The sequence below is a fragment of the Lepisosteus platostomus genome, chromosome 13 (assembly GCF_059453375.1).
Source record: "Lepisosteus platostomus isolate fLepPlt1 chromosome 13, fLepPlt1.hap1, whole genome shotgun sequence".
In the NCBI taxonomy this organism is placed as follows: domain Eukaryota; kingdom Metazoa; phylum Chordata; class Actinopteri; order Semionotiformes; family Lepisosteidae; genus Lepisosteus; species Lepisosteus platostomus.
The window spans coordinates 20,980,511-21,124,689 of NC_142623.1; the positions used below are offsets into that span (position 1 = coordinate 20,980,511).

At 38.4% G+C, this 144,179-nt stretch overlaps 1 protein-coding gene and 1 pseudogene across 15 annotated transcripts; one reads left to right on the forward strand and one right to left on the reverse strand.

Annotated features, from left to right (window-relative positions):
* Nucleotides 1-36,765: 36,765 nt before the first annotated feature.
* Nucleotides 36,766-100,007, reverse strand: LOC148650215 (adhesion G protein-coupled receptor E3-like). Of its 15 annotated transcripts, none has more exons than XR_015926053.1 (17): nucleotides 99,861-100,007; nucleotides 96,573-96,638; nucleotides 95,144-95,440; nucleotides 78,625-78,671; nucleotides 76,307-76,384; nucleotides 75,385-75,562; nucleotides 73,865-73,978; nucleotides 73,116-73,312; nucleotides 69,663-69,833; nucleotides 63,512-63,712; nucleotides 62,353-62,588; nucleotides 50,672-50,738; nucleotides 47,875-47,966; nucleotides 40,672-40,831; nucleotides 39,680-39,769; nucleotides 37,697-38,008; nucleotides 36,766-37,625 (listed from the first exon to the last, which is right to left on the reverse strand). XR_015926053.1 is itself a non-coding variant. In XM_088603788.1 (17 exons), the coding sequence occupies exons 1-16, from the start codon at nucleotides 99,880-99,882 to the stop codon at nucleotides 37,708-37,710; spliced, it is 2,022 nt and encodes a 673-aa protein (XP_088459914.1). In that variant the 5' UTR covers nucleotides 99,883-100,007; the 3' UTR covers nucleotides 36,766-37,625; nucleotides 37,697-37,707. The 15 variants fall into 15 exon arrangements, 8 of the variants coding, with proteins under 8 accessions (XP_088459914.1, XP_088459913.1, XP_088459916.1 ...); XM_088603788.1 differs by having other exon boundaries at nucleotides 37,697-37,713; XR_015926055.1 differs by lacking the exon at nucleotides 47,875-47,966 and having other exon boundaries at nucleotides 37,697-37,713.
* Nucleotides 100,008-121,219: 21,212 nt separating this feature from the next.
* On the forward strand, nucleotides 121,220-129,721 carry LOC148650216 (uncharacterized; annotated as a pseudogene).
* The last annotated feature ends 14,458 nt before the right edge of the window (nucleotides 129,722-144,179 follow it).

Here is a 144,179-nt window from a genome sequence, read left to right on the forward strand (position 1 = left end):
AGATGCTGAGCAGACAAAATGGTCATAGAACTTGATTGTAATGTCATTCAGATGATGCTTGATATGTACAGGTTTTCCTCAGCAAGCTTGCATTGCATTGTTAGTCCTTGCCATACCCTGCACTCGTAGACCACTAGCCAGGGGTTTCCCAGCAGAGTTCTCCTGCATTTCCCCTATACCCAGCCTGCCGAAATTCCCTCTATTTCCCATTTTTTCCTGCTCTCTGCATGCGTGGATGTTCCCCATCACCTTTCCATATCCAATCCCACCGAGACACCACTTGGGGAACGTGCTTTGTTGTGTTTTCCTCCACTGCTCCAGCCTGGTGAGTGCTACAGGAGGCTCACAGCACACAGTTGCTGCAGGGAACCACAAAATTCCTATGATTGTTCTCATCTGACAATGGACCATTTGCCAGTTCTCCCCTTACTTTATTAAATTAAGTATTACATTTAATAACTTCTAATCAGTTTTTTTAAATGAATCTTCCAATTACCCATCCCAGTTTTTGGTGTTCTGACATTAGAATTTTTTCTTGAAATGTTGCATTCAGCTGTGTTCCAAGAGACTCATCAGCACAAAAACCAGAAAAACTGAAAGATTTAAAAAAATTGTGAGACCTGAGATCAGGAACTAACCTGAAACTTGCCTAAAACCAGCACTGTTCTAGTAGCATTTACCTGCAAGTACCAGTTCTACTAGTCTTTCCCACTACTTCATCCCCATTCATCTTCGGCTGTCTCTAGCCCAGTCTCCAGCCTGGTCTCCAGCCCTGCACTCCAGCTTATTCACTGCCCAGGCAAGCCCCCTCTGGACTCTACTTCAGCCTGCCAGCCTTCCTGCCTGTCCCATTTTCTGTCCTGCTCCTGGAACTCTGCACTTTACCTGGACCTCAGTGGACACATTGTTCGGTTCACTCCCTGGCTTGCCTCACCAGTCTGCCCTGACAATTCACACTTGGCTTGCTCTCTGCATGAGACCCACCATGAAGAGCATGTGTTACGCTTAGGCCAGTACCTGGCACGTCTCTCGATGACATGACAGCCCCAATGACATGCACTCTGTCCTCCATGACCAATCAGCTCTGCCCTGGTACTGGTTCTCCTCCGTGCACTTGTCCCCATGAAGTAGAATTCATTCTAGACTAAGCTGGCCTCCACCCCTGGACTGTGATGCACCTGCTCTCCAGTCCAGAACATCTCCTGGCCTGCCCCTGGTGCTGGTGTAAAATATTATAAAACTAGTATATTGTATACTAGATAGGATATACAGTATAGTCTATGTCCTTCTTTATTTTAGAACTAATGTCACTCATCAATAGATATTTATCAATAAATAGAAGTAGTAAACACTGTATAAGGGGGGAAATAATTCAAAATCTTTGTAGTACACTATTTCTGTATAGTAATTATCCTGCAATCACAGTTTCTTCAAGCCTGCTCAATAAACCACCTTATTGAACTGAATATTTTTTTTATCATGTACAGAAAAGACCACAAAGGGACAGGTTTCAAGTGTGTCTTGAATCAAATCTCCCAAGTTACTGCCAAAATACCCTCAGTGTGTTTTTATTTATATTCCAACTTGGAAAATGAATCAGCAAACAAGTATGCTTGTTGACTCCGGTATCACGTTAGTTAAAGACTTCGAAGCTTAAAATGTTTAGGGAGAAATGGAATACTGGTGTGTATTTTTTTCTTTAAAGTACCAAGACCAGCTATATACTGTATGTTTATGTTCCAAAATTAATATCGTTTATGGCCTTCACACGCGTTACAGTATGCTCCTATTCTTTTTATGCTCAGCTACTAAGATTTCCCTTCAGTGGTAAAATTCAATATCTACAACGGGCACAGTAAAGACGTTTACAGTAAGTCTTTCTACGACAGACCAACGGACCACGAGTGCCCCTGTCGGTCAACCAATCATGTACCGCGTCATCTTGCGTCATGATACGCGATACTGCAGCCAATTACCTGCGGTACGTGTCTGTTCCGCGCACTTTGAATGGCTGCATCTGTACCACAAAAAGGCTTTTTTGCAAACCCAATACAGGATTTGAGATGTCATTTTTCAGTTATGTATAGGATCGCTTTATGGTGTGACTGGAACATCACTGACTCCCGTTTTTCCCATCTTTGAGATTGAACTCTATACAGTAGGTCTCTGTATGTCACTGTTGGCCCCATGTTGGCATCCGTAACCAGATTTCTTCTTACCTTGCTGTTCAATTCGGAAGGATTCATGATCTAGGTAGTGTCCGGGGAATTTCTTTGAATTCTTAATATCTTTCTACTGATCTATGCCTTTCTACAACATTCTTTTGTAGAGTTGTTTTGAAAGCTTCCTGATCTTCATAGATTCATTAATTACCATTTGCTTGAATTTCACTACCTGGCTGAGAACTTTGCAGTCAGGTATATTTATTGTCAGAATATGTAAACCATTACTGTTGCACTCAGACAGAGGTTGTCCATCTTATGTGACTAATCAAAGTAATTTTGTGTGTCTGAATTAATTAAGGTTTGCCATAGAAAAGGACATTTTTATATTTTATATACTGCATCCCCTAGATTTAAGTGTGTAAAGATCTGTACACCTTTTTTGATACCCCTTTATTACCTATGTACAATTTTGAAGCTAAGCTTTTTTAATTTCAGTATATTTTTCATCACACAGCGAAAGGAGAGGACAAAGAGAATGCACGGAAGAATGTTAGTGAGAAGTTGAGTGAGACTGTTATGGCGAAGGTTGTGAATGGAGATGTAAGGGAGACAGCAGGTGAGACAATGAATGGGGCTATTATGGCAGAGGTTGCGAATGGTGAGCGGTGTTGTGGGGGAGTAAGGGATGTAGTGAATGAGGGTGTTTTTCGGGAGCGGAGACAGCAGAAGGTTTTTTATGTTGTGGACGAGGACCCAGATCCTCAAATGGTAATAGAGGTGGGTGTGGGAGAGGTGGAGGAACAGTTGATGGAACTGCAGGGGGTCATTGAGAGGATTGAGGGAAAAGAACAGAAGGTTTTAAGTGAGGCAGATTTTCCGCTTTTAGGAGTGGTGGGGCTTGGAAGAGGGAGGAAAGTTAGGAAAAAAGGGAAAGGGAAGTGATAACGAGAGATTGGATCTATAGTGTTGTTTGGTTTGATTTGGATGGAAGGTTTTGGGTGGATGTTATGGAGGTGCAGAGGCATGTTTAGAGGTTGAGTGTTTTGTTTTTCGGGAAGATGGGATGGGAAGGGTTACCGTTTTGCATAAGGGGTGGAGTTATGGTAATGAACATTGTCGAAGGCTTTATGGTTTGGGAGTTATGATTATGGTACTTGAATATGGTTGTACTGGGGTTTTGTTTTTGCTGTGGAATGGTTTATGTTGAAATGGGGATGCTTTGGTTTGTATAAGATGATGATTTGTATTTATGTCAGTTATGTGGGTTTTTGTTACAATGGGTTGGTTAGCTTCTTTGTTTGTTATAGTGGTTGCCAAGGGTTTGTTTTGTTGGTTGTGATTTATATGACTGTTAATTTAATGTAATATTACAGACGCAGCCATTCAAAATGTGCTTTGCGCAGTCTACCATGAGTTACCGTAAATTCTCCTATAATACCGCAAGCAAAATAATAGTATCCGGAATTTCCGGCTAATAAAGCTCAACCTCTCATGTTTGAGCTGTCACCATCAAAGTCTTTAACGAAGATATTACTAATAGTATTAATAATGAATGACCTTGGACAAGCTGTAAACTCAAAGTATTGCCCTGGTCCACATTCTTTTTTTCATTGACCGTCTTTGTAAAAGTAACACCACAGCATTTCATAATCACGCATTTGTTTCCAATCATGCAAAGTACAGTAATTTTTGAGAATCGATTCACCATGCCTTTCACATGCTCATAAAAGAGATTGATTTAGGAACATAAACATATTACTGTATGCAAACTGTACTGTATACAGTATGTATATGTATATTTAATGTCTTAACTGTGCATGTTTTAGTATTGAATATTTATATGGAATTTTACCACTGAAGGGAAATCTTAGTACCTGAGCATAAAAAGAATAGGAGCATACTGTAACGCGTGTGAAGGCCATAAACGATAATAATTTTGGAACTTAAACATACAGTATATGGCTGGTCTCGGTACTTTAAAGAAAACATACACACCAGTATTCCATTTCTCCCTGAACATTTTAAGCATTGAAGTCTTTAACTAACGTAATACCGGAGTCAAGAAGGATACTTTTAGAATTTGATTAAAAGGGAATATAATATGGAATCGCGAAATTAATAACGATATAATTATATTCATGTTGCAAAAAAACTGCAACGGACATAAAAACTCCCTTGCTTTTAACAGAGTGTTCTATAATTTCTAACTACGAAAATTCTTTAAACTGCGACACTTATCATTCAACCAGAGCTTGAAATATCACAAGGATCCCCAAGAGCACAGCAAAGACTGTATTAAAAGAATCGCGTATCTAAAGAAATTAATAAGATATAATTATATTCGTGTACTGGGACAGGGCTGTGTAGGGCTGTTTCTCCTCTCTCTTCATGCGACTTCCCTTGTAGCCCACTGGTCTAGGTGCCTGATTACCAACTCATGGGTTGTGTGTTCAAATCCAGCTGACGCTGTGACTTTTCTTTTAACAAACATTTCTTCAAAAAAATAGAATAGCACTATTATGGACAATCAATTGACTTTTATATTTCAAAATATCACAACATGATCGAATCTAAGACATTTTTGATAACAATGAATAGTCACCTTCTTCCCTTCTGACAACAGTCCCTGCTTCTGCTTCCTGCTTCTATTGTGTTTGTGTGTGTGGGGGGGATCCCTTCAGATCTCCTTTCAGATGTAAAAGGTTATTAATCATATCTTTGGTGTCACATCTTACCAGTGCAGCTGATCTTTTGCTGCCTGGGAGGGTCAACTATCACAAAGCTTTAGAGAACCTAACATTTCTATTATCAACAAACTGTAAATTTGTAATAGAGTAAATTTTTATAGAGAAATGGAGGCTGGACAGTATGCGTTACAATATAAACATTTATATTGATTTTAATCGCGTTTTGATTTAAATCGCAAACGCGTGTTTAATTATATGTTTTTTTTAATCATAATCAGACAAATGTAACATAAATTGATACAGTATCTTTGTCTTCTAAGTATCTTAATAAACTTTTAGCATAGCTTTCTCCCCGTTTAGATTTATTTTTCTTGGGATTTTGGGATCAAACGTGGAAGGATTAGATTGTCATCGTTTTTATTTTTCAAATACGTTTTAGAAAAGTGTAATCTATACCTGCCCAGAATTTACGCCTGCTTCACTGTGGGACAGCCGCACTGGTCGGCGGCCTTCCTAAACCCCGCCCTGACCACTTTCACTCCTGTCCTGCTCTTCCCCGTGCACCCCAGCCGGGCGCTCTTCGGCCTCTGCCCGGGACAAATGTATATTTAGATATTTACACGAGGGAGCGTCTGCATTTATAACTTAGTTTTTAAAATTAGTCAAGCAATATGAAGCATCTCCTTTTACTTTTAAGTCCCTTAAATACATTGAGCACAGCTTTCTCACCACTTAGATTACTTTTTGAAACCATCCTTACACAAAGCAGAAACTTTCCGATGACATACAGTACAAGTGGAAAGATTACAGATTTTAATCGTCTTTAATTTTGTTACGTTATACGTTTTAGGAACGTTTCATCTATACAAACACCACAAAACTATTCTCGATTGTATTTCTGAATGTTATGTTACACCTACAGTAGTTCACTGCTTTTAATACGTAGAATTAAGAAAGTTAGGTGTAGCACTTTAGATCTTTTTTTCTGAACTAGGGAAAATCTGATCATGTTTCTCTATAACAATAATAAAAAACTTTATTTTACATATCACCTTTAAAAGTGGTATCTCAAAGCAATACAGTAGATGTGAACCACAGATTACAAAGTAAATACCCAGACAAACACAAACGCGTTTTTAATAAAATACATTCAGCAGAGAGAGAGGGAGACATCCAGCAGAGAGAGACAGACACACAGGTTTTCATTGACAAAAAGTATTGTTTTTTTACATTCCTCTTGTCTAACAGGAATGTTTTGTTTTTGGACAGACTGTCCACAAACATGAGACTGTCTTTCTCAGACTCACATTCCCACATGTCCCCCGCCCCGGTCAACAATCCTAGGAAGAGCACGAAACAGCCTGTTAATAAAATTGTTACAATTTTGTTCGGTCAGTTCTTCCTCCTAGAATTTATAGATCACATCGATCAGTTCCTGCTTTGTGACGGGCTTAGCAGTTTTCCGAACGTAGTCTTTCAGCGAATGCCAAACCATCTCTATCGGATTTAGATCTGGGGATTCGGCTGGAGTTTTCACCAGTTCACTCCTTCTGCTACAAGCCTCGCCCTTGCTGCTGTGTGTTTCGGATAGTTGTCTTGAAAGAGACGGTGCCTTGATCCAAAGTGCTCCCTGATATATCGGGCGGCATGCTGTGTGACCACGACTTCCTCGAAGAATTCACGGTCCATAATTCCTTCAAAAATAAGAAGTGGTCCCGGGCCTCTTCTAGATATACCCCCGCAGACGTGAACCTTCAGTGGATGTTTGGGCTTTGGCTTGTCCACATATCTCCCCTTTTTGCAAAATGACATTGTTGAAAATGTTCCAGAGCCACTGTTGTTTCGTCGGTGAAAAGTACATCCTTAAATGCCTCCCCCTGTTCAATCCACTGGAGCGCTTGTTTGAGTCTTTCCTCTTTGTTTTGTAGCCTTATCTTGGGGCATGTGTTGTTTTTTCTGTGTCTCCATCCAAGCCTCCTGCGCACTCTTCTTATCGATGTCGGACTAACAGTCGCACCGAGGTCAGCCCGTAGCCGTCTTTGGACTTGCATCACCGGTAGCTCATCATTTTCATCAGTCAGTTTGTTGATAGCTCGCACAATAGGACTTGAAAAAAAAGAGATCAACAGTTAGATTTAAAAGTAATGTGCGTAGTTGTATTTACATGCAAGAAAAGTATTTTTAGAAAGTTATTTACCTTTGAATCTTCCTCGGTTTAGATTCTCTTTGCCTCCTCTCCCCTTTATAATGTCGTCTCACTGTGCTTTCAGAAACGAAGATGTCCATCGAAGCCAAATGCTGTACAATGTCCCGTGTTGACTTCCCGTTTCTTTTCATCTTCATTATTTGGTGTGAGAGAGTCTTCGTGATTTGGCCATTGTCCGTCTCCTTACCAAAGCGATACAGTGGTGAATTCTGTACCTATATACTGTATGGTATGGTACAGATAAAACTTACACCAGGAAATGTGTCTGATGCATTAGCAAGTTAAAACAATTGCGTCGAAAACCTGGGCGTAAAAGCTGTCCCTTTTTCTGATCACTCGCTCTCTGGATACACGTCTCACCTGTCCAGTTCTTTGTTTTCCTAATTTGCTGATTATGCCTGCTGCGATCCACTCCTACCCTCACACCTAAAGAAGACTATTTTAAATTTCTTGGAGCGGTTCATTGTGCAATTAACCCTTGTATGTGCTGTCCTTAAGGTGATATCACATAAAGGTTATACTGCTATTTAATTGGATACACGATTAAATAAAAAAAAATGTGAATCCCCGGCGGAACACATTCCATAAGAATCAGCGCTTTTATATATCGCCTTTAAAGGTGGCTTCTCAAAACGCTTTACAGGATAAAAACAACAATAACAGCAACAACAACAATATTGTATTTCATTGCACTTTGACAGAGCGTCCTTAAGTCAACTGTTGACTCTTCTCTCTTTCCTACTTGTTTGGAGTGACTGAGCTCCGCTCTGTACCACACAATGATCACCCCAGAGTCTCTGCCCCGGGTGATTTGGTTTTTTTTGACAGAGGGCAAAAAACTCTCTCTCACTTGCCCTCCCCCTCCTGTGTATTGTCTGTTTTTTTGTGCTGTTCTTTGACAAAACAAGGCTCGCCAGATAATGTGAATCGAAACTTGTTTTTCTAGCTTTTAAAGTCGTGCAATGTGTAAGCGGGAACACATCATTATATCTTACATATGAAAAATACATAATATAGCTCCCGAACAAACTCAAATGTGTTTTTAATAAGATGCTTTTATTCACTCATAATCCAACAATTTCAGGAAGACTAAGGAAGGACTAAGGGAATTGTAATCTGTTGTTGAAGCTCTGTGAGCTTGGTGACTTTGAGACCACTTGTTATCCCAGGTTGTTTGAATCGCCACAATTCAAATAGAGAAAAAAAGAGCTGACTGACAAGATTTAAGATGTGGCTGTCAATGTTGGATTAAAAAAAAACACTTTGCCCGACGTTTGTTGCATTGCTTAAAAAATACCTTTATTTCGAGAGACTGGATAAGTAATTCAAGTGTTTTTTTTAACTTCCTGAAAAACAACTAATAATTTAACTATATGTGCAAACGTTTTATGATATGTCGCTGTTGTGAATGTCTGTGGACTTGTGCTGGCTGGACAGGAGGCTCTACTGTACACAGAGAGGGGCGGGAGCGGGGGACAAGCCGATACATACTCTTAGAGTTTGATTAATAAGGAATATAATATAAAAATATAGTACTAAAAATAAGATACACTCTACAGACATTCACAACAGCGACTGTCAGAAGATAGGACACAGCAGCTCAGACACCCGCTGACTGGAAAGGGGCACTTTAATGTTCTGTTTGGCTAATACTAAAGCCAATACTTTAATATTTTTTTCTGTATGTTTAACAATAGTGGGTACTGGCCTAATTCGGCCCTGCTTCCGTTGTTAGGTGTTAATGTGTTATTGTTAAGTGTGAATTTGTACCTGTTTCCCTGAGGTCTGGCTTTTTTTCTGGAAAACCATAACTCTGGTCTTGTCCAGATTGACTGTCAGCGCCCAGGTCTGACAGTGCTGCTCCAGCAGTGACAGGTTCTCCCGCAGCCTCTGTTCTGTGGGCGACAGCAGGACCAGGTCGTCTGCAAAGAGCAGGAACTCGATTTCTGTATTTAATGTAGATCAGTAAATCAAGGGACAAAACAATTGTTGCGCCCGGCTCCTCAATGGGCTTTGCCGTGCTAATGCGTTGGTTTAACAGTCCGGGTGTGGCAAGCCTCTGATGTCTCCTGACTTCGGCAAAAGGAACCTGCCTTTCATTGGACGGGAAAGCAAGAGCCGACCAATACGCCGCCCTCGTATTTCGAAATCTTGTGACTTTTGAAATTTACTGGGGGTGGACCACGTCTGTAAATTTCGATGGGTCCAGAGGCAAAAGTGCCTTGCCTTGCATTCTCCAGGAAACCATTAGTAGCATGGTGAATCGGAGATTCTCAACCCTTACTTCGTGCGACTGGAAAAGAATTCGTCATCGGATCAACGGAATGCTTCGTAGAAGGAGGTGCTCTTTTCCTCTACTCTAACAGTCTGTCCACAAACAAAACATTCCTGTTAGACAAGAGGAATGTAAAAAAACAATTACTTTTTGTCAATGAAAACCGGTGGGTGTGTCTCTCTCTGCTGGATGTCCCTCTCACTCTCTGCTGAATGAATAAAAGCAGTTTATTAAAAACGCGTTTGCGTTTGTCTGGTATTTACTTTGGTCCTTTTAACTGTTTTTCCATCTACTGTATTGCTTTGAGATGCCACTTTTAAAGGTGATATGTAAAATAATGTTTTTTATTATTGTTATAGAGAAACATGATCAGATTTTCCCCGGTTCAGCAAAAAAGATCTAAAGTATACTAGTTTGTCACTCTTCTCATCCCCTCTCTGCTAAATGGCTTTTGAATAGAGTCACATGAAGAGAGAGGTGAAATAGCCCTACACAGCCCTGTCGCAGTACAAGAATATAATTATATCTTATTAATTTCTTTAGATACGCGATTCTTTTAATACAGTCTTTGCTGTGCTCTTGAGGGTCCTTGTGATATTTCGAGCTCTTGTTGAATGATAAGTGTCGCAGTTTAAATAATTTTCGTAGTTAGAAATTATGAAACGCTCTGTTAAAAGCAAGGGAGTGTTTATGTCCGTTGCAGTAAAAGAAAATGCCTGACAAAGTAGGGCTTGGACAGATTCCAAGTGCATTTTTGCAATTTACGTTGCATTGTCCATTGTGCTGCTGTAATACAGTTTAAAATAATTCAAAGTCTAAACTGTATCAGCTTTATTTATGGGTTGCAATTTAGAAAAAGTCAAAAGCCGCACTCAAATTGCATTTTAGAGCTTTCTGGCAAGAGGAGACACCCAAATTAATAATGTAACATGCCACTGTTTGTGCATGAACAAAGTTATACTGCTATTTCCTTAGATACGCGATTAAAAAAAATTAAAAAAAATTTGAATCCCCGGCGGAACACATTCCATAAGAATCAGCGCTTTTATATATCGCTTTTAAAGGTGGCTTCTCAACACGCTTTACAGGATAAAAACAACAATAACAGCAACAACAACAATATTGTATTTCATTGCACTTTGAAAACCAAGTAATAACTTAACTATATGTGCAAACGTTTCATGATATGTCGCTGTTGTGAATGTCTGTGGAGTGTATCTTATTTGCCTGTCTGTCCTGGCTCTCTCGCTCGCCCTCCCCCCCTCTCTCCCTCAATTCAATTCAATTCAAGGTGATTTATTAGCATGACAGATGGGTACAATCAGTGTTGGGTATTTACTTTGCTTTGAGATTCCACTTTTAAAGGTGATATATAAAATCAAGGCTTTAACTTGCTTTAACTCTGCAAGTCTGAGTTCTTGTGTCAGTCCTATCCGAACCCGAACGTATTACAATATGTATCTTTATAGCAGGTGGTGTACAACTTTTTAGCATAGATTAAACTTCTATAAAATGTATTTAAAAAATAAAAACTAAACGGGGAGAAAGTTATGCTGAAAGTTTATTAAGATACTTAGAAGACAAAGATATCAATATATGTTGCATTTGTCTGATTGTGAATCAAAAAACACATATATCTAAACACGCGTTTACGATTTAAATCAAAACGCGATTTAAATCAATATAAATGTTTATATTGTAACGCATAGGTGACTATTCATTGTTATTAAAATGACAAATTCGATCATGTTGTGATATTTAGAAATATAAATTTGTTTGGTGCGAGTGAGGTTTTATTTAATCTCTGACCAAGGGAAACGTTTCATTTTTTCAAAGAAATGTTTGTTAAAAAAAAAGTCATAGCTCCAGTGGGATTCAATCACAGACCATGTGACGTAGGAATCAGGAACCTAACCCACAGCGCCACCGGCAAGGTCACATGGAAAGTGCTGAAAAAGCACTACAGAAACATTATCAACAGACAATGTACAGCGTGTACTATTCTTGTTTTGCGGTACATGAATATAATTATATCGTTAATAATTTCTTTAGATACGCGATTCCATATTATATTCCCTTTTAATCGAATTCTAAAAGTATGCTTGTTGACTCCGGTATCTCTTTAGTTAAAGACTTCGATGCTTTAAATGTTTAGGGAGAAATGGAATACTGGTGTGTATTTTTTCTTTAAAGTACCAAGACCAGCCATATACTGTATGTTTATGTTCCAAAATTAATATTGTTTATGGCCTTCACACGCGTTACAGTATGGTCCTATTCTTTTTATGCTCAGCTACTAAGATTTCCCTTCAGTGGTAAAATTCCATATAAATATTCAATACTAAAACGGGCACAGTAAAGACGTTTACTGTAAATCTTTCTACGACAGACCAACGGACCACGAGTGCCCCTGTCGGTCAACCAATCACGTACCGCGGTACCGTGCGTCATCGTGCGTCACAATGCGCTACACCGTAGCCAATTACCTCCGGTACGTGTCTGTACCGCGCACTTTGAATGGCTGCATCTGTATGAATTGTATGGTTGTAAAATGGTTGATTGATTCTTTTATATGGACTGTTTTCAAATAAAAAAAAATATATATATATTTTTCATCACAGGACAAAGGGACGCAGTTCCTTCTGTGGCTGCTGCTGTCCCTCACAAAACAAAGACTGTGAAACGCGAGGTACACTCTCAACCGGCACAACGCAGAGTGGGGAGCAAGGGAACTAGAGGAGAGGATCCTGGCGGACCTCAGAAAGAGGATGAAGAACGACATCACTAAATGGGGTTTCCCCATGGCGAGTAAGCAATGGAAAGGACTTTGTACAGGGACTAATGGACAAAAGCAAGTGGTAGGGCTTGGAGAGACTCCTTAAGTGTGCAAATTCAGCCCCATCGTCCACTTGCACAGATTGATAATGGACAATCACTGCCATCTGGAAAGTTTTTATTGCATGCAGAGTTTGCCAATTTTGTGAGAATGTTTCTTTGTGAGATGTTGTTATGGAAATAAAGTATATTTTGATTAAATTTTTTTTCATCACAGGACAATTTTGTATTATGTTTATTTGTGACCATTTTCACAAAGTTTTTTTAAACAATTGTTATAAATTTGTACATAATTTGTTACATAATTTGTAACAATTATGTATTTATTTGTGATGTATTTAAGAAAATGCAATTGCTTTTTAATAGCACTTTACAGTGGAAGAGATTCCAAGTGCATGATAGAGACGCCCTAACTAAGGAAAGATAAAACCGGCAATTCAAAGTGGTCAAGGTCTTGGGAATATCCTATTCCGAATTTAAATTCTGAGCAATACTTTGATCTTATTGTTCCTTTCATGCAATAAACATAGTTGTTCATCTCATTTTCCTTCATCTCAGGACCCAGAATTTATTTGTCTGCTACAACAACTTCTACCTGAGAATTTCTCTAAAGACATTTAACAATTTGTCTGTGCTGTCACAGTTTCTAGTGCATTGTTGTGAAATCTTGTTGTTGCAGTTAGAATATTTTGAGTACTAAATATTTAATTAAGTGTATTTGTTTGAATTGACACTTTGTGTTAGTTGTAAATATTCAAGTTGCAACATCCTGTGTTGTTTCTCCAAAATGGCATGTCCAGATATTGTATCTGAATGTTTCAGCAACCACATAGCTCATGGATGTGTGACTGACACATCTGAGATATTGGCAGATGTGACAGAGGGCTTTCTCACTGATCTCAGGCAGCACTAAAACATACATTTCCCCCATACTATTAGCCACTTTACTGTGGGTGCACATACAGTAAACTGGCATTTTCATACATCCATTACACTTTAAATTCGTTCCCTAGGAGCTAATTAAACTTTTAATGAACAAAACATATGTATACTCATAGGTTTAAAATGTTTCTTTAATGTTACCTATTTGTCTATGTATGGAGTGCTCCTGTCTTTGGGTCCAATTGTTGGCATGGACACACTTCCTGTTTCCAGGTTTGGAACCCAAGCTGAGCCGTAGGCATTAGAGTGGCCATATCCTGCCTGAATCAGGGGGCTCATGTGCGATGTCACAAATATAGAAGCGACAATTTCCAAATATAACTTATGTTTTGTTTTGTAACTTATGTCTTCCCTTGTGTATTTAGCTGTTAAATATTTTTGGCATGGTCCAAAGAGGGAAGGGCTTCCAGTAGAATTGAGCCCTGCCAGCACAGTTAATGGTTAGAACAATGTTTGTCATGTGGTAGTGTAATGTTGTCTGTTTAGTCCAATAATGTGTTGTCCATTTATGTTATTGTATATAGTTTTGTTTTTTTCACGAAAGGGTGAGCTCCGAGTGTGTCCAAATTAAACATCTTGCACAAACGTGCTTTGAAGCTGGGACATCTTTTTTGGAGAAAGAGAAGCAAAAGGACCCACATAGGCAATCAGGCAACTTACCTCACAAGTTGTGGCAGGAGTGGAGTGGCTAGACACAAACCTGGATACTCCTATAAGTCCTCCATTTTGGCCTCTGCTGTATGAAAGTAAAGACAGCCAAAGAAGATGTGGCACTACATAGAGAAGAGACTGATCCTTGGGACATGTTGGAGTCTGATGAGGAAAAGTATGCTGCTCAAGGATCCAGTTCAAAGACTCAGACCCAAGAAGCTACAGAGAAAACTTCAAAGAAGCACACTGAGTTGATTTTAGACCTGCGGGGGTTCATCACTGCCCAACGAACCCAGGAAGAGGGAGTGATGCAAAAACTTTGAGAGCTGAGGACAAGGCTGCTGACTGCTCATGTATAACAAGCAGCAATGCCCCAAGTAGAAGAGTTGGGTATTAGAAGACCCCTTTCTACTCCAGCACCTACACCCCAAACTCAGCCCACACAAAGGGAGAGTGGAGAGAGGGGTGTCAGCCCTGCCCACTAAGGAAAGGAACCTAAGATTCATTCCAAGCCAGAGAAGACATTGAAAATTATCTCCTGAGGTCTGAATGCTTAGCCAAGACTTGAACATGGCCAGAGGAACAATGGCATGTCGGCTTGTTCCACTACTGACTGGGAAAGCGCTTGAGGCTTATATAGCAATGGATGAGGAGGAATCCAGTCAGTATCCTTGTCTGAAGGAGGCGCTCCTGGCCAAGTTCAACATCTTGCCAGAGACCTACCGTCTGCACGTCAGATGGACTGTCATACCACCAGGAAAGTCACCAAAAGCAACTTACCATTGATCAAAAAGGATGGGAATACTAATGTAAGCACAGGATCTTTAGTTTGTTTCTATTGTCAGCAACCAGGACACAAAGCCTCTGTATGTCCCCAGCATAAGCCAAATTTTTCTAGACACTGTTATGTCCCAAGAAAGTCAGGAGGCGGGAAACAGTGTTAAGAACTCAGCAGTTTTTCCAGTTATATTAAATCGATAAACTGTGCAAGCTTTATTTGACACTGGTAGCTTTTTATCTCTCATTAAACCAGAGCATGTGATCAACCATGCAATAAATCCTCTCCCAAAGAGCAGCTCAGGTTATCAATACGTATTTGTGATCTGTGATTATGTCACCCAGTTCCCAGAAGCCTTCCCATTACGTTCAATCACCACACCAAAAATCATCACTGCTCTTGACCAGTTATTCTCCCCTGTTGGCACCTATTACGCTCAGTTTGAGAAGGGAATCACGGAACCGCCAGCACCGGTTCTCCCGGTACACCTAGAGGGTGCTCTACTTCTGTCCTGTTCCTAGTTCCCTGTGATTATTTATGTCTTTCTGGTGTGTCTTGTTGTGTCTATTTACTTCCTGTGTCTGCTCTGCTCCTTGCTCAGCAATGAGGTTTGGTTGTCCTTATACCCGCCTAACACCAAGTTACTCCTCCTCTCCGTGGCCTGAGGGCATAGGTTTCTATATGGCATTTCCTGAACAGCTGAGCATGGGCTAACCGTTATTAATTTGTTTAGATACGCGATTCTATATTATATTCCCTGTTAATCTAATTCTAAAAGTATGCTTTTGTTTACGCCGATAACGAGCGAATTCACAGAAAAGGTTAAAAGACTATCACTTTTCACAAAGTATATAATCTTAATACGGTCAGAAGGAGCAAGTAAAAACGTTTCCAAAATAACCACATGTAAGACTTTGATCCTTAAAATGTTTAGGGAGAAAGTGGAATACTGTTGTGTATTTTTTCTTTAAAATAACAATACCAGCCATAAACAGTTTACATGATATGTTTATGTTCCTAAATTAATATTGTTCATGAGCATGTGAAAGGCATGGTGAATCGGAGATTTTCAAAACTTACTTTGTATGATTGGAAACGAATACGTGATCAAGGAAATGCTGTGGTGTTACTTTTTGTCAATTAAAAAATAGTCTAGTCAAAGACGGTTACAAAGAATGTGGACCAGGGTAATACTTTGAGTTTACAGCTTGTCTAAGTCATTCATTATTAATACTATTAGAAATATCTTCAGCAAAGACTTTGATGCATAAAATATTTCTGCATTATTAAAATATTTATGATAAAGGTAGGTTGTGTACTTTTGCCCAACTGAGCAATCTTGCTTTCATTAAATAAACCAACTCTTTAATGTATGATGATGAACATGCTGTAATACACAGTTTAAATTTAAAGCTCAAATGCTGTACATGAGAGGTTAAGCTTTATTAGTTCCTCCTGGCGGTTTTACAAGGTGATTCCGGATATTATTAACATAATTTAATTTGCATATGGTCATGGAAATTGAAGGCAGAGAGAGACCTGGAGCCATAGTAAGCTGAGTGAGCCCACAATATCAATTTTAGAACTGCCATAACCACACAAGATGGTAGATGGTGCTGAGAGAGGCTGGTGAGAGAAAAAGTGTCCTGCCTCAGAGGAATACATACACAGTCTAGCTCAACAGTGCACATTTTGAAAGCTCTAGGCACTGCATTCACTGTGTGAACTGTGGTGGGAGCAGAGGGCGGCGAGTGTTGCGGGGGGCTGGCAACGAATGGCCAATCTTGGCAAAGTGATTATGAGAAGGTGGACCACAATTCCCACAGTGTCTGTGAGGAGACTTGTGTGAGCGAGTCTGGGCTGCCCGGCCGCTGAGGCCACTCCACATGGCCGGTGGCAAATGCGGGAGAAGGAGCAGGGGAGCACGCTAGTGTAGAGGACAAGGCAGCTGTGGCCAGGTAAAGTGAGGAACAGGGGAGGTGATGAGAGTTAAAGCTCCATCTTTGTCACCAATGTTACACCGTGTAAAATCAGATACTGATGTGGACAGATTTCGCAGATGTCTGCTCTTTATTGTGCATAACTCATAACTGACACAGAACTGCAAAACCCGCCAAGGCACCTCAATGCTGTAAAGTGGTAACCCCCAAACCAAAAGCGTTACGGCATCGTAAACCCCAAACGGACGCTGTCTGTGACATAACAGCAAGTATTCACAGAAAAGGTGAAAACATCATAGCTTTTTATAAAATATAAAAACTATATATAGTCAGAACAAACATGTCAAAGGCTTTTATGAATAAAATGTTTATGAAGAAAGTAGAATACTGTTGTGTATTTCTTATGCTACCACTACCAGCTATATACAGTATGGTGTGATGGCTTAAGTGACTGATTTATAAGTGTGAGTTTGGGTGTTCAAATCCAGCTATCGCTACAAATTTTCTTTTAACAAATAAACATTTCTTTGAAAAACTAAAATAGCAATAGCAAAATTGCAATATTATGGACACTCTATTGACTTTTTTATATTTCTAAATATCACAGCATGTTCGAATCTAAGTCATTTATTAATAACAACGAATAGTTTCAATCTGCTACTGATATCGTTATCATCAATATGTGAAAAAAGTGAATCCTGTTTTTTATGGTCTGTAGCTGAAAACCTGCTTAACTAAAAATTAGACACAAGAAGAGTATTATTGGACAATTTTGTGAGGCTAAAGAAATCAATAACAATATTAATTCAAAGATCTAAATATATTTAACGCATACGCCTGACATTAGAGGGCGTGTCTGCTCGCCTGTGCGGTGACGTCACCATCTTTCCCTCTGGATCGCTGTAGTAGCAGGAACCTGAACCATGTGGATCCCTTTAGATCTTCCTTCAGATTTAAAAGGTTATAAATAATATCTTCAGTGTTGCATTAACATTGGAATGTTCTTCCAAGTGTAAAAAGAAGCGATACTCAACGTGTCTCCTTTGTAAATTTTCAGTTTACAGACTGTACAAGATCATTTTTTATGAATAATGTCTTCCGTATTGCATTAAAATTGGAACTTTTTTCACTGGTGTAAATCCACCTATTTTCTAACCGCTTTATCCAGGACAGGTAACAGTTTCACAACTCACCCTTCCCCCTGCCTGTCTGACTTTCTTTTTAACCCTTCTGTACCTGAATCGCGACATTTTTCCAAGAAAGATCTGATGACGAGGAAGAAAAATCACCCGTTTTTCGTGCACAAAAAGTGGTTATTAACTATCTAAACCTGTTTTAATTGCTTTTAAAGTCATGCAATTTCTAATTTAAGCAGGAACACATCATTACATCTCATTTTTTATATTTCTTTTTTAATAAAAAATTTGATTGCCCAGCCTAAGGGGCGTTTATAATATCGTGGCATTATTATATAGCACGGACACAATGACTCAGGCACTCGTTGAATGAAAAACTGTGCTTTATTTTTCAGTACAGCTGAGTACACACACACACTTTTTCATTGCCAAAAAGTAACGCTACACTCTCTTGTTCAACGCACACAGGCAGCTGAAGAACTATGTCTCTTCCCGTAAAAAGTCTTTGTCTCAATACTATGGTTGCTGTAGTGCAGGCTCGCAGATTTTTTTGTAATGTGAACTCAGCCCAATCCCTTGGTGTATTTATATTATATTCTCATGTACGAGTAGAATAGGTTCATTGTCTTCCAATGAAAGACAGGTTCTTTTCGGCCAAGACAGTCAGGGGACAGTAGAAACTTGCCACACCCGGACAGTCAGGGGAAAGTAGAAACTCGTCACACCCGGACTGTTACAGTAACTCAATCAATCTTAACAGCCTTGCAAATTAACTTACACTGTTGGATATATACTCAACACTCCAGAGATGTCACGTTTTACTGTACACGTCAAACCAGTTGCTTTCTATTGCAGATGTGCTCCCGCTGGGACTTTTTTTCCTCATAGCACTTTACACTTAGTTCAAACTACTGAGAGAAATAGGTATAATACAGGTGGGTAGCCACGTACAGCATGTGTAGGCTGCAAAGGAACAAGTAATAGGTTTATTCCATGCTGAAAAGAGAATTAAGACAACACAACATTTCGGCCGTTTCAGGCTGCTCTGTTCTGCTTCCTATGGTGATATTGAGTAGTATTTATCGCATTGTGAACATGTGTACACAGCGGTCCCCGGGTTCCAGTTAATGCGTAATTACGCATCGATGAAAAAAAGAGAATTAGCTCACTGATAGTTTTATGTGGAGGCTGTGAAGATTTTCACATGTTGTGGTCTTTAAAAAAAATGAATTTGGTTTGAAGGCTTTCTGTGTTCCTTCCAAAGATATGGACAGAGGAATATTCAAGCGTGGTAAAACAAAATTGCTTAAAAACGACATAGTGAAGGCTGTGTACTCTGTACACACAGCAAGTGTTTTCGTAACTCTAGGAGGTTTCGTGAAAAATCTACAGGCATGCCAATTGTAATCATTTTTATTTGTAAAAACTTTTAGAAAAGTATTATCTATACAAAAACAGTTGCATTTAATACCACTCGATATTAATATATTGAGATAAGCTCTCTGTTAAAGCTCAGATCAAAGATCAAGTACAGATCAAACACCAGGATCTCACACACTGGAACTGATCTGTGATTTGTGATGTGGTTGAATGTGAATTGTGGTGCTCTAGCAGGCTAAAAAAATAAATAAAAATCGATTTAACAACTCTTAAGCATACTGTAGTTTTTGTTAACACAAGTTTATCATTGAAAAGACCATGGGCATTTTTCCTCCCCCCTACATTCTCAGAGTAGAATAGCATTTATTATTAGCACAATTTATTACAGTGCTTAATTTAATATTATTGATTACTAAATAGTTTATACTAACACCTAACTTTCTTAGTTAGATGTAATTAAAACAATGAAGTAAGTGTAACATAGCACTCAGAAATACAATCAAGAATAGTTTTGTGGTGTATGTATAGATGAAACTTTTGTAAAATGTATAACAAAATTAAAGACGATTAAAATCTGTAATCTTTCCACCTGTAATGTCATTAGAAAGTACAATAAGTTCCTGCTTTGTCTAACAATGGTATCAAAAAGTAGCCTGAGTGCTGAGAAACCTATGCTTATGATAATCAAGGAACTTAGGAGTCAAAGAAAATGATCTACAGTACTGTGTGGTTACAGTATCATTTTAATACAGGCTTTGTTAAAGAAGGGGTAAGACTTACAGTATTATGTTTAATTTGTTACGTATTTGAGATACTTCAGAACTCTTTGAGTGATGTGTAAAAAATATAACATAATGGTTGCTGTGGTGAAAAAGCTGTTGTGCACAAAACATCTTTCTTCCTGACAAAATAATTGCATTACTCTAATCTGAGTAGAAACAGAAAATACAGAAAGATTTTCTCAAGTTTAAGAGAGGTTTGTGTTATTCTGCTTTAGATTGTCAGGTGCTTTGCATACATATGAACAGTAATTCTGCTTTATTCAAAATAAGGTTTCTAAAAATGGAACCAGGTACTAGATGTTGTTTAAATAAAAGTTGTGAAATTTTTCACAAATCACGATCTTTAAATCTGTAGGTTGCAGGTTCATTAATTTAAATTAATCTTTAAAATGCCTGTGTTTTGAAGGCTCTGTGTCATTCATTTGCAAGGTTATTGACATCTGAAATACCGTGTCTCAAGAATAGTCATTTTAATAAGAAAGAGAAGGTTGTGAAAACAGTGACAAATCACCCTGAACAAAATACAAGCAGTTAGAAATTATTAATACATTAATATTGTAAATAATGATAATGATTATACTTTGTTTCACACAAATTACTATATAATGTCAAAGTGGAATGAAAGTTTTTAGATACGAAATCTTTGATATCCTGACTCCTTTACTATAATACACCAAATGTAGCCCAGATTAATCTAATGTCCTTGTGCGATTATTCCAAAATGAGTTCTCCTGTGTCCAGTTATATATAATATATAAGGTCCGTCCCACAAAGCTCTCTGATCAAACTTGAGGGGGCATAAATCTTGGAAAGGGTATAAAAACATTTCTAGGATGTTGAAAGTTCCCGGGTGTGTATCAGTTCCTTCATTAGGAAATGAAAATTACTGTATGCCCTGCTCATCCCAAAATTAAGTAAATTGGAACAAATGACATTGGTCAGAGAAGTGACCACGAACCCAATAAACACTGACAGAATTATAGAGGGCCTTGTATGAAATGGGAAGAACTCCGGAGAGGACAACAATCCTTACCTCTATATACTATATTGATTTAGCGGTAGCACTTCACAATAAGGTTGTGATATTAAGGGTTTATAAATGCTCTATTAATAATGAACTGACAAGGATTCATAGTTTATTGAAAATGAACAAAGTATTAATTAAGGATTAACAAAGATGTTCTTAGGCATTGAAAGATACAAGATGTGAAGAACCTCTTTGTCCGGATCGTGGTCGCCGGCGACCACGCCAGTCTTACCAGCCTCTACTTAATGTTCACACAAGATAAACAACTTGTTTTTCAAACCACTCCACAAATCTTTTCACATGCAAGTATTCTCCAATATCATCACAACAAAACAATAAAGTTTGTTTCCACAGCTGTGACACTATTGTGCTATAAACCAATAAATTAATGAACTAGCACGAACCCCAATAAAAACACTTAGCCAGCACAGCATGTCAATATCATACATTTTTACCAACAAAACCACTACAGAACGTGTTTTTTTTTAAAAAAACAAGACAATCGATCACAAAGTCTTTTATCTGATGATGCACTTCCAAGCTTCCAATATGCATTGATAAGGCAATCAATAAGCCAGCAAAACAAGACCACAAAAGCAAAAACCAGCCAAATATATATATATATATCCCATGTTTTTACCTTATTCTGAAGCATGATATATATCCACAGTAGCCCAGACTAGCTTATCTCCAGACCTGGTGGCTATTCACCGTTATTGGCTTTGTTGTAAAATTGAGTTTTTAATGAAAGTTTGGGAGGAATGAAGGCAGCCGCGCTCATTCGACACAGCTGCTGCAATTCTCACTAATCTTGACATCAGCAACCGGTCTCCATAAATATCAAACGTCACCCTCTCCTCTTCCTCGTTCGTTTTCTGCATCCCTCCTCCACCCCCTCTCCACCTTTGCAGCTACCTAATTGGTCGTATGGGGGTCCTATCCTCCCCGTCCAATGGCCGGGAGGTTGGCCCTCAGCAAAGCGGGTAACGCCAAATCTCCACATCGCAATAAACGATTCTAATTTCTCCCAAGCTTTCGGCTGCTGTCATTCCTAGTGAATGGTAGTAAATGTTTGAAGCAGGACCACGAGAAATAAGGCAATCTGATTGGTAAAAGGTGTCGTCATTCATTGTATTTTCAGCCATTCAGAGCCCTTAGGGGGTAAGACTTCCTCGGGAAGCCTCAGGCTGTATTCCGCCTGCCTTTTAGCTGTCAATCATTGACTCAGAAGGGGGAATCAATCAGTTTTTTATCAGTTTCTTATCAGTGCTCCTTTTTTCACACCAGAAGGCAACTCTGAGGTTTTTTTTCATTGCATAACAGCAGATAAAGGCTCTATAGCAGTGTCTATTTATGGTTTTTATTCTTATTATTTTCAATATTTTTATGATTTTTTATTATAGGCGTGAAATTTCATTCCAGGTCAAGTCTTCACAAAGACTGTGGTAGATAAAAGAGTGTTATTAAGTACATGTATTTTGTCCTCTAGAGGGTCAGAGAAAGAGGAGCAAGATAAGGAGGAATCAAACATAATTTGTGAACCTAGGCTGATCAAGTGATCGCCAGTTGCAGACATTTACAGAGGGTGAGGGGGAATTGTTAGAAACAAGTAATTCCAGATTGAAAAGAATTGCTAAGTTGTCAGAGAGGCCTAGTTCAAGGGAAGAGAAATGGGAAACAAAAAACCCATTTACAATGATTAAATCTAGGGTGTGTCCCCAAGAATAGAGATCCTCTTAAATCTGAGGCATAAAAATAAATGTAAATCAGCAAACTCACCTAAAAAGGCTTCAATAGGTTTGGGTGGTCTATAAACTGTGGCAATGATGGTAGAGTGGGGAACAGAGACATTAAAAACAAGACATTCAAAAGAAGAGAGAAGAGGTACAGTAACAGGATTTAAATTGTAAAGAAGATTGTAAATAACAGTGATGCCCCCACCTCTGCCTGAAAGACAAGGGAGGTCAAACAACTCTTACCCCAGAGGGACTAGTTGGTTGAACAGGAGACCATCATTTTGTTTGTGCCAGGTTTTGGTTAAGCACAGAGAGTCAAGTTTTTGTTTTTTTCTGTGATAAAGTCACATATAAGAAGAGCCTTATTGTTCACGAAGCAGGTATTTAGTAGTGGTGATCTGGCCAGTCTTGGGGATTGAGGGAGAAGATGAGTTGTTGTTGTCAAAGTTGATAAGCCAATATAATTCTATAAAGCTGGCTCGATTATATCATGAACTTGAACTTGAACTTTATTGCCATATGTAACTGGTACTGGTACAATGGAATTATTACTTACAGAAAGTCTCTCGATTGTAAACAAAGTGTAAAAAACATAACAAAGTGCAAACAGTGCATCAAGACAATATACAAACAAACAGTAGACAATGTACAAGTAAACATGTAGACAGTTTGAATGTAAACAATACAGACATGTAAACAATGACTAGAGATGTGCAATAAATAAGAAATCATAATGAGGTAGATGGTGATGGTGTAGGTGTGTTCCGAGGGGGATGGCTAAATGTGTTCGCCAATCTCACTGCTTGTGGATAGAAGCTATTGAAGAATCTAGTGGTAAGTGTCCGTATGCTCTTATATCTTTTGCCTGAGGGCAGTGGGGTTCAGAGCTCATGCCCGGGGTGGTGACTGTCCTCTGTGATGGCCAGAATTCTACCACGGCAGCGGTCTTTATAGAGCTGTTTAATCTCAGTGAGACCGCAGCAGATGATCTTCTGGGCCATATTGACCATTCTCTGCAGTGCCTTTCTTTCTCGTGAAGAGGTGTTGCCATACCACACGGTGATCGCGTTGGTGAGGATCCTCTCGATGGTGTCCAGGTAAGATCTTTAGAGATGTGAATTCCCAAAAACCTAAAGCTGGTGACTGTTTCCACTTCCGTTCCATCAATACTGAGTGGGCTGTGAGTGTGTGGCCTGTGTCTCCGAAAGTCCGCTATTAGCTCTTTCGTTTTCTTTACGTTCAAGTCCAGGTTATTGCTATGACACCACCTAAGCAGCTGTACGACTTCATCCCTGTAAGTGGACTGATCATCATCACTGATCAGTCCTATTATAGTGGTGTCATCTGCAAACTTAATGATGAAGTTGTTGCTTTGTCTTGCTGTGCAGTTGTGAGTGAACAGGATGGACAACCTTGGACTCAGACAGCAGCCTTGTGGGGTTCCAGTGCTCAGGGTGAGTGGTGTTGATGTTTTATTGCCTATCCGCACCACCTGTGGTCTCTCGATAAGAAAGTCCAGCAACCAGTTGCAGACAGAGCTGCACAGACCTAATCCCCTGAGCTTTGTTACCAGTTGACTGGGTATGATGGAATTGAATGCTGAACTGTAGTCCACAAACAGCATTCTCACATACGAGTTCTTAGTGTCCAGATGTTCCAAGGCTGTATGCAGAGCCAGGTAGACAGCATCATCCACTGATCTGTTGTTCTGGTAGGCAAACTGCGAGGGGTCCAGGGACTCTGTGATGAAGGAGTCGATGTGTGAGAACACCAGCTTCTCCAGGCATTTCATCGCCACAGATGTTAATGCTACTGGGCGGTAATCATTCAGGCATGTCACTTTTGCCTTTTTGGGGAGTGGAACAATAGTGTTTTTTTTAAAGCAGGTGGGGACCATAGACTGTGACAGGGAGGAGTTAAAGATGTCCGTAAACACTGTGGTCAGCTGGGCTGCACATGTCCTCAGGACACGAGGTGGTATCCCATCAGGCCCTGCAGCCTTACGGATTTTCACCCTGCTCAGAGTCTTCTGCACGTCCTGCTCTGAGAGTTTCAGAACAAACTCGCCCTGTACACTTCATACAGAACCATTGTGCCCATCCCTTGATTTACAAAAAATGTATTTGTTTTCACTATAACAGTGCATGCTTTTTTCAAATCTGTTTTCATAGTTGCATTCTTCATAGTCAAATGGTGGATGTCATTCTTGTAGCGTGATCTCCCAAAACACAGGTCCTTATTGTGTCTGCATTGTTTGACTTTTTTCGCATCTTATCTATTTATCCAACTAACTCTACTTAATGTAATAGGGTAATTAACAAATACAAGCGACAGACAAGTATTTCAACTTTGTCAATTCAGGGCTCTGTTAAGGTAAAATTAATACTGAGTGATTTTCTAAACCTCAGTCATGAATTGGAAGATTTAACAGGTAGAGTATTGTTTTTGGTTGACAAATGTCCACTTTATGAACAGTTTTTGAGGAACAAAATGTTTTCATCAATCAAGAGACTAATATCTACTAGCAACCAAGTCAGCTAGATGTATCAAATGGCCTCCTTTTTTAAAATTTCTTAGTTTCTGTGTTCTTCTGTCCTTTGCGTAGACAGAATGTAATCAAACTCTTTAACTGGGTATGGCATGGAATAAGGCTATTCTCCAGAAGAACACAATTATACCAAGTCAGAGAACTGTGTCTACGCCTATTTCCACTGCCTACACCCAAATAATTTCACAATACATTAAAACTCCTGTTTGTGCTGTAGATTTTACACAGAAGTACAATTAATAAATAATAATAATAAATGCTTACACTTATATAGTGCTTTTCTGGACACTCCACTCAAAGCGCTTTACAGGTAATGGGGACTCCCTTGCACCTGGATGATGCAACGGCAGCCATAGTGCGCCAGAACGCTAACCACACATCAGCTATCAGTGGGGAGGAGAGTAAAGTAATGTAGCCAATTCGAACAATCCATAGGGATTATTAGGAGGCCATGATTGGTAAGGGCCAATGGGAAATTTGGCCAGGATACCGGGGTTACACCCCTACTCTTTTTGAGAAACGCCCTGGGATTTTTAATGACCATAGAGAGTCAGGACCTCAGTTTTACATCTCATCCAAAGGACAGCACCTGTTTTCAGTACAGTACAGTACAGTACAATTAAATCAGCACTTACCTTGTTCCCTAATGATATTTAAACTGGTTTTGACAGTGCTTCCCTGCTTAGTGTTGGAACTCTCAGCGTTTTCTCACTCGTGCTACTTGACTTCTTTGGTTTGGCTCATCAATTTTTCTCTCAACCATGGTTCCTGAATCACTTTTGTGTTTTTCTTAGTGTCTACCCATATTTGAACCGTACCGTTTTAACCATGTGAATTCTCTCCTATGCTACTGACTTCTCTCTTGCCTGATTACTCCTTTGGATTTCCCTTGTGTTTACATAGTTTTTTCTGGCTTCAACCCATGCCTGTTTGACTACAGCTAGGGCTATGTTCTCTGGCTGTTTTCTGTAAGCTATATATTTGATAGTTCTGCCGCCTTATTAGTTAAAACATTAATAAAGATGGAGTGATCCAATTCAATAGGCACTCATACATGCCTAGATCAAACATTTTTTAAATTTTACTTAGAAGTACAAATAATGTTTTTTTGACGTACAGATCCAGCCATTTAAAATGCACAGAGTACACTGCGTTAAAACGCGGTAGGCACATGTAAATTAAAATATAATAATAGTATCCGGAAGCACCTTGTAAAACCTCCAGGTGGAGCTAATAAAGCATTTGAGCTGTCACCAGAAAATGCCCAGTTTTGAATCCCGGTCACTGCTGAGGGACAGTCTTTTTCCAATTAAGAATTTAAGTTGTATACTCTGTAGACTTTTAATAATTTTAAATTGTGTATTACAGCATGTTAATCATTAAGCATTAAAAAGTCGGTATATTTCATAAAAGCAAGATTGCTCAGTTGGACAAAAGTACACAACGTACCATAAATATTTATAAAAAATAAGGAGACTCGGAGATCGCTTCAGAGAACATGTCAGGGCTGTGAAGATTAAAGATCTCTCCAAGCCCATTGTTTCTCATTTCACCTCTGACGGCCATGACCACTCTAATCTCTCCGTCTGTGTTCTCAAAGATGGTTTTCCGAACTCATACATCAGAAAGACTACAGAAACCAAAATTATCCTGCAGCCAGGATCACACCTTCCCCCTTTTCTTAACAACAGACTACTTTTCTTCTAAATTTTCTCCATTCATTGGAAGTTTCATTTCACACCTCTCTACAACTATTCTGACTTCACACCTCTTGATTGGCCCCTCTTTCTGTCCCCTGCTCCCGCCTCTCACTCCTCCTCTCTCCTAGCCTTTGTTTTCCCACTACATTACCTTTGCTTACTGCCTTGTCTTTCTCACACTTCTTTTTTTCAGCATGGACTAAACCTATTACTTGTTCCTTTGTTCTAACATTATTAAGCTTATATTTTGTACTTCATAAAAAATGATAGTTTTATCCTTTTCTTAGAATACGTCCTGTAGAAGAACACCACTTGCTGTTACTGTAAAAAAAATAAAAGTTGTACTGATTTAATACCATTTGATAGTAATATTAATATGGAGTCATGTAACTAAGCAGCTAAAATATTTTGGAAACATATTTTGGAAACATTTTGACATTCATTTTTTTAAAAAAGCTTGTATTGTTCTTATTTTGGTAATGGTCAGGGGTTTGAACCCAGCTGTTGCCATGAGTTTTCTTTTAACAAATAAACATTTCTTTGACAAACTAAAATAGCAAATATTATGGACATTATATTGAGATTTTTGATATTTCTAAATATCACAACATGTTCAAAGCTAAGTGAGTTATTAATAACAATGAATAATTTGAAACTGCTTGTATTTTAAAATTGTATTTTGTAGGGGATGATTTTTCATTCAGTTTTCACAACCTTCAATTTATAGAAGAGTGTTACACTGTTTGATATGTAAAATAGACAGTTCTGCTCGGGGGATGGGAAAGGATTTTCAGTAGTATGCTTTGTTGTCATTGTTACTCTTTAACATAAGGCAACCAGCAATCAAACTTCCTGTTTTTTCTTAACACTCGTTTTTCCAAACTGTAGTTTTAAAACTTGAACAAAGATGTGCTACCAGCATACAGCTCAACATTGTATAGTTTTAAAGCCACTACAGTATAGCTTGTAGGAAATACATTTATTTGTCCTGCATCAAAGTTTAACCTGTTCAGGGCGCCCTGCATTACAAACACCAAGTATTTCATTTTTTTATTGCTACTATATTGACAGCAATGTAATTAAAATAAACATGTCAAAATTATTCCAAAATAACCACAAGTGAACAAGTTTAGGGATTTTATAATAATAGAGAAATCATAACAATGACCCCTTGGGTATGCTAATCATACATACCCAACTGAAAGAAGGACACTTAAATCGACACATGATGGTTTTGTGTTTAAGCATTTCTTAAAAGAAATCTTTTAGTTAAACAAGGGAAGAGGGAATGTTTTTTTTACAATTGCAGTAATCAGAGAACAGCCTATCAGCAAGATGGGAAAATGTTTTTTTTTATTTTAAAAAATTAAATAAAAAATAAGATACAATAATGTGTCCCTGCCTAACTCAAACATTGCGTGACTTTAAAAGCTGTAAAAAATGGTTTTGATCAGTGGTTATCAAACATTTTGGACCAAGTACCACCCCTGATCAAACCAAAGCATCCAAGTACTACCTGCAAGTCATCTTCTCATAGGAAACCAAGAAAATCTCACTGACCAACATGAGTTTGCGTGCATGCACACACTCACATACACATATAATAAATATAAAATAATTTTTATTTGATATAGTGCCTTTAAAGGTGCCTTCTCAAAGCACTTTTACATAATGAAAACAGAAACAACAATTAAAAATAAACAATACAAAAAAGCACCATTTCAGTGAGAGGGCTGTGCAGATGTGAATTCATTGGTCTAGCCTTGATACAATTCACAACAGAGTCTAACAGATTTTAAATAATCAGGCCTCTTCATATCTTGAGCGACCTCTTTAATTCGTGCAACTAGACCGCTGTGTCGGCTTGTCATCACTCTAGCATCATCTGTACAAACTCTGATGCATTTTATCTAGTCGATGCCATTCTCTTCAATAAATTCATTCAGAAGCTGAAATATGAGCTATCCCGTAGATCCTGTTGGTAGCAGCTTACAGAACAGAAAGTCCCAATTGCAACGCTTGAGAGAGAGTAGGGAGAGACAGAAAAAAAGATAACCCTGGTTTTTTGATAGTCAGATATGACATATGTATATTAATGTTTTTACAAGATGTAGAAGTGCAACAATTTATCACAGTGCGAATTTTGTTTAAATAAAAGCTGTGAAATTTTTCAAAACGCGCGATCTTTAAACCTGTAGGTTGCAGGCTCTGTGTCATTTGTTAACAAAGTTATTGACATCTGAAACATCGTGTCTCATAAATAGGTATTTTAATTAGCGAAGCTTATGAAAACTGAAGAAAAAAATGACTGAAAATGATAAAAGAAGTTTGAAATTATTATTATTAAATTAATACTGTTAATAATAACCAGACACATTATTATAGTTTCAGTGGTATTTTATATACTGCTTATTTTATTCTCGATTCTAATTACAATATATGCGATTTTATTTTAAGGATTGAGGCATCTCTCAAATTGCCCCACTGAATAAAGTGTTTTGAATTAAACCGGTTGAACAATTAACAGTATTCACATTTGCTAATTCACATTTTTATTTCATTATCAATATAACTTAATATTGAATATGTTATAATATATATACAAAAAAACATTAATATAGTGTACATAATACTGCATCATGCGTGAAGGAGTCGAATTAAAAATAAAACGTTTTATAAAGAAAGTGGATTACAATAATACAATCAGCTATTTAAATACATATATTTAGATCCTTACATTAATATCGCTATTAATTTCTTTAGATAAGCAACTCCATATTATATTCTAAAAAGTATGAGGTTTGTTACTGCTATAATGAGTCTATATTCATAGAAAAGGTTAATCACTTCAGTCCCTTAACTTTGAACATGTTGTGATATTTAGAAATACCAACAAATTCAATATAGTGTCGAAATTATCTACAATTGAATTTTTTCAAAGAAATGTTTTTTTGTTAAAAGAAAACTCATGGCAAAAGCTGGGTTTGAACCCCCCGCCTCCGGCATGCAAGTCAGGTCCCTAAGCCATTACACCAATGTGCTGCTTGCCAACTTACGCTCTAACTGAGCAGGGTAGGCAAAAAGTTTCCAAGTAATCGCTGGGGAATGAGTCAAATTGATGCAGATGTTTACAAAGAAAGTGTACAACTGTGATAATTAGAGCTATATGAATATAATTATATTGTCATTAATTTCTTTAGATATGCGATTCCATATTATATTCCCTATTAATCAAATTCTAAAAGGTATGCGTTTCTTTTACTGTGATAATGAGCACAAATATTCATAGAAAAGGTTAAAACATTATAACTTTTTATAACGTATATAAACTTAATATGGACAGAAGGAGCACGTAAAAACGTTTTCAAAATAACCACAGTATGTAACCGAATGAAAGACTTTAATGCTTAAAATGTTTAGGAAGAAAGTGGAATACCGATATGTAATTTTTATTTAATCTACCAATACCAGCCATATACAGTTTACATAATATGTTTATGTTCGTAAATTATTATCGTTTATGACCTTCAGACGTGTTATGCTCCTCTTCTTTTTATGCTCAGCTATTAAAATTTCCCTTTAAGTTGTACAATTCCATATTAATATTCAATACTAAGCGGATTAAAACATGCACAGTAAAGAAATTAAATGATTAAATCATTTCATTAACAACCAATGCACCACTAGTGCCCCTGTCAGTCATTTTGGCCAGCCAATCACATACTGCAGTACAACGCAGTTAACCTTAGATAATTTCACACGGTATTGGGTTGTACTGTGCATTTTAAATGGCTGCATCTGTGCATACAAACTTTAACCAAAGTGATGGAAAGCTAAAGTGCGAAGAGCGAAAGATATGCAGATGCTCCAAAGCCTCATCTGTGGAACATGGTTTGTTCGTTGATTAGCATCCATTTTAAAATGTGATTCTCCCAACACCTGAATAGCTGGATATGATCATTATGAGTGTGCTAATGTTGTTCCACATCTAAGCACTTAATAAAACAGACCAAAGTTAGATCAACATAGGTAGTTTGAAAATGTTGTGTATGGAACTTCCTCAGAAATTACTCAGCCAGTTCATGTTTAAAAGTTATCAACACTGCCTTTAAAAAGAAGCAAGAAAATGTAGGAAGAAATAAGACAAAAAGAGACAATAGAGAGATCTTCAAGAATAAGTTTCTCTTTAATAAAAAATGGATATTGAACCAAACCCATTGTTAAAATACCTATATAAATGAAAACAGCAAAAGAACAGAAAAGAATGAAGTAAAATGTATAAGGGATAGTAATTGGAAAGATCTACAGTAAATGTTGAAAGTAAAATGACTGATGTACCTGTATTAAATGAATATTTCCTTCATGTGAAATACTCCTTGAACTCAAAGGTTTCCTGGACAACAGCAGTGATCGAATTACTCTCCTATGGGATCCTATTTAGCATAATGTTAGGCTGTTAGGCTGCAATCTGCTCTGCCCCTCCACACAAACAATCTTCCTCAATTTCTACACTCTTCCTCAATTTCCAACATCATATCGTCTGCACCTCAGCCACGGCAACATGTGCTACCCTTCCCTGCTTGTAAAGTGTCCTGGACGTCAGTCCCACCAATATCTCTTTCCCTTTACTCCTGGAAGCAGAAATTAGAAAATGCCAAAAGAGAAATGGAAAATCATATTGTAAAGGAGGCTAAAATAAACAAATGAACTGTTAATGGATGAAATATTTCTAAGAAAATAATTGGAAACGTCACTCAAGTGAAGAATTCAACAACATCTCAGGCACTGAAACACTAAAGAAAAAAGAAAGAGTTATTTATATTACTTAGTAATTACAATTACTTAGAAGCAGGCACTGAAATAAAAAAAAGAAAAAAAAGTTTTCCTCTTTGTGAAAACATAATAGTCTCTGTTTTCTGATAAAATGATTCACTTCCATCTGTCTTTGCATATTTGTTTCAAACTAAAGAATCATATCTAAAAAAATTAAACTAATCTAATTGTCCTAACTGTTGTTCAGAGGGCTGTACAAATATAATACCCTTATCATGGTAACAAAAAAACTGCTTTCCAGATGAAGACTGTATAGTACAATGTACAGTTTTAACATCATTCTATTGATTTAAATTTTACTTTAGCTAGATATTCAATCATTCTGTTTGATGTTATTTAGTTGCTTCCCCACACTGTCTGGAACAGTAACAGTGAGGGACAGTAAACTTCAGCCCTCATCATACAAGAGGCACTTTTTATTTAGCAATTAGTTAAAGCTAAATGACTCAACTTTTTATATACTTAATCATTTCAATTAAGAACTTAAGATCTGTGATGGAATAAAAGCCAGAAACAAATACAGCATCCGAGATGCTGACCTTTGGCCTATATGTTAATAGCTTCAAGCACTTGTCTTCATTTTGAATATCATTTTTATACAGATGCAGCGGGGTATGCTGCAGTATAACACAGTGGGCATGTCGCAGTATACCACATCATACCGTATGAAAATTAGATTAAGTTAATTGTATCCATAATCACCTTGTAAAACCAGCAGGTGGAGCTTATAAAGCTTAACCTCTCCTGTACAGCATTTGAGCTGTCATCAGAAAACATCCCGTTTTGAATCCCGATCACTGCTGAGGGGCAATGTTTATCCAATTAAGAATTTAAGTTGTATACTCTTTAGACTTTTAAATTTAAACTGTGTATTACAGCATGTTAATCATTATACATAAAAAAGTTGGTATATTTTATGAAAGCAAGATTGCCCAGTTGGACAAAAGTACACAGCCTACCACCTTTATCATAAATATTTTAATTATGCAGGAATATTTTATGCATCAAAGTCTTTACCGAAGATATTACTAATAGTATTAATAATGAATGACCTTGGACAAGCTGTAAACTCAGAGTATTACCCTGGTCCACATTCTTTGTAACCGTCTTTGTAAACAAAAATACTTTATTTTTTCATTGACAAAAGGTAACACCACAGCATTTCGTTGATCCGATCACAGATTCGTTTCCAATCATACCAAGTAAGTCTTGAGAATCACCATGCTCATAAAATATATTAATTTAGGAACATAAACATATTGTATGTAAACTGTATGTAAACTGTACTGTATATGGCTGGTCCTGGTATTTTAAAGAAAAGTACATACCAGTATATCATTTCTCCCTAAACATTTTAAGCATCAAAGTCTTACAGTACATGTGGTTATTTTGAAACGTTTTTACCTGCTCCTTCTGACCATATTACTGTACGTTTATACACTTTGTGAAAAACTGGTAGTTTTAACCTTTTCTGTGAATTTTCGTTATCGGATTAAACAAAAGCATACTTTTATAATTTGATTAATAGGGAATATAATATGGATTTGCGTATCTAAATAAATTAATTATGGTATAACTATATTTCTATATTGATAAGTGTATTGCTGTTTCAGTGTATCACATGACTGGCCTTGGTGGTGTGACATCTTGAGTGAGTGATTTATAAGCATGAGGTCAGGTGTTCAAATCCAGCAATTGCTATGAGTTTTCTTTGAACAAATAAACATTTATTTGAAAAACTAAAATAGCAAATATTATGGAAACTACAGTATATTGACAATTTTTATATTTCATGTTCATACTGTATGTACACAGCAGTACCACAGGTTGTAGAGCGTAAATCCACGTGAGCCCGAAAGCCCTACATTAATGTTGTACATTTGCCTGGCGCTGTGTGGTTTTCATCTCTCTCTGCAGGAGTGTTGGCTGTGCCGAATTAAATTTTCAAAGTAGAACAGGACGAGTCTTCCAGCGAAAGACACTCCACCATCCCCTATGGACACATGTTTTCATTTTAATTTTAAAAAAATAAATCAAAAACGAAATATAACGATGTGTTCCTACTTAGACATTGCACGACTTTAAAAGCTATAAAAACAGGTTTCGATAGATAATAACCACTTTTTATGCATGAAAAAATGGATGATATTTCTTCCTCGTGATCAGTTTAGAATCTCTGTCTACGCTGTAAGGTTTTTACTTCTTAATTAAACATTTAAAATACACAAATTTCATAAAAACAACATACATTTAGAATAGAAAAAATCATATTCTGTTGTCTTCCTGGTATGTAGAACAGATCAGCAGGTCTTTTTTCCCCAATCAGAGGCTCTGAAAACAGCGTGCTGCCCACTGCGCTGTGTCAGAGGGGGAGGTACAGTAGCACTGGGAAGGAGGAAACACGGAGCTCAGTAATGCACAATGGCTGTAAAGCACCAATTGCGTTCATAACATAGTGTTTAAAATTAAACAACATAAATAATTTTCTTCTAAGTCCCTTAATTATCATTAAGCACAGGTTTCTTTTTTGATACCATCTTTAGACAAAGCAGGAACTTATTGTACTTTCTAATGACGTTACACGTGGAAAGATTACAGATTACAGATTTTTATCATCTTTAACTTTGTTGTACATTTTAGAAAAGTTTCATCTATGCATACACCACAAAATGATACTCAATTGTATTTCTGAATGCTATGTATAAAAAAAACTTGCAGCTTACTCAATGATTCTAAGATGATCAAGAGTAAGTGTATTGCATCTGTAACAGCTTTTATTTACCTGCCACCTAAGCCTAGCCTTTTTGCTGGCTATATTAATAATCCTCCAAAGCCTTTATGTTTGGAATGGATTGTGACAAGACTCCTAAGATTACAACAAGATTGTGAATATCATTACCATACTGTATGTTGTGAAATTTCCGTCTTATCAATCTTTTCTCTCATCAGTAACTCAAGGTTCTATAGATGTAACCAAGAGATAGAAACAAAAAATTAACTTTATTAACTCAAAGCAATTTTCATGTTCTGTATTTTTGCATTGCCATGTGTTTTCAGAGAAGTTCTGTTGAGTAAGTTTTTGGTCTTTACTATATTTAAAGAAAACTTCCCCATGACCACAGCTTCCTTTTTCGATTACCAAGAATTGCATTTAGACAGTAATGATAAGCTGGGTAATGATGATTTTCTTTCAGAACAAAGTTTAACAGTTTTAGAAAATCAGTCTTTTAAGGAACAAAATGGAGCACATAGAATAGGATAGGATGGACATAGAATCAATAGAACATAACACAAACATATTGTAACGCCCTCGCCTGGTGGTGAGGAGGAAGCGCCCCTAGGCGCTCGTAGTACCGCTGGGCATGCTGGGAGTGGTATCTGGGGAGAGTCTGAGGGTCAGCACGATGACCAGTGGCTGACCCTACCTGTGTAAATAATGTCCTAGTAGTTCTAGTGCCCTGTGTAGTCTTATAAAAGTATAGCGTGTTGTTAAGTAATTACCACCCTAAAGATGTGTACGTGTTCCGTCAGTCTCCTCATGTGTGTGTCTATCCTGTGTTTGGTTTTGTGTGGTTGTTAATGAATAAAGCTAGTGCTTGGTTTGTTAATTGTGTCTCCACTGGTCCTTTGTTCTGAAAAGAACCTGTAAACGCTACAATATTCACAATCACCAGTAAGTAAATAAAAGCCAGAAAAGCAGTAGCATTAGTATTTAAAATAATAATGTATAATAATAAGATAATGTTTCTTTATTAGCCCTATACAATTTCTTGCATTAGGAATTCATCTTTTCGCATACCCCAGCTTTTCTCCAAGGAGACACAGACAGGGAGAGAAGCTTGGGGTCAGAGCGCAGGGTCTGCCATTGTACGGCGCCCCTGGAGCAGTTGGAGTTAAGGGCCTTGCTCAGGGGCGCAACAGAGAAGTATTCCTCTGCCGGCCGCGGGATTTGAACTGGCAACCTTCCAGTCACAGAGGCAGATCCTTAGCCACCGATTAAGAAACAAATGAGAGAACACAACCTCCTCAGATTTGCATTATCTTCATATAGAACAGATATTGTATGTGTTACAATATGCAGAACATCTTAGGTAGAGTACAAGGATCCACAGAGAGGTATGTGAAGGTCACACATATATAATGTCAAACTATATAGAGTGGAGGCTCCTACTGTGTTCCTGAATGTACAGTAGCAGAATTTCAGAAATTCGAATTGTGCTAAAGGCCACTTGTATGCTGAGGTTTGTAGCTGAGAGACAAGAAAATATGATGTGAAGCTTTTTTTTAAGACTATGATTATAGAACATGTAATTATTAAACGGAATTAATATGTATTTATTAATAATCCAAATTATAAGAGCAAACTTTAAAAATAACCCAAGATTAAATTGATGTAAAACATTGCTTATTTTTTACTTATAAAACCACTTTGCCAGTGCAAAGGGTTTCTACACAGTGTATGATATGATCAGAGTTGCTGCAATGGATGTACTGTAATGTGTCAAAATGCATCAGTACAATTTCTAATTCTTGAACCAGAGCAAAGTCTCACTGCAAAGCAAGTGTCATGAGCCTCATTTTTCTTTGAGCATTTGTAACAACTTCATTTTAAAAAACGGAAGTAGGTGATCTTTATCATTTAGGGTGTTTAGAAATAATTTCAAAAGCAAAACTATAATTCCTTGTTCCTTTCAATGACAACCAAAACGACCTTTTCCAAAAAAAATAATTGACTAAAAACGATACTCAAAACGATACTCACAAGTTTCAAACTATTACGAAATGATAATATAAAGTGACCTATAAGATCTGCTAGGCTGTATCATTCTAGGACCAAACGTGTTAATTGAAGACATTGTTTGTGGCGAAGATGGTTACACTGAGAGGACTGAATTTTGGCAGTGAAGTTTAATGACGGCATAGTGGAACATATGACTATGATACTGTTACAAATTACGGGTTATGAAAATGATGAATATCAGGAATTGACTGAGTAGTTTAGTCAACAAGTAAAATAAATATTCATAACCCTCAACCTGTAAGTGATTTCTTCAGAATATACAGTAGCAGACCATTTGGTATAATTAGAGGCACATGCATTTGTTCTTCTCTGCTATGTGAAAAGAGTAATAATCCAGGCACACTTGACTGAACAAATGTTTATTAGCAATGACAATATGAGCACTACACTACATACAACAAAACATACAATGCACAAATTGTTATATTTACAATACAGACAAGGTGTTTCTGAGGCCTAACATCTTAATCACCCAGAAAACCCCAGACTAATATTAAATATTAAATTCTTAAATAATGCATACAGTGGCCAAAATAAGATATATATTGCCTTTTAAAATTAATGCAATTCAACCTGCAAATGCTACTAAATATTAAACTCTTAAATAATGCATACAGTGGCCAAAATAAGACATATATTGCCTCTTAAAATTAATGCAATTCAACCTGCAAATGCTACTAAATATTAAACTCTTAAATAATGCATACAGTGGCCAAAATAAGACATATATTGCCTTTTAAAATTAATGCAATTCAACCTGCAAATGCTACTAAATATTAAACTCTTAAATAATGCATACAGTGGCCAAAATAAGACATATATTGCCTTTTAAAATTAATGCAATTCAACCTGCAGTTACATTTCTCTCTCAGCAAACCTGGATGCCACAAAATAAATGGGAGCCTATCTCTCTATTCTAAATATCCACCTACAAGCAGAAAAGACTCTTTAACTAAGGTATTGTTTACTCAGCAAACCTAAAAGTTCCCTAAGAATACTGTATAGCAAGCTCTCTTTAGCAGAATTTACATCTTAGCTCCACTCAGGTTTTATCTGGATGATCATGAATTAGGGACTTTCATCTGACATCTTGTAGTCTGACCATCTTTCTCCTCTCCTCTTCTTCCTCCTTCTCTTCTCCTTTCCTTATGTTACAATTGTTTTCATTGCAGGACTGGGACCCCCTACATCTCAGAAAACATTCTATCTGTTTTGAAATTGGAAATCTTTACACTGCCAGGTGTTACACACATTATCTGAACTCATAGATACACTTCCCAGTCACCTATTGCTGTAACAATACAATGATAAAATATATCCAAAACAGCAGTTATATACTATGATTTTTGTTTCACACCAGTTTTCCCTTTTAATATCGCTATTGTATCAGAATATTTTTATTTAAAAATATGCACATTATTTTAAACAATTAAAAAGCAAAGCATTTGCAGACATTTAACATTTATACACATTTCCATTTTCTCCAACAGACAGTAGCATTTCTGATGTTTTGTATCTGTTCATGTGTTCTTAGCACATTTTCTTTTTTTTATTTATTTTGGTTCATGTTCTTTTGTAGATGTTTCCTAGAAGTAAATAAATAATAAAAGGGTATCTATAGAGCAGTGTTGATTTACTGGACCTTTTATTCTATATTGGAGTTAATTCATTCTACTGACACTGATCCTGACTTCATCTACCACTCACCTTTCCTCTTCTTTCTCACCAGATTATGATCACATTTAGGTAACAACTACAACCGTTCTACATTTCACCATCTTCTACTACCTGCTCAAACAAACACTACTCTAAATGATGTTGTTTCTTACTTTTACCTTTGACTGTAATTATATTGCTGCTATTAATAATAATAATTTCTTACATTTATATAGTGCTTTTCTGGACACTCCACTCAAAGCACTTTACAGGTAATGTGGATCCCCTCCACCACCACCAATGAACACTCACCACACATCAGCTATCAGTGGGGAGGGGAGCAGAGCAGTGAAGCCAATTCATAGAGGGGGATAATTAGGAGGCCATGATTGGTAAGGCCAATGGGAAATTTGGCCAGAACGCCAGGGTTACACCCCTACTCTTTTCGAGAAACACCCTTGGATTTTTAATGACCACAGAGAGTCAGGACCTCGGTTTTACATCTCATCCGAAGGACGGCGCCTGTTTACAGTATAGTGTCCCCGTCACTATACTGGGGAATTAGGACCCACTTGGACTGCAGGGTGAGCGCCCCCTGCTGGCCCCACTAACACCTCTTCCAGCAGCAACTTTTAGTTTTTCCCAGGAGGTCTCCTGGGTACTGACCAGGCTCACACCCGCTTAGCTTCAGTGGGTTGCCAGTTGTGAGGTGCAGGGTGATATGGCTACTATTGCTGGATTATCCTTAGCTACAGCTTTTCATTCATACACTACACTCTCCAGACTGACATTGACTGAAATATAACTTTAATTCCGACATGCTGAATTACTCCAATATTTGTTTTATTTAATTTTATTGTGTATTAAATTAAAGTTACTTGCTGTGTTTAAGCTTAAAAACATCTCTAATGATTTGATAAAGGACAGTTTGAAGTGATAGCATGCTACCTCAAAGTCAGTCAAATGAAAAATTCAGTTTAAGTATAGCAAATTGAAAATAGCTGTAATACATAAAATGATAATGATAGTAAAAAATCTCAGTGCTACAAGCATGTTTTAACATATTCCATATACATTTTAATTTTAGAATTAGTGTGCTTGAGATAAAGAATAAGATAATTGAAGAAGGAAGGGGTTAATATTCAAATTAAACATGCATCGAGTCCTCTAGCTTTGTATGGATAATTTAAATACTAAGCTTATCACCTTAACAAAATTAACCCAAAAGTATGTTACCCAAGAACAGAGAACATAAATTTGAGAATTTCAGCAAAACACAAAGTGGTCAGGTGTTTCCTTGAGTGATTGGAACAGATCATGTTAAAGCACAGGTAGCTTCGAATAGATTCACAATATATGTTTATATGTAATATTGGCTTAGAACACAGAACATTAAACGAGGAATTCCAAGTCTATGGTACTGTACATCATATGAGATAATGTATGTTATTCCACAAGTATTGCAAAAATACATGATATGGATATTCTGAATGCAGTGAGCTATGATTAATGCTGATCTGAAATGAAAAACATACTTTTACATTTTATGTGAAATTTAAATACCTTTAAGAGTATATTCTGGATTGAAAAGTGTCACTTACTTCAAACGTTCTCATTGTAATTCCAGAAGACTCAGATTTCTCCTTCTCTCTGCGTGTGCACCTGAGCCATCTTCTATACTCTTCTCTTATCTGGGGATGAAAAAGTGTCTTAACAACAGGTACTATGGACAGACAAAAGTGGAACTGTTTTTTTCATTGTCATTCTTAATGTACTGTATATAAGCTTGAGGTAGAAATATAAAAAACTTTTTTATTCTCACAAAGATTCCATCTTATAACATTTTAAAATGCTTTGCTGTTTTTAGATCATATTCTGAGGCCTCAAGATCTTCACATTTTCATTACAACTAGTTATGTGGTTAATTAATCAGCATTGAAGTGACCCTAAGAAAATAAGTTAATATTTTCAGATCGATAGAACCAGAAGGACAGAGGCTGTTCAAATAGTGTCAGAGAGATAGTGTAAGATTAAGGAACTCTGTGAGAACAACTTCTGATCATCTGATTTATTTTATATTTTGAAGCTAAACCTTAAAAAAATTTTAAGCCTCCATAATATATAAACAAGTGTACAGTTATAAAGAATGGGTTGTGTGTACAGACATTCCAATTCATACTAAAGAGGAGACACGAACAGAAGATCAGCAAGTCACTGCATGGAGAAAATAAGCATACATTCTCTTGTTTGGGAAGGTCAGATACAGAAGGATGAACAAGCTGTAGCTGTGTACCTTACCTTAGACTAATAAATTGGTTTACTACAAAGACTAAAGTGTCAATAAATCATATTGACTGTGATATAAAGTTATGTACTGTATTTTTGAGGTAAGAACATTATTTGAATTTACAATGTACAGTCTTTAAAGACAACAGCTGTAAAATCTAAGAATACATTTAATTCGCATTACTTACAAAATGACCATACAAAATGAATTGCAGTGATTTTTAGGGAAAACAAAAATGTGCAGCTACATTGACAAGGTGTAAATTAAACTTTTCTGTAGTGGCAGGTTGTACTGTCAATCAGTTACCTGTTGGCTCAACACACAGTGCACTAGGAAAATAAAAGGTCCCTGCAAGGAGTTGATGATGACAAACGCATATTTGAGGAACATGACATCTTGAAAGAAGCCCAGAATCCAGCTGCAGCCCATGATAAAGCACTGTGCCATGGATTTGAAAGTCAGCAATCTGAAATGAAATGTGGCGACAAGCAGTAATTACCCCTTTATGATTCAGTTTACTTGCCATTAGCGGTTGATCACGGGTTCCAATATGTAAAAAGATTCATATGTTGTGAATTACAGATCCAGACATTCAAAATGTGTGGAGTACACTGCGTCAAAACGCGGTGGGCGTGGCACATCATACTGCATCATACCGCATGCAAATTGAAATATGATAATTTTCAAGGTCGGGAAGCACCTTGTAAAACTGCCAGGTGGAGCTAACAAAGCTTAACATCTCATGTACAGCTTTTAGATTTTTAATAATTTTAAACTGTGTATAACAACATGTTAATCATTTAACATTAAAAAGTACACAACCTTCCACCTTTATCATAAATATTTTAATTATGCATCAATATTTTATGCATTAAAGCCTTGAACTTGGTAACTTACATGGGTTCTGGTTTTAACGTGTTTGTTCTAACATTATTAAGCTTATATTGTGTACTTCATAAAAACTGAAAATGTTTTATCCTTTTCTAAGAATAAGTACTGTAGTAAGAACACCACTTGCTGTTACTGTAAAAAAATAAAAGTTGTACTGATTTAATACCACTTGATAGTAATATTAATATGGAGTCGTGTAACTAAGCAGCTAAAATATTTTGGAAACATATTTTGGACATTCTTTTTCATGACAGTGAAGCGTTACACCTTCAAGTAAGCCCGTGACTGTTGTTAACTATGTTGAGACGAGGTTGTGTAACTCTGCGGAAATTATTCTGTACACTGAAGAGTTATAGAGCAGACACGTTGTATATCACCTCATACACTTGTTAAAATATTCCAATTGTGATTAGATACAGAATATATAATTAATAATATTAATAATGAAGACCTTGGACAGGCTATAAGCTCAAAGTATTACTGTGGTCCACTTTTTTGTAAACATCTGCATCACTTTAACTCATTCACCCATGATTACGTGAAAAAATTTGGACAACCCTTTTCAGCTATAGGCAAAGCTGGCAAGCGGCGCATTGGTGTAATGGCTTTGGCATGCGACTTGTGTGCAGGAGGTGGGGGGTTTGAGCCCAGATGCTGGCATGAGCTTTCCTTTAACATATAAACATTTCTTTGAAAAACTAAAATAGCAAATATTATGGACACTGTATTGCCATTTTTTATATTTCTAAATATCACAACATGTTTGAAGCTAAGTGATTTATTAATAACAATGAATAATTTCAAACTGCTTATATTTTAAAATTGTATTTTGTTCGGGGTTATTTGTCACCCTCTTCACAAACTTCAATTTATAGAGAAGTGTTACACCCCACTTTTTGTTATATAAAACAGGCAGTTCTGCTAGGGGATGGGATGAACTTTCAGTAGCATGCATTGTTGTCACTGTTGCTCTTTAAAATAAGGCAACCAGCAATCAAATGTCCTGTTTTTTCTTCACAGTCATTTTGCCATACTGTAGCTTTAAAACTTGAACAAAGATGTGACACATGCATACAGCATGATGTTGTGTAGTTTTAAAGCCACTAAAGTATAGCTTGTGGGAAATACATTTATTTGTCCTGCATCAAAGCTTAACTCGTTCAGAGCGAGTTAAGCTTTGACATTAAAAACTCAGAGTTAAAAGAAACATGTCAAAATATTTTCAAAATAATCACAAGTGAACGGGTTGATGGATTTGATAATAATAGAGAAATCATAACAATAATCATGCAATCCAACTGAAAGAAGGACACTTAAATCAACATGAAAAGACTGTATATAAATCAGTTAAAAACACTTTTTATGCACGTAGAGTCTTTGAGTCTTTGTGTAAGCTGTAAGTTCTTTTTACTTCTTAATTAAACATTTGAAACACTAATTTTGTAAATGCAACACACATTCCGTACAGAAATAAAATAATGCTTTCTACAGGTGTTTAGCAGGTTAGCAGGTTGCTGACAAAATAGCATGCTATCCACTAACCGTCCACCACTGCCCAGTGATATAACTTTAATATAAACAAGATCTAGTACCTGGCGCAATTTGTAAAAAAATATTTTGAATTAATCAAATCCCAGGTCTCAGTTCATAAAGCCAGAATTACATACTATCCCTAGGTCTGCAAAACACCTGATCATCTACAGCTTTCAGTGCTTTGTTTTTGTATATTCCAATCTCAGCGGGGGCAGGGTGTGTGGCGAAATGTTTAGGCTGCAATTGAATGGATGTTTTTATTTTTCACACCTTAAACATTGTTTTCTCTGAAAGTGTTTTCTTCCCTCTTTAGCTGATCTTTTGCTGCTTACACATGCTTACACAGCTCCCTGCATGAATTCTCATTCTTGATTGAGAAAGCTTTAGGGAACTTTTTATACTCAACAAATTGTAATTATGATGTTAACATTGGTGTTTTTATTAATTGTTCACTTAAGCGTATGGAGGAGTGTCAACTGTTAAGGAGAGCTCCCCCTTCCCCCCACAGACAATAAAGCAATTTTGCGTTAAAGCAAGTATTGACTATCTATCCATTGCAAGACACTGCAGCAGCCACAAATAAATAAAAAATAAACTTTTTTTCTCCCAATGGTAACTAACAAATTGTCACGTTACACATCCTTGTGAAACAATCATGACGTTCTCATCCAATCAAAGGTTTGATGTTTTTTTTATTTTGAAACCATGATCTTGACATGCAGGTGTGGAGTAAAGTTAACAGCTTCAGATTTAAAAGGTTATTAATAATATCTTCCATGTCGCATTAGCATTGAATGTTCTTACAAGTGTAAAAAGAGGCGAAACACAACGTGTCAACTCTATAACTCTTCAGTTTACAGAGAAATTCTGCCAGAGCCACACAAAATTATCCAATAATACTTTTCTTATGTCTAATTTCTAGTTTAGCAGGATTTGCGTGATAAGCACATTGTTTAATGGGATTGACATTACCCACTTCTATATCACTGTACATCACATCATTTTCAGGACTGTTTTGAGTGCACAGACTGGAGTGTGTTCAAAGATGCAGCCTCCCATGGATCCCACACTGATATTGATATGTATGCATCAGCAGTCACTAGCTACATCAGCAAATGTGCTGATGATGTGGTGAGCGTTAAAAAGATATGCAAACTCCCAAATAAAAAACCTTGGATGAACACTGAGATCTGCTCCCTGCTCAAAGCCCGTGATGCAGCCTTCAAATCTGGTAATGAGGAAGAACTGAGAGGGGCTAGGAAAAAATTAAGAGCTGGCATAAAATCTGGCAAGATACAGTACAAATCTCAGATAGAACACCACTACAACACCAACACTAACCCACGACGCATGTGGCAAGACATAAATACAATCACAACCTACAAGAGCAAAACAAGCCCTGTAAATGCTACTGACCCCTCTCTTCCAAAGAAGCTTAACACCTTCTATGCATGCTTCGAAACTCATAACCCTGAACCAACCACCTGGACCACTGACACCCCTACCACCCCACCACTATCCAAGCTAGATGTGTGGAAATCACTAAGTAGAGTGGACACACATAAAGCTGCTGTACCTGATGGTATCCCTGGCCTGGTACTCAGAACATGTGCCTGGCAGATAGCTGATGTCTGTACCGACATCTTCAACATGTCCTTGGCCCAGGCCACTGTACCTAGCTGCTTCAAGACAACCACCATCGTGCCAGTACAGAATAAATCAGCCCCCACATGCCTGAACGACTACCACCCTATTGCACTCACCCCCATCATAATGAAGTGCTTTGAAAAACTACTTATTCCACACATTAAAGCCAGCATTCCAAAAACACTGGATCCTCTCCAGTTTGCCTATCACACAAACAGCTCCACAGAGGATGCAATCTCTATAGCTTTACACACCACACTAACCCACCTGGATAAAAGGAACACCTATACAAGAATGCTGCTCATTGACTTTAGCTCAGCATTTAACACCATCTTACCCATAAACCTTTCTACCAAACTCAGGGCTCTAGGTTTAGATACAACCCTCTGCAGCTGGATCCTAGACTTCCTCACCAGCAGACCCCAGACTGTCAGGATTGGCAACCTCACCTCCAACACACTCACCCTTAACACCGGTGCCCCTCAAGGCTGTGTGCTCAGCCTACTGGTTTACTCCCTGTTCACCCACGACTGTACTGCCAAGTTCAGCACAAACACCATCATCAAGTATGCTGATGATACCACAGTTGTGGGCCTGATCACTGACAATGATGAGACTGCCTACAGGGAGGAGATAAAACAACTTGCAGACTGGTGCCGAACCAACAACCTATGTCTCAACATCAGCAAAACCAAAGAGCTGATTGTTGACTTCAGAAGACAAGGAAAAGTTCACTCCCCCATCTACATAGAAGAGTCTGCGGTGGAGATGGTGAATAACTTCAAATTCCTAGGTGTTCAGATCTCTAAGGACCTCACATGGACACTGAACACCTCCAGTCTCATCAAGAAGGCACAACAGCGGCTGTACTTCCTGAGAAGGCTGAAGAAAATATACCTACATCCACAGATCCTCACCAACTTCTACAGATGTACGGTGGAGAACATACTGACCAGCTGCATCACAGTCTGGTACGGCAACTGCACCGCATCCGACCATAAGGCACTACAGCGGGTGGTCAAAACTGCCCAACACATCATCGGCAGTGCCTTACCATCCATCCAGGAAATATACAACACCAGGAGTCTGAAAAAAGCCACCAAAATTATGTCTGACCCCATTCACCCCAGTCATAACTTGTTTGTTCCCCTACCATCTGGCAGAAGGTTCCGGTCACTCCAGTCACACACAACTAGACTCCAAAATAGCTTCTTCCCCAGAGCTGTCAAGTTGGTGACACCCCCACTCCCTCCCACCATATTATGATCTCTCCTAACGTCTTCCTGTACCCACAATGACTGTATTCCTACACCACTACACACACATGTAAGCCGAAATTGTACTGTCCTCTCGATAGCCCAGTAAAACTGTACCAGTCGTAATAATATTTAATATTTATTAATTAACCATACTATTTTTAACCGTACTATTTTTGCACTATTCCAAGAATTACCTTGCACTGTTTTTGTCCTGTTATATTTTCTCTGTTTGCGGAGTTTTGATTACTTGATTACATGTTATTTATGTTATGTTATTACATGTTACTGTTATTGCTATTGTGTTACTGTCTATTGTCTTATCTTCTGTCCTATTTATATACTGCACCTGAGTGACTAATGAAAAACACTTTTCATTATACTATGCACCTGTGTAAGTTTAATGACAATAAAGTTGAATTGAATCACAGGTTTGAGTCAGAGTGTCTGTTAATAAAATAGAGCGCCTTCCAATACATATAACTACTGGATGATTTCTTTATCCGTTTTAGCTAAATGAGGGGAATTAAATCAGTCAGACTCTTGGAGTGCCAATTGTAAAAATAACTGTTCTTCCCTCATTTACTTGACTTAAAGAATTTCGTGAAGAAATCCTTAATCACAATACCATCATTTAATTTATCCAGATACACAAATTCACACCAGAGCCAACAACAAGCTATAATAGTGGACTATTTTTATATATTCGGTTATGTAAGAAACAAAGTAATTCTCTGATAGGGGTTTGAACCGCCTGAGTTCACCACACTACATGACAGTCCATTGCCTATTACCACTATAAGGACAATAATATATATGTATATTTAAAAAAACGAATGTCAGATGTTTCCAAAATGTCCCCTTGTGATATTTTAGCTGCTTAGTTACATTACTCCATATATTTCTATAAAGAGGTGTTAAATCAGTACAACTTCTATAAAATTCAAGTATTTTTAATGTTTAATTAAAAAGTGGTTTACATTTATTTAGATCCTTAAATTAATATTGTTATTAATTGCTTTAGATATGCAATTACATAGCATATTCCCTATTTAGAGGATTCTAAAAATTATGAGGTTTTTTACTGCAATAACGAGTGCAAGTATTCATAGAAAAGGTTAATCATATAAATATATCATATCATATAAAGCTATATAAATATAATTATATTGTTATTAATTTCTTTAAATACACGATTCCATATTCTATTCCCTATTTATCAAATTCTAAAAACTATGTGTTTTTTTACTGCAATAATGAGCACAAATATTAATAGAAAAGTTTAAAACATTATAACTTTTTTATGAAGTATATAAACTTAATACAGTCAGAAGGAGCAAAATAACCAGAGTATGTAACTGAATGAAAGACTTTGATGCTTAAAATGTTTAGGAAGAAAGTGGAATACTGGTGTGTTTTTTTTTAATTCAAGCTGCCAATACCAGCCATCTGCAGTTTATATACATTAATATGTTTATGTTCCTAAATTAATATCGTTTATGACCTTCAGACGCATTATGCTCCTCTTCTTTTTATGTTCAGCTACTAAAATTTACCTTTAGTTGTAAAATTCCATATTAATACTCAATATTAATTCAATTAATCGTTTCACTAACAACCAATGCACCACGAGTGCCGCCTGTCAGTCATTTTGGCCAGCCAATCATGTACGGTGGTACAACGCAGTGAACTATAGATAATTCTGTGTGGCATGGGGTTGTACCATGGATTTTGAATGGCTGCATCTGTAGTTAATTATTTGGATGATTGGTAACATAGGTTTCGTTTATAAAAGTTTGGTAAATAAATGCATTCATGGGGATAGTTGGTGTTAGGTTATTAGAGTAGGTGTTTCTGTTGTAGGACCATGGTTATGTATAAATAGTTCTTGTACATTACCTATTACTTTCTCTCCATTGTGGGCTTTTCCATGTGCCTAGGCCTTGTTAGCTACCTGAGTAGAAGTAGGCCTGTCACAGTTATATTAAATCTTATTACATCTTTTTCAACAATCTTGCAAAAATACTAGATCACTGAATGTAAGAACCCACTTACAGAGCACATCATTGCTGAGTAAAATAAGTCAGTTCACCTTTTTTACCAAGCAATATGGACTGTTTATGGATGCGGTGGTCTTTTACTTTAGTTAGGGATGAACAACAAAAATATATACAACATTTACCTTGTGTTTCTCACTCTAGAAATGTCAGTGTTGAGAAAACCAAGCTGTGATCTCAAAGCCCATAAAATGATGGTGAATAGTATGATGTTCACCTTTAGAAAAACACAGATCTTGATTTTAGATATAGAATATCAATCAATGAAATAAGGGCATAAAAATAAGAACATCCTAAAAATGTATCTAGATTGTAGTTAACAGAACAATATAAGAAAAAAAGAATATATCTGTGCTTTGGAGGAAGTTATGTGCCGTTCTCTTCCATAACTTATACTTTACATAGATACAGTACAACAATACATGTAAATGTTTGTTTCTACTGTGAATGGTTCATTTAGGAATATGATATAGAAATCCCAGAGACCTATTAAAACAGCGATGTACAGTGCATTTTCACTTAAATCATAACGAAATAACCCATTTTAACTGATAGAGACATAAACCAAACACATTCTGTGTAATTTATATCATGTAAATTATATAAATAAAATGTATATTTAATATAAAATACATATAAATAATACCACTCAAAATAGATGTAGATGAAAAAATATAAAGAAAACACTAAAATTTCCATTTTTGAAGTAACATTTTTCAATATAATTAAACTGATTTTTGAGATAAGCAGTAAGCAGTTTGGATCTGTAAATAATAATATCTCTTTATTAACCCTTTACAATTTTTTGCATTAGGAATTATCTTTTCACATACCCCAGCTTGCTCTCCATGAGACACACAGATAGGGAGAGAGCCTGGGGTCAGAGCACAGGGTCTGCCATTGTACAGCACCCCTAGAGCAGTTGGGCTTAAGAGCCTTGCTCAGAAGCCCAACAGAGTAGGATTCCTCTGCCAGCTGTGGGATTTGAACTGGCAACCTTCTAGCCATAGGTGCAGAGCCTTAACCACAGAGCCACCACTCTGACAAATCTAGCTTTTCTATGAACTATCAAAGTATTCTTTCAACATGACTTTAGCTTTATTGCTAGTGTCACAGTACAGCAACTACAGTATTGGAAAAGCCGATATGATATGCTAAGCTTACACAGCATGATGGGAGAATATGTACTACAATGACAGGACTAACAACATCCTTGCCCCTTGCCATCCTTGCCAGTAGTATGTAGACCACACTTGGTGGACATTGGGAAAAATAATAAAAAATTCTGTTTATTTATTATCGCCCTGTCTGTATTACTGCCCTGTCTTTCTCACACCTGAAGAAGGCTCCATGGCTGAAATATTGTGTTTTCTTTCTTCTCTTTTCAGCATGCAATAAACCTTTACTTGTTCCTTTGCAGCCTATGCATGCTGACGTAGCTACCCACCTGGAATTCTGTTTTGCGTAAATAACACCTTTTAGATCTTGTTGGTCATGCACCTTATAACTTGCATGAAATGGCTACACACCCTTATTTAAAAACTATTGGTAAATTTCACATCACAATTCAGCACTGAGCAGAAACATGCGCTATTACTTTGATGTAAACAAAACAAAGATTGTTATTTCTCAATTAATTATAACACTAAAATATGAAGATACAGGGTTGACTTGAACATCAACCCTGCTATGTGTCGTTGAATTTTGGATTTTTTACCACATAACCAACAGACTGTCAGGGTGAATAACAGAACATTTTGCCCTCTGATTCTCAGCACATGTGCTCCCCATGGCTGTGTCCTATCTCCATGGCTCTTTTACCTTTTCATAAACAACCTCACATCTCGGGATGCCTCTGTCAAGATTTTCAAATATGCAGATGACACTACCAATGATGGCCGCATTGGGAATAATGATGAGACTTGTTATCGAAAGCAGGTTGACTTAGGAAGAGCCTGGTGTTAGGACAATGACCTTCTACTCAATGCTTGTAAAACCAGGGAAATCATCATTGACTTCTGACACCTTCAGAACACAAAACTTCCAGTCTTCATTAATGATCTTCCTGTAGAGACCACAAACTCCTTTAAATTTCTGGGTACATATATGAACAGTGAATGGAGTAATGGAGTAACAACTCTGACCACAGTGTGAGTGAACTGGCAACTACTCCTTCAATTCTACACAGCCGTAATCTAAAGTGTTCTGACAACCTCTATTACAGTCTGGTATTGGAGCTTGGATAACTACTCAAAAGGCAAATTCTAAAAGAATGTGTCCAAAGCTGCAAACATTGTTTATCACATAACACATGTGTCAAGCTGCACCTCCAATCGTGCCAAGAAAATCATCTCAGACCCCTCACCCAGCTCATAATCTCTTTCAGCTTCTCCCTTCCCTTCCTCTCAAGGACTTCCAGCTTCAACCTCAGCTTCGTTCCCGCTGTCATACGAACTCTGAATTCACATTGATCTCTGAATTCTATTGTTTAATTTATGCTGCTAAACTGCTGGAAAATTGTTTACATATGTATGTGACAATGTTTGTCTGTCTTCTATCCTATTTAAATTTGTACTGTTTATATTGTATTTGTGTTCTTGCTGTATCAATAGCAAATTCCATCAACTATTGTTGTGTGGCAATAAAGAATAATCTAATAATCTAAAAAGGAAGGAAATGTATAATTAATGTTCTAGATAGAAGGAGAATTGCAATAATAATGCAATTAATAATGCTATAATATGTGTATGGCTTTGGAATATTTTCTGTTAGTTGATTTACCATTTTAAAGCACCATTTTGTTTACTGTGAGAAACTTAAAGGTTTAAAAGTGGTTCCTGTTTCTATATTTAATCTCTTTTAACTTGGAATTTCATTTACATAAATTCACTGAAATTAATAAATATAGGGTATCATACTTACAGAGATCAGGAAGCTAACAGGACCATGAAAACTCCAGTTGAACCCTCTCTCATAGGACAGCCAACAACTGCAACATCAAAATAATAGTTTATTGCTGTGATAGTAGGTACCGCAGATACTCCTGGAGAACTCCTAACTTTTGTATAATCTGCAGTGACAAACCCTTTCTCTGTCTTTCTCTGAAATATATAAAGGACCTCTTACTATTCACTGGTGAATATTGAAGTTTACAGCCCAGTAATATTAGATGTTTTGCCTTCTGAAGAAGAGTGTCAAGGAAGTTGCCCTTGTGTAAGTCTCATGCTCTGTCTATAATGCCATGATTAAGACATTTCTCATTATTATTCACAATTGTAATTATGTAAATTAATTTAATTGTAAATTAAATTTAATAAATTTGGAGTTCCAAGTACCATTCTGCATGACATAATGTTTCTTCAGTATGTTGACAAAGTTATAGTCAGGGGAAAGAATTCCTGTTTTCCATAACCTAAAGAGCTATGTGGATTTTTTCTTTACTAGTCTATGAGACTGACAAAATTAAGTACATGAGAATCAAATAAGAAAAAGCCTGTTTTTAATTTCTTATCTAATCTAATAATAATAGATTTTATTAATTTTGCTGAATGTCAGCTATCAAAACATTATACTTAACTTCAATATCTTCAATATAAATGTTTATATAAACTCATGATTTTAGTATGTCAGTATTAACTCATATCTAAATTTTTAAAATATCGACAAAAGAGTAGCAGATATATTTGCGTCAGCAGCATTTACAAGTGTGTTGAACACAGGTATTGTTGAATAATATGCTTTAAATTCAATTAATCATGTATTTCATGAAGTATAACTCTACCCAAGAATTAGATGCATTTGAAGATGCTTATTAAGCATTACGTTACAGTGACATTTGGCATATTAGATGCAGCCATTTAAAATGTGTGAGGTGACAGGCAGTAAACTGAAACAAGTACTGCAGTTTAACAAACAGCGCCACATGTCGCCGTTTTTATTTTTTGAATAATCTGAACTCAGACTGCACTGCTCTGTAAAACCTCCAGGTTTGTACCACAACACAAATTGTAACAGTATTCAAGGAAATGTTTATTAACCCATTAGTGCATTCTTTCTACTTTGAGCTACTTCAATAGCACGAACTGGCACTAACAGAGCAGTGATGAATGAGACTTATGAGAATTTATTACTCCTGTGCTGCTGTAGTAGGGCTGAGTGAGATCACTACCCCCAAAAAAAACAGGTGCTATCTTGGCAAAAGCATTAGAATCGCTACTTTCTACAGAACAAACCAGTCAAACAGAATACATTGTAGATACTGTTTATAATGCCATAACTCAGCATTAAAATATGTTATACCTTGTTACTGGTGCAGTTATTTTTTAGTGTGTTGACATCTAGGATCAGTTCTGTGATTTCAATGAAGTCTTGCAATAAAGCAAATGGTGTTTGCTTTAAAATGCTTTCAGAACATTTCTTAGCACATTAGTCAATGCCATCAAATAGATTTAATGAAAATAGTGATTCCTTGGTAAGGGAGATGGTCAATGATTTATATTGTCTTAATGCTAATTAAATAATCTAAAATGTCGCAGATGTCCGAAGGGTATGCCTTGGAATGACAAGGAGAGCAGTAATGACCCAATGCATAGTGGTAAAAGGGGCAACATGGAGGTTAGCCCAGGCTCAGGGGGTTGGACGATGTCGTTATAGAAACCTGTGCCCTCAGGCCACAGACATGGGATGACCTGGTAATAGACGGGTCTCACGACATCCGTTCCCTCATTGCTGAGCCTGGAGCAGAGCAGACACAGGAAGTAATTAGGCTACACAACAAGACACACCAGAAAGACATGAATAATCACAGAGAACTAGGAACAGGACAGAAGTAGAGGGCTCTCTAGGAGTACAGGGCATGACATAAATGATAGAATGAAACTGAAATAAACATTAGAAAACTTTTTTCCATTTTCATTAACACAAAAAATTAACATCATACTCCCGTATTTAATCAAATTATTTAATTGTTTCACACATTATTAAATTAAAGGAAATCAGTTTCTTTTTTTGTTGTGAGCAACTTGTTCATCCAATCATGAATCATTTTCCAATCATCTGATGTTTTGTGAATCTTCGATTCACCATGTGTCTGATCCTTTCCCAATAAAGTTAAGCAAATCCTCTTTGCCTCTGGAGCTGTCAAATATATGGCTTATTCCCACTAAGTTTTAAAAGTCACCAAGATCCAAAAAAGAAGAGCGGCTTAACTGATCTTGCTCTCCTATCTATACCAGTGTGTTCCACATACCATATCTCCTTGTTCTCTTGACCTTTGGTTAAAAGTTGTATATATCTGGAAGAGTTGTACACAGTCTTGGCATTGGTGAATTTTGCTGTCACATAGTCCTTTTTGATGGTCTTCCTGACAGGAGAGAGACAACAGGGATAACATCTCCCAATTCTTCAGCAGTGGTGAGCAGAGAGATAAGGATGGCCTGTCCTGACCTGGTGTGCATGGAGATCATATGTGTGCTGCTAGCAGTGCAGGGCTGTGTAGAGACATGCATTCAATTGGATACTGCAATCTGCTAGGTGGGGTCAGACACTCTTCACTGGCTGTTCAGCAATAGTAGACATGGTGGTTGGGTGCTGAAAAATACTGTCTCCTGCTTCCTGCTTCCTGCACCTTTAACAGGAACCTTCCGATCCTTCCCAACAATAAGCCAGACAGCTCACGCTCCTCCAGGAAGGTCTCCACACAAGTCCAGTTCTTACAGGCAAACACCCTGGCCTGTAGCCTAGAGCTGAGCCAATGACAAATAAAAGAATAAACAAAGGAAATAATTGTATTCTTTCTAGGCTAGTCATTCTAGTCATACTACAGTGTTGCTTTAGAACAGACTTCAAAATAAAATTATATGTTCATCTGTCTTACGGCTTTCTTTCTTTTTGATGGTCTTGGAAGATTGCTTTGAGCATGCAGTGTTTTCCTGAAGAACAGCCCATGAAGAAACAAAAACAAGAATTTAGAAATCAATAAAGCCATATATTTAAAATATAATCTGTAATCAGATATTTCTACGGTATCTGCTTACCTTTCACTCTTTGCGAGCCAAGGCAGTTGGTACTGAAACACCATGTCTCTTCCCTTTAAATATCTTGATCTTCATACTGTGATCATTGTACTGCAGGTTCATGGATTTTTTTAAAATAACAAATCCACCGAATCCCAATGCTTATTTATATGAGTATTAAATATAGTAATGCTGGACCTTTTCTCCAAGAGAAACAAGATGCAGGAAGTGTGATAAAGAATGTTGATACTCAGGTCAGACTGCCGATTGATCAAACCTCTTTTTAATACCCTTGCATTATCTTGCAAATTTGCTTGTCTCTTTGACAATTATACCGTTTGTAATAAGACCACTGAATGTGCCTTCAGTGTGCCACAGACACATTGGCATATGAAGTTAGACTTTCATTCTTTGAAACTCAGCATCTTAACAAAACTACCTTGAGATGTCAAACTTCTTGCATTTTGTTGAGAGTGATTTGTGAATATTTTTATAACCTTCTCTTTATCATTTATACATATCTTTTTGTGACATGATTTGCAAAATGTCAATAACTTTGTGGGATAAACACTACAAACTTTCAAACATTCAAACCATTAATGTAAAAAAGACAACTGCCTGTGGATTTTTTTTTTACATTTTTTAAAATTATATCTATTATCTAAACTTCCGTGCAATAATGCACGGCAAAAATGGCTTTCAACAGATACTATTCTTATGCAAAATACCTGCATATGATCAAACAAGAGAAGGCCCTGTCACCCATAGAGTGTCGATGGGCTTGGGGGACATATAGTAGACCAGAATTAGAACAGCTAAGATTGCAAGGTGGGGCGTAAGACAATAGTAGAAGACAGATACTGAGGTGCCATGTCATGCAGAGTCTTATAGGTGAGCATGAGGATTTTGAAGTTGATATAAAACCAGACAGGAAGCCAGTGCAAGGACTCCAGGAGTTATCACTTGCAAATAGACCTGGTCAGGATTCTGGCTGCTGAATTCTGGACATACTGCAGCTTGTTCAATGTGTATTTAGATACCCCAGCAAGTAGGGTGTTACAGTAGTCAATATTTATAGACAACAAAAGATGTAATCTGGTGATATTTCTGAGGTGGAAGAATGATCTTTTGACAATATGTTACACATGCCTCAATCAAATATCACTACCAAGTTCTTCAACTTTGATTGAAACTGACGTAGAGTACCATCCACAGATAGAGTTACAGTACTAGTTTTGCATAGTTGATGGGCCAAGAAACATGACTTCAGTCTTGTTGCAGTTCAGGTGAAGAAAAAAAAATATGTTGAAGAGGCAAGTAGAGATAAAAGATACAGCCACATCAGTGTCAGGTTTGTTATGGATGTACATTTGAATATCATTTGAGTAAAGAAGTGGTAGTTGAGGCTATGTGATCCTAAAAGCTGACCAAGTTGAAATATTTAAATGCTGGAAAGTAGGGGCCCCAGTATCGAGCCCTGAGGAATATCACATTTAATGGTCAAATTTCACATTAAATCTGCCAAGTGAGATGAAGTGACAGTGATGAGTGAGGTAAGACTTGAACCATTTAAGAGCAGTATTAGAAACTCCAAACACATTCTCAAAATGATATCATGGTTAACAGTGTTGAAAGCAGCACTGAGGATTTGTATTCATACAGTGGGTATAGAAAGTCACCACCCCCTTTCAAAATGTTTACCTTTTGTTGCCCTAAAGCCCAAAAAGAAGACAATTAAGATCAGTCTTTTTCCATTTTTATTTACAAATTGTACCTTGCAACATCCAAGTAAAAAAGAAAGCCAAATTTCTGAAAAAAAAAAAAAAGTAGAATAACTGGGTTGGATAAGAAAACACCCCCCTGAGTTAATAAGCAAATTTTAAATGAATTAAAACCTTGAGTCTGTTTGCATACATCTCTACCAACTTTGCACACATAGAGGGAGGAATATTTGCCCATTACTCCTTACAGAATTGTTCAAGCTCAGTCAAACTGCCTGAGGTCTGGCGTTCGAACCCAGCTATCGCCATGAGTTGATAGACTGCCCTCTTCAAGTCATTCCAAAGATTTTCAATGAGATTTACAGATGCAGCCATGCAAAATGCACGGTACATACTCGTACTGCATGCAACTACCCACAAGCCACTGCGGTGTGCCACGGTATGTGATTGGTTGGCCAAAATGACTGACAGGGCATACTTTCCATGTGACTGTGTCTGAGGTGTAATTGCTTAAGTGACTGACTTATAAGCGTGAGGTCTGGCGTTCAAACCCAGCTATCGCCATGTGTTTTCTCTTAACAAATAAACATTTCTTTGAAAAACTAAAATAGCAAATGTTTTGGACACTACAGTATATTGACATTTTTTATATTTCTAAATATCACAATTGTTCGAAGCTAAGTCATTTATTAATAACAATGAATAATTTGAAGCTGCTACTACTGTCGTTATTACTGATAATAAATATTATCGACACTATACTGAATTTGTTGGTCTTTCTAAATATGACAAAACATTCAAAGTCAAGTGATTACCATTTCCATGAATACTTGCACTCGTTATCACAGTAAAAGAAACAGTAAAAGGTGATGTTAGGCAACCTTTTAACTGTGACTATATCCACGATATAGCACAGGCCTCGAGTGCCTTATTGGTTTTATATAACAGTCCCCAAATATGCGAGTGCTGTACAGAATGAATTTTAATTTAAAAAATGTATTTAACACAAAGATTAAGATGTTTACATTCCTCCAATGTGTTACGCAATGCAGAAACACAGCCACAAGTACCATTAGCTAGCAAAGAGGACATTAGCTAGCCAATTTGATAAATACAGGGGAAAAAAGCAAAAAAGCAATGGGGGAAAGAAAGACCTGCTGATCTGTTCTACATACCAAGAAAAGAAAAGAATATGATTTTTTTCTGTTTGAAACGTGTGATGTCTTTATGAAATTAATGTAGTTTAAAAGCCTAATTAAGAAGAACAACTTACAGCGTACACAAAGATTCTAAGCTGATCACTAGGAAGAAAGATCACAAATTGTTTGCGCATAAAAAGTGGTTATTAACTATTAAAACTTGTTTTTATAGCTTTTAAAATCATGCAATGTCTAAGTTAAGCAGGAAAATATATATCTCATTTTAATTTCTTTTTAAAAACTAAAAAAAATGATTTGCCCAGCATAAGGGCGTTTATAATATAAGGGTGTATCAAAATAAATAAATAATTATATAATTATATTCATATACTGTCTGGCGGAATAGACTGAAGAGTTATTTAATGCGACACAGAAGATTAATAATGTAGCACTTTAGGGCTAACGCCCTACCAGCTGACGAATAAAACTTGGACCCCCAGCGTCACTCAACAGTGAAGCAGCCAGTCAAGCTACAGTGAGGTCTGTCCTCAGTACCGACTGACCAGGTCCCTCCTATTCATATGAAAGGAAGTGACGTCACCGCGCTGGCAAGCCCTCAGTCTCCTGACCAGTGGATGCACTGCATCACAGAGAGTCAGTATTGCTTCTGGGAAATACATTTCTCCTGCATCAAACATTAACTCATTTAGAGCGCCCTACATTACAAATTCCAAGCGTTTCATTTTGAGCCGAAGACTCTCATACCTGAAGAAAATGTTGAGTTTTCTGTCTTCTCTTTTCAGCATGGAATAAACATATTAGTTGTTCCTTTGCAGATGCAGTTACCCACCTAAAGCAGTTACAGTATATGTATTGCACGGCGCTCTGTTTTATTAACAGACACCCCGACTCAAGTATTGTACAGTGATATAGACGTGGGTAATGTCATCCCCATTAAACAATGTGCTTCCACATTCCACTCAGTGGGCGATGCATTGTTATCTCAATCACCTGCTAATTCGTTTTACACCACTGGAAGACAGGAGAATGTGATTGTACTATATCTTTACAGAATGTGTGTTGAGTTTACAAAATTAAAGTGTTTAAAATGTATAATTAAAAAAAGTTAAAAAAAAACTTAGAGCTTACACAAAGATTCTAAGATGATCACGAGGAAGTGTATTGCATGTCTAATGGTCTAACCCCATTACCCCCATTTTGATTAAAATCGCAAATGTGTGTTTAATTAAATGCCTTTATTGATTCACAATCTGACAATGCAATGTAAATCATTATTTTTGTCTTCTTAGTCCCTTAATTATCTTTAAGCATAACTTTCTCACCATTTAGATGTATTTTTCATACCATCATTAAACAAAGCAGGAGTGTATTGTACTTCCTCATGGGATCAAACGTGGAAAGATTAGATTGTAATCCTTTTTCTTTTTTTAATACATTTTAGAAAAGTGTCATCTATACAAAAAAGCTGTTTATTTAATACCACTCGATAGTTATATCAATAGAGATAAGCTCCCTATTAAAGCTCAGATCAAAGATCAAACACAGATCAAACAGCAATATCTCACACACTGGGACTGTTCTGTGATCTGTGATGTGGGTGAGTGTGAGCTCTGGTGCTCTAGCAGGCTATCTGGTGTCTGAACTGGTTTAACAGCTGTTAAGCATAGTGTAGTTTTTGTTAACAACTTTGTCAGTGAAAAAAAGACCGCGGGCACTTTTCCTCCCCCCCTACATTCTCAGAGTAGAATAGGTGAGCCTTCCAATGAAAGACAGTCCCCCTTCCCCCTTGACAGACAGACAAATGTTTTCACTGCCTATTATTTGAGGCTGGGTCCCTGCGAACTATTTAGAGGGAAAGGCAGTGACATCACTGCTCTGGCAAGCATTCTCTTTAGATACGCGATTCCATATTGTATTCCCTGTTAATCAAATTCTAAAAGTATGCTGTTGTTTACTCTGATAACGAGCATATTCGCAGAAATACAGAAATCATTTTTAAAATACGCTAAAAAGAGAATATAATATGGAATTGATTATCTAAAGAAATTAATAACAATATTAATTTAAGGATCTAAATATATGTATTTTATAGCTGGTAGTATTGCTGTAATCCTCTTTGTTTGTAAACATTTTACTTTTTATTTTTTATTTTAATCAATAATTAGTATTAAAATTTGCACTGTGATAAATTGTTGCACTTCCACATCTTGTAAAAACTTTCATTTGCAAGACTGTGTTCAAACATATGTTACATTTGACTATCAAAAAAAAAGTAGGGTCTCTCCCTACTTTCTCTCACCCTCTGCGATTCACAGAATGGTTACAAATGGGAACAGGTCAGGCAGGCAGAGGAAACTGGGGGGGGGGGGGGGAACTGTTACCTGTTACCTGGATAAAGCGGTTAGAAAATAGGTGGATTTTTAAAATGTTCCAATTTTAATGCGATATGGAAGACATTATTGATAATAAATGACATTGGACGGTCTGTAAACTGAAGATTTATAGAGGAGCTTTTCTTTCCAGCTTGGAATTAACCTTTACTTTATGTGACGCAGCTCCTCACTTCTCACAAAGGCTAGGAGTGTTAACACCCTGCTGTGTAATGTTATGTAGAATAGACAGTTCTGGGGGAATTTCCAGTAGCATGCTCTGTTGTCATTGTCACTGTTTTCACAACCTTACATTTATTAAACGTCTATTTTAGAGAGAGCTTTGGCAAAATCTATGGATACTTTGCCCTTGAGCTGTGAAGCTTTTAGATGCTTTGGGTCCTTTACGCAGACCTCTCAACTGTAGGAGCACCCATGATTTAAAAGATTTAAAAAACTTTCATAAAAAAGTGAGAGTAAGTACACTTGAGTACACTTGCAGAGTAAGTTGGTGCAGCATTGTGGGTGCTGTGGTTTAAATGCTATTGGCTTTTGAACAGCATACCCCATCTCAGTGCATAGTGCCACATTAAATAAAAGCACGAGAAAAAGAGATTCACAACATAAAGCTGTCAGTCTTCTGTGGACATAAAGAAAAGGTTTCAGAAATCAAACAAAGCTTTATTCCTGTGCTTACAGTCTGGGTAATTGAAGACTGTGCTGTTCTGCTTCCTATGGTGATATACAGGTTTTTCACACGAAGCCGTATTGAGCATTATTTCTAACGTTGTTAACTTGTGTAAACATCGGTCCCCTGGGGCTAGATGAAAAACCAGAGGTTTACAAAAAGAGAATTAGCTCACTGATAGTTTTATGTGGAGGCTGTGAAATGTTTCACAAGTAAAGGTCTTTAAAATGCATTTGGTTTGAAGGCTTTCTGTGTTTCCCTTGCGAAGATATGGGCATAAGATGGACTCAAGCACGAGCCAGAGAGGACCCCTGGCCAAATTATTCTCAGGAACTCTAATTTACTAATTCTCATTCCCTCGGTCCCCTGAGGGTTTATCCCAGTTGCGAAGCAGCACAACTTATCCAAATAAGGTACTTTACTGTTGTAATTAATTAATTTTCAGAATGTTTTAGAATTTTATTTTCACTTGGCTAATGTGGGTTACTGTGTGTAAATAAAAATGGAACAAATCTAATTAAATTTGTTTTTATTTTCAGAGTCAAAAGGTACACATTTTGAAAGGGGATGGTGATTTTCTATACACACTGTATATGTGGAAAGGTGCAGAAATACCTGTGTCGGATCATCAAAACTGGTTATGATGTAAGTGTGCTTTGCTTCTGGTGACAAGCAACCAGTTTTTTTTTTAAATTAAGTGTCTCGAATCCCTTGCAAATCATTTTGTGGATCTTGATTTAATTAAAAATTTTCAAATGTAAAATTACCAAGCCACATGGCTTAAAGAGGTATTTTCATTAACAAAGAAAAGAGATAAAAGAGGCTCCTAGGAAATATGAAAATATTGAGATGGAAACAATCAAGGAGGGGTTTTCGGGTAATGTAGGACTGCATTTTGAAATAAAAAAATCTACATGCTAGAGATGAACTGACTTGTTTTCTTTCTCTTGAATTGAAATTATAGCATATAGAAAGATGGGATATTTATATGGGATGTGTCAGCATGCATTTCCCCCAACACACAAAGTCCAAAAACATATTGGTAGGTTAAACATCTATGGAAACTGGCCCTAGTTGGGAGTTTGTGCATGTCTGTTTGTGTGTCTGCCCTGCAACCATCTAGAGTGTAGCCTGTCTTGTGCCCATTGCTTGCCAATTGCTTGCAACAACCTAAAATGAGAGAAACGGTTGCAAGATGAATGGATGCACTCAAGTCAGACAAAGCCAAAATGTTGTTTTTTCTTTCCTCTCTTTTCAGCAGGAATAGGACTAAACCTATTACATTTTCCTTTGCAGACCACGCATGCTGACACAGCTATCCACCTGAACCACATCAATTAAATTTTGTTTCCTGAATATTTGTAAACAGTGATAACAATGGGGCTAATATAATAAAAAGGAAAAAGAGTAGAATCAAAGAGGCCATTGATGACCAATAAAGCCATTGATGACCTCAGTCTTTAGGAAATACTATAAGAATCCAGGTAGAGATTGTGGATAGGATATTTTTACATTGGAAGAAGTGGAAGAAGGAAATGGGGTTAAAAAACAGCAGAAAAGCCAAGTGAAAGGATACTCACTATCTTTCTAGTAGGTGTTAAGTGAGAATGAAAATGGGGGTAGAGCTATAATCAGAAGTCATTTTGGTACATGTGGAAGTAGGTTTGCCTGGTCATGGATGATAGGCTTTTCCACAGTATTTGCAAATTGCAGAAAACAAGGAGAGCAGGATGAGAAATTAAAATGATTACAGACTTAACAAAATCTAACAATTAACCTGGGACAACAATGGAGATCAGACAGATAGAGGTTGAAAGGAGCTGGTAGAGTGAGTAACAAGATGACCAAGATTAACATCCACATAGAATTTGCTGTCAAAGATGAAGGGGGGTGTGAGGTAGAGGTAACAAAATGGAGGTGGAAAGCACAGGGGGTATAATGGTCCTAAAGAGGTTTAAGTGTTAAGAGATCAGAAAGGAGAAGAAAGGTAGAAAGAAAAGTCTAAGAAGCCGGAAGGAGAAATGAGATAGAACATCCAATGAGCAGTATTTGAGGCCAGAGTAGAAAGAGGATGTTACGGGACATCTCCAGGGCCCTTGAGATAGCATCTCATGCAGCAGGGGATGAAAGAGAAGAAACTGGTGCCAAAAACACCAAAAGAGATGAGTTTTGGCAGTGCTGGCAGCAGTGATAGATAAAGCAGTGTAGCTGGAAGAGAAAAAAAAAGATAACCTAATAAAGAAGAAAAAAATCAGAAAGACCTTGGGATGTAAGCACATTGGATTGGGATTCTTTAAGTGGTGCTTTTTACCATTATGGCAGGCCAGTGTGTGTTTGTTTCCGTAGATATTCACAAAAAGATATTGTTATGGCACCCTAACAGATGTCAGATTGTTTGGAACATATTGTGTTTGTTATTTGTGTTTGCTAATTTAATTTGTCTACATTAAATATAATCTGATGGGTGTCTTGTACTTGGTATTAGTCCCTTCAATTTATTTTCTGCAACTTCTTCAGTATTTGCTAATCCTTTTCTCAATGATCCCTAAGTCTATGAAAAACCTAGTGGTAAATTGGAAGAAAGGAATTTAAAATGATACAGCTGAGCATTGAGCAACTTCAGACAAAACAGTATGAAATAACCTGCTCACCTGGTCTGTGTTCCATAACCGCCTGGAAAAACTCCAGCTGACACAGCAACGATGATGGCAGGAATACCATACCCAGGGGGTAATAGATACCTCTTGGTCAATCTGCTTCTGCTACTGTATTTGACCACTCTCAGATTCGTCACTAACAGAAGCAGCTGAACTCCCTCCAGACACATCCAGACAAAACTAGCAAGGAAAAAGAAGTGGAGGACTCCTGCTATCACCGCACAGATCACCTGCAGTAACAGAGAAGAGATCAGAAGTGCAGAAGCACTGGAAAATAATATCTGTTGCAACTCACTTTCCAGAAGATACTATAGTATCAAGAAAAAAATCTGGGCATACTTTTGTTTACTTGACTTGTAAATAGATTTATCTTAAAAGTTATTGGCAAATACAAATTAAGGAAAAAAATTGTCAAGGCATATGCTTGTCCGGTAATGTAGTGCACAGGGATCTTTTGCTCTAGTATGATGTAAAATGTCCTTATCCTGCCATTAGATAAGAGATAAGATCACTTTATTACCCATATACAATTTCTTGCATTAGAAATTTGTCTTTTCACATACCTCAGCTTGCTCTCCATGAGACACACAGACAGGGAGAGAGAAGCTTAGGGTCAGAGGGCAGGGTCAGCCATTTATACAGCTAGGGGTTAAGGGCCTTGCTGTAGGGCCCAATGGAATAGGATTCCTCCGCTAGCTGCAGGATTTGAGCCAGCAACCTTCCAGCTACAGGTGCAGATCCTTAGCCACAGTACCACCACTCCTCACTAAAAGCTTGTTTGTTTCCACCCTTTTTTCGAACCAGGGACCTATTATAATGTTATCTCTTCAGATTATGGATAAAATCTCCTTTGCAGATGTCACTGCACTAAGAACAACCTTGGTATCTCAAAATAAAATTCCATTAACAAAAAGTTAGCTGTAGAAACAAAAAAAATATAGTTGTGCCACATTAACAATTTAAAGCAGCGCATATTACTTTGTGGCCATATAAAATATTAAAACATCAATATAAATTATGTTATAGATACATTGTTTTAACTAAATCCTGAGAATAATCTAATACTATTATAAATATATAAAACTAAGCCCTTGTTCTTCAGTTCTCTTCACAAAATAATTAAATTTTTGCAGTTTTAAAATACCCTACTTACATTATGGTCCATTTTGGATCCTCCAGTTAAAAAGAGAAGGTGTGCCATAAATAAACACAGGCTCAAGTGCAAGTGAATAATGTTGTGTCCTTTATGAACTGATTTACAGAATACAAATGTAATGATTGCAAGACTGAGACAAATCAGGGCTGTTATTACAAACACATAGCTGATAATTGACAGGACAGAATCTTCATTAATCTGTGGGAATAAAAAAACATTAGCATGAATAATTTCTGCTCAAACACTAAATGTTGTGATTTGTAAGAATCCCTGAATCTAAATCACATTTAAAACTTAACATTAATTCTCTCTCTCATCCTAGCATTAATCCCGCATCAGCACGGTCCGCTTGTCGACACGCCCATCTCCATTTGATAGTTTGAACCAAATCTTTGAGCTGACATTGCCATTAAATGCGACTGAGAATACTCCAACCAGCACGTTGCTCCGCCTGCCATCGGGGGGGGGGGGAGAACAAAGTAATTTAGCCAATTCATAAAGGGGGATTATTAGGAGGCATGGGAAATTTGGCCAGGATGCGGGGGTTACACCCCTACTCTTTTCGAGAAACACCCTGGAATTTTTATTGACCACAGAGAGTCAGGACCTTGGTTTTACATCTCATCCGAAAGACAGCGCTTGTTTACAGTATAGTGTCCCCATCACTATACTGGGGCAGTAGGACCCACATGGACCACAGGGTGAGCACCCCCTGCTGGCCTCACTAACACCTCTTCCAGCAGCAACCTTAGTTTTTCCCAGGAGGTCTCCCATCCAGGTACTGACCAGACTCACACCTGCTTAGCTTCAGTGGGTTGCCAATTGTAAGTTGCAGGGTGACATGGCTGCTGGCACACAAAGCTTAACATTAATTAATAGTAATAATAACAGTATTACACTTTTTCTAAAATTGATTGATGTATTATAAATCAATTTACAAATGTAAATTTGTAAATGTAAAATGTCTTAACTTATTTGAGTAATTTCAAACAAAGTAAAACAAAGGTCCTGAGATATTATCGGTTTGAATGTCACCTTTTCTATTCCGAAAGGGTCTTTTCAATATGCAATTTAAAATTTAGAGAAATAAAATGAAGAGATCCAGCCAATCAAAAATGTGCGAGGTAGGCTCCATTAAAACGCAGTGCGCATGGCGCAAAATACCGCATCATACCGCATGTTAATTGAAATATGATAATAGTATCCGGAAGCACCTTGTAAAACCGCCAGGTGGAATTATTAACTCTGGCGACACCTCAAATGCTGTACACGAGACATTTGAGATGTCGCCAGAAAACGCCCAGTCACTGCTGAGGGACAATCTTTTTCCAATTAAGAATTTAAGTTGTAGACTCTTTAGACTTTTAATAATTTTAAACTGTGTATTACAGCGTGTTAATCATTAAACATTAAAAAGTTCGTATATTTTATGAAAGCAAGATTGCTCAGCTGGACAAAAGTACATAACCTTCCAACTTAATCATAAATATTATAATTATGCATAAATATTTTATGCATCAAAGTCTTTAACTTGGTAACTTACATGGGTTCTCATTTTAACGTGTTTGTTCTAACATTATTAAGCTTAAATTATGTACGTCATAAAAAGTTATAACGTTTTATCCTTTTCTAAGAATACATAGTAAGAACACCACTTGCTGTTATTGTAAAATAATAAATGTTGAAGTGATTTAACAACACTTGATAGTTATATTAATATGGAATCATGTAACTAAGCAGCTAAAGTATCACAAGAGGACATTTTGGAAACATTTTGACATTTCTTTCTTTTAAAAAAAAAAACTTCTGTTGTCCTTGTAGTGGTAATGAGCACTGTAATGTAGTGAGCTGCACCCAAGCGGTTCAAATCGCGATCAGAGCCAGGTGCCAGCACGATAATGTCACAGCCTGTCCCTGTGAATAGCAGAAACCTCAGCGCTTGGGCTGAGGGGAGATCTCCCTTTAGCTCAGCTGGCTGTTCCTTGTTGAGTGACACCAGAGGCTTGGCTTTGAGCCTGCTGTGAAGGGCCAACCTAAGGTGGGAGTGGCAAGGGCACAAACCCACGAGAACCTGAAAATGTTATGTTTTTATATGTGATGGTTTTATGTTTAAGGATTTCTTCCCAGAAATCTTTAAATTAAACAAGGGAGGGGGGGAGGATTATTTTTTACAGTTGACAGTAATCGGGGAACAGCTTATCAACACAGGCAAATTATTTTTTTTATTTTTAAAAATGAAATAAAAAAAGAAGATACAGTGAAGTGTTCCTGTCACCTTGCTCTTACAAGTGGCTCTGTTAAGTAAAGTTTGTTAACACGCCACACCCTTTGAATGAGTTTTAATCAACTTTGTCAGTGAAACAAATGACCACGGGCACTTTTCCTTCCCCTCTGGTGCTAGGTGAGAATGCAGGAAATGTTTTTTTTTTTTATTTTACTGGGAGTGTGAACATTGAGTGAGCACTGTGGCATACAGTGAGACTAACACAGTGAAATTGCTCAGATGGATGGTTTTAGTAAATATGTTGACAAATATCTGAATTTGTGCAAGATAAAATTGTATTCAGCTGTGAATCAGCTTGGTGACCTTGGCCCCGTGAAATTGTGGGAAAGAGGTTTAGTGGGCAGTGTAGTGACCATAGAGTGTTTGAATACACTGTACAGTATAACAGTATAAATCAAGTATGTTTTTTAATGTTTGTAAACACTATTTTTGCAAGTACATTTTGTATTCAGTTTGCTTCTTTGTGTTAGCTGGTGGGCAATTGAGGTGAAAATTCTTCCACAAGGAGTGTACCCTATAAAGCAGAGAAGACTGCACCAAACGTTTTCGGCTCTGTATGTCACTCAAGCCATTTCTCTTTGGCACTGTAGTCATAGAGGTGGGAAGATGCCTCCCTCTTCCCTCTGCCTGCCTCACCTGTTCCCATTTTTAACCATTCTGTGTCTGAATCGCAACACTTGAGAGAGAGTAGGGAGAGAGAAAAAAAGTGAACCCTGGCTTTTTGATAGTCAGATTTAACGTATGTTCCAAGATGTGGAAGTTAAACAATTTTTCACAGTGTGAATTTTAATACTAATTATTGATTACTTATAATGTATTGATGCCTGACTTTATTTCAGATAAAATACTGTGACATAACAGTAAGAAATACAATCGTCGCCGCCTCTTCTCTGACTGAGGTCAGTGGGCGGTGCACTGTTTTCTCAACCGCCTGCTAATTCGTTTCACACCACGGGAAGACAGGAGAATGTGATTGTACTGTATCTGTACGAAATGCGTGTTGCATTTACAAAATTAAAGTATTTAAAATGTTTAATTAAAATGCAAAAAAACTTACAGCTTACACAAAGATTCTAAGATTATCACAAGGAAGAAAAATCACCTGTTTTTTGTGGATTTCGTGTTTTTAACTAAACCCATTTTTATGGGTTTTAAATGTTTAATGTTTATTTGAGGCACACACATTATTGTTTCCTATTTTTGATTTTCTTTAAAATTAAAATAATCGGTTAGCCATCGCACCACACAAGATTATGTTACATTTTTATGTTTTTGAGAGACTTCAGAAAGCTTCAACTGATGCATAAAAATATAGCATAATGCCTTCTCCCGTTATGAAGTCACGTGCACCTGGGATCCACTTTATTCAAACTAAGGTTTCTAAAAATGCAACCAGGTACTAGATATTGTTTAAATAAAAGCTGTGAAATTTTTCACAATTCTGTTTTTAAATTTGTAGGTTGCAGGCTCTGTGTCATTTGTTTACAAAGTTATTGACATCTGAAACATCGTGTCTCATAAATAGGTATTTTAATAAGCAAAGCTTATGAAAACTTAAGAAAAATATTACTCTAAAAAAGATACAAGAAGCTTGAAATTATTATTAAATTAATACTGTTAATAAAGACCAGACACATTATTATAGTATCAGTGATCATTTTAATACCGCTTTGTTATTCTCAATTCTAATTACAATATATCCAATTTCATTTTAAGGCTTGAGGCATCTGTTAAATTGCCCCACTGAATAAAGTGTTTTTAATTAAACTGGCTGAACAGTTGGCAGTATTCATGTTTGTTAAATCACATTTTTATTTCATTAGTTATATAACTTAACATTGAATATGTTGTACTATATATACAAAAAACAAAAATGTTAATATAGTGTACAAAATATTTACTATTTTATTTTTTTAAGCATTTGTTAGAATAGAAACCTGTACCATAAGCAGGTATTGAACCCGGATCATCTAGACAGAACAACTATTTACAAACCTATTGACAAAATATTAATGTATGAATGAGTCAAATTAAAAATAAAATATGTTTACAAAGAAAGTGGTTTACAGTAATACTACCAGCTATATAAATACATATATTTAGATCCTTTTAATATCATTATTAATTTCTTTAGATAAGCAATTCCATATTATATTCCATATTTAGCGGATTCTAAAATGTATGAGGTTTTCTACTGCGATAACGAGCGGAAGTATTCATAGAAAAGGTTAAAACATGGAATACAGAGGGAGTTTCAGAAATTAAACAGAATTTGGAACACCCACTCAAAAATAGACATTTAATAAATTTAGTGAAAACAGTGACAAATCAACCTGAACAAAATACAATTTTAAAATAAAAGCAGTTTGAAATTATTAGTTGTTATTAATCACTTAACTTTGAATATGTTGTGATATTTAGAAATACCAACAAATTCAATATAGTAACGATAATATTTACTATTTTTGTTTTTCAAAGACATGTTTATTTGTTAAAAGGAAACGGTTTGAATCCCCAGCCTCCAGCAGGCAAGTCACATGCCTAAGCCATTACACCAGCACACCACTTGACAACTTAAGCTTTAACCGAACAGGGCAAGCAAAATGTTTACCGTTAATCGTGAGTGAATGAGTCAAATTGATGCAGATGTTTAGAAAGAAAGTTTACTACTATAATAATTTGAGCTATATAGTTATTAATTTATTTAGATACATGATTCCATATTATATTCCCTATTAATCAAATTCTAAAAAGTATGTGCTTTTTTACTGCGATAACAAACACAAATAATTATAGAAAAGGTTAAAACATTATAACTTTTTATGAAGTATATAAACATAATATAGTCAGAAGGAGCATGTAAAAATTTTTCCAAAATAACCACAGTTTGTAACCGAAAAAATTAAGAAAGTGGAATACTGGTTGTTATTTTTATTAAACTATCAATACCAGCCATATACAGTTTACATAATATGTTTAGGTTCCTAAATATCGATTATGACCTTCAGACACGTTATGCTCCTCTTCTTTTTATGCTCAGCTACTACAATTTCCCTCTAGTTGTAAAATTCCATATTAATATTCAATATTAATCTGATTTAAACATCAGTAAAGATGCAGTAAAGAGCAATTAAATGAAGCAATTGTTTCACTAACAACCAATGCACCACGAGTGCCGCCTGTCGGTCATTTTGGCCAACCAATCACATACTGTGGTATAATGCGCTAAACTGCAGATATTTTTGCGCAGTATGAGGTTTTACCATGCATTTTGAATGGCTGCATATATATTAAAAACCTTATGTAACAAGTAGTGGAGAATATATTTTATAATCTAGCTTCAATACTTGACTTGTGAGAAGATGTCAAACATATGTCAGAAGTAGAGAAATGCTGTGATAAGACAATGAGAAGAGTTTTCAGTTTTACTGTGTGGAATAAATAAAAAATCAAGTCCTTTATTCTTAACTCATTGGAAGTATTCGACGAAACAATGATTCACCAGATTCAGATTAATTACTATTTTAATAATCTGTAATAAAGATCTTATTGTGCTTTGGTATTTTGTTAAAGCTCATTCTCTAGCTTCTCTGGTATGAATGATTCCTTGATTAGCTACTACCAAACAAGCTACAAACCAAATCACTTCCTTTTATTTGTGACTTTCCTTATGGTCTTATGATTGAAATATAATTAAACTAGATGCATTTTGTTAATCACAAACTGATTGGGATGTTCTACTCACAACAGAAATGATTGTGATGATTTGCATGGAAATCAGCACACACATGGGGAGAACATACAAACTTCACACAGATAATAAAAATAGTAATTTATATTATTTGTATGCCTTTGAGTTCATACCTGCTTGGAATTAGTTGCCATGATTACAGCAAAGCTGCTCAGATGGTCACTACTGCAGACTGTGTGAGTTTCATTGGAATGGATCACTTTCAAACCAGTTTTAGACCAGGAGCTCTCATTTCCTTCAGATTTCCAGTAGACACAGAATAATACATTTTTATTACTCCTTTTCTGAAAGGAAAAAAAAAATCAAATTTAATTATTTAACTGATGTTTTATACATTTCATGAAGCATTTTCTTTTCCCATGTAAAACTACACTTGTATTTAACAAGCGATTTAAAAAACAAGAGCAATACAATTGTTAAACCGTTGGATTGCTGATCAGTGTTTACATTTAAGAAGTTAAATACCCCCAAAAAAATCCTTTCTTTTCACATGAAACTTCATGACCAATCATAAATTTAATCAAAGGAACAGATAGAGGTTTATTCCATGCTGAAAAGAAGAAGAAGCATGATTTTTTTTTTTTGTGGAGACTTTTTCAGGTGTAAGAAAGAAGGGAACTGGCAGATAAATAAAGCGTGAGAGAAGAAAAGATTTAAAAAGGGGAGAATGAGTATTGGCACGTAGGGAACACAGGAGAAGTCATTTACTGTACCTTCTCTGAACTGTTGCAGAACAAAAAATGTATTACAGTAGGGTCTTGACATTCATGAGGGTTCAGTGCAGACAGTTATAAGCAAACAGTCAAATTTGCATATAACTATGTCCAACTAAACCCTACAGTATATATTGCCTAATGTAGTCAAGTATACAGTATGTATGGTTAAAAGACATACCTCACTTACAGATGCAGCCATTCAAAATGAGCGAGGTAAAACATGGTGGGCGTGGTGCAATATACCGCATTATACCATATGCAAATTAGATTATGATAATAGTATCCGGCATCACCTTGTAAGACCTTGTAAAACCGCCAGGTGGCGCTAATAAAGCTTAACTTCTCATGTACAGCATTCGAGCTGTCGCCAGAAAACTCCAGGTTTCGAATCCCGGTCACTGCTGAGGGACAACATTTTTCCAATTAAGAAGTTGTATACTCTTTAGACTTTTAATAATTTTAAACTGTGCATTACAGCATGTTAATCATTAAACATTAAAAAGTGGGTATATTTTATAAAAGATTGCTCAGTTGGAGAAAAGTACACAACCTTCCACCTTCATTATAAATATTTTAATTATGCAGAAATATTGTATGCATCAAAGTCTTTACGGAAGATATTACTAATAGTATTAACAATGAATGACCTTGGACAGGCTGTAAGCTCAAAGTATTTTAAAGTATTCTTTGTAACCGTCTCCATCAGTTTAACTGTTGCAACATGAAAATACTTTATTTTTCCATTGACAAAACGTAACACTACAGCATTTTGTGGGTCCTATCACGTATTAGTTTTCAGTCATACAAAGTAAGTTTTGAGACTTTCCAATTCACCATAGCTCTCACATGCTCATAAACTACATTTATTTAGGAACATAAATATGTTATGTAAACTGTACATGGCTGGTATTGGTAGTTGAAATAAAAAATGCACCAATATTCCACTTTCTATCTAAACATTTTAAGCATCAAAGTCTTGCATTCGGTTACATACTGTGGTTATTTTGGAAAAGTTTTTACGCGCTCCTACTGACTATATTAAATGTATATTCTTTGTAAAAAGTTGTAATGTTTTAACCTTTTCTGCGAATACGCTGATTATCGCAACAAAGCATACTTTTTAGAATTTGATTAATAGGGAATATAATATGGAATCGCATATCTAAAGAAATTAATAATGATATAATTATAGTCATATACTGTAGCTCAAATAATCACAGTAGTACACTTTCTTTGGAAATGTCTGCTTCAGCTTCACTCTGTGGCATAATGGATTAAATGTGTGCTTTCCGTGCTGTAAGTCGGGTGTTTAATTTCTTTAGGTACGCTATTCTATATTATTTTCCGTATTAATCAAATTCTAAAAAAGTCAATATACTGTAGTGTCCATAGTATTTGCTATTTTAGTTTTTCAAATAAATTTGTACTTGTTAAAAGAAAGCTCATGGCAACAGCTGGGCTTAATAACGATAGAATTATATTCATATACTGTAGCTCAAATCCTGCTAAACTAAAAGTTAGACACAAGAAGAGTATTATTGGACAATGTTGTGAGGCTCTGGTGGAATATCTCTGTAAACTGAAGAGTTAAAGAAGAGACACGTTGTGTTTCGCCTCTTTTTACACTTGTAAAAAAGAACATTCCAATGTTAATGCGACACAGAAGATATTATTAATAATGTAGGGCTTTCAGGCTCACATGAGTATGCGCCCTACCACCTGGGGGATCAAACCCGGGCCTCTAGCGTCACTCAACAGGGAACCAGCCAGTCGATCTACAGTGAGATCTACCTTTACCCCCAATGGATCAGGTCCCTGCTATTCAAATGAAAGACAGTGATGTCACCGCGGTGGTAAGTCGCACAGTACCTGTAATGTCGGCCATACGGCGTATGCATTTACAAAGTATATAAACTTAATATAGTTAGAAGGAGCACCTTCCAAAATAACCACAGTATGTAACCGAATAAAAGACTTTGATGCATAAAATGTTTAGGAAGAAAGTAGAATACTGGTGTGTATTTTTTTATTTAAACTACCAATACCAGTCATATACAGTTTACATAATATGTTTATGTTCCTAAATTATTATTGTTTATGATCTTATGATGCGTTATGCTCCTTTCCTTTTTATGCTCAGCTACTAACATTTCCCTTAAGTTGTAAAATTCCATATAAATATTAAATACTAAGTGAATTAAAACATGCACAGTAAAGAGATTAAATAATTAAATTGTTTCACTAACAACCAATGCACCACGAGTGCCCCTGTTGGTCATTTTGCCCAGCCAAATCACAAACCGCTGTACACCGCGGTGCAATGTTTGGTAATTGCGTGCATTATGGGGTTGTACCGTGCATTTTGAATGGCTGCATCTGTATATGGTAATAAGCAATCAGCTAAAATATACATGAATCCCTCGTCTCTGTTCAACCTTTAGTCTCCCTCTCCATGGGTATCATAATGCATTGGAATGAACCCTGTAATAAAACGGTCAGAGATCATCTAAATGTGTTTCTAGCCAGCCATTACTCACACTGGTAACACAGAACCACATAGAACTGCAGATGCAGGTAGCGGATAAGGGGAAAGACTCACTCACTAACTCACTCCAAGTTTGTTGTGTCACTAATCTGAAAGCTGTGGTTAACAACTGTCAGCTCAGTTTCATCCTGCTTTTCTCTTTTTCCATACAAGACCCTGTTGGCCACACAATATTGCTGATGGCGACACCCTATTGTACTGCATTATGTTAAAATGGACTCACAATTTATTTTTTCTCATTATTAAATGTATTTTTAATTACTCTAAGAGTTGGAAGGAATAATTAAATGTTATGGTTGTCCTACCTGCTTATTCTGGAAAGTGACATTGATGGGCTGGAAACATTTGTAGTTGTGATTGTTCTTCTGTTTTATTACAACAGTTACTATGTGTGAGTTGATCTGAGGAGAAATAGTGTCCTCAGAGGAATTTGACTGGAAGAATCTTCCATCCAGAACAGATTCAAGCCCAGTATATGAGGCAAACAGAACAGCTGTATTTCCTAAAACAGTAAAGCATTTATGAAGCTCTAAAATAAATATTTAGAAAAAAGTACCTCAGTCCATTTTATATTGAATTGAATCCCTCCCACTTAAACTATGTGCTGTTATTTTTTAGTCTTTCCAACATTTAAAGAATACTTGATTTTTTAAAATCAGTATTATTTCTTGTTTATTTTATCCTAGTTTAGACCTGACAATTGTTTCTCATTCATAACTGAAGAGTGTTCATATGCTCCTACAACATGCTCACTCTCAAGTTATTTGCCATTTGACAACAAGTACACAAAGCTTTCTGGAAGAGCTAACATCAAATGAAGGAGTGATGTATGTCTTCAAATAATTCAAACTTGGCAAATTCCATAGAAACCCTAGGGACATGTTATTTTAATTACACTCTTTTGATTTATCAAATCCAATTGTAATCATCTATAACAAAGCCCAGGATGTACAATGAATTTTACAAGGACAGCACATTATACTATTTTAACAAAAATACCAGTTCTTTATGAATCTATGTGTACAGTATATTCTGCACACATATTAGGGTTTACCTTGAGTGGTGTTCTGGATAGGACTTTGCAGATTTACTTGCAGTGTGTTCCCATATATTTGTAAAGGTTCTATTTTCTGAGTAAAATTAGCAGGAATGACAAGCCACTCTAGAGCTTTAAGAAAAAAAATAGTGAGTGAAAAACTGAACAAACTTAAGTAGTAAAACCTGCTACAACAAGAAGAGACAAAAGAACATTTTAGTCCATACTAATAATTTGACTGAATCTTGCTTAAGGAAAGAAAATGACAAAAAAGGAAAGCAGGTACATCACAAAATTTATGAATCTGCAGTTTTCTCACTTATATTACTTTCATATCACAGCTAGTTAACGCTACAATGATCCTCAATCCAGTAAGTCCTCTGAACGTAATGGGATTCTGCTAAACAATTACAACCTTAAAGTTAGGGAAAATTTTGTATGATAAAAATCTTGAATATCAAACAAAAAATATTACTCTGTGTGACAAAAAATATAAACTCATCCTACAACATATATTGGTTAAGTAAAATAAGCTAGCATCAATGTGATCATAATGCAGAAGGACTTGCAAAGTAATTTCATATGTACACCAGGGTTCACCAGCTTGTGTAGCTGCAAGCAGCAATCAGTATTTTCTGTGGAGGACATACATGTGGGAGTGAAAGGATTTCTTGTGCAATTTCTGGTTACTGGTAGAGACATAAAATGGCTAAAGTAGTCATGCTTTTTATATCTAGTATTTAAGTGAAAATGCACAAAGGATGTCCACTTTGGAAAATGTAAAAATGGATAGAGGACCTATCATGATGTTTTGTCTGAGCAAATGTGAAAATATCTGAAGGAATGTGTAAACAGGATGTATTTCAAACAAACTAAGAGGTGCTTAAAAATAACAGGTGATACATTTTCTTTTCTGCAGTATAATTACACTTTCCTGAAACACTTTTATACTATTTCTTGATCAACAATTTTCAAATATCTTGTATAAGTCACTGCACAGCACAATTTTACTTCCAAATTAATATAATTGACTCTGTTATATACTGTGCTCCACTTCAAAGGAAAAGCAGAAGATATTGCCTTAAACATTGAAATAACCATGAATACTCATGCAGTAATGCTTGTGAGTATCAGAAAGATATCAATGATTCTTTTTGTGCTGACAGCTAAAAGTATAACAATAATAATCAATAGTATCAGGGAATAAGCAACAAATCTTAAATCATTTCATTATTCACATTTCAATGCTGTGTTTAAAACAGTAAAAATATGCATAGTTCTATAATGATTATGTAATTTAGATTATGGTAAAAAACAGTTGAGATTTTTTTTTCCAATAAAAGGTAGAGGTCCTATTTAATCTATTAATATATTTATTGATTTTTGTGACAATTAAAAAATAGACCATACATAAATCTAAATTTGTCACTCTGTTACAAAAAACTGTTACATTTATCATGAGAAAATATTGCAGTTAATATTGCACACCATTTAAAATGAATGAAACCATATTCTGTAGCAGATATTTATTTCCATACCTAGTTTATCATCACTTTTATTTTTCTTCATGAATTCATCAAAGTTAGCAGACACAGTCAGCTCAATATTCTCAACACTTTGCAGGATGATTTCTCCTGCTGTTGTCCTCTCTTCTTTAGTCAAATTACTCATAATCTCAAGTTTTTTCAGGAAAGAGCTCAAGAGTCCAACAACTTTCTGTAATATAACAAATTGAAAATCAATACATTTCAAAATATACGAACAAATCCAAACTGCTTCAACAGCATGCAGCAGAAGTGTGCTTTCTTCAATACAGGGCGGTACAGTGGTTGTGTGGTTGAGGATCTGTTCCTGGGGCTGGAAGGTTGCTGGTTTGAATTTCGCAGCTGGCAGAGGAATCCTACTCTGTAGGGCCCCTGAGCAAAGCCCTTAACCCCAACTGCTCCAGGGGCGCTGTATAAATGGCTGACCTGTGGTCTGACCCTATCCCTGTCTATGTGTCTCACTGAGAGCAAGTTGGCGTATGCAAAAAAGACCAACTTCTAATACAAGAAAGTGTAATGGCCAATAAAGTGATCCCTCTCTCTTATTTGAGAGAATCTGTTCTCAGTCAGTATTTCCCATACCATCTCCTGGAAGGCTACAGTCCTGCAGCCTTTTTATTCCAACAAAACAATTAAAGATCTAATTGAAGTAATTATTAGTTTAATAGTTACAGCTTAGTACGTTCTCTGAACTCTTCAGGTACAGCTAATTTAAAAAGACCAATAAAACCTGAAGAAGCACAGCTTTCCAGGTCTGAGGTTTGGAGCCCAAAATATAGACTACATGCATACTGTACTGAAAATAAGGGAAGAATTCTTAGTTTTTCTAGCAAGTACTTGGAAAAGCAAAGAAGTCAGAAACCTTTTTGTGGAAATATAAAACTTCAAAATATGCAAGAGAAAAAGGGTTACAAACCTGGGGTTCATTTTTGGTTTCACTAGAGTTGGAGCAGTAAATAGATAAAAAATCATATGTAAAATTTGTAGATTTTATCTGCAAAAGAAAAAAAAGTCTAGAATATCAAGACATACAGTATTAAACATTGTACAGTGTTCACCACAAAATTACTACTCACAATCACTGACTAGTTTACTATACTGTAGATTCTCATAGGCTGCAAACGTGAATATTAAGGAATATAAGATCATTTGAAAGATGACTTCCTAAGCAGATGGCTAATTGATCCAAATGTGTCATGAAGCCATTTCTTGAAAGAAGTCAGAGCATCAGCTTAAAAAAAATGGCTGGGAGCCCATTCCTGACCCCCTCAACCATTAGATTAAAACAGTTAATTTTGTTTTCAGTGTTAAGTACATTCTCATATGGTTTCCACTTGTGTCCACTTTGGTTCGTGTTTACTTGTTAATTTTGAAGAAATCCATAGGGTTGACTTTTCTCAATGGCTTTGAAGTTTTGAAAAATGTAAAAAGGCACCATCGTGGTATTTTCTGTTCTAAGAAAAAAACATGACGTGTTTTTATCAAGTTGATTAAATATATTCTATTAAACCCAGATATGCATCTACATTTTATTTTATTCAAAATCTACACTTTAAGCTACAGCATATATTCTAATATTATATAAGACTTTCTTATTTCTTGAAAAAAAGTTGGAATAGGTAGCTGTGTCAGCATGCATAGGCTGCAATGGAACAGATAAAGGTTTATTTCATTCTGAAAGAAAAGGAAAGAGACAAGATTTTAGCCTGAAGAATGCCCCACAGTTGAAACATTGTCTATTTTTTTTCAGCATGGAATAAACCTTTACCTGCTCCTTTCTTATTTTTTGACCACATTAAACAGTTCTAACACCTTTATTCCTGCAATTTGAGAAATAAACTTTTATGGGAATTTTATCTAAAGAGTTCTGAAAATCTTTATAGTTTATTCTTCATGTGCTCATTACTTGTTCAAAGAGCTCTAACAAACTGAACAAACCTACCTTTTCTATAACCATATGGATCCTATTTCCAGACATAGGATATGTATGCAAGTTTTACATATTTGCATATTTTGTTTAATTTGTATTTGCATCTATATGTGAAATTAATCAAAAATTAATCAAAAATCACTTTTTTTATTAACTTTTAAACTATGTACAGTGTCGGCCTAACTATATCCCCTAAATGCAGACAAGATTCAGTACTCTTGGAAATTTTCGCTCCAAATGGAACCAGTCATGTACACATGTTGGTTCCATGACTGGAACCATGATTGTGGCAAACATCACAATAAAAAATAAGAAAAAATATTTCTAAAAACAGGTTGCACGCATGGTAAATGTGGTGGGGTCCATTTGAGGAAAAAAAATAACTTCACCTGACTCTTCTGCCATCAATAATCCTGAGACATGTTCAGTCTCTAGGGAACAAAACTAATGTCCTACAAGCAAATATAAATTAACTCCATGAGTGCAGGGATACTGGTCTCCTAGCCTTTACAGATACTGGGCTTATAAAATCAGATTTGGTCTCGGATCTGACCGTTATTTTGGCACCCTCCTTTGGCTGGACAGAGATGGCACAATAAAGAGAAAAACATAAGGAAAAGGTGTTTGTATATAAACAAAGGATAGTGCAGATTAGAACTCAATTCTAATAATTCAAGAATTGCATGGAGTGGGGAAACTATGAAAACAGTATGGTGGGGCTGCAGGACAAAGGTAATTTCTCCAAAAATATGGTGAATATTGATGGTTTTAACACTAACGAAGTGTTAGCTGATAAAATAAATAGTTTTTAATTTAGTTTTAATAAGCATGACTTGGATAAATTAGGGAGCTTAAATAGAAACTCATTGCCACGTTGCATTTGATACTGTTTTAAATATTCTTAAGAAAACAAATGTCAGAAAAGGTCAAGGACCTGTAATATCAAAGTGCAGGTACTAATGCCATGTGATGAGTAGCATAGTACTATATTTCACTGAATTTTCTTGAATCACCCAAAATTTGGAAAAAAAAAACACCTGTTGCAAAACAGAACTCCCAAGACATTAATTGATTTCAGATCAGTGGCATTGACCTCTTTAGTAAAGATGTTAGAGAAATTTGTTAAAAGGCACATGCTTTAACAGGTACAGCACAGGGTCTAAAGCAGTCTTAAGTCTAAATGTTTAAAAGAGGAGTCAAGGATAGTACAATAGCATTGAATCTATTTATACACTTCTAGAAGGTACAAGACAAATGCCATATGATATGATTCTTTACAATCCACATTGCTCAGAAAAACTTACCTCTTTTAAATGATCTCTGCAGTTTTTAACTTGCTTTCTTGCATTCTCTGTAAATAAATAATAATGATTATCATTAATTAGCGGAAGTATTAGTATTAGTGTAATTAGTATTATACTAATGGAAACTGATAGGTGGAATTCTAGGAGAGAAGCAGGGGGGCTCCGTCCCTTCCAGTATCATTCAATTATCTTTCCCGTTTAAACTCTAACCCCGCTTACACAAACGTCTTGAGTTTTTTTAATTCAACTTACTTGAATTCTGAGCACTAGACCTATAATGGCTAGCAGGCCTAATTCTCCATCATTTCCAGACCGCCTTCCTATCCTCTAGCACCTTGAAGATTCTCCATGCTATTAATTTTCCATTGTTTCACCATCTCAACCTAATTTTCCACCTAATCCTTCTTTCCCCCGTCACTGATGCTTCTGTTTCTCCCATCCAGCCTCACACACTACGCCATTCAAACACCACTGCATCACCTCAGATACGCCGACTCATCTCTTTTACAAGGAATGGCCACTTCCAAATCTCCTCAAATCACTGTTTGACAGATGTATTCCTATTATGCCTCACTCTGACAGTTTACCCCCCTTTTTTTCTACTTTTCTGCAATTCCATTTCAGGTCAAACAGTCCTCCATTCCTCTCTCTCTACAGCAGTACCTGCAGCTCCTCCCTCTGCAAATCGGGCAGCCCCTCCTCCTTCTCTCAACACTCCAATTCCACCTTCTCCTCCTCCACAGCTACCCAGCTCTCTAGCAGTTTCTCTTTCTCTGGAGATTTCCCAGCAGCTTTCTCAAACTCTAGAACCACTTTCTCGCTCTGGAGCCGATATTAACTCCCGTCTGCTCAAGCTTTAAAATTCCCTACATTCAGCTCCACCTCCTTCAGCCCCGCCCATCTTCAGTCTTTTTTTTCCCACCCTCAGTACAGCTAAAGCCCCACACTCTATACTGTTCTCAGGCCACCCTCATTTTCGCCACCAGATCCTTGAAGGTAAAGATGTCAATTCAGTTTCTCTCATACTAGATGGTTCTGATCACAATTACTGAGTAATGGAATCTGGAGATCTCTAGTTGCTCTAAATCACCTGTGGGCAAACTACGGCCCATGGGCCAGATCTGGCCTGCCAGCCAGTTTTAACCGGCCCCTGAGATAAAAATAAATTAGTCAATATTCATCATATTCCAATTTCTTTATTATATTAATTGTCATTATAGCTACACAGGTGCATAGTATAATGAAAAGTGTTTCTCATTAGTCACTCAGGTGCAGTATATAAATAGAACAGAAGATAAGACAATAGACAGTAACACAATAACAGTAACAGTGTAATAACATAACGTGTAATCAAAATTGTGCAAAATCCACAAACAGAGAAAATAATACAACAGGAAAAAAACAGTGCAAGGTAATATGGGGGAAAAAGAACAGTGCAAAAATAGTACAGTGATTAATAAATATTACAAGTAATACAGTTTTACTGAGCTATCGAAGGGACAGTACAATTTCAGCTTACATTCAGTTGTCATGTATGTAGTGGTGTTGGAGTACAGTCATCGTGGGTATAGGAAGAAGTTAGGAGAGATCATAGTATGATGGGAGGGAGTGGGGGTGTCACCAGCTTGACGGCTCTGGGGAAGAAGCTATTTTGGAGTCTAGTTGTGTGCAACTGGAGTGTCCAGAACCTTCTACCAGATGGTAGGGGGACAAACAAGTTATGACTGGGGTGAGTGAGGTCATACATAATTTTGGTGGCTTTTTTCAGACTTCTGGTGTTGTAGATTTCCTGGATGGATGGTAAGGCACTGCCGATGATGTGTTGGGCAGTTTTGACCACCCGCTGCAGTGCCTTAAGGTTGGATGTAGTGCAGTTGCCTTACCAGACTGTGATGCACTATGCTCTCCACCGTAAATCTGTAGAAGTTGGTGAGGATCTGTGGATGCAGGCATATTTTCTTCAGCCTTCTCAAGTAGTACAGCCACTGTTGTGCCTTCTTGATGAGACTGGAGGTGTTGAGTGTCCATGTAAGGTCCTTAGAGATATAAACACCTAGGAATTTGAAGTTATTCACCATCTCCACCGCAGACCCTTCAATGTAGATGGGGGAGTGAACTTCTCCTGAAGTCAACAATCAGCTCTTTGGTTTTGCTGATGTTGAGACATAGGTTGTTGGTTCAGCACCAGTCTTCAAGTTGTTTTATCTCCTCCCTGTAGGCAGTCTCATCATTGTCAGTGATCAGGCCCAGGACTGGTATCGTCAGCATACTTGATGATGGTATTTGGGCTGAACTTGGCAGTACAGTCGTGGGTGAACAGGGAGAAAAGCAGTGGGCTGAGCAGACAGCCTTGAGGGGCACCAGTGTTAAGGGTGAATGTATTGGAGGTGAGGTTGCCAATCCTGACAGTCTGGGGTCTGCTGGTGAGGAAGTCTAGGATCCAGCCACAGAAGGATATATCTAAACCTAGAGCCCTGAGTTTGGTAGAAAGTTTTATGGGTATGATGGTGTTAAATGCTGAGCTAAAGTCAATGAATAGCATTCTTGTATAGGTGTTCCTTTTATCCAGGTGAGTTAGTGTGGTGTGTAAAGCATAGAGATTGCATCCTCCGTGGAGCGGTTTGTGTGATAGGCAAACTGGAGAGGATCAAGTGTTTTTGGAATGCTGGCTTTAATGTGTGGAATAAGTAGTTTTTCAAAGCACTTCATTATGATGGGGGTGAGTGCAATAGGGCAGTCGTCGTTTAGGCATGTGGGTGCTGATTTTTTTGGTACTGGCACAATGGTGGTCGTCTTGAAGCAACTAGGTACAGTGGCCTGGGCCAAGGACAGGTTGAAGATGTCGGTACAGACATCAGCTATCTGCCAGGCACATGTTCTGAGTGCCAGGCCAGGGATACCATCAGGTCCAGCAATTTTATGTGTGTTCACTCTACTTAGTGATTTCCACATATCTAGTTTGAATAGTGTGGGGGGTGGGGTGACAGGGTAGTCAGTGGTCCAGGTGGTTGGTTCAGGGTTATGAGCTTCAAAGCGTGCGTAGAAGGTGTTAAGCTTGTTTAGAAGAGAGGGGTCAGTAGCGCTTACAGGGCTTGTTTTGTTCTTGTGGCTTGTGATTGTATTTATGTCTTGCCACATCTGTCGTGGGTTAGCGTTGGTGTTGTATTGGTGTTCTATCTGGGATTTGTACTGTTTCTTGGCAGATTTTACACCAGCTCTTAGATGGCGCATGAGCGCTTTACACAGTGATTTCAAACTGTGCATCACACCGCTAGGGGAAGTGCCATTGTTGGTCAGGGACATCTCAGGTATTGCCAGTGAAAGAAAAATTTTACAAGCAAAAAGCACTGTATGTGCGCACAGAATCACATGACACTAGACAAGAGATTCGGCAATCTGTAAGCAGCAAACCAGTTAACCATGGCTTCAGTGTTTCATGTTTCTATAAATGGTCATTTTGTGAGTTTTTTTGTTATACGATCGCAATTGAGAGGTTTTTAAATATGAGTAAAGAACATGAAGGACACAGAGCCTAGTTCTAAACAGAAGTGGAAACGCAAATAAAGAAAGTATGACAGTTTCCTGAATTTCTGTTTCATGTGTACAATTGTGGACACTGAAGAATGTCCACTGTGTGTTGTATGCCTTAAAGTGTTGGCTGCTGAGAGCATGCTTCCAAAAACATTGAAACATCATTTGGAAACTGTTCACAGTAGTTTGATAAGTAAACCTTGTGAGTATTTTTCATGCAAGTTCAACCATTCAAAGTGCGTGAAGAACACTGCGTTAAGACGCGGCAGGCGTGGTGCATCTACCGCATTATTCGACATGCAAATTAGAATATGATAATAGTATCTGGAAGCACCTTGTAAGACCTTATAAAACCACAAGGTAAGGCTAATAAAGCTTAATGTCTCATGTACAGCATTTGAGCTGTCGACAGAAAATGCCTTGTTTCGAATCCCGATCACTGCTGAGGGGCTGAGGGACAATCTTTTTCCAATTAAGAATTTAAGTTGTATACGCTTTAGACTTTTAATAATTTTAAACTGTGTATTACAGCATGTTTTCCATTAAACATTAAAAAGTCAGTATATTTTATAAAGCAAGATTGCTCAGTTGGACAAAAGTACTTCAGTTTACAGAGAAATTCTACCAGACCCTCACGACATTGTCCAATAATACTCTTCATGTGTCTTATTTTTAGTTTAGCAGGATTTGCGCGATAAGCACATTGTTTAATGGGGATGACATTACCCACATCTGTAATCACTGTACAACACTAACTGCTTCAGGTGGGTGGCTGCGTCAAGCTGGGTAGTCTGCAAAGGAACAAGTAATAGGTTTATCCCATGCTGAAAAGAGAAGAGAGAAAACACAACGTTTTGGCTGTAAATCCTTCTTCAGGTGTGAGGGTCTTCAGATCAAAATGAAATGCTTGGAGTTTGTAATGTAGGGCGCTCTGAACGAGTTAATCTTTGATGCAGGAAAAATGTATTTCCCAGAAGCTATACTGATTCTCTCTGATGCAGCGCATCTGCTGGTCAGGTGACTGAGGACTTGGCAGTGCGGTGACATCACTGCCTTTCATATGAATAGGAGGGACCTTTTTGTCAATGAAAACATAAAGTATTTACGTGTCAAATTAGATGTCCTTTAGGTTGGGTTGTAAACATGAATAGCATCAGGGAACATTAGGTCATTGTTATAATTTCTGTATTATTATCAAAGCCCTCAAATCATTAAATTTTATTTATTTTGGAAACATTTTGACATGTTCCTTGTAATTGCACTGCTGTCAATATTGTAGCAATAGACAAAATGAAACGCTTGGAGTTTGTAATGTAGGGATTTCTATATTTATGTTTTTATTTAGTTGTTTCATTAGTGACAAAGGCTAAACTTTCAGCTTCAGTAATGTGTACTCTGCATCTGTTGTCTGTTTAGGATTCTGTAGCATTCCAGTTTATGTTGTGTTTGTTTGTGTCCCCCAGTGTGTAAGATATTGCTGTTTGATCTGTGCTGTGATGTGGTTTTGCGTGAGTTGTGGTGCTCTAGCAGTGCTGTCCTGAGGCTAGCTGGTGTCTGTGTTGCTCGGTCTGGCTGGCTGTGCCGAAAAATAAAAGCATTGAATCACTGTGCCTTGCTGAACCCGAAATACTACAATATATATTTCTAAATATCACCTATGCGGGTTGTTCGTATGAACTTGTATTGAGCAGTATTTCTCTCATTGTGATCACATGTACACAGCGGTCATGCAGGGTGTAGGGCACAAACTAACGTGAGCCCGAAAGCACTACATTATTTATAATATCTATAATATATATTATATTATATATAATGTTCTTTTTTACAAGTGTACAAATTATAATAATAATAATTGCTTACACTTATATAGCACTTTTCTGGACACTCCACTCAAAGCACTTTACAGGTAATGGGGATTCCCCTCCACCACCACCAATGTGCAGCATCCACCTGGATGATGCGACGGCAGCCATACTGCGCCAGAACGCTCACCACACATCACCTATCAGTGGGGAGGAGAGCAGAGTAATGTAGCCAATTCATAGAGGGGGATTATTAGGAGGCCATGATTGGTAAGGGCCAATTGGAAATTTGGCCAGGACACCTGGGTTACACCCCTACTCTTTTCCAGAAGCACCCTGGGATTTTTAATGACTACAGAGACTCAGGACCTCGGTTTTACGTCTCATCCGAAGGACAGCGCCTGTTTACAGTATAGTGTCCCCATCACTATACTGGGGCATTAGGACCCACATGGACCGCAGGGTGAGTGCCCCCTGCTGGCCCCACTAACACCTCTTCCAGCAGCATCCTTAGTTTTTCCCAGGAGGTCTCCCATCCAGGTACTAACCAGGTTCACACCTGCTTAGCTTCAGTGGGTTGCCAGGTGTGAATTGCAGGGTGAAATGGCTGCTGGCAATACTAGGCAATTTTAACTCTTAATTTTACAGAGAAAAATTCACCAAAGCCTCACAAACATTGTCCAATAATACTCTTCTTGTGTCTAATTTTTAGTTAAGCAGGATTTGAGCTACAGACCTTAAAAAAACAGGATTCACTTTTTTCTGTCTCTTTCTCACCCGTTGCGATTCGGGTGTTAATAAAACGTGTTTACAAAGAAAGTTTAGTACAGTAATACTACCAGCTATATAAAAACATATATTTAGATCCTTAAATTAATATAGTTATAAATTTCTTTAGATAAGTGATTCCATAATATATTCCCTATTAATCAAATTCTAAATGTATGCTTTTAAACAAAAGTAAATAATCCGATAACGATCGTATTCGCAGAAAAGGTGAAAACATTATAATTTTTTACAAAGTATATAAATTTAATATAGTCAGAAGGAGCACCTAAAAACGTTTCCAAAATAACAATGTGTAAGACTTTGATGCTTAAAATGTTTAGGAAGAAAGTGGAATACTGGTGTGTATTTTTTTTTAAACTACCAATACCAGCCATATACAGTTTACATAATATATTTATGTTCCTAATTTAATATAGTTTCTGAGCATGTGAAAGGCATGGTGAATTGGAAATTCTCAAAACTTACTTTGTATGATTGGAAACGAATACGTGATCGGATCAACGAAATGCTGTGGTGTTACTTTTTGTCAATGCAAAATAAAGTCAGTTACAAAGAAAGTGGACCATAGTAATACTTTAAGCTTACAGCCTGTCCAAGGTCATTTATTATTAATACTATTAGTAATATCTTCCGTAAAGACTTGTATGCATACAATATTTCTGCATAATTAAAATATTTATGATAAAGGTGGTAGGTTGTGTACTTTTGTCCAACTGAGCAATCTTGCTTTTATAACATATACCAACTTTTTAATGTTTAATGATTAACATGCTGTAATAGACAGTTTAAATTTTAAAGTCTAAAGAGTATACAACTTAAATTCTTAATTGGAAAAAGATTGTCCTTCAGCAGTGACCAGGATTTGAAACCATGCGTTTTCTGGCGACAGCTCAAATGCTGTACATGAGAGCTTAATATGATTCTGGATACTATTATCATCACTGCAGTATGACGCGTTGCGACGTGCCATGCCTACCGTGTTTTAATGCAGCATACTCCGTGCATTTTGAATGGCTACATCTGTATGTCATGACAGAGCAAGTGTCGGTGAGCAGTCCCATATACACACATGGCACTGTTAGAACACGATCGAGCAAACTTTCACAGTGGGTGACCAATTAATGTAAAAAAATGTTTTTAATTATTAGTTCCATTTTCTTTAAATACTTCCCTCACCCTTCACTCAGGGCTCTGTCAGTAGCTGATTTACTGCATGTTTGCTGGTTCCTTGTTTCCTTACGCCTGTTTTTTATTCTTTTGTTTGTGCTTATTTAATTATATTTAGTGATTTCCTTGTTCTTTGCCACTACCACTCTGCAGTCCTGAGTGTTGGGTTTATTTTTGTGTCTTTCTTTTCTTTTTGGGCTTCATTGTTTTTTTCCATCTCCCCATGTCATTACAATATACAGCACATTTATAGAGTTTTTAAAAGTACAGTATGTATGAAAAATATTTTTCACAATCAAAATCTAAAGTAAAATTGTTTTTAATTACTTGTTACTTAAATTAACAATACAACAATGCAACAAAATATAGATTATTTTAACGTGGATATAAACCTTTAAAAAGCACATTGCATTCACAAGTTATAATAATATTTTTTTTTTATATATCCTTCTGTGTCATTTTGTTTCAAACAGATCTACTCTTTTAATATCAATGTAATATTTAACACACTGTAATATACAGAATAAAATTAATTAAGTCAAAACAGTATACAGATTAACCTCTATAATTGGAAAAAGATTGTCCCTACGAGGTTCAGTATTGATCAGGATTTTTGATACCAGACATTTTCGGGTGACAGCCAAAATGCTTCAATATGTCTCATTAGGCATTCACTGTGCCACCTGGTGGTTTTACAAAGTAGTCCAGTCCTGCAACACTATTTTGTAAAGAAGCAAGTGCAATGTGGTACAGATGCAGCCATTCAAAATGGGTGAGGTATTTCGCGGCATACCCCGGTGGGCGTGTCGCGGTATCACGCGGTATCACGTGGTTAATCGCGCGTCATTTGACGCTCTGCCAGAAACTATCCGGCGTCACCTTGTAAAACCGCCAGGGGGAGCTTAACCTCTCATGTACAGCATTTGAGCCTTTATTTTTGAACTGTGTATTACAGCATGTTAATCATCAGTCATTAAAATGTTGGTATATTTTATGAAAGCAAGATTGCTCATTTGGACAAAAGTACACAACCTACCTTTATCAGAAATATTTATGCATCAAAGCCTTTACTGAAGATATTACTAATAGTATTAATAATGGATGGCTTTGGACAAGCTGTATACTCAAAGTATAATTTATTTAGCACATTTGTACAAGCACTTGGAATCTGTCCAAGCCATACTTTGTCAGGCATTTTGTTTTACTTCAACTGACATAAAAACTTCCTTGCTTTTAACAGGGCGTTTCATAATTTCTAACTACGCAAATGATTTAAAATGTGACACTTATCATTCAACTAGAGCTCAAAATATCACAAGGATCCTCAAGAGCACAGCAAAGAGTGTATTAAAAGACACTTGTATTTATCAACGCTTTCTTTTCCGTATACCAGATTTTATGGAACCACTTCAGAAGGGTGTCAGCCAGTCAGATTCCAGGAATCGGTACTTTAAAGGAAAAATACACACCGGTATTCCATTTCTCCCTAACGATTTTAAGCATCGAAGTATTTAACTAGCATGTGAAATAGCGTGTGAAAAAGTGGTAGTTTTAAGCTTTTCTGCCAATATAATATGGAATCGCGTATCTAAAGAATTTAATAACGGTATGATTATATTCGTGTACTGCGACAGGGCTGTGTAGGGCTGTTTCGCCTCCCTGTTCATGCATGTTGTCTTGTAGCCTACTAGTCTACGTGCGTGACTAACAACGCACAGGTTGTGTGTTCGAATCCAGCTGGTGCTGGACTTTTCTTTTAACAAACATTTCTTCGAAAAAATAGAATAGCGATATTATGGACCATCAATTGACTTTTATATTTCAAAATATTGCAACATGATTGATTCTAAGTCATTTTTGATAACAATGAATAGTCACCTTCTTCCCTTGTGACAGCGGTTCCTGCTTCTATTGTGTGTGTGTGCAACAGAGTAAATTTTTATAGAGAAATGGAGGCTGGACAGTTACAATATAAACATTTATATTGATTAAAATCGTGTTCTGATTTAAATCGCAAACGCGTGTTTAATTATGTGTTTTTTAATCATAATCAGGCTAATGCATTTCTACATTTTCTGTATGAACCTGCTTAGAGGTTCATACAGAAAGACAGCTTGTGTTTAAATTGAGTGTAAGGTAATTTATGCTTCTAAAGTCATGGTCAGCATTTATTATTGTACTGTGCTGTAAACTTTTTCTGTGCCTAGTCACATTATTTTATAGCGTTTTTATTGCATTATTAAATCCGGTGGCGCTGTGTGTTAGTTTCTTGACTCCCATGTCACATGGTCTGTGATTGAATCCCATGGAACTATGACTTTATTTTAAACAAACATTTCTTTGAAAAAATGAAACGTTTCCCTTGGTCAGAGATTAAATAAAACCTCACTCGCACCAAACAAATTTATATTTCTAAATATCACAACATGATCGAATTTAAGTCTTTTAAATAACAATGAATAGTCACCGATGCGTTACAAAATATACATTTATATTGATTTGAATCGCGTTTCGATTTAAATCGTAAACGCGTGTTTAAATATATGTGTTTAAAGGCGATATACTGTATAAAAGTGCTGATTCCTATGGAGTGTGTTCCACCGGGGATGCAAAAAATTTATTTTAAATAAGCTGATAAAGCTTAGACTAACTGTATTCTAGCCTGTATTACAACAGAACATTGGACAATGCAACGTAAATTGCAAAAATGCACTTGGAATCTGTCCAAGCCATCCTACAAAAATTATTTAAACTGCAACACTGATCATTCATCTCTAAATAAACTTTATTTTATATAGCGTTTTAAGCGAATAGGTAATTAGATTGCTCATAAACCTAATCGCTTTTTCTACATAAACACAGCGTGATTGCTCTCTGAAAATGCTTTTCCTTTATATTTAGGCTCAGATTTCAACTATAGATCGTATTATTATAAACTTTCTTGGAAAAATGTATTTTATGTAAACCATGTTTGCTATTAATTCATTTAGGGCTAAAATACGTTCATTGTCTTCCAATCGAGTCGAGTTGACATTGGAAGCTTGCCACACCCGGACTGTTAAACCAACGCATTAGCACGTCAAAGCCCATTGAGGGTATTGAGCCAGTATTGGCTTTAGTATTCCCCCCTCTCCCCTCAATTCAATTCAATTCAAGGTGTTTTATTTGCATGACAGATGGGTACAAGCAGTGTTGGGTATGTATATTGTAACGCTTACGGCCCAGGCACTGTGTAAGAGCCGGCGTACCAGAGCACCGAGGGAGCGTCTGCATTTATAACTTAGTTTTTAAAATTAGTCAAGCAATATGAAGCATCTCCTTTTACTTTTAAGTCCCTTAAATACATTGAGCACAGCTTTCTCACCACTTAAGATTGCTTTTGATACCATCCTTACACGAAGCAGAAGGGAAATCTTAGTGCCTGAGCATAAAAAGAATAGGAGCATACTGCAATGCGTGTGAAGTCCATAAACGATATTAATTTTGGAACTTAAACATACAGTATATGGCTGGTCTCGGTACTTTAAAGAAAACATACACACCAGTATCCATTTCTCCCTAAACATTTTAAGCATCGAAGTCTTTAACTAACGTGATACCGGAGTCAACAAGCATACTTTTAGAATTTGATTAAAAGGGAATATAATATGGAATCGCGTATCTCAAGAAATTAATAACAATATAATTATATTCATGTTGCAAAAGAACTGCAACGGACATAAAAACTCCCTTGCTTTTAACAGAGCGTACCATAATTTCTAACTACGAAAATGATTTAAACTGCGACACTTATCATTCAACCAGAGCTCGAAATATCACAAGGATCCTCTAGAGCACAGCAAAGACTGTATTAAAAGAATCGCGTATCTCAAGAAATTAATAAGATATAATTATATTTGTGTAATTCGTATAATTATATAATGCCAGCGAACTCTTGTTTTTATGTCCACTATAACTAAAATGAAAAATATATTCCTAAAATGAAAATTATTTACTTTATTTCCCTCACGGGATCAATAAAAGTATCTATCATCTGTCTAAACTATGGGACAGAATTCTGGGGTCTCCCCATACCAGAGATTATGGTAGGGCTTCAGAATGGTGATTGGCTGACACCATCTGACACCCCTCTGATTGGAGAAAAAAGACGTGCTGGTTTGCTATACATACAGTACTGTACCAGGAAGAGGATTTCTTTCTGTTCGAAACGTGTATTTTAAAAGTTTAAGAAGTAAAAACCTTACAGCGTACACAGATTTCGTTATCTTTGTCTTATGCATAATAATGTTCACCGCTCTGTCTAGCAAATTAATAATAAACTTTTATTTTATATAGCGTTTTAAACGAATAAGTTATTAGATTGCTCATAAACCTAATCACTTGCTTTTTCTTTTTATTTTGGCTCAGATTTCAACTATAGATCGTATTATTTATAACCATAATAATGTAAGAAAACCGGCTCAGGGACGCCAAATATGTAACGTTAGTGGCTCTCTGAAGGCACCAGTTCTGTAGGGTTTGGGCATTTACTGAGACAATTATTAATTGTAGCAGTAAATCACAAAGTTGATTCTTTTGATGGCTTTAGAGTCCAACCATGCGACATAACTCAAACAACGCACACACACAGGTACTAATACACGAGGATACATGTATTAATACATAGAATATGCCTTAAACTAACAGATCTTATCGAGAGGGTTATCAGAATACAAAAGATATATATTCAATCAGTTACGAAGTGTTACATATATCAAGAGGACATACGTTCAGTATATCATTCATTAAGACCGTTTCATAAATGAACTTGGTTATAACTTCTACATTAGATACTCGAAACAAGTACATAACTCTTAGGAATTAAATTGATATCAACTGGTTGGGATAACAATTGAATCCTCGAGCTGTAATGCATTGAAGTTGAATACTCATCCAATTTCTGGGGATTCAGATCTCCTGCGGGCACAAAGAAACAGTTGCAGGCTGTTGCTGTCCAATCCGCGCTCTCTGGCTCGGTGCCAGGCTGTGCTGTGCGGCTTGCGACGGTGTGCTGCTGATGCTCACTGGCCTGCTAGTTAAGTTTGTGCACAGGAGAAAAGATGACTGTGTGTCCCAGCAAGTCAGGAAGAGGACCGGTTCGTTCCTGATGAAGAGCTAGTTCTGAATAGCGATTCAGCTGTCCACAGTTCCGACCTGTTCACTAGGCCTGCTGCTGGTTACTCTCTGGCAACCTCCACTCTAGACTCTTAGAACAAAGGAAAGTTCTGGCACTCAGACACACTGGCCATTCCGTGGTTGTCCGGGCTGAGTCTCAGGATGGTCAGGAGGCGCGCTGCGAGGATGTCCTGCCCTTGGGAGCCTTCTGCTCCTGGGCCGTCCTGCCCTGGAATTCTCCTTTGAATTCCCTTTAGAACAGTCCACAGAATCCTCTCCAGAATCTTACTGAATCTTGTTGAATCTCTGTGTTGCCTGTTTTTACCTGGAGGAACTTCAGCTCATTGATTGGCTGAAAGTTCCATGGGCATCAGAGTCCCACGTGGGTTACTCGGCCCTACCAGTCCCTGATTGGTTGATCAAGGTGAGATATGAGTCACTTACTCCTGACACTTAGGAATGCAGTCCAGATGTCCAACTGGCACTCCCTAGACAGATAGGCGCCAATGGATGACCATTGATCATGATAGCCAGGTTTAGCTAAGTGCATCCCCCTTTGGGAGCTGTCCTTATCAAAAGAAAACATCTTGCATGAATAGTTTCTCTGTGGCTGCACCACAGAGATGAACAGAGAAATGGGGCCTCATTTGGGAAGGCTCAGAACACTTAATTCTGCCTTATTATTAAGCCTCGCCGCTACAATAACAACCAACCAACAAAAACAACCATATAAACATAATACCAACCAAAAACATAGATAACGACCACAATACAAAATCAAATATATCAAACCATTATACTATCGCAAATTCCTCCAATTATCATAATCCCGCCTCTTATGCAAAACCAAACCTCCTCCCATCCCAGTTTATCCTCTTTATCATCCTCAAAATCTACCTCGATTTTCAACTTAAAGCATTACTGCTTACTGGGTTTTTGAGGGGGGGGGGGAGGTGTCTTTCGCTGGAATTAAACCGGTTTCACAGGTATTTTCAAAGTAGGAAGTACAGTGTTAAGTGGTAGCTGGGCTCCTCCCTCAATAGAATCGCTTTAACATGCTAATGCGTTGGTTTAACAGTCCGGGAGTGGCAAGCTTCCAATGTCAACTCGACTCGATTGGAAGACAATGAACGTATTTTAGCCCTAAATGAATTAATAGCAAACATGGCTTACATAAAATACATTTTTCCAAGAAAGTTTATAATAATACGATCTATAGTTGAAATCTGAGCCTAAATATAAAGGAAAAGCATTTTCAGAGAGCAATCACGCTGTGTTTATGTAGAAAAAGCGATTAGGTTTATGAGCAATCTAATTACCTATTCGCTTAAAACGCTATATAAAATAAAGTTTATTTAGAGATGAATGATCAGTGTTGCAGTTTAAATAATTTTTGTAGGAGGGCTTGGACAGATTCCAAGTGCATTTTTGCAATTTACGTTGCATTGTCCAATGTTCTGTTGTAATACAGGCTAGAATACAGTTAGTCTAAGCTTTATCAGCTTATTTAAAATAAATTTTTTGAATCCCCGGCGGAACACACTCCATAGGAATCAGCGCTTTTATACAGTATATCGCCTTTAAACACATATATTTAAACACGCGTTTACGATTTAAATCGAAACGCGATTCAAATCAATATAAATGTATATTTTGTAACGCATCGGTGACTATTCATTGTTATTTAAAAGACTTAAATTCGATCATGTTGTGATATTTAGAAATATAAATTTGTTTGGTGCGAGTGAGGTTTTATTTAATCTCTGACCAAGGGAAACGTTTCATTTTTTCAAAGAAATGTTTGTTAAAAAATAAAGTCATAGTTCCATGGGATTCAATCACAGACCATGTGACATGGGAGTCAAGAAACTAACACACAGCGCCACCGGATTTAATAATGCAATAAAAACGCTATAAAATAATGTGACTAGGCACAGAAAAAGTTTACAGCACAGTACAATAATAAATGCTGACCATGACTTTAGAAGCATAAATTACCTTACACTCAATTTAAACACAAGCTGTCTTTCTGTATGAACCTCTAAGCTGGTTCATACAGAAAATGTAGAAATGCATTAGCCTGATTATGATTAAAAAACACATAATTAAACACGCGTTTGCATTTTAAATCAGAACACGATTTAAATCAATATAAATGTTTATATTGTAACGCATACTGTCCAGCCTCCATTTCTCTATAAAAATTTACTCTGTTGCACACACACAATAGAAGCAGGAACCGCTGTCAGAAGGGAAGAAGGTGACTATTCATTGTTATCAAAAATGACTTAGAATCGATCATGTTGCGATATTTTGAAATATAAAAGTCAATTGATTGTCCATAATATCGCTATTTTTTCGAAGAAATGTTTGTTAAAAGAAAAGTCCAGCACCAGCTGGATTCGAACACACAACCTGTGTGTTGTTAGTCACGCACGTAGACCAGTAGGCTACAAGACAACTTGCATGAACAGGGAGGCGAAACAGCCCTACATAGCCCTGTCGCAGTACACGAATATAATCATACCATTATTAAATTCTTTAGATACGCGATTCCATATTATATTCCCTATTAATCAAATTCTAAAAGTATGCTTGTTGACTCCGGTATCACGTTAGTTAAAGACTTTGAAGCTTAAAATGTTTAGGGAGAAATGGAATACTGGTGTGTATTTTTTTCTTTAAAGTACCAAGACCAGCTATATACTGTATGTTTATGTTCCAAAATTAATATCGTTTATGGGCTTCATATGCGTTACAGTATGCTCCTATTCTTTTTATGCTCAGCTACTAAGATTTCCCTTCAGTGGTAAAATTCAATATCTACAACAGGCACAGTAAAGACGTTTACAGTAAGTCTTTCTACAACAGACCAACGGACCACGAGTGCCCCTGTCGGTCAACCAATCACGTACCGCGGTACCCAGCGTCATCTTGCGTCATGATACGCGACACCGCAGCCAATTACCTGCGGTACATGTCTGTACCGCGCACTTTGAATGGCTGCATCTGTATGAATAACTCATTATGCTGCTGTTATGCTGTGGTTACCCTGAGCTGACAGCTGTGTCTAATGGCAGGCATTCAATCCAACTGTAGATGCTCTGCGATTTGTGGAAACTGATGAAGATTGCTGAAGAGAGAAAAATGGTGGAATACTGAAAAAGACAAGAGTCTGAGCTGAATCCAGGCAGGGAATAAGACTGGTTACAGAGACAGGGAAAAGCCACAGGGATGTTTCAGGCAGAAGAGGGTCAAGGCAAGTTCAGATAACAGGAGTTTGTGGTTTATTCTTGTTTTTTTTTTTTTTTTTTTTGTAAGAGCTAAGAGATGCAAGGGCAGATCAGAGTGTAGTGGTCTCTCAAAGCTCAAATAATCCCTGTGGCATTTCAGATGTTTTGTACAGGTCAGGGTTGATTAGATGAGGAGCTGGCTTGATAGATGGAAGGGGAAGGGTGAATCGGCACGAGACCCGAGTGTGTAATAATTGGAGCCCCGTGAGGAATGTGTTCATTTTCGAGAGAACTGCATTAACCCATGGCTACCGTGGGTTGTGAGCCACTGCCTGTCAGGGTGTAACAACTGCATTATTAGTCATTTATTCTGAATAATTCGATCTATACTTATTGTTCAGGTAACACTGCTATTAATATAATTCGCATTTATTTGAATTACATTTCAAATGATTTGCAAGTGTAAAAAGCAAACATAAAAAAGTGTGGTTGTAACAGCAGATTTATCTTTACTTTCATTATATAAAGTATTATTCACTGCATGTATGAGAATGTTTTACGGTATATAACACTAAATGGTTAGAAAGTGCGTTTATTGAAAGATATTTTTTTTAATTGTGAAGTGTTTAGATACAAATTTAAAAACACTTAAACTAGATTAGATATTTTGTAGTCTCCTGGATCATTCTATAATTTCTGATACTAAAATACATTCCTTGATCAATAATGTGTGCTTCACAAGTAAAATAATTTGTCCTGTGGTATATCACATGCATATACAAGTACTTTTACTATTTCTAACAAACAACAAACGTTCAGAGCAATAGAACATGACAATCTTACCTGAACAGACAACAACAGCAGCATCACTGCCATAGCAAAATTCTTGGATCTTTTCACACTGTAATACAGAGGTCTCATTGCCAGAACACTGAACTTTTGAGATTTGTTTCTCACTTTTTCCTAGTCCAAAGTTGCCCGTTATGAACTGAGCTCTTCCACAGCCCAGTTCTCTGCACACCACCGTAGCATCCTTTATGTCCCACAAATCATTACACACTCCTACCCAACTGCTTCCATCATTGACCTCCACTCTGCCTTCACAGTCATGTTCCCCATTTACCAGTCTGACATTCATGACTAAAGGAAGATAAAAAAATATGTTGTAGTAATCTAGTTGTCTGTATAGTCCTGGTGTAACATATCTACATACAGTAATTGAGTATTACAATGAATAAAAGTACATTGCACTAATCACAAACTTTAGAAGGTCAACACTGAAATCACCAGGTGAGAGCAAGGACATTCTTGTTTAAGAAACCTTTCTTCAAAAATTTACATTTTCAAAAATTCACATTCAGATGTTCCAATAAAAATGCATTAATAGAGCATTATGGACAGAGTATGCACGAACAACTAGGATAACATTGTTAGCTTGACAAAGTAATGAACACTCTGAAAAAAAGCCCATTTGACAGTTAGGATTTTTGGAAACCATCATACAGTATATGTATATCCCATGCACTGCCCAAAATAATTTCATCTGCAAGTAATTTCAGTCTATACATTAAAAAGTTATAGTAAACACCATCTCTCACCAGTAGTCAACAAACATATTTCAAAATTGTATCACAGTATTCTTTTTCTGTAATACAGGTCTGAAATACAATGCAAGCAAAATTGAATTTCTTAAAAAATCATGTCTGAACACAGATTCAGGCAAACCAATTTTAATTTAGTTAAATTTCTAAGACTGGCTTGGAGCATACAGATTTTACTGAAGATTTTTTTGGGAAATGTTATAACTTAAATCAATAAATGAAACTGAAAATATTCAAAGTAGAAGTCTCAAACACAGTTCCTTGATTCTAAGCCTTCTAATCTCAATTACTTTTATTAATACAAATATTTTTCCAGAAGAATAAAAACATATTCAACCACTTATTCATCAGAAATGAAAACTTAAAAGATACAACTTAGATATAGATATTTCAGCCCAATAAATAGAACTTAACCTGGAATTTGCTTCCATTATTCAGACATTTACAGTATGAGAGTTATTTAAGCAATGTTGATTTGATCTTGAGGAAGCAAAGCCTCTAATATTGTAATATTATCTTTTACATTATCAGAAACAAATTACGTACCCTCCCAAAATTTGAAGTGAAATATTTAGAAATGTATAAATGTGAAACAAGCACACTCCTAGTAAATTACAGACAATATTGTACATACAGTACATAAAAAAAAACAATCATGATCTGCAGCTTACCAGTGCATGTCCCGTTAGGAAGACTTGGACCAATGCAGACAGGCAGGAGTAATCTGCTAATGATAACTGGGTACCAAAAGAAACACAAGATGAAACATTTGTATTCTTAAAACAATGTCACCATTTTATATTTATTGTTGTATATTTTTTAAATAAAATGTACACAAATCACTTATATATTGCAGTGATCTTATGAAACATATTTCTTTCTATAGTACAAATGCAGCCATTCAAAACAAGCGGGCGATACCGCATTATTTTGCGGTGTGCTTGACGCAGTTTACCGTATTAATACCGTAAATTCTCGCATAGTGCTGCATGATACCGCATGGTACCGCAAGTAAAATAATAGTATCCGGAATTTCCGCAAGGTGGAGCCAATAAAGCTAAACTTTTCATTGACCGTCTTTGTAAAGTAACACCACAGCATTTCGCAATCACGCATTTGTTTCCAATCATGCAAAGTACAGTAATTTTTGAGAATCTCTGGTTCACCATGCCTTTCACATGCTCAGAAAAGATATTAAATTAGGAACATTTCCCATAAGCCAGTTAACTTGCCAGTATGTTTTGGAGTGCGAGAGGGAGTCATATCACACATATGGAGAAAAAACATGTAACCCAGAGAGAACATGCAAACCCCATACACACAGGATGGCAGGAATTGAACCTAGGACCCCAGTGCTGTAAGATGGCAATGCTAATCACTTCGCCACCATTAGAAATGGATGGATATTTTAGTTATCTTTCTAGTTCACAGGTTTGCATGCATAATTTAATTTTGAAAGCCACTGGGATACCAGGTACTACTGTTGTAATTATGAAAAAGAAACTTAAAATCTGTAATCTTTCCACTTGTAATTTCATTAGAAAGTACAACAAGTTTCTGCTTTGTCTAAGGATGGTATCAGAAAGTAGTCTAAGTGGTGAGAAAGCTGTGCTTCATGATAATTAAGGGACATAAAAGTAAAAAGAGATGCTTCATATTGCTTGATTAATTTTAAAAACTAAGTTATAAATGCAGACGCGATTGGTGCCATTAAACGCTCCAGGCAGCACAACGTTCGTTCTGTACTGCTGAGCTCCCCGCCTCCTCCCTCTCTCGGTGCCGCGCCAGGTCTAAATAACTAAACATATGAATGATAAAAGTTGAATGATAAAAGTGTCGCAGTTTATTTATTTTATTTGCTTTGGCAACACTGATTGTACCCATCGGTCATGCTAATGAAGCACCTTGAATTGAATTGGGGGAGGGGCAAGCGAGCGAGCGAACGAGCGAGAGATAGAGAAACCAGGGGTGCAGAACCAGGGAACTATTTACATATTAAAACTATTTCCCAATTTTAATGTGTGCTTTTGTATATTTATTGTCAATTAATTGTCCATAATATTGCTATTCTTTTTTTTTAAAGAAATGTTTGTTTAAAAAGAATTCACAACGCTGGCTGGATTTGAACACACAACCTGTGGGTTACTAATCCAGCACATAGACCACCAGACTACCAGCATGTATTACTATGTTGCACTATACGAATATAATTATATCGTTATTAATTTCTTTAGATATGCGATTCCATATTATATTAGCAAAAAAGCTTAAAACTACCACTTTTTTACACGCTATTTCACGTTAGTTAAAGACTTCGATGCTTAAAATGTTTAGGGAGAAATGGAATACTGGTGTTTATTTTTTCTTTAAAGTACCGATTCCTGGAATCTGACTGGCTGACACCCTTCTGAAGTGGTTCCATAATATCTGGTATACGGAAAAAAAAGCGTACCGAGATCAGCCAGATACTGTATGTTTATGTTTATGGCCTTCACACGTGTTATGCTCCTATTCTTTTTATGCTCAGCTACTAAGATTTCCCTTCAGTGGTAAAATTCCATATAAATATTCAATACTAAAACGGACACAGTAAAGACATTTATATCTTTCTACGACCGACCAACGCACCATGAGTGCCCCTGTCGGTCAACCAATCATGTACCGCGGTATTGCGTGAGGACGTAGCCAATTACCCGGGGTACGTGTCTGCACTTTGAATGGCTGCATCTGTACCATCATGTGTAATGCTGGTCCAAGAAGAATCCAAAACCAACATAGAATGCCACAATTACAATTTTAATGAAATGTAGGAATTTATGAATTCCTATACCTTTTTACAGTTGTGTGTAATTTTATTTCCTTCAACAAAATGCAAAAGATAAAAAAAAATCTGATTTGTTATTCAATTGCTAGCAAATACTCTCAACAGTGGTTATTATTGTATGTACTTTAGAGTTTGTAGATCAACACTACATTAATAACAATATAACCAATATTATTATTATTATTAATAATAATATTGTTCAATTCACCATAGATATCAGCAGAACTGTATTTGTGTTTAGCCTATTTTGTACCAAGTGACAAAAGAGTATTTTTTTGGTGAGCTGCACTTAGCTGTAAACAATGACCAGAGCGAGTTTCAGCAATGGTTAGTTAGAACTTACCAGAGGTTCTGCACGAACCACTGAAAAGTAACTGTTTTTTGGTATCCATCAATGAACAGAGGATATATGGCTGATTGGGTTCATCATAATAAACAGTCAGTGTACCGGAGTTCATAGGGGCTTATGACTGAGTTTAAATGAAAAAAAAAGGACTAATAAATATTAATTATGAGGTGTAGAATATGGTAATGTTTGGGACCATTCTTCTCCTAAATCTTTATTTAAAATATAATTTTTAAACATTATTTTGAGATAGGAGATGTGATGGTTCTCTCAATACTACATTTGAAAGGTTTCCACACACACTAATTTTTCCTGTCCGATAAAGCTTATAGAGTTGAAAATATGCTAGTCCTCATCATTAATTATATTATAAAACATAACAAAATCAACTTAACTTTAAGTTCAGTTGTTATGATTTCTTGGTCCCATTTAGTCTGCTAAACTACATAGCAAAAACACATTATGATTAATTTAAAATGAGTATAGCAAGATATCCACTCCTGTCCTATTTTATTTCAGAAAGCAGTAGCTTGCAGAATCATTGGTTATGGTTTCATTTCTTGGCACTTCTTCCATTCATAATTGATTCATTGGTTTTGCTTATAGGTGCTCATGAATGTAAGTCCTGAAGCTCAGCAAAATAGTTAACAACTTTTTTATTGTAAATATGATTTTCATGTGTTATTATTAAGGACAAGCAGTTTCCAGACTGATATCAACTATATTATCTCCACAGCAAGAAGCATACATATTTTATTGATATTAAACTTCAGTAAAGTTAGTAATTACCTTTTATCCAGAATCTCCACATCTTTTTCTGCCTTGAAGTAAAGCCAGAATATATGACCAGTTTATCTCTAATAAAGGAAAACAGAAGGGTGGTATTACCACATGTTTTATTTCCTTCCTTAATCTTGAGTTACAGCTGCGTCTATTATGTATATATAAAAGTGTTCCTGAGTTTCAAAACATCTTGCATGCATTACTGTGCAGATCATCAACATCATATTAAAATTAGCCATTGCAAACCTCTACTTCATAAGCACAAACTTATGTTTTAATTTGGCTTGTAGTTCAGATGTAGTTCCAATAATGGCACAAACTGACAAATATAAAGGTATTGCATACTTCATATTTTGATGCTAACTCAATGATTGAGCTGGCAATGTCAGCACTCTCATAACCTCCCTAACTTACAAAGAATGAAGAAGGAAGCTGTTGCAAAGGTGACAAATGGGGGATGGGTACTAGAAATATGTGCACAGAGTTGCAGGCAGCCAGCAAGTATTTAGAGAAAGGAGAGAAGGTGTGTGAGATTAGAATGTGATTTCTTCCCAAATGTTGGGCACTGTAACTAACATTCTATAGTTTGGTCAAATTCTCATAATAAAATTAGCCCATTATTTTAGATCAGTGATTCACATACCACTGGTGGTACACGGAGCACCCCCAGGTGGTAAGTCAGATGACCCTGGAAATTTGTTGTGTGCACTGAAAAATTGGGAGTTAAAAATTTAGTAATTAAAACATTATGTAAATTTTCATCTGTAATTTACTTTATTGGTTTCAGAAAGCTTGAGACAGGTTTTCATATTTTCTATTTTAATAAAATTAGTTCGTTTGTCAAATATGCAGCCTACGTACTTAGCTACGTCGATACAGCACGCGCTAATACTTGAGTGTTCAGACTCCTCTCGAGCTTTCAGAGACAAAGCTTAGTGCCACATTCGCCAATAGAACAAATAATCAAAAAGGAATACCTTGCAAAAATCAAGTATTATGTCAAGGCTGAAAGGAATAGATGCCAAGAGTACTCTGATGAATCACGCACGCCTGGAGAACGAGGAGGATTATACTTTGGCCGCTACGGTTTTACCATATTTGAAGGGGTTCGGGATGGAAAAGGATTTAAAAATATTTCTTTGTGGTTTCCTATGAGAAGATGACTTGTAGGTGGTACTTTGGATTGATAAGGAGTGGTATTTGGTCCAAAGAGAACCACTGATGAATAGTGTAATTGATACTTTGACATTAACTTTGAAATGACTGAGGAAATGAAAGATCTGTCACAATCCTCAAAACACTGATTCAGAGCTTTTCAAACACTAAACACACAGTGACTGGGTTTCAGTTGCAAAGTGTTGCAGGAACTTGGCATAACATCTGCATAGTGTTGAATGAATGAGAAACATTAGATACAGTCTTGTCTTGGTTTGATCAATTAGATTGAGAGGAAATGAAATGAATGAGAAGCCCAAATGATATGATATAGGGAATAGCAAATCAACTAACAGGTGGCAGTACAGCCACCAAAACTTTGCTAGCTTGAAATAGGAACTCAGTGGTATACAGTAGAATACACTACAGAAACTTGGAATGGAAGTTTAGGAGCAATAGATGTGTTGTTGGTAGTGGATTGAATGCTTGACCAGAAATTGAGAAAAATAAGGGGGGGGGGGGCAGAGCAGTGGTGCTTAGAGAACACATAAGGGGAGGAGAGAAGATGAAGCAACTGTTACGATCCCTGCCTCCCGGCAACGGAAGAGGCAGAAAAAGGCGTAGCCTTACTTCATCAGTCTACCTATCAGTTTACTTATTCACCACCACACTCCCGTCTCATCTTGTACTTAAACACCAGTCTTTTCCTACCTCCTCGCTCAGTATTGGTTTTCCTTTCGAGCTTCCTAGTTGCGCTACACCTTCTTCCGCTTTGTGTCTTTCTTGGTTTTCGGATTACGGTTTTTCCCCCTTTGACTACGGTTTTTCGGATCACGGCTTGGCTTCAGTATTCATTCCCTGTTTTGGATCTCTGGCTTCCCCTGGACTCTCGGATTGCTCTATCGTCTACGGTTTCGGATCACGGTCTGGCTTCGGTAACTCTTTCCCTGTTTGGATCTCTGGCTTCCCCTGGACTCTCGGCTCGTTTCTTTGACTACTGTTTTCTTTGGATCACGGCTAGGCTTTCTCAGCTCCTGCAAGTGGGTTCATTAACTGGTTTTGGTTTCTCTTACCGAATCCCTAACAGCAACCATGGTTGTTTGGAGTTGTTCGGAGTTCTGGGGAGGGTTGGTATTTAGGAAGTGATAAAGTTGAGGTCTTAGTATAGCAAAGTGTGAGAGAAAACAATAACTTGCTAGACACCTGCCATCACTAATCATGTGTAATGTTCAATCTAAAAAGGAACTTGATGAGCTACAGGCAATTATCTCCATGAGTATAGGGAAGCAGGTCTGATGGCCTTCACAGATACTTGGCTTACAGACTCAGTTTTAGACTTGGATCTGAACATTGATAGTTTTGGCACACCCCTCTCAGGTGTTTGTCTGTATAGAAACAAAAGCAAATGGTTTAGCATGTCACCATGTGAGATAGACTCTGTTTGCCTGATATTGAGTTGCTGTCAATATCAATAAAGCCTTTTTATCTGCTCAGAGAATACCCACAGTTATTTATAACTGTTGAGTACATTTATCCAAAAAGTAAATGAAACAAAGCTGTTTAACAGCATTTGCAATGTCATTAACTCCCTGTAATCCCTGATGCACTTAATTCAATTTAGGTGATTTTCACCACTCCGACTTAAAGAAGTCTTTGAGTAATTTTGGCCAATATATTGATTTCCTAATGTGTTACAGTAAAGCTTTAAATTTGTGCTACAGCTTGATCAGTGGCTACTGCGCAATCTCTGCTAGGATCATCCAAACACAATGCTGTAGCTGTAGCGGTGAGGCTTATTAAATTACAGGAATTAAGTTTTCTGCTCCCTTGCCAGTCCTTCTCTCCTTCATCTCAGTGGTGCCTGATACAGTTCACAATTAAGGTGTTTCCCTAGCTGATAGAGTGTCCTGATAAGGAACAGCTCCCCAATTCCTGAGATTCTCCAGCAACCTTAATAATCTCAATTCTGGCGCCTTAATGTCTGGGAGTCTGATTCAAAGTTTGTTTATGACCCTAAGGTCAGAGGGCATGGTTACTCATCATCAGCCAATCAGGAACTGGTAGGGCACGTTAACCCCACGTGGGTCTCTGATGCCCATGAAACTTTTAACCAATAAACAACCTGCAGTTCCTCCAGGTAAAAACAGGCAACACAGAGGGTCTGTAGCACGGTTTGCGGGGCAGAACAGTTGGGAAGCGCAGAACAGTTCCCAAGGGAACATAGTTCCCAAGCACAGGACTTTCTCGCAGCGCACCTGCTGGACATTCAGACTCAGAGCTGCTCTTGAACATCCTCAGACTCAGCCCGGATCACCACGTAATGGCCAGTGTGTCCGAGTGCAGGACTTTCTTTTGTTCTAAGAGTCGAGAACGGAGGTTGCCAGCGTGTAACCAAAGGATCCACATGAGGTTAGACAGCAGCAAGCCTCGTGAACAGTGAACCCAATCTGAATTTAAGGATTCAGGACTAGTGTTTCATCAGGTCTTCCTCCTGACCTGCTGGGACCCACAATCACTTTTCTCCTTTGCAAAAACTCTGCTAGTAAGCCAGAACTAACTGGCCGGTCTTCAGAGAGCCAAATGCTAGAGCATCACAGTAGAATCTCTTCCCTCCAGCCGCAACAGCACTGCCTGGCACGAAGCCAGAAAGCACGGATTGGACACAGCAACAAGCCTGCCTTTGCTTCTTTGTCCGCGGGAGATCTGAATCCCCACAGATTGGATGAGTATTCAACATTCTGCATTACCACTCGATAATTTAATTGTTATCTCAACCAGTTGATATCAATTTAATTCCTAAGAGTTATGTACTTGTTTTGAGTATCTAGTGTAGAAGTTGTAACCAAGTTCATTTACAAAACGGTCTAAATGAATGATATACTGAATGTATGTCCCTCTTGGTATGTCTTGGTAAAAACTTTTTGTGATTGAATATATACCTGTTGTATTCTGCTAACCCTCATGATAAGATCTATTATATTTATAAGCACATTTTATGTATTAATAAATGTATTTTAGTGTATTATTACCCGTGTGTGTGTATTGTTTGAGTTATCCTGCAAGGGTGGATTCTAATGCCATGAAAAGAATCATTTTGTGATTTACTGCTACAATTGAGAATTGTCTCAGTAAATGCACAACCCCTACATTACTGGTATCTTGTGAGAGGGTACTACACTCTTAATGTTGAACAAACATTAAAATAACAGAATTCTGATGTTGGTGAAAGAGTCGTTTATTACGCTTGCAAGCGGGAGAGTACTGTAGCTTACCAAAGCCAGTCCCCTTGAAAGATGTTGCTCAGCGCTTTTTATACACAGTAACAGACAAGCTTCTTACCTTTAACATAGATTACCTAATCCCTAAAACGAATCATTAGTTCTCTAGTCAAGTTTAGGTAGCAGAAAACAACTCCTTATTAAGACTTTCGTTATTGCTTCCATTCGCAAAACAAGACATTCAACTTCCCTTTTTACTACATTTAAGAAATAAGCTGTAAGTTTTCACTGACCTATAGATGTCCCCTGGTATGTTTCCACTTGCCAGGGTTATAAGCAGTTAGGAAGCTAAAAGACAGGCAGTTTGTTAGCTTTTATAAAATTTATAACATTCCTTCAGTCCCTCCTTTAGAACATTTTTGTTTTCACACCACTGTGTTCTAAACAATGAGATTCTTGTCCTCCTCATTATTATATTAAATTATAATAACAGAGTTAGGTACTTTTGTACATACAGCTTTAAGACAGTGAATACAGAAAATAAAATTATAAGTAATATTAGACCAATAAAAATATATTGTACCAGTGATCCTCCCCAAGCTCTTCTGCCACTTTCCCACTCCCCAATCATCAGGATTATAGGCTTGATATTCTTGTCTTACATCATGGATGTGCTGTGCTAAGTCCGTGAGATGTTCAGAATTGTCTGGAATATGAGTACTACATACAGCTTCTTATCACCCTAATAGAGGATGGACAAAAACTATGATTATATAGTCATATGTTATATAGCCTCTGTCTATATGTGCTGTAATTGTCTGTCTTGTACAGCTGACCTTCCTCAGGTTCCTGTTTTTACTGTTTTTCTTTAAAGCCTGCTTGTCTGGCTGCTGAGCTGAGTCCTTTTTGTTGTGTCCTTTACATTTAACAACTGCAATCCATTTTGGGAGGGCCAGAACTTCCAACAATTCTGCTACCAACCCAGCGTTTTTTTACTGGAGTCCCTGTAGCTGTGAGAAAATCCCTGTTTCGCCACAATCTCCCAAAATTCTGGCATACCCCAAATGCATACCCTGAATCTATATAAATTGTAACAGTTTGACCATTTAACATATTTACAAGTTTCAATTAAGTCCTTTCATTCGGACTGCTGGTTCAACACCAGATTATTCAGTTTATACTGCCAGACAGGTAGCCTGCACTACACATAAACACGGCCCCTTGGCGACTGCATCGAGGGGTCCTGAATAGTAAACCACCAGACGATGCCTACCTCCATGCTCGTGCGCCAGCACAGCAGCTCAAAACCCATTTTACTTACATACAGATTACATACAGATGATCCGTCTGAGGGAATCCAACCCAGGGCCAGTGCCTGCAAAAAAGCTTGTTTCAAATAATTAAAAACGGTTTCTGCTGCAGGGGTCAAGGCAATTTTGTCTTTAGACTGCACTACCCTCCATAAGCCAATTCGTCACCATCAGGTAGACATAAATGCTGTCTCATACAATAATTCCTTATAAATGCTGCAGGGCATCCCAGCCCAATAGGTCTGGTGTGTCCCCCACCCACATCTGTAGTTGAAACCGTACATCTTTTCCCAAGCATATTGTGATAGCTTGTATCTCCTTTAAACTCATCCCTTGCCCACCCCTACTCCTGTAGCCTCCTGCCACCTGTTAGAAAACTTTAAACTTTATATCACATCGTTTTGCTGTTTTAGTCAATAAACAAGGCAACTTTGCTTCTGTGCCCCCCAATAAGGGAACCTGGACACCATTTACTGTCCACTGTAAGATACAGGCTACAAAGGGGTTTCCTAGTTTATATCTTTTATTTCACGCAAGGCTCTCGTTTCAGCTTCTGTTCTTTAACTGTCAAATCAAGCCTCTTTCTTACAATTTCTCCAAAAATGCTGTTTTTTTTTAGTAACTGAACACCAGCTTATTAATAGTTTTATCTTGGGGTTTTGTCTCCCAGGACTAGTTACAGATGCAGCCATTCAAAATGCAGCATACCCCGGTGGGCGTGTCGCGGTATCACGCAGTTCACGTGTGTCACGTGACTAACTATCCGGCGTCGCCTTGTAAAACCGCCAGGGGGAGCTTAACCCTCATGTACAGCATTTGAGCCTTTAATTTTGAACTGTGTATTACAGCATGTTAATCATCAGTCATTAAAATGTTGGTATATTTTATGAAAGCAAGATTGCTCAGTTGGACAAAAGTACACAACCTACCTTTATCAGAAATATTTATGCATCAAAGCCTTTACTGAAGATATTACTAATAGTATTAATAATGGATGACTTTGGACAAGCTGTATACTCAAAGTATAATTTCTTTAGCACATTTGTACAAGCACTTGGAATCTGTCCTGGTGGTAGATCGTTTCGCCTGTGCGGTGTTTTCTTGAAGAACAGGCTACGAAGAAATAATGAAAGAAAGAAAAGAAAGAAAATATAATTATCGAACGTGAGACTGTCTTTCTCTGACTTACATTCTCGAATGTCCCCCGCCCCGGTCAACAATCCTAGGAAGAACACGAAACAGGCTGTTAATAAAATTGTTACAATTTTGTTCGGTCAGTTCTTCCTCCCAGAATTTATAGATCGCATCGATCAGTTCCTGCTTTGTGACAGGCTTAGCGGTTTTCCGAACGTAGTCTTTCAACGAATGCCAAACCATTTCTATCGGATTTAGATCTGGGGATTCGGCTGGAGTTTTCACCCAGTTCACTCCTTCTGCTACAAGCCTCGCCCTTACTGCTGTGTGTTTCGGATCGTTGTCTTGAAAGAGACGGTGCCTTGATCCAAACTGCTCCCTGATATATGGGGCGGCATGCTGTGTGACCACGACTTCCTCGAAGAATTCACGGTCCATAATTCCTTCGAAAATAAGAAGTGGTCCCGGGCCTCTTCTAGATATACCCCCCCAGACGTGAACCTTCAGTGGATATTTGGGCTTTGGCTTGTCCACATGTCTCCCCTTTTTGCAAAATGCCATTGTTGAAAACTGTTCCAGAGCCACTGTTGTTTCGTCGGTAAAAAGTACATCCTGAAATGCCTCCCCCTGTTCAATCCATTGGAGCGCTTGCTTGAGTCTTTCCTCTTTGTTTTTTAGCCTTATCATGGGGCATGTGTTGGTTTTTCTGTATCTCCATCCAAGCCTCCTGCGTACTCTTCTTATCAATGTCGGGCTTATATTCGCACCGAGGTCAGCCCATAGCCGTCTTTGGACTTGCATCGCCGGTAGCTTATCATTTTCATCGGTCAGTTTGTCGATAGCTCGCACAATAGGACTTGAAAAAAAAAAGAGATCAGCAGTTAGTTTTAAAAATAATGTGCGTAGTTGTATTTAGATGCAAGAAAGGTATTTTTAGAAATGTATTTACCTTTGAATCGTCCTCAGTTTAGATTCTCTTTGCCTCCTCTCCCCTTTATGATGCCGTCTCACTGTGCTTTCAGAAACGAAGATGTCCATCGAAGCCAACTGTTGTACAATGTCCCGTGTTGACTTCCCATTTCTTTTCATCTTCATTATTTGGTGTGAGAGAGTCTTCGTGATTTTGGTCATTGTCCGTCCCCTTACCAAAGCGATACAGTGGTGCAGCTTGAATTCTGTACCTATATACTGTATGGTATGGTACAGATAAAACTTACACCATACCGATGAGCTAATGCCAGGGAAAGACACTCCTATTTTATTTAAAACACAATACGCCAGGAAATGTGTCTGATGCATTAGCAAGTTAAAACAATTGGGTCGAAAACCTGGGCGTAACACCATTTCCTTTTTCTGATCACTCGCTTTCTGGATACACATCTCACCTGTCCTGTTCTTTGTTTTCCTGGTTTGCTGCTTATGCCTGCTGCGGTCCACTCCTACCCTCACACCTAAAGAAAACTATTTTAAATTTCTTGGCGCAGTTCATTAACCCTTGTATGTGCTGTCCGCGCCCAAAATGCAATTTAAAAAAAGTCAAAAACCGTGCTCAAATGCAATTTTCAAAGTGCAATGAAATACAATATTGTTGTTGCTGCTGTTCTGGTTGTTTTTATCCCGTAAAGCATTTTGAGAAGCCACCTTTAAAGGCGATATATGTTGTAGAACCGCTGATTCTTATGGAATTTGTTCCGCAGGAGATTCAAATTTTTATTCATTTTTTAATCGGGTATCTAAGGAAATCTCAGTATAACTTTGTTCATGAACAAACAGTGGCATGTTACATTATCATTGTTTTTTTTAACAAGGCTCGCCAGCTAATGTGAATCGAAACCTGTCTTGCTAGCTTTTAAAGTCGTGCATGTGTAAACGACAATTGAAATAGAGAAAAAAAGACCTGACTGACAAGCCGATACATACTCTTAGAGTTTGATTAATAGGGAATATAATACAAGAATACAGTAAGGGACTTAAAAGTTAAAGGAGATGCTTCATATTGCTTGACTAATTTTAAAAACTAAGTTATAAATGCAGACGCTCCCTCGGTGCCGCGCCGGGTGTAAATATCAAAGTATACATTCCCAACAAGAATTGTACCCATCTGTCATGCAAATAAAACACCTTGAATTGAATTGAATTGAGGGAGATAGGGGGACAAATATACTGTAGACAGGCCTCAAGGCAAATAAGATACTTATGGGTACGCAGGCATTCACGACAGCAACATACAAAACGTTTGCACGTACTGAGTTAAGTTATTACTTGGTTTTCAAAGTGCAATGAAATACAATATTGTTGTTGCTGCTGTTCTGGTTGTTTTTATCCCGTAAAGCGTTTTGAGAAGCCACCTTTAAAGGCGATATATGTTGTAGAACCGCTGATTCTTATGGAATGTGTTCCGCAGGAGATTCAAATTTTTATTTATTTTTTAATCGCGTATCTAAGGAAATCTCAGTATAACTTTGTTCATGAGCAAACAGTGGCATGTTACATTATCATTGGTTTTTTTAACAAGGCTCGCCAGCTAATGTGAATCGAAACCTGTCTTGCTAGCTTTTAAAGTCGTGCATGTGTAAACGACAATTGAAATAGAGAAAAAAAGACCTGACTGACAAGATTTAATTAATGCAGATCAGTAAATCAAGGGACAAAACAACTATTGCCCCCGGGTCCTCAATGCGCTTTGACGTGCTAATGCGTTGGTTTAACAGTCCGGGTGTGGCAAGCCTCCAATGTCTCCCGACTTCGGCAAAAGGCACCCGCCTTTCATTGGAAGACAATGAACACACTCTAGCCGTACATGTGAATATAGCATAAAAGACACCAAGGGATTGGGTGAGCTCCCATCACAAAAAAAAAACTGCGAACCTGCACTACAGCGACCATAGTACAGTATGGAGACCAAGGCCTTTTACGGGAAGAGACGGAGTGCTTCTGCCGCCCCAGCTTCCAAAGAGCGAAGGGTAAGCAAATACAGCAGACTTCATCTGAAATACGCGATTACAGCGCATATTACAAGGTATTATTGCCGTTTTGAATTTTAAATTCAATTATAATTATTTCTTCGTAGCCTGTTCTTCAAGAAAACACCGCACAGGCGAAACGATCTACCACCAGGACAGTAAAAAAGAAAGCGGTAAGACGGAAAAAGAGAAAAGTTTATTTTGACTTCTGTTCCGCGACTGATGAATACTACTGTGTGACTTTATTTCTTACATGAATTATGTTATTTTGCCACAGGCCGTGGGTCTCTGCTCTCGGCCACTGGCCAGGGTGCCAACCTGTAGAAGCAGCACCTGTATGGAGACATTTCGGTAGCAGCGGGAGCAGTACGATGCATTACTGGGGAGGATTGGGAGGCTAGAGACACTCCTGAAAATGCAGAGGAAGGAGACAGTATGTTCCAGCAGTCAAACAGTTGAGCAGCTGTCTCCCGAAAAGTGCCTCTCCCCGCCGCGCAGGTTGCAATGCCTGGCGGAAGCTCTGCCCCCCGCAGAGCACACACCGCCTCAGGACACTCCATCCCGGCCTCTCAGTTCACCACCACGCAGGAATCTGTTGATGCTGTCCCCGCCGTCTATCTCCCCCCAGGAAGCACAGCGGAATTCAAAGACGCCAGTGGGACAAATAATTCTCCCAGATGTCCAACTGCTACCCATCACCCAGGAAATGGAGGGGGGGTTGTACTAGCAGTGCATCGGCATAGACGGGAAAGCAAGAGCCGACCGCTACGCCGCCCTCGTGTTTCGAAATCTTATGACTTTTGAAATTTACTGGGGGTGGACCACGTCTGTAAATTTCGATGGGTCCAGAGGCAAAAGTGCCTTGCCTTGCAATCTCCGGGAAACCATTAGTACGATGGTGAATCGGAGATTCTCAACCCTTGCTGCGTACGACTGGAAAAGAATTCGTGATCGGATCAACGAAATGCTTCGTAGGAGGAGGCGGTCTTTTCCTCTTGTCTAACAGTCTGTCCACAAACAAAACATTCCTGTTAGACAAGAGGAATTGAAAAAAAACAATTTTGTCAATGAAAACCAGTGTGTGTGTCTCTCCCTGCTGGATGTCCCTCTCACAAACTGCTGAATGGATAAAATAATTTTATTGAAAACGAGTTTGCGATTGTCTGGTCTTTAAATTCTTGAGATACGCGATTCCATATTATATTCCCTTTAATCAAATTCTAAAAGTATGCTTGTTGACTCCGGTATCGCGTTAGTTAAAGACTTCGATGCTTAAAATGTTTAGGGAGAAATGGAATACTAGTGTGTATGTTTTCTTTAAAGTACCAAGACCAGCTATATACTGTATGTTTATGTTCCAAAATTAATATCGTTTATGGCCTTCACACGCGTTACAGTATGCTCCTATTCTTTTTATGCTCAGCTACTAAGATTTCCCTTCAGTGGTAAAATTCAATATCTACAACGCCACAGTAAAGACGTTTACAGTAAGTCTTTCTACGACAGACCAACGGACCACGAGTGCCCCTGTCGGTCAACCAATCACGCACCGCGGTATTTTGCGTCATCGCGCGTCACGATGCACGACGCCGTAGCCAATTACCTCCGGTACGTGTCTGTACCGCGCACTTTGAATGGCTGCATCTGTAACACACCCCCATCTGAATATGCCCAATCAGGATATTTATCCCAGTCCTAATTATTTCCTTGAAGGGGTCTTATATCTGGGTATAATTCTGGGGTGGCACTATAATTGCGACAAACTGGCGGCTCCTTTTTCTCCTCCTTGGGAGTCTTTTTACTTCTTATTTGCAATACATGCTTCACAAATTATTAAATCAAATCTGTCTCCACTCTCCGGAATATCAGGAAAGCATAGTTGTACATTCTTGGCAACATCAGATTTTAACCCATTCAAGTATTTTTTTAAAATGTTTTATTGTTGTGGAAGTATCTTCATTCACTTCCTTTTCATCAGCTAACCCGGATGATACTAACTCCATAAACATATAAACTTTTCGGTAAAATCGGAAACATCCTCACTTTCCTTCTGCTGACATACTGTTACTTTTCTCCAATCTGTTTATGGTGGGTAATGCTCTTTCAAAAATCTCCACAATAATTCCCACCCTTCTCCCAGATTCTTTTTTAGGCATTCTGTTTCTTGTTTTTCTGCATATACTGTATAACTTTGTTTAGTTTCAGTTAAATATTTGTTAAACTTCTGCCTTTGCCCCAAATTCAATTTGATTGTTTCATCCTGGTTCTGTCCATATTCCAACAGACAGACCATATTGTTTTCAGCTTGGCTAGCTAATGTCCTCTTTGCTAGATAATGGTACTAACCGTTTCTAACCGTCATTTTAAACGAAAATACTTTTATTTTTTTCTTTGACAAACACCACAGCATTTAGTTGATCTAACTAATGAGGACAGGACATTAGCTAGCCAATATAATAAAGGAATAAATGACTTTTTTTGCTCATTTCTTTAGCACATTTGTACAAGCACTTGGAATCTGTCCAAGCCCTACTTTGTCAGGCATTTTCTTTTACTATGACGGACATAAAAATTCCCTTGCTTTTAACAGAGAATTTCATAATTTCTAACGACGAAAATTATTTAAACTGCGACACTTATCATTCAACCAGAGCTCAAAATATCACAAGGATCCTCAAGAGCACAACAAAGACTGTATTAAAAGATACTTGTATCAGATACATGAGAATCCAAGCTTTTCTATCTATGCTTTCTTTTCCGTATACCAGATATTATGGTACCACTTCAGAAGGGTGTCAGCCAGTCAGATTCCAGGAATCGGTACTTTAAAGAAAAAATACACACCAGTATTCCATTTCTCCCTAAACATTTTAAGCAGTGAAGTCTTTAACTAACATGTGAAATAGTGTATAAAAAAGTGGTAGTTTTAAGCATTTCTGCTAATATAATATGGAATCGTGTATCTGAAGAAATTAATAACGATATAATTATATTCGTGTACTGCGACAGGGCTGTGTAGGACTGTTTCACCTCTTCTCATGAGACTTCCCCAGTAGCCTGCTGGGCTACGTGCCAGACTAGTAACCCACAGTCACCTTCTTTCCTTCTGCTTCCTGCTTCTATCGTGTGTGTGGGGGGGGGGGGATCCCTTTAGATCTCCGTTCAGATTTAAAAGGTTATTAATCATATCTTCGTTGTCGCATCTTCCCAGTGTAGCTGATCTTTTGCTTCCTGGGTAAACTATCACAAAACTTTAGAGAACTGAACATTTCTATTATCAACAAATCGTAAACGCGACGTTTACATTGACATTATTAATTTTTCACTTGGGTGTATGGAGGATTGTCAGCTGTCACTGAGAGTAGACCCCCCCTCTTAGGCTGCGCAAATGATCTTTTACATTTTTATAGAGAAATGGAGCCTGTACAGTATGCGTTACAATATAAACATTTATATTGATTTAAATTGCGTTTTGATTTAAGTCGCAAACGCGTGTTTAATTATATTTTTTTATTCACAATCAGACAAATGCAACATAAATTGATATCTTTGTCTTCTAAGTATCTTAATTAACTTTCAGCATAGCTTTCTTCGTTTTTATTTGTTAAATACATTTTAGAAAAGTGTAATCTATACTAAAAAGCTGTACACCACCTGCTATATAGATACATATTGTAATACTTTCGGGTTCGGATAGGACGGACACTCAATTTACAGTGCTAAGTTCAATATTATTGATTACTAATAGTTTATGCTAACACCTAACTTTCTTAATTAGATGTATTTATAACAGTGAACTAAGTGTAACATAACATTCAGAAATACAATCGAGAATAGTTTTGTGGTGTTTGTATAGATGAAACGTTTCTAAAATGTATAACGTAACAAAATTAAAGACGATTAAAATCTGTAATCTTTCCACTTGTATGTCATTAGAAAGTACAACAAGTTTCTGCTTTGTCTAAGGATGGTATAAAAAAGTAGTCTAAGTGGTGAGAAAGCTGTGCTTAATGATAATTAAGGGACTTAAAAGTAAAAAAGAGATGCTTCATATTGCTTGACTAATTTTAAAAACTAAGTTATAAATGCAGATGCTCTCTCGGTGCCGTGCCGGGTCTAAATATCTACAGTGGTGTGAAAAAGTGTTTGCCCCCTTCCTGATTTCTAATTTTTTTGCATGTTTGTCACACTGAAATGTTTCAGATCATCAAACAAATTGAAATATTAGACAGAGATAACACAAGTAAACATATAATGCAGTTTTTAAATGAAGGTTTTTATTATTAAGGGGAAAAAAAATCCAAACCTACATGGCCCTGTGTGAAAAAGTGATTGCCCCCTAAACCTAATAACTGGTTGGGCCACCCTTAGCATCAACAACTGCAATCAAGCATTTGTGATAACTGTCATTGAGTCTTTTACAGCGCTGTGGAGGAATTTTGGCCCACTCATCTTTGCTTTTTAAGGTCATGCCACAACATCTCAATTGGATTCAGGTCAGGACTTTGACTAGGCCACTCCAAAGTCTTCATTTTGTTTTTCTTAAGCCATTAAGAGGTGGACTTGCTGGTGTGTTTTGGATCATTGTCCTGCTGCAGAACCCAAGTGCGCTTCAGCTTGAGGTCCTTCAGGATTTTTTGGTAGACAGCAGAATTCATGGTTCCATTTACCACAGCAAGTCTTCCAGGCCCTGAAGCAGCAAAACAGCCCCAGACCATCACAATACCACCACCATATTTTACTGTTGGTATGATGTTCCTTTTCTGAAATGCTGTGTTACTTTTACGCCAGATGTATTGGGACACACAAGTTCCAAAAAGTTCAACTTTTGTCTCGTCAGTCCACAGAGAATATTCCCAAAAGTCTTGGGGATCATCAAGATGTTTTCTGGCAAAACTGAGACGAGCCTTTATGTTCTTTTTGCTCAGCAGTGGTTTTCGTCTTGGAACTCTGCCATGCAGGCCATTTTTGCCCAGTCTCTTTCTTATGGTGGAGTCATGAACACTGACCTTAACTGAGGCAAGTGAAGCCTGCAGTTCTTTGGATGTTGTTGTGGGGTTTTTTCTGACCTCTTGGATAAGTCGTCGCTGCGCTCTTGGGGTAATTTTGATCAGCCGGCCACTCCTGGGAAGGTTCACCAATGTTCCATGTTTTCGCCATTTGTGGATAATGGCTCTCACTGTGGTTCGCTGGAGTCCCAAAGCTTTAGAAATGGCTTTATAACCTTTTCCAGACTGATAAATCTCAATTACTCTGTTTCTCATTTGTTCCTGAATTTCTTTGGATCGCAGCATGATGTCTAGCTTTTGAGGATCTTTTGGTCTACTTCACTTTGTCGGGCAGGTCCTATTTAAGTGATTTCTTGATTGAGAACAGGTGTGGCAGTAATCAGGCCTGGGTGTGACTGGAGAAATTGAACTCAGCTTTCCAAAGATTTGATAAACCACAGTTGATTTATGTTTCAACGGGGGGGAATCTCTTTTTCACACAGGGCCATGTAGGTTTGGATTTTTTTTCATTAATAATAAAAACCTTAATTTAAAAACTGCATTTTGTGTTTATTTGTGTTATCTTTGTCTAATATTTAAATTTGTTTGATGATCTGAAACATTTCAGTGTGACAAACATGCACAAAAATAAGAAATCAGGAAGGGGGCAAACACTTTTTCACAGCACTGTAAATATCTAAACATACTGTAGTGCATTCGCCCTGGGCAGAGGCCGAAGAGCGCCCGGCTGGGGTACCGGGTGAGGGGCAGGACAGGAATGAAAGTGGTCAGGGAAGGGTTTAGGAAGGCCGCTGACCAGTGCGGCTGTCCCACGGTGAAGCGGGCGTACAGTCTGGGGAGGTGTCCGTTTTCCTTGTAAATAGTTCCCTGCTTCTGCACCCCTGGGTGTTACTCTCTCTCTCTCTCTCTCTTGGGCGCGCGGGCGGTGTGTTGGCTCGCGCTGTTGGCGGGCGGGGGCTGTCTGTCTCTGGTTGGAGGCGCAGCAGAGCCGGGCTGGCAGGTGGTGACGGAGAAGAAAAATAAAGGCAGCTTTAACTCCGCAAGTCTGAGTTCTTGTGTCCGTCCTATCTGAACCCGAAAGTATTACAATATGTATCTATATAGCAGGTGGTGTACAGCTTTTTAGTATAGATTACACTTTTCTAAAATGTATTTAACAAATAAAAACGATTACAATCTAATCTTTTTACGTTTGATCCCAAAATCCCAAGAAAAATAAATCTAAACGGGTAGAAAGCTATGCTGAAAGTTTATTAAGATACTTAGAAGACAAAGATATCAATTTATGTTGCATTTGTCTGATTGTGAATAAAAAAACACATATAATTAAACACGCAATTTAAATCAATATAAATGTTTATATTGTAACACATACTGTACAGCCTCCATTTCTCTATAAAAATTTAAAAGATCGTTTCCGCAGCCTAAGAGGGGGGGTCTACTCTCAGTGACAGCTGACAATCCTCCATACACCCAAGTGAAAAATTTATAATGCCAATGTAAACGTTGTATTTACAATTTAGAATAGAAATGTTCAGTTCTCTAAAACTTTGTGATAGTTTACCCAGGCAGCAAAAGATCAGCTACACTGGGAAGATGCGACACCGAAGATATGATTCATAACCTTTTAAATCTGAAGGGAGATTTAAAGGGATCCCCCCCCACACACACACACGATAGAAGCAGGAAGCAGAACGTCGCGCATTGTGACGCACGATGACGCGCGGTACGTGATTGGTTGACCGACAGGGGCACCCGTGGTCCGTTGGTCTGTTGTAGAAAGATTTACAGTAAACGTCTTTACAGTGCCCGTTGTAGTATTGAATATTCATATGGAATTTTACCACTGAAGGGAAATCTTAGTAGCCGAGCATAAAAAGAATAGGAGCATACTGTAACGCGTGTGAAGGTCATAAACGATATTAATTTTGGAACATAAACATACAGTATATGGCTGGTCTTGGTACTTTAAAGAAAAAATACACACCAGTATTCCATTTCTCCCTGAACATTTTAAGCATCGAAGTTTTTAACTAATGTGATACCTGAGTCAACAAGCATACTTTTAGAATTTGATTAAAAGCGAATATAATATGGAATCACGTATCTAAAGAAATTAATAACGATATAATTATATTCATGTACCGCAACACAAGAATAGTACACGCTGTACATTGTCTGTTGATAATGTTTCTGTAGTGCTTTTTCAGCACTCTGCATGTGACCTTGCTGGTGGCGCTGTGGGTTAGTTACCTGACTCCCATGTCACATGGTCTGTGATTGAATCCCATGGAACTATGACTTTATTTTTAAACAAACATTTCTTTGAAAAAATGAAACGTTTCCCTTGGTCAGAGATTAAATAAAACCTTACTCGCACCAAACAAATTTATATTTCTAAATATCACAACATGATCGAATTTAAGTCTTTTTAATAACAATGAATAGTCACCTATGCGTTACAAAATAAACATTTATATTGATTTGAATTGCGTTTTGATTTAAATCGTAAACGTGTGTTTAAATATATGTGTTTAAAGGCGATATATAAAAGCGCTGATTCTTATGGAATGTGTTCCGCCGGGGATTCAAAAAATTTATTTTTTTTAATCGTGGATCTAAGGAAAATAGCAGTATAACTTTGTTCATGCACAAACAGTGGCATGTTACATTATTAATTTGGGTGTCTCCTCTTGCCAGAAAGCTCTAAATTGCATTTTGAGTGCGGTTTTTGACTTTTTCTAAAGTGCAACCCATAAATAAAGCTGATACAGTTTAGACTTATTTTAAACTGTATTACAGCAGCACAATGGACAATGCAACGTAAATTGCAAAAATGCACTTGGAATCTGTCCAAGCCCTACTTTGTCAGGCATTTTCTTTTACTGCAACGGACATAAAAACTCCCTTGCTTTTAACAGAGCGTTTCATAATTTCTAACTATGAAAATTATTTAAACTGCGACACTTATCATTCATTCCATTCCATTCCATTATCAGTCTTCCATTTCTCCCTAAACATTTTAAGCATGAAAGTTCTATGAAACGGTACCCAAATATACGATTGCTGTATAGAATTAATTTTAATTAAAAAAAAATATTTAACACGAAGATTAAGCTGGAAATCTCGCCCCCTTCTACTTTGAAAATACCTGTGAAACCGGTTTAATTCGTCACAGCCAGCACTCCCGCAGAGAGGGGGGTTGTACTCGTTAATGTCTTAGCCGGAACACATCATTATATCTCATTTTGTATTTCTATAAAAAAAATCGTTTGCCCAGCCACTATTGTTGTTATTATTTTTATCCTGTAAAGCACTTTGAGGAGCACAGCTTTCTCACTACTTAGATTACTTTTTGATACCATCCTTACACAAAGCAGAAACTTATTGTATTTTCCGATGACATACAAGTGGAAAGATTACAGATTTTAATCGTCTTTTTTCTGAACCAGGGAAAATCTGATCATGTTTCTCTATAACAATAATAAAAACCTTTATTTTACATATCACCTTTAAAAGTTGCATCTCAAAACAATACAGTAGATGTAAACCACAGATTACAAAGTAAACACCCAGACAAACGCAAACGTGTTTTTAATAAAATGCTTTCATTCATTCAGCAGAGAGAGAGCGTAAAACCTGGGTGTAACAGCTGTTCCTTTTTCTGATCACTCGCTCTCTGGATAAACGTCTCGCCTGTCCTGTTCTTTGTTTTCCTAATTTGCCGATTATGCCTCCTGCGATCCACTCCTACCCTCACACCTAAAGAAGACTATTTTAAATTTCTTTGAACGGTCCATTGTGCAATTAACCCTTGTTTGTGCTGTCCTTAAGGTGATATCACATAAAGGTGATATGTAAAATAATGTTTTTTTATTATTGTTATATAGAAACATGATCAGATTTTCCCCGGTTCAGAAAAAAAGATCTAAAGTATACTAGTTAAGAAAAATAAATCTAAACGGGGAGAAAGCTATGCTGAAAGTTTTTTTAAGATACTTAGAAGGCAAAGATATCAATTTATTTTAGTTAAAATTTTATATATCACCTTTAAAAGTGGAATCTCAAAGCAAATACCCAACACTGATTGTGACCGGGGCGGGGGACATTCAGGAATGTGAATCTGAGAAAGACAGTCTCACGTTTGTGGACAGTCTGTCCACAAACAAAACATTCCTGTTAGACAAGAGGAATGTAAAAAAAACAATAACTTTTTGTCAATGAAAACCTGTGTGTGTCTCTCTCTGCTGGATGTCTCCCTCTCTCTCTCCTGAATGAATAAAAGCATTTTATTAAAAACGCGTTTGCGTTTGTCTGGTATTTACTTTGGTCCTTTTAACTGTTTTTCCATCTACTGTATTGCTTTGAGATGCCACTTTTAAAGGTGATATGTAAAATAAAGTTTTTTATTATTGTTATAGAGAAACATGATCAGATTTTCCCTGGTTCAGAAAAAAAGATCTAAAGTGCTACACCTAACTTTCTTAATTCGATGTATTTAAAGCAGTGAACTACTGTAGGTGTAACATAACATTCAGAAATACAAACGAGAATAGTTTTGTGGTGTTTGTATAGATGAAACGTTCCTAAAACATATAACGTAACAAAATTAAAGACGATTAAAATCTGTAATCTTTCCACTTGTACTGTATGTCATCGGAAAATACAAGAAGTTTCTGCTTTGTGTAAGAATGGTATCAAAAAGTAATCTAAGTGGTGAGAAAGCTGTGCTCAATGTATTTAAGGGACTTAAAAGTAAAAGGAGATGCTTCATATTGCTTGACTAATTTTAAAAACTAAGTTATAAATGCAGACACTCCCTCGGTGCCACGCCGGGTGTAAATATCTAAATATACATTCGTCCCAGGCAGAGGCCGAAGAGCGCCCGGCTGGGGTGCGCGGGGAAGAGCAGGACAGGAGTGAAAGTGGTCAGGGCCGGGTTTAGGAAGGCCTGTGCGACCAGTGCGGCTGTCCCACAGTGAAACGAGCGTACAGTCTGGGCAGGTATAGATTACACTTTTCTAAAACGTATTTGAAAAATAAAAACGATTACAATCTAATCCTTCCACGTTTGATCCCAAAATCCCAAGAAAAATAAATCTAAACGGGGAGAAAGCTATGCTGAAAGTTTATTAAGATACTTAGAAGACAAAGATACTGTATCAATTTATGTTGCATTTTTCTGATTATGATTAAAAAAACACATATAATTAAACATGCGTTTGCGATTTAAATCAAACAAGATTTAAATCAATATAAATGTTTATATTGTAACGCATACTGTCCAGCCTCCATTTCTCTGTAAAAATTTACTCTATTACAAATTCACAATTTGTTGATAATAGAAATGTTAGGTTCTCTAAAGCTTTGTGATAGTTGACCCACCCAGGCAGCAAAAGATCAGCTGCACTGGTAAGATGCGACACCGAAGATATGATTAATAACCTTTTAGATCTGAAGGGATCCCCCCCACACACGCACAAACAATAGAAGCAGGAAGCAGAAGCAGGGACCGTTGTCAGAAGGGAAGAAGGTGACTATTCATTGTTATCAAAAATGACATAGAATCGATCATGTTGTGATATTTTGAAATATAAAAGTCAATTGATTGTCCATAATATTGCTATTCTATTTTTTCGAAGAAATGTTTGTTAAAAGAAAAGTCCAGCACCAGCTGGATTTGAACACACAACCCATGAGTGGGTAATCAGGCACGTAGACCAGTGGGCTACAAGGGAAGAGAGAGGCGAAACAGCCCTACAGAGCCCTGTCGCAGTACACGAATATAATCATATCGTTATTAATTTCTTTAGATACGCGATTCCATATTATATTAGCAGAAAAGCTTAAAACTACCACTTTTTCACACGCTATTTCACATGTTAGTTAAATACTTTGATGCTTAAAATGTTTAGGGAGAAATGGAATACCGGTGTGTATTTTTTCTTTAAAGTACCGATTCCTGGAATCTGACTGGCTGACACCCTTCTGAAGTGGTTCCATAATATCTGGTATACGGAAAAGAAAGCGTTGATAAAAAAGCCTGGATTCTCATGTATCTCATACAAGTATCTTTTAATACAGTCTTTGCTGTGCTCTTGAGGATCCTTGTGATATTTTGAGCTCTAGTTGAATGATAAGTGTCACATTTTAAATCATTTTTGTAGTGAGAAATTATGAAACGCCCTGATAAAAGCAAGGGAGTTTTATGCCCGTTGAAGTAAAAGAAAATGCCTAACAAAGTAGGGCTTGGACAGCTTCCAAGTGCTTGTACAAATGTGCTAAAGAAATTATACTTTGAGTATACAGCTTGTCCAAAGTCATTCATTATTAATACTATTAGTAATATCTTCGGTAAAGGCTTTGATGATAAATATTTCTGATAAAGGTAGGTTGTGTATTTTTGTCCAACTGAACAATCTTGCTTTCATAAAATATACCAACATTTTAATGACTGATGATTAACATGCTGTAGTACACAGTTCATATTTAAAAGCTCAAATGCTGTACATGAGAGGTTAATCTTTATTGGCTCCTCCTGGTGGTTTTACAAGGTGATTCCGGATACTTTCCGGCATGACGTCAAATGACGCGATTCACAGCGTGGTACTGAATTTTGATGCGACGCGCCCACCGCGGTATACCGCGAAATACCCCACCCATTTTGAATGGCTGCATCTGTATATTGACATTTTTTATATTTGTAAATATCACAATATGTTCGAAGCTAAGTCATTTATTAATAACAATGAAGCTGCTACAACTGTCATTATTACTGATAATAAATATTAGCAACACTATATTGAATTTGTTGGTATATCTAAATATTACAAAACGTTCATAGTTAAGTGAGTTAAGTGATTACCATTTTCCATGAATACGTTCGCTCATTATCACAGTAAAAGAAACTCATACTTTTCAGAATTTAATTATTTAAGCAATAAGTCATGAGAGGCGGTGCTATATCGTGGATATAGTCACAGTTAAAAGGTACTGTTAGGCCTGAAGCAATGCGGAGGGCCAGCAACCTTTTAACTGTGACTATATCCATGATATAGTACAGGCCTCGAGTACCTTATTGCTTTTATAAAACTGTCCCCAAATATACGAGTGCTGTATAGAATGAATTTTGGTTGTGTATTTTTGTCCAACTGAACAATCTTGCTTTCATAAAATATACCAACATTTTAATGACTGATGATTAACATGCTGTAGTACACAGTTCATATTTAAAAGCTCAAATGCTGTACATGAGAGGTTAAGCACCCCCTGGCGGTTTTACAACGTGATGCCGGATACTTTCCGGCATGACGTCAAATGACGCGATTAACCCCATGATACTGCGTGAAACTGCGACACTCCCACTGGGGTATGCCGCGAAATACCCCACCCATTTTGAATGGCTGCATCTGTAGCCCAGCAGGCTACTGGGGAAGTCAAATGAGGAGAGGTGAAACAGCCCTACACAGCCCTGTCGCAGTACACAAATATAATTATATCATTATTTATTTCTTTAGATACGCGATTCCATATTATATTAGCAGAAAAGCTTAAAACTACCACTTTTTTACACGCTATTTTATATGTTAGTTAAAGACTTCGATGCTTAAAATGTTTAGGGAGAAATGAAATACTGGTGTGTATTTTTTCTTTAAAGTACCGATTCCTGGCTGACACCCTTCTGAAGTGGTACCATAATATCTGGTATACGGAAAAGAAAGTGTACAGAGATCAGCCATATACTGTATGTTTATGTTCCAAAATCAATATCGTCTATGGCCTTCACACGTGTTATGCTCCTATTCTTTTTATGCTCAGCTACTAAGATTTCCCTTCAGTGGTAAAATTCCATATAAATATTTAATACTAAAACGGGCACAGAAAAGACATTTAAATCTTTCTACGACCCACCAACGCACCACGAGTGCCCCTGTCGGTCAACCAATCACGTACCGCGGTAGTTTGCGTCATCGCGTGTCACGATGCACAAGGACGTAGCCAATTACCCGCGGTACGTGTCTGTACCGTGCATTTTGAATGGCTGCATCTGTAGTGTCCATAACATTTGTTATTTTAGTTTTTCAAAGAAATATTTATTTGTTAAAAGAAAACTTGTGGTTACAACCCCAGACCTCAGACTTATAAGGCACACACTTAAGCCATCACACCACAGACATAATCACATGAAAATTAGTGAAACTGAAGCAGACATATCCATATCCAGAAAGTGTATTATACTGTATTTGAGCTACAGTACATGAATATAATTATGTTGTTATTAATTTCTTTAGATACGCGATTCTATATTATATTCCTTTTAATCAAATTCTAAAAGTATGCTTTTGTTTACTCCGATAACGAGCGTATTTGCAGAAAAGGTTAAAACATTAAATATTTTTAAAAAGTATATAATCAAACAATACCAGCCATATACAGCCATGAAGTGAAAAAGTTATTTGAGAAGATTGTTAAAAAGAATGTTAAATTTGCCTACAGGTCTAAAAGAGGAGTTGAATAAGCTACAGTCACATCACTGAATCTCTTTTTTACACATCTAGAATGTCCCAAGACACATGCCTGGCTTTTATGTATAGATTTCACACTGGTCTCAATGGTTGGATTTTCTTTAACATCATCCAACCACACTTGTTAGTGGAAAGATTAGTTTCAGATTTTAACTTAGTCTTTTATCTTGTAGGTTGGAATTTAGACTTTTTGATCAACAGATCACAAAGACAGATGGTAAATGTTTATGTATCAGAGCTTTGTTCTTCTACCAGATTTCCCCAGGTATGTGTGCTATATCCTTATTCATACGGTGAGCTTTAGAAGCCCCTTTGAGGATAGATACATCATTAAGCTTGCTGATGATTCTTTGCCATTGTCAGTCTCTTCCAAAATGTAGGCACTGATTATGGGCCTGTGATGGATTATTTTGTTAAATGATCTACAATTCCTTTCTTCAACTTAATGTGTTGAAAACCAAAAATATGATCATTGATTATAAAATACATCCACCAGTAGCAAAACCATCAGTTATTGAGAATCCATTTTCATGTAATGAAGTTTAGTTGTCATAATATATAAGAATGAATAAATGTTTTTATAGTGACCGGCAAATTCTTCTGTTGTTGTCAAGCCAAAAATCTCTCTGGATCATTATTTAGCAAAATATATTTATTATTAAATTATTTAAAATAATTTTTATATTTTACTGCTGCACAATATTGTAAAATGCAGCGTGCTCTCTTTCTTTCAATTTTTTTTGTGTCAGTAAGCAAGTAAGCAATAGTGTATTTTTGGTAAAATAATAAAAACAAAAGGATAAAAAATTTTTGCCCACGTTCATCCCTGGTCAGAGATGTTAAATTATTTCTAGTAATTTGGAGGTCTGTGCAGTGAAGCAATATTTCTTGGTAAGTAGATATGTGTTTTCCTAAAAGACTTCATCATAAATAAAGTTAGTAAGGACAATTTTAGATGGTTGCTGCTGACTACATACAGTAGCTTTAAACTGTGTGCTTAGAGGAAATAAAAGACTTTCAAAACAGGATATGAATTAAAGCCACACAGAATTACTAAAGGTATCCCTATTGCACAACTAATACAGATAATATACTGTTGCATTGGAATGTGTCATGGTGTTGCTTGGTTATAACAAGATCTCTGTTCAATCATTCTGTTTAAAGTGAAGTTATTGAGCCTCACCCGGCTAAGTATTCAAATGACAATTCTCTCAAATTAGAATTACATGCATGCAGAAAATGTATCAGTTAACACTTTCCTACTAATGCATAGCATGTCTGTTTACAGATTTTAAGAAGATGATTTTTTTCACATTATTTAATATTGATAAGGGAGACAGAAATAATTACCTTTTTTATTCCCTTTTCTAAGTAAACCACACATTTCTGGTAAATCAAAATGGAGCTTTCCTTATTGAAAAATCTTTCCCCTTTCTAATTATTTAAAGAAAGGAGACCAAACAGTTAAGTTAACATGTTCAGGTGGGTAGCTGTGTCAGCATGCGTAGGCTGCAAAGGAACAAGTAATAGGTTTATTCCATGCTGAAAAAAAGAAGAAAGAGAACACAACGTTTCAGGCCATGGAGCCTTCTTCAGGTGTGAGTGCTCACACATGAAAAAGGCTCCACGGCCGAAACGTTGTGTTCTCTTTCTTCTTTTTTTCATAACAAACACAAGCTAACAACTAGCAGCATCTGATGCAGTCGTATAGGAGCTGGTTGCTGACTAGAGTAGCAGCTGGCAGACTATATGGAAGGTAAATGCAGTCTTCAGGACAGGGTTAAGCAGAGAAACTGCACTGCAGCAGGTGTGGATATCAGAAGTGTTAGACAGTACTCATCCGGTGCTAATTGATAAGCTGGTGATCTTGGGTCCAGGGCTGGGTTAGATATCTGGGTTTCAGAATGAGAGTATCCTGTACTCTATCCAGCCATCTATGACTTTGCTTAATTCCTGACTTCCCATCATCTCTCAGCTTTTTAAGGATATAAGGTACAGCTGTGCACTTAAACTCTATAAGAGATCAAAAGTACTGTATATGAGAAGACATGCCAAAACAACAATAAGAGTGGTTAGCATGTACATAGTTTCACCTGGTGTTTAATACTAGTGATTGTACTGATCTATAAATGTTTAATAATTGTTACAGATGCAGCCATTCAAAGTGCGCAGCACAAACATGTACCGCAGGCATTTGGCTACGTCATAACGCGTCATACTGCGGTACGTGATTGGTTGACCGACAGGGGCACTCGTGGTGCATTGGTCGGTCGTAGAGAGATTTAAATGTCTTTACTGTGCATGTTTTAGTATTGAATATTTATATGGAATTTTACCACAGAAGGGAAATTTTAGTAGCTGAGCATAAAAAGAATAGGAGCATAACGCGTGCGAAGGCCATAAACGATATTAATTTTGGAACATAAACATACAGTATTACAGTATGTAAACTGTATACAGTATGGCTGGTCTCGGTACTTTAAAGAAAAAATACACACCAGTATTCCATTTCTCCTTTAACATTTTAAGCATCGAAGTCTTTAACTAACATGTGAAATAACGTGTAAAAAAAGTGGTAGTTTTAAGCTTTTCTGCGAATACGCTCGATACTGGAGCAATTTTTTACAATTTGATTAATAGGGAATATAATATGGAATCGCGTACCTAAACGATATAATTATATTTGTGTACTACAACACAATAGTACATGCTGTACAATGTCTGTTATACTATTTGTGTAGGGCTGTTTCACCACTCCTCAGGCGACCTTGCGGGTGGTACTGTAAACTACAGGTTGGGTATTCAAATCCAGCTGGCGCTGTGACTTTTATTTTAACAAAGATTTCTTTGAAAAAATAGAATAGCAATATTACGGACAATTAATTGACAATAAATATAGAAAGCACATATTAAATTTGGGAACTTTGGTTTCTGTCAAAGCGATCTGTCAAAGCGCTATGAAACCTATTACTTGATTCTTATGGACGCCCAGTCCCGCCAGGGATTTAAAAAAAAACATGGAATCGCGTATCTAAAGAAATAACAGTATAACTATGTTCATGCACAAACAGTAGCATGTTACATTATTAATTTGGGTGTCTCCTCTTGCCAGAAATCTCTTAATTGCATTTTGAGTGTGGTTTTTGACTTTTTTTAAATTACAACCCATAAATAAAGCTGATACTGTTTAGACTTTTAATTTTTTTAAACTGTATTACAGCAGCACAATGCAAAATGCAACGTAAATCGCTACCTTTGTCTTCTGCGTAATAATGTTCACCTCTCTGTCCAGCAAATTAACAATAGTAATAATAATGAACTTTATTGTATATAGCGCCTTTAAAGGTGGCTCCTCAAAGCGCTTTACAGGATAAAAACAATAACAACAATACTGTTAGGCTGGGCAAATGATTTTTAATTTAAAAAAATAAATAAAAAATGAGATATAATGATGTGTTCCAGCTTAGACATTGCACGACTTTAAAACCTATAAAAACAGATTTAGAAAGTTAATAACCACTTTTTATGCATGAAAAACGGGTGATCTTTTGCAGCTGTTTCACTGTTTTAAACGAATAAGAAATTAGATTGCTCATAAATCTAATCACTCATTCTACATAAACACAACGTAATTGCTCTCTGAAAATGCTCTTTTTCTTGTTTGCTTTGGAGACCTTGATCGAAACTGATTTGAGATGTCAGAACGGATTTATTTTCTGTGTATTTCTGTGTGCGCATTTCCTACATTGCTTTGATTGTCGAGATTTTAACTTTATATTTAGGCTCAGGATTTATGCTAACACCTAGCTTTCTTACCGCGAGAAGTACTACGGAAAGTAAGTACTGTACTTACTGTACTGTACTTAAGTAATACTGTAAGCAAAATAAAGCAGTTTTGGAGGGGCTGGAGGAGGTGTCTTTCACTGGAAGACTTGCCCCCTTCTACTTGTCACCTTTGCCACCTTTGCCACCTGTGAAACCGGTTTAATTCGTCACAGCCAGCACTCCCACAGACAGTGATGAAAACCGCGCTGCACCAGGCGAATGCACATAATGTTGGACTTTTGGGCTCAGGTGGATTTGCGCCGTACAGTTCAACCTGCAGTACCGCTGTGTACTGTACATACAGTACGAACATGTGTTATTTTGAAATATAAAAAATGTCAATATAATTTAGTATCCAAATATTTGCTATTTTAGTTTTTCAAAGAAGTGTTTTTGTTAAAAGAAAACTCATACAATGAAATACAATATTGAAAGGCTCTACTGTACACAGAGAGGGGCGGGAGGGAGGAACAAGCTGCCCAGCCGTGTAGTTGAAGCTGATACCCTGGATTCTCTCCAGACACAGCTGAGTGAGCTCCACCAGCCAGGACAGGAGGCTCTACTGTACACAGAGAGGGCGGGAGGGGGGCACAAGCTGATACCCTGGCTTCTCTCCAGACACAGCTGGATGAGCTCCTGCAGTCAGGACAGGAGGCTCTACTGTACACAGAGAGGGGCGGGAGGGGGGAACAAGCTGCCCAGCCATGTGGTTGAAGCTGATACCTTGGATTCTCTACAGACACAGCTGTATGAGCTCCACCAGCCAGGACAGGAGGCTCTACTGTACACAGAAAGGGGTGGGAGGGGGGAACAAGCCAATACCCTGGCTTCTCTCCAGACACAGCTGGATGAGCTCCACCAGCCAGGACAGGAGGCTCTACTGTACACAGAGAGGGGTGGGAGGGGGGAACAAGCCAATACCCTGGCTTCTCTCCAGACACAGCTGGATGAGCTCCACCAGCCAGGACAGGAGGCTCTACTCTACACAGAGAGGGGCGGGAGGAGGGGACAAGCCGATACATACTCTTCGAGTTTGATTAATAGGGAATATAATACAAAAATATAGTACTTAAAATAAGATACACTCTACAGACATTCACAACGGCGACTGTCAGAAGATAGGACACAACGCTCCTATCAGGCGTTGAATGGAAAAGGGGTGTATGTTCTGTATGGCTAATACTAAAGCCAATACTTCAATGCTTTAATATTCTTTTCTGTATGTTTAACAATAGTGGGTACTGGCCTAATTCGTCCCTGCTCCCGTTGTTAGGTGTTAATGTGTTGTTAAGCGTGAATTTGTACCTGTTTCCCTGTGGTCTGGCTTTTTTTCTGGAAAACCATAACTCTGACAGTGCCCAGGTCTGACAGTGCTGCTCCAGCAGTGCCAGGTTCTGGCGCAGCCTCTGTTCTGTGGGCGACAGCAGGACCAGGTCGTCTGCAAAGAGCAGGAACTCGATTTCCATAATTAATGCAGATCAGTAAATCAAGGGACAAAACAATTATTGCGTCTCAATGGGCTTTGACGTGCTAATGCGTTGGTTTAACAGTCCGGGTCTGGCAAGCTTCTAATGTCTCCTGACTTCAGCAAAAGGTACCCGCCTTTCATTGGAAGACAATGAACACATTCTACGACCACAGTACAGTATGGAGACCAAGAACTTTTACGGGAAGAGATGGGGTGCTTCTGCCGCCCCAGCTTCCAAAGAGCGAAGGGTAAGCAAATACAGCAGACTTCATCTGAAATACGCGATTACAGCGCATATTACAAGGTATTATTGCCATTTTGAATTTTAAATTCAATTATAATTATTTCTTCGTAGCCTGTTCTTCAAGAAAACACTGCACGGGCGAAACGATCTTCTAAATCTACCACCAGGACAGTAAAAAAGAAAGCAGTAAGACGGAAAAAAAGAAAAGTTTATTTTGACGTCTGTTCCGCGACTGATGAATACTACTGTGTGACTTTATTTCTTACATTAATTATTTTATTTTGCCACAGGCCGTGGGTCTCTGCTCTCGGCCACTGGCCAGGGTGCCAACCTGTAGAAGCACCACCTGTGTGGAGACTTTTCGGCAGCAGCGGGAGCAGTACGACGCATTACTGGGGAGGATTGGGAAGCTAGAGACACTCCTGAAAATGCAGAGGAAGGAGACAGTATGTTCCAGCAGTCAAACAGTTGAGCAGCTGTCTCCCGATAAGTGCCTCTCCCCGCCGCGCAGGTTGCAATGCCTGGCGGAAGCTCTGCCCCCCGCAGAGCACACACCGCCTTAGGACACTCCATCCTGGCCTCTCCGCTCACCATCGCGCATGAATTTGTTGATGCTGTCCCCGCCGTCTATCTCCCCCCAAGAAGCACCGTTTACAGAGCGGAATTCACAGACGCCAGTGGGACGAATAATTCTCCCAGATATCCAACTGTTACCCATCACTCAAGAGATGGAGGGGGGGTTGTACTTGCAGTGCATCGGCATAGACAGGAAAGCAAGAGCCGACCGCTACGCCTCCCTCGTAGCGGGGACTTTTGAAATTTACTGGGGGTGGACCACGTCTGTAAATTTAGATGGGTCCAGAGGCAAAAGTGCCTTGCCTTGCAACCTCCGGGAAACCATTAGTAGCATGGTGAATCGGAGATTCTCAACCCTTGCTGCGTGCGACTGGAAAAGAATTTGTGATTGGATCAACGAAATGCTTCGTAGAAGGAGGCGCTCTTTTCCTCTAGTCTAACAGTCTGTCCACAAACAAAACATTCCTGTTAGACAAGAGGAATGTATAAAAACAATTACTTTTGTCAATGGAAACCTGTGTGTGTGTCTCTCTCTGCTGGATGTCCCTCTCACTCTCTGCTGAATGAATAAAAGCGTTTTATTAAAAACGCGTTTGCGTTTGTCTGGTATTTACTTTGGTCCCTTTTAACTGTTTTTCCATCTTCTTTATTGCTTTGAGATGCCACTTTTAAAGGTGGTTCAGAAAAAAAGATCTAAAGTGCTGCACCTAACTTTCTTAATTCGATGTATTTAAAGCAGTGAACTACTGTAGGTGTAACGTAAAATTCAGAAATACAATCGAGAATAGTTTTGTGGTGTTTGTATAGATGAAACGTTCCTAAAACGTATAACGTAACAAAATTAAAGACGATTAAAATCTGTAATCTTTCCACTCCTACTGTATGTCATAGGAAAATACAAGAAGTTTCTGCTTTGTGTAAGGATGGTATCAAAAAGTAATCTAAGTGGTGAGAAAGCTGTGCTCAATGTATTTAAGGGACTTAAAAGTAAAAGGAGATGCTTCATATTGCTTGACTGCTATACTATACTTTTGCTATACTAGTGCGGAAAATATTATGTTAATGCAAGAGAAAGAGAATGTACCGACATTGTTTGTAGAGAATTGGTCTATGGAAGAACTCTATCTGCCGAGAACAATGCAAACTTTTGAGAAATAAAAGACCTCAACTGTGTAGTAAACATACAGTATACAATTAATGATCCATCTCTGTTATTATGATGAACTTGGAAAAGAAATCTGCAATAACTTAGAAGATGCCAGTATTTTCTATTCTGCTGTGAATAACTCACCTTCTTGCTCTGAGCTTTTTTTAGAGACATCACAGAATGATTCTATATATGAACTGCAAATTTGTAATTGTTACTGAAAACAAAACCCTTATTCGACTAGCCACCACATTTACTATGACTACATGACTAGTCTTCTTCTAACCAGCTACATGGCATTCTTTAGCTACTTTCTTCCTCCATAATGTAAAGCATGGCCTGGGCACTGTTACCCATCCCACCAGATGTTCTGTCAAACATTCTACACATGCTTTTAAAACTATGCTTTAGGACATACAGTGGTGTGAAAAAGTGTTTGCCCCCTTCCTGATTTCTTATTTTTTTGCATGTTTGTCACACTGAAATGTTTCAGATCATCAAACAAATTGAAATATTAGAAGAAGATTTTGTTAAAGCCATCGCCAAACCAATTCCCATTGCCATCCCCTGCCGTTATTCTCACACAATTCTCTAAGTTCTCTGACACGCTTTTCCCCTGTCCTTCTGAGGATCATTACGGCAGTCAGGGGAGTGATACCGTAAGTATCTTTTAATTCCTGAAGCGCACTCCAGGTTCGCTGCATTCCTAATTTTGGGTGCGGTATTTCTCTAGCCCACCGGTCAATATCTTCCAGTTTTGGATTTGATCGTATGGGGGAATCAGGGAAGGTAGGTGCGAGTGCGGATCCCCTAGACGGGGTGCGAGACGGAGTTAGAGTAGCGCTGTCATCAGCAGCGCCAGCCCCTGCTACATCAAGTCCTTTCCCACTTCGGATGAGAGTAGAGATCTGCGGGCGCCCTCCCTTTAAGAGGGGAGTCCCTGTTCCGTCTCTATCACACTAGTACCAAGTGTCATCCCAACCAGACCCCCCGTCTCCATATGCCCACTGTGGGAATTGATCCCAATTATTTTCGTTTCCTGCCTGTCTATTCCCTTGTGGGAGAGCAGGATATAATTTAGCTGACGGTTGTAACACATTAACAGTGTGACCAGGAACTTATTCTTCCTTTAGTTTCTGATTCTTCTGCACTGCCTTTTTAGCTTCTGCTCTAGTTCCTCTTTTGCAGTGAATACATTATTTTCTTTCATTTAACACTTTTATTTTTTCTGTAAACTCCTTTTCTTTTTTATCCCATTCTGATTACTCCTTCACGCTAATCTGCCACCGCTGGTGTCAGCCGAGCACCAGGGCTACAGCTAAACCTTTGTGCTTATACCACTGCTCATACACTTTCTTACAGGCATCTTCGCCCCAAACTCCTTCTGACAAACTCAGCTTCTTCCAATATTTTTCCTCTTTTTCCGTCAACTTACATTCTTCCGATATATAATCAGACACTTCCACCACTTTCTCAAACACCCAGTTAGCACACATGTTCAGTTTCTTTAAGAGTTTACTTTGTCGTGTGTGAGGTAACGGCTCATGGGGGGGGGGGGGTGCTTTCACTTGGAAATCCTGTGCTTTCCTGCACTTATTCAACTAAGGGCGACTGTTACCTCCATATCTAAATGCCTCTCAGAGTCTTTAGAGAGGACTTACACAGCATTGTTCACAGGCAAGAAACGAGACCTCTAGAACTCCCTTCCTTGATCAGTAATTCACCATCCCCAGAACACCAGCATCGCTGCTTTTGCCCCGGGGTGGACTTACGCACTGAGCTCAATCAGGGCTATTCTCGGATCTCAACGTCCTTTAAATCCTGCTACTTGGTGCTTTGCTCTTTTATTATGAAGTCTGTTTATGTTAGTGTTGTGCGTGTGTATATGTTCACAAACAAGAAATACACCAGAAACATACATATATATCTATGTCTCTGCTGCTCCCTTTAAACGGAGGAAAACAGGAAAAACATGTATCATCTACGTCTTTCCTGTTCCCTTTAAAACAAAAAACCATGCCACGCCAATCCGTGCACGATCAAGGCGTAGATACTATCAGGACACAATCCTGGATTATACGTGCATTCAAAGCACCACTCAAGCTTCAGAACCCCAGGCAAAATTAAGGTCCACACCAGTCCTGAGCCTCACGGTAAAGGCCCAAACCCGTTAAAAAACTCCATGTGCAATTAAGTCATACACCCAACACCAGTTTCGAACGCCTGTACACAATACCGTGGATCACCGCCTGCTAGACCAAATTCTGGACTTACAGCCAACCACCCATTACATACATCGGTGTCTTCCCCGGGCCAGAGGAATTCAGGAACTCACATTTACTCTGTCATCTCTGGTGATTCTCGCAGGGAGCAGAGACTTCCCAATCGGTCAGCAAGAGAGTCGGGACTTTTAATAAAAGAGGAGTCCTTACCTCTTAGAAATGTGCGCTGACCGTCTCTCCTACCGAAGTTCTGCGCCTTCTGGAGCATCCACCGACTACGCCAAAATTGTTGTAACAGAAAGAATAAGGTTCTGGATCCCGAGATTAAGTTAAACAGATGAGTTTATTGCATGCAAGGAACAATAGTATTGTTCAAAGTGCCGGTACAAACTTTTAGTTTATATAGTTTTTTCTTTCCGCTTCTGATGTCACTCGGTATTATGGTAAAAAGGGGGGGTCATGGTATTTGGCCAGTTAACAGACACTGGTCAAATGGTCAGTTAAGATTACATCCCCAGGGGGTTCCTAGCTCGCATCTGGAATCCTTATCAGTTAACCCCCTTTCCTGCCATAAACTCCAGCTTGTTGCTGAGAAGTCTAAACCTCATACAGAAAGGATTTAATTTAACCCCGTCTTCATATCTTTCTTCAACATCATAACAATGAGCTGCAATTATATCTTATCTGCTCCTAGAGATTGATAAATTGATTACAGAATTGCAATTTTGCTAGGACAACCATACTTTTTCTTATATTAAAAATGCACAATTTCACAGGGGTTAGTGGGGTTTATTTGGAATGAAAGAAGAGTGCATATAAAGCCTCCTGCACTTACATTAACTAAGTGCATGATTAGTTATGATTTTTTTAAATTTACACATTCAATAATCATAAAATAATTGATTACTGGCTGGCGTGGCGTAATCAACCCCGGCTAGTAAGTAATGGGAAAGAAAAAATGGGGAGGCACAACGGTCTTAGGAGGAGCCGGCTAACTGTATCCCTGGCAAAATGACGCTGCTAAACATATATTGTCTCAGGTGTGAAAAGAAACCAAACAGTGAGCCCCCTGAAAGAGGAACTGAACAGCCCTCAGGAGTGCCAATGGGTGCAGGTTGGCAAGTTCAAGGGTTGATGTGGTGACTAGTAAAAGCAATAGGTGCAGAATGGAGTGCAGGGTTGAATCTGGGGTTGCTGTGCCAGGTGACGCTAAGAGCCAGCTTGGAGCTTGTAGCGGCAATGCTTGTTAATAAGACAGAATTAAGCGTTGGTATGCTCCTAAAAGAGGCCCCATCTCACCCTCCATCTCTGTGGTGCAGCCACAGAGAAAGAATTCATGCAAGCTGATTTAAGAGTGTTTTCTTGTGATAAGAAACAAGCTCCCAGACGGGGATGCAATTAGCTGAGCCTGGCTATCATGATCAATGTTCATCCATTAGCCAGAGGACGCCGACACAACGCCCATTGGACAACCGCTGGAACAGAGGCTGCAACAGAGCCTGTCAGCTGGTTTGGTGTTCGTGCCGGGAAATTCCAAATCCAAACACAGTGGATAAGTAAACCCCATGTTCTACATTGCGTCTCGAGAATTCAATTGTACCTCAACACAAGTTGTTATCAATTTAATTCATGAGTAATGTATTTACTTCCGAGTTTAGAGTAACAGTGGGTAATAACACTGATTAGCGATTTGGTAACCGAACGATATATTGACATATATTCTCTGTTGTGTATCTCTTTGTGTTTGCATCTCTTCGAGATTATATACCTTGTATATTGATAACCCTCACCGTAAGGTCTGCCGCTCGTATCCAGGCAGACTAGTATATGTTTGGTGCACAGTTATATTAATAAATGTATCCCGTGTATTGAACCCGTGTGTGTGCGTTGTTAGTTGTTCTGACGATTGATTTTCTAAAAGCCCCAATGAACAACCTCGTGATTACTGCTACAATTAATAATTGTCTCAGTAAACCCATCAAACCACTACATTTAATGGCGTCCCTGGGTGGGCTGAGTTTAGAATGAAATGAGAATCAATCGCACAGAATAACTGATATTGCTGTGAGTTCAAGTTCAGCACAGCACCGCGGCTTCTATACGCTGCCCGGGTGTGCTGATAACTGCGCAAAGAAATCCCCCTGTTTTCTAGCGTTTAGTGTAACGTGTGCTGATTGGAAATCCATCTGCTCGGGTGTTTAAATTTCATACTGTATTTTAGTAAAAAAAAAAGTAATACTCTAAGTTTCTCTGACGTAATGACAATGGCTGCTAAAATGTCTGAAGTGGAGTCGCTTATAAGTACTATTTCTAGCGACGACAATCCTGGTTACTGGAGCGGTATCGAAAAGTTGAACTTTGATGATATTGAGAAGCTGCAAGTAGATTTAGTAGCTAAGGTAGCGAACCAGCTTAACACAGGAGGGTCCGTGAACCCAGTTCAGGTCCTATCGAGTTTCGTCTTAAATCTAGCTAAACAGCTGGAACTGTCTTTGTCCGAGCTGACAAAGTTTCAAAAGCTTCAGGGAAAGCTAGAAAGATATAAGGCGGAGCGAGTTGAGTTGTTGGATATAATCAGAGAAAAGAGAGTGAAAAATGAGGAAAGTGAAGACAGACTCAGGGAAGTTTTAGGTAAATTAGATGACCTGTCTGCTAGAGAAACTGCGGCTGAGGTAGCTAGGAGAGACCTGGAAGCGAGCTTGAAAGAAAAAGAAAAAGAAATTGAGAGTTTAAATGAGCTCAGCCAGGAAAGGCAAAAGGAGTTAGATGCTGCCGTACTGGAGGCAAAACAGGCTAGATCCCACTTGCATGCCAGCCCACCTAGCAGCCCGGAGCGCTCACCCAGCGCGCCGGGAGGAGGTTTCTCCCGGCCAGGGTCTGTGGTCGGATCGGCATGGGGGAGATCGCCGAGTCCTGCGCGAAACGCAAGGGCGATGCAATTCAGGCAGAGACCCCCTTCTCCTGATCACGGCCGTCCCCCTGCCCGCGGAGAAACCGTAAAAGTTAACCTCCACTCCCTGAGGCAGTTAGCCAAAGATGTAGAAGGGTTTGACCCATCAGTGTCAGGGAATAATGTGGAAACCTACATCAATGAGCTGAGACATACTTTGCAGTTTATGCCCGGAGCGTCCGAACAGGAAAAGGCTATGTTAGTAAGGAAAACTACTAGCCGAGCGGTACACGAGTGGATGTCCAGACAAGGACCGGAGGTCTGTAATAGCTTTGAGGAGCTGTGTCAGGCAATGATCGGAGAATTTTCGGCTTTTATCGATCCCATAGCTGCCGTGGCCGCTGCGCACCATATTAAGCACAAAAAAGCTGAAGCCCCTCGCGACTATTATGAGAGGCTTAGGCGCACTTATTTTGCAGGGCGGAATGAAGAGGGTTGCGAAGAGAACGTGAATTTCAAAGGTTTATTCATTGCTAATCTGCATCCCTCAGTCAGGAAAATGATTGTGATGCACACAGATGCAAAAGCGATGAAAATGGCTGACATTAGAAGGTTGGCTCAGAAAGCCTGGGGAGCTGAAGTCTCGGCTTCCTCAGAGCGAAAACCTGCTAAAACGGCCGTGTTCGCCACTAAAGCCAGCAGGGTTGACGGCTCGCCTCAGCTCGAGGGAGCTGAGGTTCCTGAGCCCTATAAGCCCCGGCGCAAAATAGGCAGGCAGGACCGCACTAAGCGTCAGAGCCGCCGTGAGCGCTACGGGGAAGGCAAGGGCTCAGGCAGAGCCTATCATAAGGCTGGACGAAGGGAGTCGACTGCAGCCCGCCTGGCCCGGCTTGAACAAGCCCTGCTTGAGAGACCAGGACAGGGTAAACCTTCCGCACCGAATGCCGGAAGCGTGAATGAGCTTAGGGGGACCACGCCCCTTCTCACTGGAGGAGGCGGGGATCCACCCCAAACCCCTCCCTCAGTCTATCTGATTGGGTGGGAGGGTTCCTGCCTGAAAGAAGGCCGTGACTCTGAGTTGGGCGCTGACCCCGCCCCTGAAGTCAAAGGAAAGGCAGGCTTCCAACAATTCTTAGGGAATCTCAGCCAGAAAGGCAAAGCAAGGCGTATTTATATCAAGGTTTCTCTTGAAAGCGTCTTAGATAGAGAAGCACTGATTGACACTGGGGCTGAAATTAGTTTGATGTCAGCCGATCTACTCAGCGAGCTCAAACGAGTAGCGAAAGGAAAAGGCATCAGACTTAAGGTAGAACCGTGTAAGATAGATATTTCCAGCTATACCCAGGCTCATGCCAGGATCACACACCGAGTGTGGGTGGCACTTAGGTTCGGGCCAATGAATGTGGTGCATCCTGTTTACATCTCTAGGTTTAAAACAGAGCCACTACTCATTGGCCAAGACCTGCTTGACAGGCTGGAGCCTCTGGTGGACTGCCAGCGTGGAAAATTGTGGGCTCAGGTCAAAAACCCTAAGCCTGTCGTACAGCAAAAAGGGGGGTTCAGTGGTTATGCTGTGACCACACAGTGCCCACTGAACACTATAGCTGAGTTGGAGGTTCCACCTGGTTCCTCTGGACGAGAAATAAATGTCTCTTCTTGCTTTCCAAAACTACAGGGAAGTCCTGCCCAGGCCAGCACTCCCACGGTCTCCAAACTACAGGAGCAGTGCTCCGAGCAGCTGCTTGACCCGCCAGGTAAAGCACACCCCTTTTTCATCCCTGAAGAAGAGTGGATCTCCCTGTCTGGTAATGAATGGGAGTCCTTTCTGTGTGCCCTGGTACCTCAGGGGGACCAGGACTACCACCCCATGGTGGTGGGAGGGGTCCAGGTGGCAGAAGTGCAGGTTGATGATGTAATTCTCAGCCTCAGCTCTGAGAAGTCCATAATCAGTGAAGGTCTGAAGCCGTCAGGTGACCCTGGTGACGCAGTCACAGGTTCTGTGGTGGGCACCCCCACCTCATAGGTCCATTTGGAGCAAAGGAAGTTGTGTAGCTTCCATCTCCATCGGAAAAAGGAAGTTTGCTCACTACTTCCAGGTAGCACCTCAGCTGACCAATTCGGTCTGTATTGGTGCAGACCTCTTGGTTCGACTGGGCGCCCAGCTGGACACAGTAAACAGTGTGCTGTGGACACGGGTGAACCCAGATGCCCACTCTCTAAGCGGCGACCCCGAGAACATTCGGTCAGGTCAGACGATTCCTCAGGCCTGCCAGGTTGTAAATGAATCGGACCTGATCGTTCCTGCATCAACAGCAGGGTTTCCGGTACGCCTTGTCCTGAAGAAGGGACAGAGAATGGATGCTGAGATGGTTTTCTTCCAACCATCAGCTCAGTTTATCAGACTGAACCTAGCAGTCTGTGGTACCCCCAGACTGGAACGGAATGGCCGAGCCACCTGCCTGTTGGTGCAGAACATAGCAAAACAAGATGTCAAAATCCCTGCTCGCACTGACATGGGACTGGTAATTGACAATGGTTTCTATGATTTCGAACTGGCCATCCCAGTACTGGGGCAGCTCCCTGGTCCCTTGGCCAGGGAGGGGGGAAACGAGCAGGTGTACTACACCTACCCCCGGCGGATGATCGCAATTATGCCAATAGAGGGATTCTGCAACCAGGAGGTGTGCAGAGTGGACCTTAGCGATAAGGATGAGATGGTTGTGTACACAGTACACGCAGGTGTTCCGACGGACCACTCAGCTAAGAGTGCGACCCGGGATACCGCCATGCCGTCAAAAGCGGGGTTCCTAGAGCAGGTACAGGAACAGGTGGGTAAGGCAGATGCCCTGGAAACGGAAAGCCAGCGTCAGCAGCTGCGTCAGATCTTCCAGGATTTCCAGGAAGTGTTTGCATGGGATGCCTATGACTGCGGGGTGACGGATTTGCACACAGTGCGCATTCCCACAGCCCCTGGCGCCCGCCCAACCTATGTCAGGCAGTATCGCATTCCCCTCACAGCATACGAGTCCATAAAGCAGACGTTGGATGCTCTACTAGAGCGTCAGATCATAAGGGAGTGTAACTCCACTTATAACTCCCCACTGTGGCCGGTGCTGAAACCCAATGGTAAGTGGCGTCTGACCATTGACTACCGGCAGCTGAATAAACAGGTTCCTTTGTCACGATGGCCAATGATCTACCTAGATCAGGAGTTAGCCAAGGTGACAACAGCGAAATATTTCACCACAGTGGATGTGGCCAATGGGTTCTGGACCCTTAAGGTAGAACCGACAGACCAGCACAAACTGGCCTTTTCCTTCGGAAACAGGCAGTTCACCTGGAATCGATGCCCCTTTGGGTATTCCAACTCCCCAGCGGAGTTCAACATATTTCTGCACAAAGCCATGAGTGATGCAGCCGCCAGGGGCAACCTGGTCTATGTGGACGATATTCTGATGCGGAGTCAGACCTGGGAAGAACACATGGCCGAGATCAGGCATGTGTTGACCCAGCTCTTCCGTGCAGGGGCCAAACTGTCTCTGGCTAAGGGACAGTGGTGTAGGACCCAAGTGGAGTACGTGGGACTGTTGGTTGGAGCCCAAGGCATACAGCCACAGTCCAGCAGAGTCCAAGCTATCCAGAATATGAAGTCGCCCACTAACCTGTCTGAACTGCGCAGCTTTCTGGGAGTATGTAATTATTCCCGGCAGTTCATTGAGGATTACGCTGAAATAGCAAGGCCCCTCCACAAGCTGTTGCAGAAAGACGTGCCCTTTGAGTGGGGACCTTCCCCAGAACAGGCTGTGATGGAGCTGAAGCGCAAACTCGGTAGTGCGCCGTGCTTGGCCTACCCTGACAAAAATAAGGTCTTCTACCTTGAAGCAGGGTTCTCAGAGCACTGCCTTGGGGCTGCTCTGAGTCAGGAATATGACCAAGAGCGAAGGGTGGTGGCGTATGCCAGTCGAGCCCTGACCCCAGTGGAGCAAAAGTTCTTGGACTGCGAGAAGGCCCTGTTGTCTACGGTCTGGTCGGTAGAACACTTCCGTAGTTATGTAGGGGGACAAAAGATCATCATCGAAACCTGCCACCAACCTGTGACATTCCTGCATAGCCAGATACTGAAAGCAGGCAGGGTGTCAAATAGCAGGATTGTGGCATGGATGATGGCCCTACAAGGCTATGAGATAGAGGTACGTTATGCACAGAGCAAGAAAATGTACCTGGGACAGGGCCTGGCTTTGGGCCAAGTGTGTCACGGCTGTGACACTGACATGGAAGCTCCAGAAATGATTCCCGCTGCTGAGCTACCGAACAATCATCGGTACTACGATGAGAACGTGGGCCAGGGCTTACCCATGGCCTATGTTGACGGTTGCTCTTTTCGCCACGAACAGCAGGTGCTAGCAGGGGTAGGTGTAGTCTGGCAAGACAATACTCCCTGTGGGCCGACCCGCTATAAGCTAGGACCAAAGACTAGTCAGTATGCGGAAGTAGCTGGGGTGCTGATCACCCTCCAGCAGGCCATGACAAATGGCCTTAAACAATTTGTCATCTGTAGTGACTCGAACTACGCCCGACATAGCTTCGTGTCCCATCTTCCGTATTGGAAGGGTAACGGCATGAAAAATGCCCGGGGCAAGGAAGTAAAGAACAAAGAGTTGTTCCTGGCCAGTGACAAGCTCACGACCGAGGCTGGAATGATGGTTTACTGGAGGAAGGTGAAGGGACACTCCCAGGTGAAGGGACCCGACAAAGACGGGAATGATGAGGCCGACCGGCTGGCCAAATCTGGCGCCTTAGAGGGTGATCCCTGGCAGTTCCAGCAGGAATGGCTACCCCCAGAAACCGTGGCTGAGGTCAAGGCGGTCACCCGAAGCAGGGCTAGACAGGATGTCGGAGCCGACCCTCAATCTGTAGTGCTTGGGTCACAGGGTTTTAACACCGATCTTGCGGAAATGCAGAAACAGGACCCAGCAATTGGGCAAATGTATCAGCATATCGCTGACCCAGTGCGTCAACCTCTTTCAGAGCAGGTGCTGAGCCAGTCTCTGGAGCTGAAGGAGCTGGCAGAGGTGAAAGACAACCTAAAAATTATAAAGGGGTTGTTGGTTTGTGTACCAGTTGCACAAGGTGTCCCAAAGTGGGTAGTTCCCCGCTGTCATCGGGGGGTCATGATCCAACACGCTCATGACGAACCCTGTGGGGGTCACCGGGGAATCAAGGCCATGTACGACACTATCCAGCAGGTGGCATTCTGGCCTCACATGGGCCAAGACATCGCCGCGTATGTAAAGGGGTGTCTGACGTGTAGCCAGTTCCAACCATCATGGCCCTTGCACCGTGCACCACTCCAGAAAAAGGGCATGACATTCCCCTGGTCCAATCTACAAATGGATTGGGTGGGGCCGCTGGTGAGGTCATCCAGAGGGAACAAATATTTCCTCACTGTTACGTGTGCATTCACAAAATGGATTGAGTGCCTCCCAGCACCCAACGACACGGCAGAGACAACTGCAGTGCTGTTGGTGAACCATGTGTTCAGCCGATGGGGACTCCCCCTGACCGTGGACTCGGATCGGGGAACCAATTTCACAGCTACAGTAATGGCCACCCTGTGGAATATGCTTGGGGTCAAGGCCCAGTTGCATATCTCCTACCACCCTCAATCCTCGGGCCAGGCAGAAAGGGCAAACCGAACGGTGGTTAGTATGCTCAAAAAGTTTGTCTCCACCAACAGTAGGGACTGGGACATTAAGCTGCCCCTGGTTCTGCTGGCCATCCGAGCCACGCCCCATTGCTCTACGGGGGTCCCACCTTTTGAGATGATGACAGGTCGGAAGATGACTCTTCCCCTACACTGTCTCTATGGGGTGGAGGACCTGAGCACGACGGGGGCTGCTACGGTCCATCAGTATGTGTCAGACCTGCGAGCACATCTGCAGGCAACCTTTGCTTTTGCCCAGAACAATCTGGGAAGGAGTGCAGAGGGTAGGAAAGCATACTATGACCGAAAGGCAGTTAACCAGGAACTCCAAGTAGGAGACAAGGTCCTGTACTTCCAATTTGCCAAACCCACAGGGGTGGCCCGGAAGTTCTTACCCAGTTGGACAGGACCCCACGAGATTGTCGATAAGGTATCACCGGTAGCTTATCGAATTCGGATTGAAAGGCAATCTCTGGTCTACAAGTGGGTGCATCGCAACCACCTCCGGTTGTATCGCCCATCTCAAATGGCGCCGGAGGACACAGAATAGGGTTAAAAGTCTAAACCCGATCAAAGAGGGGGGTGCCCCTTTGTAGTTGCAGGTAGTTAGGTACTGTAGTGTAGGTCCTGCTAGGAAAATATATTCAAAAATATAGTGGAATTGTACCATGTGCCTCATCTGTGTTCCAGAATGGGAATCCTAAAACTGCCACGGCTGGTCCTGACAGTACTGTGGATCGCCTCGACACAGCCCCTTGAAGTTGTGGAACCCGGTCCTCCTACCGGCATAGTCCTGCAGGACGCTCCCGGATTGTTGTTAACAAATTGCAGAACATATACTCAGCGAGTGTATGTACGGCTGGACCCACATGATGTGTTTCGGAAGCACATCAACATGAACAGTAGGGTGTCCTATCATGGTAGGCAGTGGGCTGGGGATACTGTATGGCATGCCCAGCTAGACACTATACACATGCTCTGCCAGTTGAGGAAGGCAACAGTCACCCAGGAGGAGATGACAGGCCTCAGCCGCCCCAAAAGGTTCTTGGGGGGTCTGATTGCTGCGGCCTCCGCCGTGGGTTCGCTATTTTCAGCGGGTCTGTTTGCTGCTAACACTGTCACCCTGACCACCCTGAGAAGGCAGGTGTCTGGGTTACGTAAGGAAATGCCAGAAATTTATGACAAGCTGTATCAACAGCAGCAGCGGCTGGAAAGCCTAGGGAAAACCTTACAGGGCACAATTTTGGCAGTAAACCTTCATGCAGCACTGTTAAATAACACCCTCCACACCGTGGGCAGGATTGTCGACGTGTTACAGTGGGACTATGCTTATGTGCAACAGGTCAGAATGCTGATGCAGGATCTGCTTAGGGAGCTTAGTGCCACAGTAACTGGCCTAGCCATGGGACAGATTCCAACCTACTTGGTTCCACTGTCCTTAGTAGAAGAAGTACTGAAGACAACCACTTCCGAGATGGTGCAGCCATTGCAAGTACATCTGGCATACAGTCTAGGCAGTGCCATTCCCATACATGTCAACCCCGAAGCCAAGGAAATAGGTTTCCTGTTGAACCTTCCCATCGTGAGTAGCAAGGATATCTATAGACTCAAGTCTATATTGAACGTTGGCTTCTGGAGGGGGGACATGCATGTGAAGTTGACCACCCCACCACTCGTAGCTTACCAGGAGGATGATCCGAATTTGTACCTTGTTCCAAACCTGGAACTGTGTATATCAACCAAGGATATCCACTGGGTATGCCCAAGTAAGCCATTCCTTAGGGACACAACTCAGAGGTTGTGTGGTATCAGAAAGGGGGCTGCCACTGAAAAGTGTAAAGCCACAGTGACGAGCAAACGTGAGGTTAACGAAACCCCAGGTTGAGCAGGTGGGAAAGAAATGGCTGGTCAGCACACCACAGTTAACGGTTACAATAACCTATGACAGACATGATACAGCTACCGAAGTGCAGCTACCCAACCAAACAGTTTTTCTACAAGTTCCTGAAGGAGCTATAGTGCATCTCAACGATTTAGCACTGTATCACCTGGAGTCAGAACTGTATGAAACGGAACTCGAGATTGTGGACGCTTTCAGAGGACACAGCGTTGACTTGGATGAGAGAATCCAAGAGACAGTAAGTCTTGAGGGTGTACAGATAGTCGAATTTGTTCTCAACGACACAAACTTAAAAACTACACTGGTAGGTCCCAAGCACAGTCGTTGTGGATCCTCTGGGGCGCTAGGAACAGTAAACGTGGTCATCTTGACACTGCTGCTGGGTAGCTGGATCATGGCTGGGGTAATGTGTTGGATGCTGTTCTCTTGTATCAAAGCCTTGCGGGGTAGTTTGAATGAGACAAAGGGAGCAATGGTTTATCACCGAAATCAGGTAACCACGCCCAAACGTCTGCTTGCTGCAGAGCTATCCGATACTGATAGTGAACTGCCGGAAGTTTAAGGTCTAGGGCTAACGATGACGCCCGATGCCTCATTTCTATGTACCTTATAACTGAGAGCAGGTATACGCAATGTTCTTTCCAACACTATTTCCTGTACAAATTCTCGAGAGGTAATGTGAATATTGGGTGGTAGAATCCACCGGGGTACAACAGACATCACTTAACTCTGTTTTTGTTTTGAAGGCAACAACGCCTCAGGACCTCGTGACCTTCAAAAAGGGGGGATATGTAGCGGCAATGCTTGTTAATAAGACAGAATTAAGCGTTGGTATGCTCCTAAAAGAGGCCCCATCTCACCCTCCATCTCTGTGGTGCAGCCACAGAGAAAGAATTCATGCAAGCTGATTTAAGAGTGTTTTCTTGTGATAAGAAACAAGCTCCCAGACGGGGATGCAATTAGCTGAGCCTGGCTATCATGATCAATGTTCATCCATCGGCGCCTATCAGTCTAGGGAGTGCCGAATGGACATCT

Coding starts and splice junctions, on each gene's coding strand:
- LOC148650215 (XM_088603787.1), bottom strand. CDS start 99,882: ATGTGGAGATTCTGGATAAAAG. Junction 76,385..78,624: donor GCAGAGATCATTTAAAAGAG/GTAAGTTTTTCT, acceptor TTTCTTTTGCAG/ATAAAATCTACAAATTTTAC. Junction 38,009..39,679: donor TTACAATGAGAACGTTTGAA/GTAAGTGACACT, acceptor ATTTACTTCTAG/GAAACATCTACAAAAGAACA.